Source organism: Plectrocnemia conspersa, unplaced genomic scaffold (genome assembly GCF_051122295.1).
Source record: "Plectrocnemia conspersa isolate PC_06_02 unplaced genomic scaffold, ASM5112229v1 ptg000001l, whole genome shotgun sequence".
NCBI classification, from domain to species: Eukaryota; Metazoa; Arthropoda; class Insecta; order Trichoptera; family Polycentropodidae; genus Plectrocnemia; species Plectrocnemia conspersa.
In genome coordinates, this window is record NW_028277165.1 from 10,852,527 (window position 1) to 10,993,882 (window position 141,356).

Genomic DNA, 141,356 nt, shown 5'->3' on the forward strand with positions numbered 1-141,356 from the left:
TATAAAAACACTTTTAAGTAATTCGATTGATCAAGATCGGTTGAATGCTCTAGCCGTACTATCTATTCATATGATACAAAGAAGAACATAATATATACTATAAAACAGAAAATACACGTGTCCGTCTGCCTGTGTGTCACAAGAATTCTCAAATGCTGATCAGTAGCCACGTGACATTTACACATGTCATTTGTAAATGTCACGTCTTAAACGTCAGTGCTATTTTCAACTTTTAAGTTGAAAGTTTATCTGAACAGCGGCGTGCTGACAACAGCTTACGTGCTACTGCAATACGTAGACAATAGACTAAAAACATGGTATATAAAAAGTAATGAATTAAATTCGTAATAACAGGGTGAATAAAATAAAGGACAATAAATCAATGAGTTTGAATCCATCCCAGGCAGTGTTAAACTCTAAAACATTTTTGAACCGGGTAATCTAAAACATTTTTTTTTATAAATATTTGTTTTCTAATATAGCGTAAGAAATGAGCAAAATAATTCAAGTATTTATTTATTGTTATTATTTTTGTTTTAGCCTGTATTTTATATTTTTCTGGATTCATATGTTATTTAGTTTGTGTCTAGTCTGTATCTTTGTTTTTTAGTATCCTTCTTTATTAAAATACAAAAAAACTTATTATCTATTGATTATGTCAATATGTGTATAATACATATTATGTTTAATTTGTAAAAAAATAAAAATATTTTATTTTGCTGCTGGTCCTACCTGTTTTTATTGTCATCAACCGCCACTGCATACATATTATATACCTAAATACCTACCTACGTATTTGTCTGTAGAGATTATTAAAAAAATACATTTTTTTAAATTTAATATCAATTATAAGCTCTTTACTTCTATCTATGATTTTTACGAAATTAAGCTTTTTCATTTTTTGAATAGCCGCCATTTCGAAATATGATGGCGGATCAGGCTAACTAACAAACTTAACCGAGATTGATTTATTTTTAGAACAAGTTTCATGTCAATAATTTTTTAAATACTGCAATTTTTTTACATTACCTTTTTCGTTGAAGTTTTCTTAAAATTATCTTAATACTTGGTGATAATATTCCATATAGTAATGCACTCTCTCGTCTCGTACAATGAAACGGGTTTAATGTATCGAATAATTTAATTCATTCTTTAATTTTTTGAACACGTTTTTGTTTTCAAATCAATCACTGCAAGAAGCTATACATTTTTATAAATCAGTCTCAAAATTTTGAATTAAAAATTTGCTAAAGATGTTAAAAAGTTGAGTATGTGATACGCCTGTGTATTAAATATTAAAAAGAATACTCAGACGAGCAGATTATAACAAAATATGTTAAAAAGCTTTTGTATTTTATAAATCCATGACAAGATTTGCGTAGTAAATCCAGTAGTATTTATTATCAACGATTCAAATACAATATCTGAAGCAGCAGATACCATGTTTTTACATTTTACAGGCGACGATTAACTTACTACAACTGCATCAAAACTTGTTAATATATAGACGTATGAAAAAGATATATCAGAGAACTTACCGGACGAAATCTTTCATCTTATATTTAGCTTTGAAAGAAGTCCGATTAAAACGTAATTTACTACCAAAACTGCAGCGTATTTAGCAATATTGTCTTGTACAGTAAGTCACTAATTCTTACCATTAACATAAACGGAAGAAGAGTCATACTGTAGTACTGAAAAATTTACTTTTCTACTCTAATAATTCGTAATTGTAATGCGAAGAAGAAAACTCAACTTGAATATAATGAAATACGTAGCGTATCGTATTATTTTTTTCAGAACAAATCTACTGATAATGAAAACTAAATTCAGTGTTCAATTCTAAATCGTTCAATATAGTAAAAACCCGAAACGCCACTAACACCTAAGTACCCTACAGGTTTACGCTGAAATTTGATGTGCTTAATTTTTTTAAGAGCCTGATACTTCCCTAGAGCTATTTGGGAGGAAAAGGATTATGACTGGAAAATTAAACGAATATCAAATATTAATTATTTTACTTTATTCGTAATACTGTAATACTTACAAGAAATGCACTCGTTGGAAACTTACAGAAGAGTTTACTTGTAAGAAAGATATCTTTAGTATTCGTTCAACAAGGGTCACCGCATAAATATAAACTATATATAATTTTCTCTATTTATTTAACATCGCTCCGAATAAAAACTGCAAATTCGTCGGGACGTATATCCGCATAAAAATATTTTCTTTCAATTTTCGTAACGAAAGGCGTTTTGTTTTTAAACCATATTTCGTAGATATATAATCATACATACATATATAAATATTTAATTATGAATATCTAGTCGGAGAGCCTTATGCTTTTGAATTGTGCTTTTATAAAACCGCTTGAGTCAAGTAACTACACGTCGATACAAAAATAATTAGAAAATTGTCACATAAATATACAATCTCGGATTCACCTTTACGTAACAGACAGTAAATAACGAACATAAATAACGTATATATTTTAATATCTGCACATCGTAATAAACAAATTAAAAGTTAGAAGCGACGCTTTTCTAACAAAAGGTCGATCCGCTACCGGGTCGCTTCCTAACCTGCGGCGCGCGTCCGGGCTTTTATGAAAAGCCGGAAGCGACCGACAAGCCCGCGAGAAAGGCGAGGGAGACACTCCATATCGTCCGAAAATCGGCACCGGACCGGCCGCGATCTGCGATCCTCGTCTCGAACGCGTCGTGTGAAGCCGGAACGAAATATTGCAACGCAAACTATTCTGACTAAAATTCTGATTTTACCCTAAAACGTATCATTTCATCTCTTTATAAATTCGTTAAAATTTAAACAGTAACAACGCGACGACGGCTCTGAAAACTTCCTATCGAGTTATGTAAAATGTTTCAATAAAAAAAAAATCAGTCTTTTGTTCAGAGAAATAATATCACATACCACTTTTGCACGCGTGCAAACGTACGCATATTTAATTTTTTTTTTACTTAAATATAAGCGAGATATGGTGTCGACCTTTCCCTCGGACACTAGTTAATGTACCGCCTGCTACCTACTTAGCGTTATTATCACAGTTAGTTAAAACGAGGTGGGCGATTGTTCCGCGTATAGATAGAGACGCGACGACGACGGTCCTCGCGCCTTTGAACTGTTTCACGTCTATTAAATGTCACTTACCACCTTTATAACCTATCACATATCGTCGAAAGCGATCACATCTCGTGTAAGCTGTACATTACTAATATGAATTCTCTTTTATGACAAAAAAATATGTTTATTCGATTATTACACTAACGATAAATATATACATGTACGGGGCCCGTCGGGGGCTGCTGACAGATCGCTCGACGGATTTATATTATAATATATTTAAGATCGTTCAAACTTGTGATAACCTTCGATAGTGAGCAATATATAACTTTAATAAGTAGTTTCCTTCGTTTATTCGCACAAATATAATCTTGTTGCCGTTTTAAATATACTTATCGATTAATAAACATAATGAAATAATTTCAATGGTCTCTTCGCTCGGCGACGATCGGTGAGATAGATGCGAGTGATAATTTAAACCTTAAAACTATTCTTGTATTATTATAACACTAAATTTTGAAAATGGCTCACGATATTCGTAATATTTTATTTATCTTTACTTATACGAGCGACGCTCTGTCGCACGTTCGACCGGTGAAAAAATATATGCGGTTCGACGCGAGGGTGGACAGCTCCGTTTTTGTGTAAATATATTAAATAGGTTATATAAATCATTTTAATTTTCAACGCGAAAATAATCAATAGCTTCGTTTAAAAAATATACATACATTTCATATATTATAATTATATATATGTATATGTGTCAATTTCGTATCACATATCTTTAGGAATCACGTTAGCGTTGGATGATCGGAAATAAACACCCGCCCCCGTGCGCTCCGCTCGGCCACCCTCGGTTCGGATAGTGCGGCAGAGTCTGCCGGAAATTATCAAGCCCGCACGCTAACAATTGACCCGCAGAGAACGCCGCTGCTGCTGCTGCGTTCGCATTATATATCACAGATATTATACTCTCCAAATACTTTTTTATTTCTTTGGAATATTCAGGATATCGTTTATTGTACTTTACATGGGGCACTTGATAATCATCGATCCGATTCTTCTTTTAAAAATAAACGAGCGTTACTTTGGACAAATTATTCCTCGCGATTGACATGCGCGCGTTTACGCTTACATAATAATAAATATATATAATCGAAGTATAGATAGAGCGCTACGAGTATGTCTGTTCGCATCCTCCGAATACCTCATTGTTGAAATTGTTAAACTAAAAAATATACAATAGCATTGACTCATTGTTTTCGTATTTTTACAACGTCGCACACTTATTAATCTATTCGAGATGTTTTAACAACGTTTCGGCACTCGCGCTTTACGCAAATTATTACATTATTAAACCTTTTACATAGACACCCCATAAAAATACGTCTTCTATATGTTTCGTGCATTTCAAAGAGCATACAGAGAAAAAAAAAGGCACCCGAGGAATACAATAGGGCACCACATCGACTACTCTACGTTACATATATAAACGATAACTGCATTAGTTTATAACACTTTACTACACAAAGATAGCGTTCACAAAATAATCAGAGAGTTTCGTAAAAACCCCCGCGACTGTAACTATATATGAATATATATATATATATTTATATATGCGAATATGCGCCCATACGCACCGTCTCGGCCGACGTGTTCTCTTGCGTGTGCGCGCATATTCGTCTTTGTAAAACTATTGCGATTATACAACAGTTTGTGAGACATCGATTACCAAACCTTGTTAAGAGAAAATATAGTGCACATTCACCACCATTGATTATACATATATAATATTATTATAATTATAATATATAGTAAATATTAATTAACACAAAGCATGTGATTTTGCACAAAAATTAATTGCAAATTTCTGATCCCTCGACAGCCGCTATTAGGAAAGAAAAATAAAACACTCGCGCCTCCTCCGAGTCTCGAGAGAGGCGCGGTACAAACTTACGCTAAAATTAAGAGATTCCAGGCAACTAATGGAATGACATATCTCCTTTAAAACGACAGATTGCAATCAATCGACTCTGTCTGCGCATATTTTTTTAATATACGTATATATATATATATATATATACTATCGATTAAGAGAAGTGGGCAATTTTGTACTATTTGTTTAAAATTACACATGAACATCGATTAGTCAAGTTAGGATCGATACATATCGTGATATTGGACTCGCTAAAATCACTAACTAATAAAATTTTACCATTATAAAAATACACAATGTATATATATATTATATATAATATATAAAGTCGACGTTACTGAGACAAATGGACAGATAATCGAACGTTTACGTTGTTTTGTCTGCTTTGAAAAAATAGACTAGAAAAGAACAAAATATCAGTAGACACTCCATTGCGTCTGTGGAATCACTATGAAGTAAGATTCGAAAAAGGTTTATTGTTGAACAGGCGTGGCAGCCGTGTACAACATTGGTGGTGCCATGAAATTGGGGAATGGAGTAGCTTGATATCCACAACCGCCGCGACCAGTTTGAAAGAACTTATTTCCTGTAATGACAACAAATTTAACTAAGTCAGCAGTTTTCTACTTGTCGTAGATCAAAAAGTAAATAAAATTCAAACACTAAGACTAGTTGTTAGTAATAGCGATAATAATATATGTTCGAGAATGTATAATCAAATTATTAAAGTGCATTAATTTTAAGGTTTCCTTTGTTGAAAACATCCCATCGTTGCGTGTAATATGCTATCTTGCATTTTGAAAGTGGTATATACTATTATTATTGAAAAAAATCTTACACAATCATTTTTAGTCTGTTGAGTACGATTAAATTTACAACGATGCTCCTGTCTTTTACATTTAAATATTTTCAAAAATTAATATTTTACACGTTTCTATGCAAACGTCCAACAAAATAATTAGCTACGTGTGAATGTGAAAAAAAAATCGTCTTAGACGCGCAAAATATTTAGTATATATTACTATTCTATGAATATTATTATGCATGACTGAAAGTCCTTATTATATATGTTAAATTATTAATATTAAAGATGAATCGCTAAACAAAAATTCAACATTTCGTGCGACACGAAAAGTTGAATTTTTAAAAACGCAATAATATCATTTCCGATTATACATGGATATTGTAATAAATAGTGAATTTAATTCTGATTAATTTTAATCGCTTCATTCGCGAGAATAAATATGGAAACTAAGTTAATCGACAACACCTTAGATCAAAGAAAGTAATTTCAGTATAACATGCCTATGATGGATTGCATTTGAGCCTCATGAGACATCATGTAAGGCGGCGGCGGCGGCGGAGCGAAATGCTGAGGCTGCGGCTGCGGCGGGGATCCCATCGGCGGCGGAGGGCTACAGTACGCGCCGTTGCCCATGCGCTGTCCTACGTTGAACCTGTTGTTTCCGCCGTTATATCTCATTCCGCCGTTGCCTACAATCGTCATCGACGGTTAGCAAGGATTTACAACAATAAAATATAAATTCGTCGCCGTTACTCACTGTAGTTCCTCTGATTGATGTAGTTCTGTCCGGGGTAACCGCCCTGATATCCTTGGTTGCTCTGGTTGTAGTTGTTTTGGTAACCGCCGCCGCCGCCGCCGCCGGGCTGGTTCGCCGAATAAGCGTTGTTTTGGAAATTGTTGACGTTATTCTTCTGATAGCCTGCGTGGGCGTTGTTGGGTTTAAAAGTTTGCAGCCCGTTTTGATTCTGATTGTAGAACCTGGGCGGCTGAGCGTTGTTGACTCTGGGACCGTTGTGTTGGTAGTTGTTGGCGGGCTGCTGCGGAGACGATTGCTGTCCTTGCTGGTTGGACCAATGGTTGATACGCTGCATCGAATTACCGTTGTTGGTGGAACCTTCCTTCTTTTGTTGCCAACGTTGACGTCCTGAATGCGGCATCGGGAAATTAGAAAAGACGGCTCGGCTAGCAAACGCGACGTTAAAATCAACTCAAAATCAATTAACCTTTATTAGTGAAGATGTTCTTGCCGGCCAACTCTAAGAGAGCGGGAGGCGGAGTCTGCGATCCCTCCAACATGACGGCAATGAGCTCTCTGGCTTGGCGTCCGTTTCCGGGAGTGAAAAAGGTATAAGCGGTACCGGCTTGACTACATCTACCCGTACGACCTGAACGTTTGGCGTGATAAGAAGGAGCGCTATATATATGATAAAACACAAATGTACGATAAAAAGAAAAACGTTACCTATTCTGTGGATGTAATCTTCCGAAGAATTGGGATAGTCGTAATTGACGACGTATTTAACGTCCTCGACGTCTAGTCCGCGAGCGGCTACGTCCGTGGCGACGAGAATAGACGATTTACCGGAGCGAAACTCCGATAAGACGTAATCCCTTTCCGGTTGAGATTTGTCGCCGTGAATCGATATAGCTTGGTAACCTTCCCTCCTAATGTTCTTGGTGATATCGTCCACCTTAAAAAAAAGCAACGATTCAATGAGTCGAGTTCTCGGCCGCTCGGGGTTTCAATCTATCGTTGTACCTTTTTCTTCGTTTCTACGAAGATTATGACTTTGTTTTCTTTTTCGGAAGCGACGTCTCTCAGTAAATTCGCCAGTTTCGATTCCTTTTCGTGGTCTTGGCAAACGTCCACTATTTGACGGATGTTATTGTTGGCGGCGAGATTCAGAGAGCCTATGTTCACTTGGATGTAGTCGTTCAAAAAGTCTTCGGCTAGCGCTTGCACTTCCTTGGGCCACGTAGCGGACCACATGAGAACTTGCCTGTCGGGGCGAATCTGCTCGATGATTTTGCGTATCTGAGGTTCGAATCCCATGTCCAACATTCGATCCGCTTCGTCGAGCACCAAATAAGTGCAGCGCCTCAGGTTGGTGGTCCCCTTTTCGAGGAAGTCGATCAGCCTACCGGGCGTCGCTATCACGATCTCGACGCCCCTCTCGAGATCTCTGGCCTGAGGTCCCTTGGGAGATCCTCCGAAAATGCAAGTGTTGCGTATGGAACTGGTGGCGCCGTAGTCTTTGGCCACCGTCTGAATCTGCTGCGCTAGCTCCCTGGTGGGGGCCAGGATGAGAACGATCGGTCCGTCGCCTCTGTTGAGTCTCTCTTGATGGCTGATGTGCACGGCGGCGGGGAGCATGTAAGCCAAGGTTTTCCCGGAGCCGGTCTGAGCTATGCCGACCATGTCCCTTCCCGAGAGAGCGATGGGCCAACCTTGCGCTTGAATGCTGGTCGGTTCCGGCCATCCCTGCTTTCTGATCTCGACTAAGACGTGCTCTGGAAAATTACCCTCGTCGAACTCGTGGTTTGGACGAGGCACGTTGTTTCCGCTGACGGTGATCTCTTTCTTCTCGCGGAACTTCTTGACGTCGTCCTCGGTGCGAGTCTGCACTTTGACGTGCGGCACGTAAAAGTCTTTTCTGAAAGGTTGAAGGCTCTGCTTGAGCGCCTCCCAGTTGGGTTTCTTCAGACTCTCGCCGGGATTCTTAGCTTTCATGCTCTGCAATTTGGGACCGCCGAACTCCGGTCTGGGAACGAAGTTCTGCTTCTGAACGAAGCCGTTCTTCTTCTGCATGTCGCCGTTGTTCTTGGGACCTCCGAAACTGTTGTTCGTTTGGCCGTAGTTTTTGTTACCCGAAAAGTTGGACTTTGGTCCTCCGAAATTGTTTTTAGGGCCGCCGAAGTTCGGTTTCTGATTGTGCATGTTGTTTTTGGGGCCTCCGAAACTATTTTTCGGACCGCCAAAGTCGTCTACCATAGGAGGTCCCGACCAATATTTATTACCGAATTGTTCGCTGCGATCGGGACGAGGTCGATATCTGGGAAATAAGGAATAACATGAAACGGTAATACTTTATAAAAGTCGATCGATTATCGCTTTTTCGACGATCCTTTGTTGCGCGACCCGGGAAAGCGGCGCATATGCTAAACGCGACGGCGGCCATTGCCGGCTTTCCGAGAGGGGACGTGTTGCGCAAACGAGCGACAAGCGACGAGGGACGAGGGGGGATCCGATCAGCTGACGGCGAAGGGGGCGCCGGCACGCGGCCCAGCGACGCCGACACGTCACGCGGCCGACAAAATGGCGGCCGAGCGCTTCGGACTCGCGGATCCAAGATGGAGTAAGGGGCAGGGGCGCGCGGAGGGGGGGCGGCCGTACTCACTGCGGGGGCGCAGCGCCGGGAGCTCCGACGGGCTGCTGGGGTCCGCCGAAGTGCATGCTAGCGCTGAGCCTGCGTCTGGCGGGATCAGGTGGCCGCTATTTATGCCTTCAGGTGACTGCCGGCGGAGCGCACGCCCGAACTCGCCGACGAACAACTCGGTAATGGCGGCCGAGAGCCGTTCTTCCACCGGAGGGGCTCCCCTTCGCCTCCCTCCTCGGCGCCCGCTTCCGATCGGACTCTTATCGCCTGTTCGCCGTCCGATTGCGATCTAAGCCAAATCGTGCAAAAAACAATACCTATTATTTTATTCAAATTTACACACATTCACAGCCAAAACTAAGAATCGGTTGATTTAATTATTTTCAAATATCCGATCTAAAATCGGCAGAAATATATATAGGTAATATATTCTGATATTTTACTATATCATGCTCCAGATGGACAGAACGGTGATAACGTTCACTATAACACATCTAATAAAATAAATAAATTGCCAATGACTAAATTATTAACAAAAATTGCAGAAAAATTAAATATTTTGTAAACGAAGATGGTATGGATTGTAACAATGATTATAATGACGATAACGATGTTATTGCTGTATCAAGAAACGTGCGAAATAGCACATTTTCGCAATCACTAAAAGAAAAACCTTACCTCAAGACTCCAAATATAGATAAAGAAAATTAGAAATTTAACCAATACGTCTTAAAATGTTAATTTTAAAAGGACTTTTTTGGCTTTAGGATTTAATTTTAATATTGTATTGATATTAAAAAGTCCTTTTTTCATGTTGGTGAAGAAAATTTTAGATTGTCTACCCTAATATCAACAAATTATAACTGAACAAAGTACATACTCAGTGCCAAATGCTATTAAAATGTTTTAACATTGCGTATAAATATTTTTTTAAGTAAAGTATATTAGACCACTGATAAGTGCAGTTGTTAAGAGTTACAAATGTAACGTAATCGAGGACAATCCACATATTAAAGTAAATTATTAGGATTTTGAAGCAAAAGAACTTGAAATATAACTGAAATTGTTGTTTCGAAAAATTAAATAAAGAAGTTCACAAGAGATGATTTATGACAACAATCTTGAACATTTTTTTTAAATACGCTGATTATATGAAAAGTACTGTTGACTTTTTCCATTTTAGATACTAAAGGATAGATATCACTTATAAATTAAAACTTATCGCTACATTTTCAAGAATAGGTAAAAATATTAAGTGAAATCAAAAATTTCAATAGTGAACAATATGACTCGATCTATTTATATTTATGTTTTTTGTCAAGATTTCGCTGCAATGTAAGCCAAAGTTCCTTTAAGCAAAAATGAAATTCCAAAAAGGTTAAATTTGCTTAGAAGTCTAACTAGTTATTGTCTAGTTTGGTTTTCTAATTCATTTATTCGCAATTTGATCAAAAAATATTTATTTTGATTGGCGCATAAATCATTTAACAATCAATACAGTCTTTAAATACGTATTGCCACATATGGCCACAATTCATAATTATAATTTGTTTAGTTCAGTTCAATTCGTACGGTGCTAGACTAAGGTGAACCCAGTGTTCGCGTGTTCATGTTTTTTTTAATGTTATATAATTTAAAACAGGCCCCAGCTGCAAAGTGACGTATGCTGATTGTAAACTATAAAAATTGTTTATAAACAATTTAATAAATGTCGCCGATTGCCTGACTTGAATTTTAGTCTGGTGTCTTAATACTTACTTGTAGTTAACGCTTTGGGCGCATGCAAAGTTACAAGAAAAAAATGAAAAAAATACCCATGGCCACTTTTATTTGTTTATTTTTGTGGATATTTTGCATTATTTTCTATTTATTTTCGTGTGCAAGATCTATCAGCAAAAATATTGATAAACTCGTTAGATTCTTGTCCGAATCATCACGTTTATGCTCGCAAATTGCGCAAATACGACCACACGTCAAGAAATAAAAAGCTTACTGTCAAAATCATATGGACCGGTCTTCGCCACGAATGCGTTTGCGTTCGATTAGCGGATGTCGACTTTTCGCCCCGACATTATGCGATTATAACTAAAATATTAATATAATTCGATAATGGAGACGAAAATTCCGATTAGTCTCCAGCAAGACCCTAAGACGCAACCGAAAGATGATCGACAATTGAAGTTGTTATGGTTCGACTTAGCGCCCTTCGGTCCGTCTGCTCAATTTTTTATATGTTGCGCTGCTGTTTTCGTGTTCTATCTAGCTTATGGATTCATGCAAGAGTTGATTTTTACCCTCGACGGCTTCAAACCTTACGGCTGGTATCTCACGTTGGTGCAGTTTTTGTATTATTCGATATTCGGATGGATCGAGACGGTTTTGAAAGGAAACTATCATAGGAAGTATGCTATTTTTGTTTCAACGCATTCGTTTCTTGCTACTTACTAATGCCTCACTTTAATAATCGACAGAATTCCCATCAAAACCTATACGCTAATAGCGTTGATGACATTAGGAACGATGGGTTTTTCGAATTCATCGTTAGGTTATTTAAATTATCCTACGCAAGTTATCTTTAAATGCTGCAAATTGGTACCTGTGCTTATCGGTAGTGTAATTATTCAAGGAAAGAAATATAGTATTTTAGATTATTTAGCTGCAATTTTGATGTGTTTTGGACTCACTATGTTCATTCTCGGTGAGTTAAAATTTTATTTGCTTTTTTATAAATAGTAAGACGAAAACATATGATAATATTTTTTCAGCCGATTCCGAAACTTCTCCAAATTTTGACGTCATTGGTGTGTTTATGATATCAATGGCGCTTTTATGCGACGCTGTGATAGGCAATATTCAAGAGAAAGCGATGAAATCATTCCAGGCTTCAAACACTGAAGTCGTGTTGTATTCTTATTTTATAGGATTTATATACCTACTTATCTTAATGTTGATAAGCGGCCATTTTTTTAGCGGATTTATTTTTTGCCTACAGGTATGTTCCTTAAGTGTAGCTTTACACGTGCCGGATGGACGTGTTGTATGGGCTAGTACTTACCATTTCAGACGTGCCGGATGGATTCATCCGGCAAATCCATCCAGCTTGTGTGAAGCTACACTTATTGTTTTATGACATCATGAGTGCCAAGTAATCGCGTAAATTCAATGACTTCGATGCAGTTTCAATTGTGGTTTAAATTATGAACATTTAGTATTAAATTGATATTTGAGAAAGTGATTTTAAATGGCACCTGTCATGCATCTCAATGTTTTTGATTGCAATCCATGGATTTTTTTGAATTTGGAATTTTGAAGATTTGAGTTTTGTACTGATAGATAAGTATAAAATCATCAATGTAAGACTTTTTTTAAATATTGAAGTAGTGAAATATAAAGTCGGTTACACCTCTGATTAAACTTTGACTGAAGTCAATGCAAAGCAATGGTTAATACAAAAACATGAAAAAAGCGAACGGAATAGTTTATTTTTTACTATTAGACCGAAATCATTAATGATATTATCTTATTAACACATGAGCAAAACTTTGTGCACTTTGTCATTTCATCTTTTATATAAAAAATCTACAAGGTAAACTGCGTATTTACTGTAACATATTTATGTAGCCCATTTTTTAACTATAATAGTTTAAAAAATCGATATCCTCCATTGCACCTCCTTCGTTTCTCTTTTTTATCTATAGGTTGGAATAGCGTAATCTGTAACATCTCAGACTAGTAACTTTGAGGTTGCAGGTTTGAGCCCTGACAGCACTCAAATTTTTAATTATAAAAAATGCGCTACTATTAAAAAACCTGCCCCAGCTTATTGGTTACAAATTTATATAACACATAATAATTTATAATTATTAATATAGATGTCACCGATCCCCAGACTTTGTCTGATGGTTAATACTTACTTAACTTACTCAGTTGGTACAGATTTACCCCCTTGTAACGCATTGGGCTCACGTCAGTCAGATTTTACCATTGCATATTATTAAAAATTTATGTCGCAGTATTTAATGTATTAAGCGACAAAATACTCAATTGATAAACCACAAGTGAACAAGGGGAAAAATACGCGATTATTTATTAATATACTAATAGTAATTGTTTAACATAATTTCATATTTTTCAGTATCCTCAAAAGACGTATGGTTATGCTCTATTATTTAGCTTAACTGGTTATATTGGAATTCAAGCTGTTTTAACATTAGTGAGGACCTGCGGTGCTCCGACTGCGGCTACTGTTACTACCGCACGAAAAGCAGTCACTATGATTTTTTCGTTCATTTTATTCAGCAAACCTTTCGTACTCCAGTATGAATTTATTCTAACTATACACTTCATTATAAATTATCGATAGCTTTCAACATGTATTTTATTTTCCAGATATTTATGGTCAGGTTGTATAGTGCTAGCCGGAATATATTTGAACGTTTACAGCAAGAAATATCCAAACTTTTCCTTGAAGTCTTTGTCACAATACATAAAATGGCACTGGAGAAACAGAACGTACACAAAGCATATTTCGACTGAAGTGTAAATATAATATTAAAAAATGCATTTATTTGTTAAAAATTTTATTTTATGACAATATAATAACATATCATATAATAGAAAAAATACAAAATATACGTATATAGTTTTTTTCACAAGCGATAACAAAAAACCCTAATTTTGTTTATGTTTTAATTTATCAACTCATAGGTATGAAATATGAAACTGATTAAAATTTAACTCTTACATTGCAGGTGCATTATACTGTTATAGATATAAACGCCGTTTCCCTCGCTTTCGCGCGTCGATGCATTTATGCAAAATAGTTCATTATAAAAAGTATATGATGAATATTTTTACCGGGCGATGGATTCTAGCATATCTACTTCAGTCTGAGATCTAGATATAAAATTTGACATTAAACTATGTAGATTGAAAATATGTACACATACTGAAGGTACTCGACTAACTAATGAATGCAGTTTCAATGATTTTTTCTAATTATCGTTAGAAAGAAAACCTATACAAACACTATATACGAATTTACGGTGAACCTAATATTATGTTATAAGAATGTTCTATTTTTAAACAGAGTTTGATCATTGTGCAATGGACGGACATATTTTATCTGAAAACGATTCGAGAAGTAATTAATTTTGAACTGTTCGGACGAGACGTATTGTACGTTATTGCAAAGCCTTCATAAAAACTGAATCATTATTTAGAATACGTATAATATAATAATTGTATAAAATGTCTTCACGGTATAATATTAAAGCCGAAGCTGACTCATTGCAAACGTTTCAGTTTAACCGTGCATTTAAAATTACACCATGCACGGCATAAGGTGTATTATGATCTAAGGTTGATTTCACATGCACTCCTATAAGTTTATCACAAATTACAATATCGATAAAATATCATTACCGTAATAGAAAAAATGAATTATTACAACGTAGTTTTATATTTTTTTACATAAAACTATCTATAATCACACGTTACCGAAATACAACTGACTGATTGTATAAATCCCATATAAACAGCCACGTGATTACTAGAATTTATTGTAAAACCTACGAAGCTAATATAGTTACACTTATTTTAAAACAGACTAAATAAAAATCATACATTGTTTATTTATATAAGTATATATATTTATAATATATATATACATATACTGACTTGAGATCAGTGAAGGTTAATAAAAATATTTAAAATTAAGCAATAGTACAATTAAATAAAAATATTTTAATTAACCTCCTTCAATGCATTTAATTTCAAAGTATATGTAGTACTAAATATATATATATATATATATATATATATATATATATATATATATATATATATATATATATTTATATATATACACACAAAATAAAACACTGTCGAAATAAAAAATATTATAATAAATACGAATGTAATAATTATTACAAACCTTTGGTAATCGAAAATTAACATAAAAGTATACGCTCACAAAACTTTGAATTATTAATACATAGTGTCGTATAATTCTCCTAAATAGGCGATTCGAAAAAACATGCTTAAGTCAAAAATGTATGATTTTACATTATGGATATATAAAATTTAAAATTAATATTGTTCTAAAAGTATAAGAACTAAACAGTCTTTTCATTGGAATTAAGTATTATTTCGTCGATTGTTATCCACGTTTGATCGATGATATCTAAATTAAAAGGTTATAATCTGAAAGATATGTTGTGTTAACAATTGTACTTACAGTTAACTGTACAGATTATATTTGAATGTGGATTTTTTTCATAGCTCGAAAGAAAATAAATGAGAGCGACAACTGAAAGATATTTCGAGTCAAATTGTTACCGGATTTAATATTTCACATACAACCCTGTTCCCACTGTTTAATAAGCAATGTATTATACAAAAAATTCTTAATTACTAATAGGAATAAAATTAATAAAAAAATGTTGATATAAAATAAAATATAAACAGAATAAACGATAGTTTCATACAAGGCAAGGGATATAAATATGGATTATACATATCGAATTACTATACCTCAAAAATAATTTAAACTAGAAACTATTTACATTTTAAAATTATACATTAAAGAACACAATAAAACATGTAATTAAAAAATACTATTACATTGTTAATTATTGTGTAAAATGCATTAAAATACTATATATAAATCATGTAAATCAATTTCAATTTGTTCATCAGAGATTTGTTTGATAAATAAAAATGCAACAATCAATGGCACAGTATTTGTTTAGCATACTGAAACTATAACGTAAATAATTCATATTGCGTTTGCAAAGTAGTCATATTATTTTGTTATACACGATTTGTTCACATTGTTCATTCAATCACTTCACTTCCAGAAATACTAAAAGTAAGAGCACCAGATATGTAATATTCAGATTATGATCAATCTTGAACCTCCCGATACGGAATTTCACTCGTCACTGTAAACCCCTCGAAGTAGTGATTCAAAAACTCAAACGTCGGTCTCTTATCGGGTATCGCGTCCCAGCACTGCAGCATGATGTTGTAAATATCGTCAGGTAGATGGTGTCCAGGCGGCTTTGGCATTCGGTACCCTCGGTCCACCTGTTCGATGACTTCCCGGCCATGCATGCCCGGATAAGGAATCTGGCCGTACGTGAAGAGTTCCATGAGAAGTATTCCATATGACCAAACATCGCTCTTTATCGAAAATCTGCCGAAGACGATAGCTTCTGGCGCAGTCCATTTGACTGGGAATCTCGAACCCTGCTTCGGACAATATTCGTTGTCTTCAATAACACGCGCCAATCCGAAATCACATATTTTCGCAATGTTGTTTTCTCCTATCAGCACGTTGCGAGCGGCCAAGTCTCGATGAATCAAGAGCTTCGATTCTAAGTACTCCATTCCGGACGCCACTTGAGCGGCTATATAAATGAGATCTTCAAACTGAAGGAATTTTCCTTCGCCGTTTCTTAAGAACTCTAACAGTGAACCTTTACTCATGTATTCTTGAACTATATACACGGGTTCTTGCTTGGAACACACCGCGTATAAAGCAACGAGTCTCTTGTGTCTGAATTTCTTCATTATGGCTGCTTCTTGTAAGAACGCTTGAGTAGACATTGTGCCTTCGCGTAAAGTTTTAACAGCGACCTGAAATAAAATACGCTTTTATTATCTTTTATAATCGCAAGAATAATAACAAATAAAAAAATACTTACATCAATATTGTTCCTCCATTTTCCGTAGTATACTTCTCCAAAATTACCTTGACCTAATTTTCTAACTAATTGAATTTCAGACCTTGGTATTTCCCATTTATCTCTTAGCTCAGGACCGAGATCCCACATTTGCGGTGCCGGTTTAGGACAAGGACGAGCCAATACGTGACATAAACCTAACGCATTTTCTAAAAAAATTACAATATTAGTATTAGAGCAATAATTTATTTACGAAACACGCATTAACACTTACTTGTATATGACATTACTAGTGCCGGTAAATTTGGAAAGGTTTGATTCGTGGCTATATAGAATCCGCCATTGTCCAAAGGCTTGATTTTGTAATGCTTCACGTGATAACCGCGGCCGTCTTCCCAATCCTTTACAGATAAACTATATCCATGCGGATTGTGTTCCGCCGGTCTAACCAAGAACGTTCCTCGAGGATTTTCGCTAACTAATAATAACTTATCAGCTTCTTTTCGAGAAACATGAGGGAAGAACCAACTAAAACAAATAAACCGTAATGTTATATAGATCGAAATTTATTAGTTTATAAACCTAATAAACTAACTCTTCGCTTTCAACGGAAGTTTCTTCAGCTACATAGTTGACCGGTATTAAGCCTTCCATCCGTGTTGTGAGATGCAATACTCTCCACCAGTCTGGTTCGGCATCGGAAAGAACCTCCATTCGATCGCCCTTATGGAATGATATATCTGTATCAGCACGAGCCGCATAATTACATAAAGCCTTTACGATTCTTCTATGCGCAAGCTTAGAAGCATGAGCTGAAACAATATCATAAATATAAAATCCATCAATTGACAGTTTGGCAGATTCGCTTACATGGTGTCCGCGTCCGCACAATATCAGCCCCCCTTCTATTGTTGATCCTGTTGTTAGGCTCACCCGAATACCTAGATTCCAGTGTGCCACCACCGCCGATTCCGCCCACGCCCATCCCACCGAATCCAGCATCGTTTTTGTTGAATGCTGGATAAACTGAAGCAAAACACGCATGTGTTATGTTAAAAAGACATACATTATTAGTAATCAATTTAAAATTATATTTACCCAATGGTCTGTCGGCGTCGTGCCGCCTACTGCAACATTTGTTCCCCATGATTGATCAAGTATTCACCGAAATCTTTAATGCCTCTCACAAAAACTGGAGTTTGTTCGTATTCATCTACAAAATAAAAAAAAATATTAGGAGATGAAAATGTACATTAGAACTAATCTAGACCATAAAAGTCGGCATAAATCAACATTGAGTCGAATTTAAAGACTGTGCATTCAAATCACGTATATGTAATACTACTGGCGCCAAACGAAAGGGAGAGTCGTAATAAAACCTTTGTAGATGATCTAAATTGCGCATGCATAAATATTTGACCGAGCAATGTATTTGGAAAGGAAATCTTCGTAAATTTGAAACCGTAATATGATCTTGGACAAATATTTGAATATTATTAAAATATATTTTTACTTTTCGTTCCTGCTTACAATATTTTAAACCCATTTAAAAATCTATAAAAAGCCGACATGTATATAAAAAAAAATACAACCAAAAACATGGTTGTTAAAATAAATATGTTATAAAGTTTAAGCATACTTCACACAAAATTAAGATTTAATGACTTGTGTGTTTCTAAGAGTGTGCGATTGATATCAACATGTATATCTTAGGTAGTGACTGATCTTTTTTTAATTTACACATATATTGGAATAAGAATTAATTCAGATCCGCGCGAATCGGATAAAAATAAATAATAAAGTAATTAATGGTTTTAAGCTTAGCTAAATTTAAGTATAATATTTTTTTTTCCATTGTCTGATTTTATAAAATATTATCATTATTTTAAATCGTTGATTTTTGAATAGGTACGATCATAGTGTCGGCGACGAAACTTTTTTTCGTCGGCGCTATACACTATGCACTAATAAATGGTAAGCACTTGCAAAAATAGACTGTGGCTATCTGAAAGTCGAATGGTCGGTGCAAAATACGAAGTCGATAAGTATCCGAACCCCAGATTATAAATTCTATAAGAATTACATCGTTGGCTATTCTATCGATTTTTTATTCATAAAACACATTTTATCTAATTATTTATTTATTAAATAATACCAAATAGTCTGTTTCCACCCCCTGAATCGTCGCATTGGCCAGACGATCGAGAACTGGAAGGGCGTGTATTGGACTTCATCTACCATTTTACTTCCGACTTGGAATAAAAGACAGTTCAGCCGAACTCGCACAAAGCGGAGCAACCAAGAGAAGTACCAGAAGAATACGAATTATAATAACCCGATCTTCACACGCACTATTATTATAACTCGAGATTTTCAGATTTTGGTCTGTTAATTTTTAAATTATAATATAAAAAATTATCAACTCTCCAGATTTCCTTTCAACTGATTTCTTTTAGGCAAATAAATATAACCTCCAACACTAAATAATTGTTCACTTTCAACCGAATGTTTCCTCGCTAAATATGCTAGGATGGGAAATTCATTTTTGTTGGAATTCCACCAGCTAAGGGGGTTTTCAAAATCTTTTATATTTTTTAGAGCAATATATTTTTCCATTTCACGTTTCAAGAAAGTACCAATAAATCTAAAGAATCGTTTTCAGAATCGGGAAATAGATGAAAAACTCTCGACTCCGATACCCAAAAAAGTTCCAGTATATCCGATTCTGATTAATCGTCCTATCACTAGTCATTTCAGTGAAATGATATTAGAATACATTTTCACCGGTAGATATACATATATATATATATATATATTTTTATCAATGAAAATATAATTTATCCTGCAGGTGCTAGTAAAATTATATGATTTCAACTCTTCCATTTACATACTTATTATTTATTTACATGCGATATATAAATGTTATGTGTATTTTTCAAAGAAGTTATATTTTCACTAGTGTAATTAAATACATTTTCCTCATGATATATATTAACTAGCGAAAAAAATTTAACTGATAGGCGCTAATATACTGCTCTAAAATGTTTATGAAACTCAATTTGAGTTGCAAAACGTCCATTTGCTGTTCAAACCCAAACTCAACCTAATGAAAGTTCTAAAACTAATTATAGTTTTATAACTTTTATTAAACATTAGACAGGCATTTGGAGCTTTTCAAATGCATGTAATTTTATGAAATACTATGAATCTTAACGAAATGGAAATATTAAAAAAAAGACCACTGACTGGTCGACTTCCCCACCACCCGCTGGAAAAAGCTGAAATGACGTTCCTTCTTTGTTCTATAAAACGAATTGTTTTTGCATTTATGTAAGGTTGATCTTCGGATTTTTTCTTCGGAAAATGATTGGTTGCAGAGCTACTCCTAAAGTGTTCACAGTACTGACCACTGCTCGCTCGCTCGCACCCAATCTGTTCAACTAATGCACAAACAATTCGTTTTATGGAACAATTATTTTAAATATTATTCATTTAAATTATCCTCTAATGTCTAATGCAATGCTCTTCAACCATTTTACATCCGCGGCCTGGCGAAAATGGGAAAAATATTTCGCGGACCGGCGTCAACCCAAAATAAAAACCAATGATGGATAGAATATTATTTATTTAATCTAATGCTATAAAATTACAATTTTTTGTTAGTGCGACATCTGCTGCTGCTTTTTTTCAAGCAAATTTTATATAATTTCTTGCGGACCCGCGGACCACCAGGTTGAAAACCATTGCTCTAATGTAAACACAGAGTAACATCAGCTTTTATAAATCAATCAATATAAAAATAATATTTAAAAATAATAATATTTTGAGTTAAATTCATGGTGTTTTATAACATCGAAATAATAGTATTAACAACAATCCCGCAACAGAAACATCGTAGAATGTCACAGAAGCATCGAGTTGTCGATTAAGTTAGACATAAATGTACATTATTTTTTACTTACAGACAAAAATTATTAATGGTTATGGTAACAATATAATATATATTATTACGATGCTAATAATTAAAATATAAACACAATAGACTGATTCTCTTTTATGTATTTATCGCTCAAATCATATTAGACTGAATACACAATTACTAAAAAAAAATACGAACAATACTCGAAGACAGAAACTCGGAAGGCACGATCTGTCGGACGCATTGACCCCGTATATAGTTTTTTATATGCAAACGAATCCGATACGTTTGGTCAGAATGAAAATTTACAGTTATCTCGGAGTGGCACGAGTGGCGTTGTATAGTAGAGTAGCAAAAAAACATCTCACGAACGTCCGTATCAATCATAGTTATCTAATCGATAGGAGAAGGCAACAGGTTCGCCAGTTACTCACACCGCTCACTTGTAATATGTACGTATTGTTTATATTCGCTGTTACCTTCGCCCGGGATATACAAATGGGCATCGTAACGACCGATACAGTGGTACGAGATTGCCGGTAATGTTCCGTGAAAATGCAAATGTGTCGCATGTTACCACGACGAGGGAGAAAAAAAACCGCACGTGACGAAAGGGATACCCACCCACCACACACACTATAGAAGTATGTCATAATTAAATGTATTATTATCCCTACAATATTTATAGTTTAGCTGTAACATAGGAAGATTGCGAGATGTGAAATATTACATTTTAAAATGGGTAAAAATACATATATATTTTACCACGCAAATAACCATTTAGGTAACACTGTTTTGTGGCAATAGTCGACAAAATAACTTAAGCTAACATCGTAGATAATCGAACTGACAATAAACCACGTAAATAAAAATAATTTAACTCGACAGTTTATCCCACCAATTTAACCATATGGTTATAATAATATAAAAATAAATATGTATTATTTTTTTAAACTACCGTTTCAAGAATGAACGCGCTGTGTCGGAATATTTTTTGTTTGATTCGACGAACGGACTATTGCTCATATGGCAACTGGTACCACGAACATTGATCACAGGAAGATTGCTCACACAAACATTGGACCCAAGGCAACTTCTCACACAAATGGTCACAAATCGATAGCAAAATTAACATGACACAAAGTAAAAAAAGTAAATTGATTGAAATAATACATTAATAAATATTCATATACTACTTTGTTTGTTTTATCCGTTTTTACAAGAAAAATTTCCGTGTTAAATGTGCTGAGATTTACACATACATGTTGTTAATGTTTATTGTTTTTGCTTCGAAAATATTTTATCAGTTTGTTTATATGTATAAATAGTTTTAGCCTTCAATTGTATTATTTTCATTTTGTCGTGTACATACTTATTTTTAAAATATGTGTATATTATTGAGGAAATCATAGAATTATTTAAATAATAATGTATGAATATTAATTAATTTCTTATTTTAATCTATTGATTTTTTTCCACTTTATGTCCTGTTCATTTTGCGATCAATTTGTAACCAATTTTCGTCGTAAAGTCACAGACAATTCTTCATTTAACATGGTAATATTATATAAATCATAGTTGAAAACATCAACAGTCTAAAATAATAGTCACATTTATCCCCCCCCCCCATTTCCAAAAAAAGTGGTTTGTAATATTGTCAATATATAGAAGCAATTTGTTTATTTTTCATGATGTAAGTCATAGTGGCTAAATTTGTTGGGAAATAACTGTGTTGTTACGCATGGTTTTTTTGCGGTATTTCGCGATAATGCCACGCGATGTTATTATCCTGGTCAAAGGCGATGTCTATATACAAATAAAAATACTCTAAGCGAAAAGAAGTACGACGGAAAAGCGATGATATAATTTCTGGTGGCGCAAAGCACAAAGGCTTTTCTAACTGCGACTGTGAATATACGTGGATAACGCACAGCACAAATTCCAAAAATAAATTGCATAGCTATTGAATTTAAAGGCATATTTGTCGAAACAAATATAAAACTTATAGTCATTTTCATTGTACGTTAAAATCAAACCTTAGCTAAAAATTACTTGATTGTGTTATTTTTATATATGCATGGTTTATTGTCAGTCAGTTATTTTATTTTTTACTGAATTAAACGTCTGCTTTGAATTTCTTGATCAGCACGACATTATTTTTCAGTTATGAAAATTATCCAAGTAGCACTTGTGTAATCAATTACATTATTTAAAAAATGTTTTTTTGCAAAACATGTACTAAATGGATGAAGAACATAACAATTATTCAGTTGAGTTGAGGGTGTTATTAAATTTCCTGAATGCATCCGCATTAATTTAAATTGCCGCAAAACAAACTTACCCCTAAATTTGGTAGCTTTATCATGCTGTTGAGGAACATAGTGCAATGGAACGCAGTTGGTTCTAAAGGCGGTGAACTGGCTTGACGTCTATCCATTTCATCATTATTCATTGAAAAAGAGATGACAACTTTGGGGGTACGCCCCACTAATTTGCTCAAAAGTACAAGATGCGGATTTACGTTTGATATATTTATCATTACTCCTTTTTATATTTTGAACAAATTTATAAAAATTAGAAATGTTACTATATTTGTTAATGTTGAAATAGTGAAAGTTATAAGCTATCAAAATCAATCATTTATCAATCGTTATCGATAACGTATGTAAAGCGATAACAAGCGCAGCGAGTGTCGGAATAACAATGAAGTAGTTAGAACGTATATGACAACTTTGGTAGACGCAAGCGGACCAATGAAATACCGTTATGAAATACTAGAGAAACCTCAAAGTGACTCTGTTAAATGAAACGAAGTATAGGTGGAGATTCAAGCGACATTAGTTCACAATTCGCAAGAAAATAAAAAAATCACAACGACAGTCGCACAATGTACCAAAACCGATTAAATCGATGAATGCTTCCTTTTTATGATTTTAATTTGTGTCTATATATTTAACCTGCTTGTAACAAAAAATGTAATACAGTTTAATCAGAGAAATATTGTATATACATACATTGGGGAAAAGTATGGTGGTTTCTCGTAGTATCGATAGTTTCGTTGTGCAGTTAAAGATAAGCAGAATATATGTAATTATAACATATGACTATAAACGTTGTGTAATGTAAATAATACGGAATCCTTCAAAGGAAACGCCACACAAGAACCACTGCCATCCGGCATGTCGCACACCTGAGCTAATGCCGTAAACCCAACACGACCGTGATTATAAAATAACAAACAAACAGACGGTAAACATTTTTCCACCACAACATGTGTTGCGTCGCACCACATTGTCCGCTCAAGAGTCGTTCGTGTGTTAAATTTACCGGCCGTCAACCTGAGAGGTTCGTCGCAGCTTGCCTTTTTACGGATTTTTCAAACGATAACAAACACAAAGGCGACAAGACGGACGAATCAATAACGCGGCGGTACAAATGTTTTTTAACCAAATTATGTCGCCCCATCGACGGCGTTTAACAGTTTGAGGATGCGAGAGGAGGACACGGGGAGAGGGAAACGACCGAAAGCGTCGTTTCGAGTTCGTTCTTTTGTGCACGGGATGCACAAAGGGAAACGTTGGAAAGAGTGCTCTTGATGCAATTCGTAGTTACATGCGCGCCCCATTGTCCTGTCAATTTATTATGAACTCTGCTGTTGCCGCATGGCTCGGACGAAAATCGGAATAATAATTATTAAGGTGGCTCCATATTGTGCCACAACGATAAAATCTTTGGCCGTTTCACCACATGACGCCATTCACTACTATATTCTCCAACTAGCACCTTCATCGTTCGTAAGATCTCTTCAACGCACTGCAGTCTGCCACTATACTTTATTTTCTATGCCATTCTAATATTTTAATATTTGGACTTCACTTATTGTATAAGTAATATAAGTCCAAAAATTAGTGTAAATGCCACTAAAATTTAGTGGTTGTCAAAAGTTTAATTGTACAATTCGTATAATTGTTAAAGTAGCGAAAAGATAAAATAAGAATTTTTACTAAAATTATTCATTACAACTGCTTGTTGTTCGAATATTTAAAATTTAGATATTTGAACAACGGGCATTTTCTGTGTCTCTAGGTAATAAACATATATTAAGTTTTCCGCTTATATTTGTCTCTTAAATTGTCTCAATTTGTTTGAAGTTAGTCAATGGATGCCAATATTTTTTAAACAGAATTTTTTTTAACGGTTATTATTTTTTCAATAAAAACAAAATCATTCAAAAATACATCTAAACGCTGATAAATAAAAACATTATGATTTAAAAAATAGTCGCGGTGTTTAATATGCTAATACGATAATTTTTATTGCTATTTCACATGCGTACTACACCGACTGTTGAAAATGCGAGGACTGATCAAAAAACAACAAGACGTTTGTTATTCTCCAATATTATTGTATATTAATTTATTCAAAATACACCTTCTGAGTCAATACAGCGCTGGTAACGATTAAAAAAAATTCAAAGGATCTTTTGTATAAATTTTCCGGAAGTGCCTTTAAAAAGACTCTGTCGGATTACAATACCGGTAATACAGGTATTAGGGCAAAAATTGACCTCCGATACTACACGTATTACAAAATGAAATACCGGTAGTACGGAAAACATATTATTTTTTAATTAAAAAACAATATATGTACTTAGATGCATAAGTGACATAGGCGCCCTGGTACATTATAAACCCTGATCTCCACCTTGATCTTGGTATACTGTATGCGAGCCAATACAAAAAAAAGCAACAGCCCATCAAGCGAGACTCGCAAGGGCATGTCAACTGAGAGGCTTTCCTTCTCCTCGACGTTGAAAACCGAACAAGAAGAACCAAGAGAGTGAAGCCACATGAACTTGTTCGGTGATAAGTTTTACTGACCCAAAGAAAACTTTGATACGGATCAATGTATTTCACAACATAATATATGTATTACATATTAGCTTCGTCAAAAAAATATATTATTTATTAACTTCGTTGACAATTTGATTGTAATACGAATAAAACAAATATAACATAATTTATTTAAAAATGCAAATCAATGATTAAAAAAAAAACGCATATGTTAGGCCAAATTATCTAGGACTAAAAGGATTATGCAGTATTTACGTATTTTTTATTTTATAATATTTACATAAACATTTATAACTGAAATTTGATTTACTTACATGATTAGATATAAATAAGTATACGAGAGATAAATCTTACGAAAATAAATATTATTGCGATATTTTTTAATTAAATATTAAAGGTGCAATAATTAAAATAAAATAATATAAATAAATCACATCTTAATCACAATTATCAATCATTAATGTTATTTTAAAGAAGTATGTAGCAATTTGAACAAACATACTGACAATTTTCTACGCACTCTTTTCTCATAAAGTTTTTTCGGATAGTCGTAACTGACAAAAAATAATGAATAATAAATTTTATTGTAATAAATTGTAGAGTGGTGCTCTAACTCCTGGAACAAAAAATTTGGAGATCAAAGACGATGTAATCTTACATTTATTGTTTCAAATGAAGAAAGATTTGGCGCCCGAATTTTAGAAAATATTTTATTAATTTGTAATTAAAATATTAAATATATTGAAACCATAGTTACCAGGGTATTCGAATGCTTTGGTTTCGCTTATCAATAAATATGGGGAATCATGCAAGCGGTACTCAATAATAATGTCAATACTAGTAATACCAATATTGACTGTTTTTTTCTCGGTAATACCGGTATTGAAAATTCCGGTATTATTGAAATTGATGTCATCAATAATGTCAAAATGTTGTCCCTTTAACGCCAATTTAATTTTTGGGAAGAGCCAGAAGTAACAGTATATCAGGTGAATGCGGAGGGTGGCTAAGCACTACGATGCCTTTATTGGCCAATAATTCGCATACAATCTTCGCTGGTGCATAATCATGCAACAAGGACCAACTGCCTTGAAACAGATGAAATAGCGCCAAAAATTTTTTGATGATGAATATCAGACCCTAGTACAAAACGTATGCCATAACTAAGATGACGCTACTAGAACCGATGATTTGACTAATATAACTAGTGCTCGTAGATTTGGGACAGTGTATTTCAGTTTTTTATTCAATAACATTGTTAAAGCTAGTTTTAATACAGGACTGAGATTCCGCGAAAAATATGCAAAAAATATTGTTTTTGCAATGATGTTTTTTTTATCAATCATCATTAAGAAACGATAAATGTGCCAGTTGAACTATAAAAGCACATCATCATTAGACGGAAGCCATTATATACACACCTATATAATTTCGCGCAGTTTGAATCGATCAATTTGCACAAAGAATATAGCCGATATATTAACGATAAAGTGAGAGCTCATTTCAGAATTTAAGAATAAGAGCAAACAATGCACACAACACAGCATTCCTTGACACATTATCAACGAAACTATGCGCATAGAGCAAGCACCGTAGAATTCACAATAGCCATTGTGCAACTACAAAATTAACGACACAATGAAAATAATTTTCGAACACGTTCAAGGCAGAGGTCCTCGAAAACCGTCTCCAAAGCTCCTTTCATTACTCGAGGGCCGGGCTCACACAGTTTAATTAGGTATTATCGCGACGTATCGAATAATGGCTCGCTCGGACCTCAGTTTCCCACGAGAGATGTTCTTGCACTCGAGAGTCTTAGCACATGTCAGAGCTAGGCCGAGATCAATTTTGCCGGTCGCATACCAGACCGACGACACGCGGATTATTATTATGCATACAGCAGTTAATATTATTGAAGATTACGCATATAGTGTGGAACGCTCGAAAATCGGGAGATGCGATGGATCGACTGGGGACATGTCGCGTTTTGATGATTCAAAACCTCGAGTGAACGGCGAAAAAAAAAACGGCGAACGGAGAGACCGGAAGTGGGGTTTTGAGTGTTCGCGGAAAGTTACCCAATATTAAAAATGCTTTAATATCAGTTCAGTCACTAAATAATATTTTAAAAATCTGAAATCCATATAATTTGGACAGTGATATTCAAAATATGATCGCCTTACCGGAATGTTATCAACATGCGCAGGAGAAGGCAATATCATATTTAGTCAAATAAACACTTCGACAATGGATGACGAAATCGTGTTGACATGGAAACGCAATCAATCCTATACACATGTAGGTATATTCATTCGAGTACTTCATCTAAAAGTATTTACAAATTCAACGTTATCGCTAAAGATTAACATGTCAAACATTTACTTTATATACAAATACTAAACACCAAATAATATTAGTTAAGGAAATAAGCTCTGAAAAAACCTCTATAAAGTCAAGGATACGGTACATATCTCACATTACAGTTAAAATTATGCGTCAAATGTGCATATTAAAAGGTAAACACCACGTTTTATACGATATCAGTGGAATCTTCGCACGGTAGAAGGATACGAAACATAAACATCATGGGGGCAATCAAATATACGTAATTTACAATTAAACCGGTTTATTTAATGCGTCAAATCACATAATTATGTTATAGAGTACGGTGCGTTAATGTACTATTGACAGCATCAGCACATTCATTCTCGAATAATGTAGAAATAATATTTTATTAGCAGTTCAATAAATTGTACACTATCATGGACAGTGTAGCAATAATTACTGTGCATCGTTTTAAATCACTAATATTCATCCAATGATCTAATAATGCGTCAACACAATCCGCAACCACTAAGTAAGTAGTGAGACACCAGACTGAAATCAATGATATATATTTTATTACAGTGAAATCGCGATATAACGGACAAATGTGAAAATTGTTAAAAACATCTTGTTAATGTTATAATACATGTTTAAAAACGTAACAAGCTATGTTCTGGGAAATAAAGTTTTATACCTACCTTTATCATTGTTTAAAATCACATAATATTTTCAATACATTTATGAAACCTTCACTGACATTGTGTTGTGCCATTTATTTTCTTAAACTAAAAGAACACATTCGGAAAACCTACATTTATATAACGGACACCCCCTCATCCGCATTAGGCCATTATATTGAGGTTTTACTGTAATTATAAACTATAATTACAGCTTATAATTAATATAAGTCATCACGATATTCATTCAAGAGATTAAGAAAATCTAAGAAAACTCAACATGTGCATAATAATCACTAATTCTGATCTCCTGGACATGATACACATTGAAAAATACTAACGTCTATTAAGAATTCGAACCCAGATCTTTCAGATATTGATCTATCGTGCTTTTTTAATAAATTGCTCGTATCACGTCGGTTATAATGACACCCCCTGTGTTAAATAATATAAAATACATTGTTCTATACAACGTATTTAATGTTATTTAGATAACAAAATGTACAGAGTACAATGAGTCATAGAAAATATTCAGATTCAGTTCAAAACCAGACCTTCGTAGGAAATAACCTTTTTTAAAATTATTTTACGAAGAGTTGTGTTCTCTATTTTTTGGATTCCTGTGCATTATGATGGCGACAAAAGATTTATGTATATTTTTTTGTACCGAGTGCAAACTGAAACGCAATGCGATGCAAACTACAATAAATATCAATTTGAGATTTGACGAGGGTGCGTTAGTCACAGAACTGGCTCGTAAAAATTTCGTTCTCGCGATACTAAACTTGAAAATGTGTCCGGTGAAAGACCTCAATATGCTGTTGATGAAGAAAGATTGAGTAACATTGTTGAAGCTAATCGATAAACAGCTGTTTGGACACTAAGAGGTTTCCCCTGAAACTATTTAACGACATATGTATATGGAATGTGTAAAAATAGACAAATGGGTACCGCACGAACTCACTAAAAGGCAAAAACAGCACGGTTCGAAGTCTGTTCTTTGTTTGTTTTGAGAAACGATAGAAAGCCATTTTTGAAAAGAAACGGATTCTCTACGACAGAGTTATTAAACCTCTCACAGCCTTTAGAAACCTTCTAGTTTACAATATTTTTCATGGAACCCTAAATTTAGATAACAATTAAAGACAATGTTTCTACGTTCTACGTAAACATTATTTTACTTATCACAAACCGTAGGGGTATATTACCCCTAGAAAAAAAAAAATTAATACACACAAACACAAGGTCAAAATAATATAAAAAGCAGGCAACAGATAAAAATGTATATAAAAAAATCATCAATGACTAGGTGGGCCTGTTTTTTATCGCAAAGCATTGTTGCAAAGTTGAGATTTGCAAACGAATGTTATCTTTTGAATCTAATCTATTTTTGTTTTTAGTATTTGTTGTTTCGTACAAAGAGAAAGATCTTTCGAAGATATACATCGGTATAAACGATAGATATTAAATATTTTACAGCTCGTGTAGCAATCTCAAGATATACCTTCATAATTTGAAGAAAATGTGCATAATATAAACTTGGGTAAATGTTATTTTTAATAAGGAGTCGGTTAACATAATAATGTGCTTCTATCTTTTATTGTACTAGCAATTGAGAGGTATCACAAGAATTTTCAAAAGGATTTTGTTTCCGATATTTTTATTTTTGACCGGAAAAATATTCCATAAATATTTATTGTAAGTATGATAATTGTTGCAGCAAATTATATTTAACATTTTTATCGAGTTACGCTTTATTGATTATCAAAATATTGCGTAAATTAAAAAAGCATTCAATGTTTCCTTTTAAAATACAATAAGCCCAAAATTTAAATTTGAGAACAGTAGCATTAACTTTATTTTGTACTTTGATATTTGTCACTTGGAGAGAAGTGTTAATTCATTAAAATAAGCAAGAATATCTACAGTATATATCATTTTTTTAATTCAATCCGTTTCATTTAATTAAGTTCTAAATATTTGTTTTATTATTAAAATTGTTGAATTTCGTCTGTCCCATAAACGCGGAGGACCTTTAAACTTATGGGGAACTCAGGTTGAAAAACTGTGTTCTACGATAACCATTAGAGATCAGGACTTAAGACACCAAAGAAGTTCAAAAAATTATAAAGAAATAACCCAAAAACATCCGATGTTGGTAAACAGACTTGGAGCGCTATTACTCCACGATAACGCGAGAACTACTAATTACTAATTAACATTTTATATGTAAACGAGTTAGGATTAAAAATATTGCTTCGTCTCCTTGTAATAATTCCATGACCATTCGCCTATACCCTATAGATTATCACATTTTGAAACATTTACACTTATTTCTTAGAAATTTAAAGTATGAAATCCTTTGACGACTCTATAGCTTCTAAAAATGAAGATTATTAACAACAAGGGGTTCATTCATTGTTAAATCGTTGGGAAAGACCATTTTTGTAAATCGAGCATATTTTGAATAATAGTTATAAAAAAATATAGCGTGTTATGAAACAACCTATTATTATATTATATAGCGATAATTATTAGCTAATCTAAATTATAAGAGTAAAATAATATTAATGTGCAAATAAACTTTTTTAAATAAAATTGTAGATAATCAATGAAATATATATTATGTACTCCTCTATTGAAACGAAACACCACAAAGCATTGTGCAAAACATACAATTCGATTAGAGATACGCCTACAAGCGAAAAACTTGATGAAACAAATTCAAGTACCATATGGATTCCTATTTTTGACGATTTTGCGAAATTTTTAAATTTAATAAAGATAATGATTTGTTAACTGACATAACAAAGTTTTGTACTAAAAATGATGACTGACATATATGTTAAACATAAGATAGATGATATTTTATGCATTATTTATCTTTCGTATCTAGTGACCAAAAAACCAGTTAATTCCAAACATAGTTTTACAATGTATTTAAAGATTTTTTTTGTTGAAAAAGCATATTTCTTTAGAAATATAGATGGAGCTTGACATATTGTTTGTAAAATAAGATTAAGTATAAATATTTTTATATTAGTCCTACTAATTTTTTTCTTCTTTTTGCATGAAAAACGCGTGTATCAAAAATGTTCGAGAAGAATATATTTCGCTTTTATAGAAAAGTTCAGTAAGCATATTTTTTACTTGGCATTCTTAGTAGATATTATAACTCAGTTTTGTCAAAAATGATACTCACTCATGATTTTTACTAAAGAAAATTATATTAAAATATCGTTTAAATTAAATTTAAAGCAGCTTTTCCTATGCCACGAAGCGCATAAAAAATTAAAAAAACTTATCATATTGTTTTGTTTACTTTAGATGTCAAATCTAAAGTTAAATAAACAAATACAAATATACAACTAAAGACTAAATGTAAAATAAAATTACAAAACATCATATAAGTATATACAAGTGATTTTCAAGACTTAGTCCAATTTTCGTCTGAAAAAACGTCTTGATTAATTTTTTTTTAGTTTTGATGTTTATGGCCGAATGAAATCTGAGAAACGACAGATCAACGTATTTTGAAGGATCGATCTGACAAAGGTGGTCCTATGAGTTTGATGAACTAAAGTGCCGAAACTGTATTGGTCTAGATTCTAGAACGAAACTATTATTGGGGTTATAATTAAATTCATATGCGAAATCAGCGTTCACATTCACTTAGAGAAATGGGAATAGAATTCATAGCACATATCAAACGCAATATTTTTTCAGGACGTCTTTTCGAGAATGTATTCGCAAAATCCACGAATCGTTTCTTTCATTTAGTGGTAGTCTGATGTTTCTAATATCCATCTCTCTAAATGTCAACTGAACATCAATATATTCAGGCCAATATTTTTGATCAAATACGCGAGCCCAAACTCAACATTTTTGCTACATAGCATCCTTTTTTCAATCGATTCTTTCAACGTGGAATAAAATGTTGAGTCAATAGGAGGATCATTTGTGGTACAGCAGCTGCAGCACATTTATAATAGGGTCCAAAATCAGTGAAATCATTTAATGAAATCAAAATTTAATAAAAAACGTTCACTGACTGGCTAACTTTTGCCCCCCTTTCCCTGGAAATGGCAGAAATAACATCCCTGATTCCAAACCAGAAATTCTCGGGTTATTTCTCAAAAAAATCTACAAAAAAACCGAACCTAGCTATTTTTAAAACATGCCATTTCAGTAAAATCATATCGGATTACATTTTCATCGGTAGATATATGTTTTTACTAGTAAAAATATAATTTATCTGATAGGTCCTAGTAAAATTATATGATTTCAATTTTTCCATACGTAGTCATATATACATTTACATAGTTATTATTAATTATTTACATGCGATGTATAAATGGTTGTATTTTTCAGTGAAATCCAAATACATTTCCACCAGTAGATATATATTTCTACGAACAAATATATAATTTAACTGAAATTGAAATTATATGCTATTCTAAAATGTCTCTGAAACTCAATTTGACAGTTGCGAAACGTAAATTTTCTGTTCAAACCCAAACTAAACCTATACGAATTAACCAAAGCGAGCATAGCCTTATGAAAGTCATAAAACTAATTACAATTTTAGAACTTGCATTAGGTGAGGTCTAAAATGCAAACATAGACTTAACACTCAGGGGGAAATAAACGGAAAAAGAAGTAGATAGAAGTTGTATCTCGCATATTGCTCCATAGTGTCTTCACTTCGATATTACACTGTTTTTTTTAAAATATGATAGCTATCCTTACCGACATTACTACGGGCTTATGATATGAGAATATTGGTTAAAGTATATTCAAACCGAATTTTGGTCAATAAGAGGACTTGACTTCTGAGAAGCGATAATTATTTTTTGCGCTCTCCTATTGGGCAAAATTTGGTTTAGATATGCTTCACTCATGTCTCACTTATTATTGTTATATAAAGTCTTATTATATACGCTGGACTTCGTCGTTTATGCCTTTTGTCGTGAGCTTACGAGGTCTCTGCCTTTTCAAATAATGAATCCCCGCCTGCGCCTTGTTCCAATATTTATCTACAAAATTGACCAAATGGTGTGTGCAAACGTTCCAAAGCCACCCCTCAACACTTCCACTGAAAATGTGACTTAAAAGCGAGCGACGTGAATTTGTAATACGGCCCGGGAGGATGTTCGTTTACACTGTGAATATCAATGCGCTAACCGTGCTCGTAAGTCATGAGAGTGACGGAGAACATACGTGATTTGGTTTTAATTTGAGATAGAAATAAGCCATTTTTTAAATAGCTGATTAAAGGTTGAAAGTTATTTTATAAGTCGGGTCGATTATACTATCATACAAATAAATAAATAATGTGTTGCAGAGAGACGAGCTCTTGAATTGAACAATGGGTTTATTGAAGTTGTAACATGCACTGTCCGTTATACTGATATCACCAATACTGTGCAGCGATGCCATAACAATAAACTACTATCACACACCGTTGCGTTCATTTGCATATTATATACCGATGGATGTTTACTCTTATTACATCCGATTCGGATTCAAATTTTCAAACGTGTCAGTCGGATGACCATTAGCGATGGCCGGTTGCTAAATCGCTCCGGTGATATTGCCAGTAGGCGCCGCAAAAAAGGCAAATTTACATACGAAAAGATAACTTATCTCGTGACTAGTGACTGCGACTCGCCTTACTTCTCTTTTTGCGAATGTGCCATTCTTAGAAAAACATTCATGCTCCTAGTAAATACTATCAGTTTAATAACAAAAACAGATACATAGCTAATATAAAATAGTTCTGGGTTCGATTCCTTGCATTTCAAACGATGTTTTTAAATTGAGTTGAGCTATTATTTATTGTTTATATTTATATGACGCAGCGGTCGACTGTCTCTATCACCATGTGCGTGGCGAAACTCATGCGAGAAAATCGTGCGAACGCATAAAAACTTTTTGGTAAAAAAATAATTTAATTATAAATAAATATAATTATATCAGCTAATATGATTTTTCCAGATTGGCAACATTCATGTGATTATTAGTATGAGTTTAAAATGGCCGTGTCAATTTATAATACCGTTCGTAATGTAATCCGTTTCTTCAATGCGAAAAGAGAAATTACTGCTAAAATTCACCGCAAAAATTGCGCCAATAAGAGGCGAAATTGAATTAATAGCAGGAAGTTGTGATGTTCATGATAATAAAATTAATGGAATGCTATATTTTGTCACTGATTCCAAAAATAAATCAATATCACTTTTTTTAAATCTTATATTGAAACTCGACAGCCGTAAGCGCAATTCGTTACAATGAAAGTAAAAACAATCAACAGCTACAAGTGCTGAAAGATCAGACTTTATATCTTATTTTGTGGCCTAGACATGCGTAATGCGTAAATTACCGTATTTTTTCCGAAAATAAGACATCCTCCGAAAATAAGCCCTAGCGTGATTTTCAGGAGTTTTTGGAATATAAGCCCTCCCCCGAAAATAAGCCCTAGTTAAAATAAAATGAACGCCAACATGTGGCGATTGAAACTCAGGATGGAATTCAGAATTTGATTAGTTATGACTATGTTCCAAAAGAAAATGAAATGACTGTATTTGAATAAATTTGAAATAAATTTATTTTTATGTAAAATTCCTATATAAAAATAAATATTAATCGAAAATATATAAATTTATTTATTGTACGTGAAAAGTAAGCCCTCCCCCGATAATAAGACCTAGCTCATATTTCGGACCAAAAAAGAAAGTAAGACAGTGTATTATTTTCGGAAAAAGACGGTAGTAGCAAATGGGTAAGTCAATCAGACATAATACATAAAAGTATTAACTACCAGACTAAATAAATAAAAAATATTTTTCATTTATCAACAATTGATAAAACGAGGTAAACACAAACAATAACTAATAAGTCAGTAATGAGATACCAGACTCACCAGACAAGCTATTCTGGAGGATTCCTCGAAAATAGCTGGATTGTCGACAGCACCTTTCAGTAATTTGAAAAAAATGCTTAGCGACATACAACTTTCTGCGAATCGTACCCCAACGCTCCTAAAAGAAAGGCGCTGGGATATAAGATCATAAAATAATCAAAGATGTCAGTAAGAGTCTGTTAAAAATCGAGTTTAAGAAAATCATGTTAACATGCGTCCGGCTGTAGGATCAAGTCACCAAAAAGCATGTTGATCGGATTCCGACGCTTTAAGTGTTAAGAAAAAAATAAAGTGTATGTAAATAATAAGTCTTTTCAAATAATAAGGCCCGCAAAGCCTAGTTTCATTTAGAAACGGCACGATATACAAGTCCTCTTATTTCCAAAATGAATGTGATGAACGCAAGAAAAAAATGATATACAAACACGCGTTAATTTAAGAACTATATATTATAGTATAGTTTTATAGTTTAAAGTTATTTTTATGTTGTCGATTTCTGCCAGTCTCAATTACGCAATTATAATTTCATTATTACTTAAAAATATAATTCAAAGAGTTTAACCACTGAATAACAAAAAAAAAAACAGTCAACTACCCAAATTTGTCCTACAACTCTCATTCGACAATCCCTAGATATCACCCACACAAAAACGCTGAATAGTTATGTTGTTTCCTACAAATCTATCGATTTCCACCATACTCATAAATAAAAACCCAATCCACGATAGTGTAATTATTCATGGTAATCAGCCGGTCAACGTACGCGCGTACATACGTACTACGTATGAATTCCGATATCCATCATAAAACGTAGGGTCGTTCCGGGAAATTCGAGGTCGCAAGTCACGACACACCGCACAGGACCGGCGGGAAAGTTCGGGTTTCCCCGTCGGCTTTCCAGGGGGCGGAAGGATACTCTCACGCACCCCTCACGAAACATTCGCTGATCGATATGGGCGCATTACGTTCCTGCAGCGAAACCGAGAAGGGATTACCCGGTGGAGAAATGGACAATACGGGTGCTGCAACGTACCTGTTGTATTCGTACGTGCGTCACATGTGCAATAACAGTCCTCGGAATCAATTGCGTCTAATCTCGAACCCCTCCAATTTAGTATTTGGTCCAAGGAGCGTTGTAAAATAAAGATACGTGAATTATTAAGTAGCTCTCGCGCGGGTACTTCCTTGATCCACTTAACGATATGACTTGAATCATTGTCTTTGTGTTAATATTATGTGATTACGATATCGTATATTATATCATTCACCTTTGTGAGAATTTCACACCGTGTTTTAACGCACGATCTAGAAATAAGGGGGAATTATTACGTTAGCTTGTGTACACGTAGAATATTTTTCATACGCATGCTCAAATAGAAAACTGATAACAAATTCACATACATAAATTGCACGTTTTTGAAGATCGTCGAGTATCTTACGCTTGTTACGCACAAGATCGGGGCATGTGTATTTTTTTACGTGCGATATAATCAACTTTATATTGCTAACCCTACCTGGTAAATGAGTTGGAGTATAATATAAAACAGTCTTGATTTGATAGCAAAATACATAAATGTTGTACGTAGATGTACCAATAAAAACAAGGATATAAAAGATGCACAACGATCAAACGTGTATCACTTTCTTGCTGGTAAAAAGGGTAAATCTCCAGAGATTTTTAAATGATAAGATACAAAATATGCCGTCTTTCCCAAATCTGCGAGAACTAGTTATATAATATTAGTCACATCGCCGGTTCTAGTAGCTCCATAGCTTAGTTGTTGCATGCGTTTTGTAGGTCTAGGTTCTGACATGCATAACCGATTTTTTTTGGCACTAGCTCTTCTGGTTTGACCAGAATACCGAGCCTAAGGCAGTTGGTACTTATTGAATGATAAGGCGAAGATTGTATGCGAATTATTGGCCAAAAAGGCATCATAGTTGCTCAGCCACCCTCTGCATTCACCTGATTTGGCTTCCTGTGACTTCTGGCTATTCCCAAAAAATAAGTTGGCGTTTTTGAAAAAGGCTGTTTCGAAATTTTATATGATCGTTTTTAGCGCTGTATTGACTCAGAAAGGGTGTTTCATCTATTTGTTTTTGATCAGTCCTTGCGAATTTTGGACAGACGGTGTACTATTTCAAACAAATGGACTATAATTGACCATGAGGTCCGAAAAACATTATATAAATAGTAAATATTCGCTGGCATCGAATGTTGCTGATTTTAAAATCTTCGATAACAAGCATAGAAAGTAAGGATTTATTTATATTTATATATGTACATACATACACTACATCAACTCCAATATATACATATGTATATATGAAATGTTAAATACCATTGAATATATTTAAACAAAACAATTATGATGCACACCTAAAATATGAGGGCAGTTCAATAAGTACCTGTGCTAAGAATGAAGACGCATTTTTTTTAAAACAAATTATTTATTTTCAAAAGAGTCCCCTTTTAGGGATATACACGTTTTCTCAAAGTCCCTGCCATTTTTTTAACCCTTCCAAAAAAACACAAATTGAGCTCTAGAAAATACGCCTCTGTCTCAATGACCTCATTTGAGCTAATTTTTTTCCTGCGATCCATTCCTTCACGTTTGGGAATAAGAAGAAATCGCAGAAAGCCAGGTCGAGCGAAAGGGGTTGCGGCAGCAATTCATGCAATTTAGAGGCGAAAACTCTGGGTGAATGTGTTGATGCGTTAAAAAGCACCATCTTCTTCGATAAATGGGGCTGTTTCCTTCAATTTCTTGTCAAACCGGTCCAATAACTCACTAGTATTGTCCAGTGATCGATTTTCCTTTTTCTAAGAAGTCCATGAGTATTAATTACGCCCTTCGTATCCCAAAAAATTGTCGCCATAACTTTTCTGACCGATGGGATCGTCTTCATTTTATTTGAAGCAGATTCACCGGAAGCAACCCATTCTTTTAATTGTTGCTTGGAATACGATGATGAATCCAGGTCTCATTGGCGGCGACAGAACCTTCGGATCTAGTTTCGAAGTTGAAAGCCGCATCCGCTTGTTGTCCACCGTAAGCAATCGTGGCACCCATCGAGCCAGCAACTTTTTCATCGTCAGCTTATCGTGTAAAATATCAATTGCCGTTCCCATCGACGCACCTATGACGCATTTTCGTTCGACGATCAGCGAGAATCATGTCGTGGACTTTATCAATGATTTCCTCGGTAATCACATCTACCAAGCGCTTTACGAGTAAGGTTCTGGATCGAATTATGCTCGTTAAGCGAGGTTCCACTGTTTCACAAGCGATGTCAAGAATGAGGGATGCGATCGCGACTCTCTAGGGCACTCTAAAGATCGTAGTTGAAAGTTGCCAAGCATTGACAGATTGTTCACCATATGCTAGAAGTCCGTCTATCCCAGTGTGGGAGAGTGGTGTATAATTATAAGTAAAATATAAAGATGTCACTAGTTAAAATTTCATTTCGAAACAATGATACAATGAGACCGGAATATTTCTATGTCCGAAATTTACGTGTGGGATTTTAAAAACGGAAAATACCGTGTTCCGCCGATAACGATAGTTCTTTCCCGAATTTAATCTTCCGGAATTTTCTATAAGCCGATAATTAAGTGCTGAGTAGCTCGAAAAAAGCTAATAAGACCGTTTGAGAAACCGAAGTTGCTTAACTTCCGAAGAGAAGTTGGTATATACTACATCGACATGGATTTCAGAATCGATGGGTTTTATTACTGTTTTTGATAGGCGCAAATGCTTAGTTACAGTGAAACGACGCAAGCGAAAATCGTGTTGTTGATCCACTAGCGCTTGTATATATATATATATATGTGAATAATCCTGAAGGAACAGAAACCGGTCGAAAGTTTTTGATACACGCTTTATAACCCTTTTTTAATCAATTGGGCTCGTATATCTCCATGAATTAAAAAAATGAAAATGTAGGTATGGCAGCAAGAAGATTAGCCTGACAATCTAACAATATGAAGTCCTGTTCCGTGGAACTATACGATTTGAGCTTCTAAAAACCGTACTTAATGTTGAAAATGTCGACTTCATTTCCCGCTAAAAAACCAGCTTGATCGTGAGCTGAAGACGATTCGTCATAGACGGAATAAAAATACTCCGCGAAAGCATCAGTTATATTTTTATAGTTATCAAGTTTACCCATCGCGATGGGAAAAATGTATCATTGATGTATCGCGAAGGGAATTGTGCGCACAGCTTAGAGCCGATGAATCTACAAAGCCTTCCGGGGTCACTGAGATTTTTCACATTCTCTAAGCTAATCTCGATGGCATGAGATCATCGTTTTTTAGTTTGGGCCCGCAAGACTCGAAAATCTGCTAGGGTTCTTGAAATTCATAAAAAATAATATCATGAGTCTAGTTTACCTGTCAAGGATATGCCAGAATTATCAACTTGATTCAAGCTAGAGAGCACAAAATAAAGGCGCATTCAACCCTGATGTAATTTATATTATATGCCGTCTATTTTGCTCAGTTGCACTTTAGGACCCTGATGAAAATATGGGCATACCATCCCCTCTCTGTCTAGACTAGACCGTGATGCTTCTCGCCCTTAGTACCTTTTAAATTGAAAGGAAGATAATATTGACTAGCGGGTCGCAATTTGTCATAGACGTCAAGAAAATCTTGATTGCGAAGGGTGCCGAATCAGCACATGATTTAGATTTTGGATACAGCGCCCTCGTTACGCATCGAACGTCCTATTGTCGACTGGGAAAAAATGCCATTTTCCGTCACACTGGATCGAATTCGTTCGGCGCGCGGTTTCGGACCGCCGACACATTTTACACCGAAACGAGCACACGGTTCTTTGTCTCTCCGCGGCTGCTATCGATCGCTATAACTATAGCGGCAGCGGATTGACGTGCATGTGCATTTGCGCGAATACAAAATTGATCAACTGGCACCCGCTCACAGGTCTACGGCCCCGTTCGCCAGCCATCTGCCCCATCATCGTAGGGGTGTCCCGCGGTTATCACCTCCGATGCACCGGCACACCACCCTCTCGCAGCGACACCGAAGAGGTACGAAACGCCCACCGGCAGACCTCGGAAGGCGGAGAAGCGTCGTAAATCTGCACCAAAGTGACGTCCCTTTCGCGCGATGCGACAACACGATAACGAAGCTCATTCAATAAGCGTTGCTTATTCAAATTGTGTAGACGCGTGTGCGAGGTGTGTCTGGGATACGTAGGGGGGCGTAGTTTCGGTCGAACGAATACTGTGTATGTTAGCTCATTTTAGATGAGGGATTTGGTCGGGTAGCAAAATACATCTACAAAAGTAACTTAATTAAAATGTATCTTCATGTTACTGAAGAATTTCAACAACATTACATTAGACAATAAATTTGAAAGTAGTAGAAAGTAGCCCAGCATGATCTAAACTCAATTATTTAACATTAAAACTACATAGCAAGCTGTCGGTTGGATTCAGGAGCAAACAATATCACACCTAGAAAACATTCAATATTCTGGAGCAAAATTAATTAATAATATATTTACTAATTTCCTTAATATTTATTTATGTTGATATTTATTTATAATATACATTGCTCGGAAACATGTTAATTTCACTTTTCTATGGGAGCCATAAATATGGATAAAAATCATCCAAAGTACGAATATGTTAAACTATCTATATAAGCATTGTAAAAAATTGTATTAAAATATGAATCCATTAAAAATACAGGGAATAGATCACTTCAGCTGCGAAAAATTTGTATTTACTTAGAACAATTATATATAAGATTACTTTAAATGAATTTTGCAGACGTTCTCACACGAACTGATGACTTTAGAGACGCCTTATCTAAAAATAAAAATAGGAATAGTGCATAGAGCTAATTGTCGGGACTATACGTAACAAGAACTTAACTTAAACTTAACCTAAACAGGTTAGGCAAAAACTTTTGAGAAAATAATTAGATAATTAGATTCGTCTTTCAAAATCTCTCTAGAAGATGAACGAGACAAGCCGATGAAAAAACGTCATTGACCATAGCGGCATAGCAGTAAACAATTATTTAGTGCATGTGAATGCTTATACGATTATAATTAAATAGTGTGTATTCTGGAGAGCACTAGCACGCGCGTTTGACATACTACGTTGATCTGAACATGTCTCCAACTGCACGAAGCCTTTAGACTTACCGAAGATAGATTAAGAGAAAGAAAGAAATTTTGTTCAAGAATTCGTCGTAGACAACTAGTCTCACGGGTATCATCACATTTTAACAAATTCCAATAGGTATATGCTATAATAAGCAACTAGTAATGAGATATTTTACAATTCGAGAGAATTGTTGAAATTAATAATTATAATATATATTTGGAGCAAATTCTATCGTTTAATTTTAGCAATGCATTTTTACATTGCTGCTCTAGACGTTAATTGTATGTGATATCAAAGAAGAAAAAACACCCTTGTGTGCCTTTTCACCCCCGCGGAGTACACGTTCCAATATCAAAGTGCGTATGTGCCATTAATGGACATACTCTTGCGGTAGTCGAACGCCAAAAAACGTATGCATATAAAAGCCTTTCCGTGTCGCTAGACACCTCTTGTGAGCAAAACGTGGAAGGGGTAAAAACATCGAATGCGTGTCGCGTGCTACATTGACAATATATCCGGAAATCGATTATGCTCATCGTTATACGTTATCCATGCTTTATTTTTGGCATTGAAACGCACGATTGAATTGCTCTTTTAACGCCACTCGTCACGTTGAGTAGCGTAAATGGAATTAATAAATTGAGAATCGATCGTTCATACTATATATCCGGTAAAAATAAACCCAAAGCGCTTTAAATAGATACGCATAGCAAATGTCGGCACGCATTACTATGTATAGATAGACAATAATTTCCCTACTTGGCGACGCAAAGTCGCCAAACAACCCTACGAAATATACAGAGGGGAAGAAAACTATTTACTGCGAAGCCGTCGCACCAATAGAACTGTTTTAGTACCGTCACGACAGATCGTGGAAAACATAAAATACAAAAAACATATTACATATTTTCTATGACATTGCTACATAAAAACGCAGCGAAAGCTACACATTCGATAGTTTATGCTTTAAAGAGAAAAATATAGTTTCATATCTTCTCTATATATACTATATATGTACAAAGAAACTTCAACGATATTTCTATTGATGCAATGCAATGATTTATGGTTCAATTTTATTTAGGTTGACTTCAGTTTCATAACATTTTTTTTTTTTAAATCACAAATTTTATTATTCACATATTACAATACTTGGTATAATAAAATGTGATCCAGGGGATATCTTCGGATTTTTTTATTAATAGGATATTTGATTTTCAGTAATTATGAAAAATAATATCATTTAAATAGACAGTGATTATGCGATCCATTTCGTAAATATGTTATTGCAAGCTAACATTTGACACTTCGAACGATTGATTATTCACAGCTATCTGATTTACACTGCTGCCAAAATAGGAAATTCGAATATTACTTCCTGTATATTCGAATCGAAAAGTGCACAGTACAATATTGCAAATTTTGTTCATTATTGAAAAGTAGTTTAAATTATAAACATATTTTATCGATGTTCAGTTATTAATATTATAGTTATAGAAGGAAGTTTTCATAAAAAAATACAGCAAAATTTGCCCCATGCATGTTTTACGATCTGTACAAAAATAGTTCAGTGTTGATTCATGAGTGCTGTGTCGTACTGTTATATTATTAAACTATTATATAGTTAATTCATGCACATCACAGGCGAAAAATAATAAAAGTAAAAAATGTTGAGTATAAAATAAGTATATGGCACGATTTAACATGCTCCTGTTATCAATTAGTATAATGTGACTTACACATTATCCACCTGTTGTATTCATATACATTTAGGTGATTACCCATATAAAAATCATCCGAAAACTGCATATAAAAGTAAAATCACTTAACAGCTGATCTCACCTAAGCTACGTGATTATAATAGTACAACATAATTATCTATGTACATACATACATTCAGTATCACATCTCCAAATTATAATAAATTTAAAATATATTCTTAATCATCTACCTGGTTTGAAAATATTTATAAAAATTAAAATGCCAAATCGTCCACGATTTAGTTTCAGTAGAATAATAATAATAATCTATAAATATTTAACAAAGAAATAAACGTGGAAAGATCTTATATGTGGCTAAAGGAAAAAGGTGTATGCAGTATTATTGGGCGAAGAAATACGTCTAACAGGCACGAAATGGGCAATCGATACAAAATCAGGACTGTTTTGGTTTGAGAAAGAGTGACGTTCTCTGATGAGAGTAAAATAAATTTATACAGATCAGATGGGGGGTGTATTATGTTCAATTCCGTACTTATAAAATCAGTCGTAAAATCCTATTTTTACAAATCAGTCGTAAAATCCTATTTTTACAAATCAGTAAAAATAGGATTTTACGACTTTACTTTTAGTCTTCAAATATGAAAAAAATAGATGTGTTTATTGGGAGTAATTTTCAAAATGTTTAGGAAACGGGCTCTTGTATAGCAATAATATTATTTGTTTTTAATTTTTTTAATAATTTTTATTGAATTATATGTTTTTTAAAACTAACGTGTAGATTTGATTTTTTACGGATTTTAACAAGTTACCGGTGTTGGGCCATCGTCGAAACATCGACAAAAGAGGCGAGAGTGAGAAGAGGCCCGATATGCAAGCCCTCCCATCTCCCTAAGCTAAGTAACTTGTTAAAATCAGTGCAAAAAATAAACGCTAAAATTATTTATTTTTGTAAATATTATTGAAACTATTTATTTAGTTTTTTTGTTTCAAATTACAAAATAAAGCTAGTCTACGTTTATATTAAATTATATTTTAGGCATAGTGTTAAAAATAAAATATTACGTACACAGTTTTAAATTGTCCGATGTATACATATCCAAATACATGTATAGATTTTGTATATAGTTGAATTTTATGTTTTTACTAAAATAATAATATTATCAACAAAAAATAACAGAAACTTACTTCGCAGTCAACTTCATAAGAGGTATTCCGATTTGCAAAATATGTCCGACAAACCACTATATATCGCTCGACATTATTTTGTATTATATGCCATTAAACGCGTGCCCGCAATCTAGACATAATTAGAAAAAAAGTAACGAGAAAATCATTTACACGCCATAGCATGTCGCAATTAAAAAAAGAAGATCAAGCATGCAGTAGATTTTAATCAGCAAAAAAACCAACTGCCATCGTGCACACGTCGATGACGAGATAAGATACATTTCTCTCTAATTTCATTCAGCTCTAAAACAGACGTTGAGTTCAACAATAAACACACATTTATTGTGACTTTTTTTAATACATATAAAACTCATTTCACAACCCTGTGAAATGAGTTTTATATGTATTAAAATAAGATTATCGCCTCTCCGATTTGAATTAATATTCGGATGACTGTATTGACTTCATTTAATTGACGAAGGTAAAGCAAAAAGCGGATGAAAGATAAACAGGAAGAGCCGCAAATAGTTACGTTGCAGCGTATACGTAATTCGGACAGAGAGTGCCTGCACGCCTTTGAAGAGCCGGCTGCATAATTAGCGTCCGAAACGTATCCCTATGTGTACGTCAATCATACGAAAACGAAACCAAAAACCGTACACATGCAGAGAGGCAAACAAAAGCGGAAATCGAGGGCCCCCTCTTCCGCCATACACACCCCTATTCCGAGAGGGATGAATCGTATTATAAAAGGGCTATGGCGGCACGAAAATAGAAACTCGCATGCGTTATTATGCCTGGGCATAATATCGTAATTCCCGAAAGCTATTGTTGTGATTCGAGCCGAATTCGGGGAATTTAATTAAAAAATCAAACAAAACTATCCAAGAAAACACCGCGGATGTTATCGACTTCGCCCGCGCACATGTGCGCAGAGTAGTTTAATCCATTACCGCATACAGTGCCTCACAAGTTAATTCAAAACATCTCTTTCTTCTGATTAATTTTTGTCTTGCTGCTACAGTGACATCTTTAGTAATATAATTATGACCATTAAGTATCGAAACACAGAATGATTACTTTGTTTTTGTAGAGCCGAAGGGAGTAGAGATCGTTATTGCACGATAATGCACCAGTGCACAAAACGAAGAGTGTACGCGACTTATTGGCCAATAAAGGATTGTAGTTACTCAGTCACCCTCTGCATTCACCTGATTTGGCTTCTTGTGACTGTTGGCCATTCCCAAAAAATAAGTTGGCGTTGAAGGGAAAACGTTTTGACACCATTAAAGATACTTCTTGAAAATTTCTACAAAATATGATCGTCTCCAGCTCTGTTTTGACTCAGAAAGGGTGTGTTTTGAATAAATTAATATATTATTGCAGAATAACAAACGTTTTCTTTTTGTTTTTTTGATCAGTACTCGCGTATTTGGGACAGACGGTATATGAACCAAAAATAAAACACTCACCGTATAATATTTGTACTTGGTTTTGATCGCTCTAACTCTCTAGTCTCTAGCTAATTTCACAGCCAAAAACCGTTATTTCACTATCTGTAACAAACAAAATACAGATTAATAAATAATTTACGTATTCATTGTATTTTTTAACGGGATAGAACAGGTAATCTGAAAATAAAATATATAGTTTTATTTGTGAAAAAAGATAAGACACAAACATTAAGGATCTGATTACACAGCTACGATTCATCGTTCAAATACAATAATTGTATTTCAATATTGAATAAATACATATACAAAAACTATGTTACATAAACTCAATTATATGAAACTCCGACTATCTAGGGTAAACATTTCGGATGAAAATTTTGCACAATTTATGTTAAAAATAAGTAAAGAAACCTACATTTTTCGGCTTCTGAAAATTTTATATTAACTTCAAAATAAGTGAACATTTGGGATATTCTACGCACTTGCAAGAAAAAAATATTTAGTCTGTATTAAAAAAAAATTGTTCTACTCTGCCCTGTGATTGGTCGGTTGCCTTATGGGTTAGCACCGGTATGTGTAAATACACAGGTAAGTAAGGTTTTTTGTTCTCGAGGTACGATTGTTGAGATTATTATTGTAGCATTTTCTTAATAAACAATAAATTTCTAAAATTAATAATATGATTTAAATAAAAAAAAAACAATGTTTTATTTGTTCTATTATATTATATATATTTATTCAGCCCTGTTCTCAGCGAACCCGCAAATTCTACGTGTATTGTTTACGTCATTTGCCATTTTTAAACGTATTTTTTTGTCTAAAGCAAATATGCGTAATAGTTATTCGTAAACCGGGTACAGACCCTACGCTTCTTTCTAGTTGACGGCCTATAACTTTTACTTGCGAGTAAAATTTACGAAAAAATAATTCAAAATAAACTAATGAAATATTGTCCAATAAATGTTTTCATTTCGCCAGCGACCAACTTCAACAAGCTGTTAAATATATTTACTTAGTAGTTTATAGTAGTAGTCTTGGCTATTGCTAAAGATTTCGATCATTTAATTTATATACTTGCATTAAATTACTTTTTCCAATAATTTAAGCTATTATAAAGTAGATTAACAAACTCTTTTTTTTAATTAAAATTGTAAAATATTTGTCAAATTCCAGACCTTTATTTGATGGTGACACCCATGATTAAATTTTAGGCCCCTTATCAAATAACTTATTGATTGTAATATTTCACAGGCTGAAAAGTGATCATTCTATTTGCACAAAAAATTGTTGGGCTCTAAGCACCTCGATTAAACAGAGAAGTCCCTAAAAACTTTCAACGAAAGTTTCTGTCAAAATTCAGAATGGGCTCGTTGTCCTTCAAAAATATGAAGAGTAGTTCAATTTATGATTCTGCCCTTATTATTGACACATTATATGCTGCTAGCTCTAGTCGTATTTCTAATGACGTGTCTCTTTATTACGTTATAAGTGTATGATAGTAACGGACATTATGCACTCATTTCTAATGTTACACGTGACTCACAAGGAAAAGGGGGCTTAAACACAAATAATACAATGTTTCAACAAGAGTCACTCAATAATGTATTATATTTAGACAGATATATCCCGCCACAATTATTATTATGATCAAATTTCCGAGAATCACTGTATACATAATCTCTCTGCAACTTAAGGTAAGCACACACTTTATAACGGCGACAACAGATGTTTGAGACTCGCAGTAGAGTTTGGTTACCTGGGATGAATATTTTTCAAAGAAGCGATCGTGTCTTATCACAAAATGAACCGAAGCAATACCACCTCAAAAGCGTTTCCTTATTAAGCCTCTGGCAAATTTAAACACCACTCGAGAATATTCCACCCAAGGGCCGACCGAATATATTCGATTCTAATTTGAACTGAAATGTAGAGTGGCGACGAAATGTAATAGAGTGCTCGTTATCTCAAAACAATTCCGTTTTCAGAAAGTTCGATAAGATTAAAAAGTGTGCGAATATAGTCAATATGAATCATCCGATGTTATCTCCGACTAAAATTGTCAAAATAAATAAACTAATTAAGCCGGACGCGATGACGATATCGTAACATCAGATACGCTTCGAGTGATGTAATGTTATCTAACGATAAGAAATATATTTGAATACATACACGTACAGGTTTCAGCCGGACTGAAACACCTCCGTATATATCGATCTGTGGCAGCTCAGCATCCCGCGACGCTGGAAAAATATCGAATCTATTTTCAATTCGACACCGTTCTCGCATTCGGACAACCGTGGCGTTTCTAATATTAGAAACTAGCCGAGCCTCGAATGCATCGCGTTAAAATAATAATTTGTATACATGGACACAAAGAAAAAAATATCGCTGAAACAAAGAGTACTTTGGCAAAAAAATTGACATTGATTAAAAACGGGATGACCGAATCGGAGAAATTGCGAAGAACAATTTGGCGAAGGGCCAATATAGTGTAGGGATTCGCCGTCTTCCGTATTGGGGGAAAAGCTCAGAGAAGATTGCCTTTTCAAAGGGACGACGAAAAAACATTCGTTGATTTGTAGAACACAACATTAAATACACTATGTAATTAAAAACAGCAACACACGAAACAACAAAAAAACTTTCTTTAATAACAACGAAGAATTGGTTTCATAATTATTGTAATCAAAAATGTTTTAATTTCTCAACAATTGCTAAAATTAGGTAAACACAAGCATTAACTTATAAGTAAGTAATGAGATACCAAACCAGACTAGTATACTTGAAAGCGTCACTTGCATGATTTTGAGCTCGATTTTAATTTTAATTATTAATCTTGATATTCATCCTTGAGATTAGGAAAATCTAGAAACACTTAATCTGTGATGATCGATTGGAATTATAGTTATATAATAATCACTAATTCCGCTCTAGCAGACACGAAAGAAATTGAAAAACACTACATTATATTTTTATTAAGTCATTTCATTCCATGTGGTCACTAAGAAAAGGAGGGTAAATTAAAAATAATAAAACATTAATAATTTCAGAAACGAATTAAAGTTTAAAACACGTCGAGGAAATTAAGGATTATGATAAATAAAACACAATTATAGCGATTAGTATGTTATCAACTTACTGAAGTAAGATGATAACATACTAATTGCCATAATAAACCTTGTGTATTTACAAGTACCGGCACATCCCTCACGGCGTACGACCAATTACAAAACATACATTTAAGAACGCGTGATTTTATTTTGCACTGACTTTTGAAAACAAACAAGACTGTAGGGTATATATAAAATTAAAACCCATGTTGTTCAGTTATTAGTGTTAATGTAAAGCATATCCAATAGCCCATGTATTTATAGAAATACATGTCTGCATAGTTATTCTTTAGGACCCCGATCAAAACGTATAACCCCCCCCCCTTCCCCCGACCTCTATTGATTAATAAATCTTACTTAGTTGGTAGTGTAACAATTTGTTTACTGTTCACACATGGAAGGCAAAGAGAATACTTTAAGGATCCTCAAACGGTCAATTGCGATTGTCAATGTTGATGCGACTGACGCTCATTGATGCGATCAATTGATCAATCGATAATAACATCAACATTGACAATCACAATTGACCGTTTCGGGGATCCTTAAGAGTGAAAGTATTATAAAATTTAAGCAAATAGCTATTTTGTAGTATTTTTTTGGTAATTTCAACGCTTTGGCGTTGATTAAGTTCATATATGTTTGCTCTTTCTGAAAACCATTTTCTTATGTATGTATTATAGATATAACAAGAATGGCTTTCTCGAACTAATTTCGGGTTTATTTGCGTTAAATCTTATCCCAGGCAAAATCGAATGCGGTCCGTTAGTATATGAATACATTTTAAATATTGTAAAAATATCCTCAAGCCTTGTCAGAGAGAACTTATCTAACTTTAACAATAAATAATAAACTATAACCATTAAATAAGTTTCGCTACACTTTCGCTCAAACGACCAACTAAAACAACTTAAACTATATATATAATTTCATAACAATAGAAATAAAGTGCCTATTTAAATGCAGTCTTAAATGTATTTATATTTATACATGAAAGCTATATAAAGTAGATCCGACATATTTATAACAAAAATACACAACAGGAAGATTACTCATGTGGAGTATTGCTCACACGAAAATTGGTCAAAAATCAATCAATCACAAGGCGATTGCTCATACGAATATTGCTCACACGGAACATCACTCACACGGTTTTAAGAAAAGGAAATTTATTTAATTTCAATATGAACAGGAAACAAAGTGAAAGAAATTCAATTGATTGAAATAAGATATACATATTCATACACAATTTTTTAAATTATTTTATCCAATTTTACAAAAAAAAACTCCAGGTTAAATAATAATGTGGCAGTTAGGTATTTTTGATTTAAAAATCGAAATCATTTGGATAATTTTAATTATGAAAACGTTATAAAAGCCGCTGATTTGTTAAGGAAAATATATCAATTAACGGTGTTACATATAAACATAATTATATAATAGCTGATCATTTCAAAATAAATAAAAGCAAATTAATGCAATGTTTTTAATTATTCTATAGGAAATATTTTTTTTAACTCTCGACATAAAAAATAATTCACAACTACTCTGAAAAGTGTTTCAGCACAATCCCTATATTTTTACGCGCATATTGTTTTATTTGCAATGTTCAAATACATAAGAAAATAAATAATTTTCCTAAAGTTATACATAAACAACAGATCAAACGTTTCAAGATATCGTAAAAGGAAGAAAATGTAAAGATATATGTATTTATTAAATTAATTTAAAAAAAAAATATCTCCAATAGATATTAAAATAATATTATATCATATTAGACGTTATTATAATTATGAATTAAATTAATTCTACATATTGAGGTTTAAGAAGATATTCAATATTAATAACCAAATTTTTTAATCATGTTTTCAAAGTAATTCAATTTTCAAATTAACAGGACACCAAGTGAAAAAAAAAAATAATAAATATTCATACACTATTTTTTAAGTAATTTTATTATTTCTCAATAATATACATATGTACATATATTCTAAAAATAAGTATGTACTCGATAAAATTAAAATAATACATATTCAATTGAAGACCAAATGTATTTGAAAACATGAAGAAATTGATACAAAATATTTTCAACAAATTGATAGATATTTTTTATGTATTTAAAATTTAAAAAATTCGTCGGCCCATCATGAATATCTCAATAATTTGTACGCAAATAATGTATATTGAAATTGAATAATTTTCCTTAAAACCGTGTGAGCAGTATTCGTATGAGCAAACGCATTGTAATCGATCGATTTGTGACCAATTGCCATGCGAGGAATAGTTCGTTTAACGAATATGGGAAGTTAAACTACAGGATTTGATTTCTGATGGAGAACTGAATGAAGGTGATTTTAGATAACATATTACAAATAAAAGATAAAACGGTTACAGTTACACCTATGTTTACAAAGCTATCTATAAATCGATTCAGTAAAAATAAAATATGAATGAAGCGCTTTTAAATATAAAAGCTATACAACAACTAGTCTAGTCGATTTGTTATTCGTAAAAATAATTGGTGCGAGCCTTTGAGGATTACTATTGATGTACTACATAATTAAAAAATATATGTTCTAAGAAAATGTTATTTTTTCCTAAGTAGTTCATTTAAATATATAAGCATATTGGATCCAGCAATTTTATCCAAAGTAGCATAAACCGATATAACGGATTTTGGCAATATAAGGGTTAACCGTTCGGCCAATCAAACAAAAACATTAAGTTATATAATATACATAACCATTCGGTTCGCTTCCATACGAACGAAACAACATTAATAATACTTGTGTTTATTATATTTTTAAGAAGTATTAGATCACGATTACATGAGAGCGAGGTAGACCACAAGTCTGATAGATGGACGGATGTTAGAGCTTGACGACGCGGCACGTGCGAAACGGCGTTATTAATGTGCAAAAGCGAGATTTTAACGAATAAAACATCCGGAAACGCAACATAGAAAATACGACGTTGCCCTGCTTTTAAAATGGCGAATCGAGGGTGAAAGACGCACCTTCGTCAGGTGTCTTGAGTGCGAGCAACCCTCGGATTAGGGAAATGATAACGCACTTTTAGAATTTGCTCGTCGGCGCATAATAAATTGCGTAATTAATATTTAATAACACCGCATTAAAACTGAACAGGAGAGATTAACTTCAATTAATGCGATTCCTCTCTATCGCCACCTTTAATCATTCGCGCCGAAAATAAAATAGTCGAGGGGGTCGAAGCAGCGCCCTAATTTCAAACAGAAATATTGGACACGTGCGAGTGCCATTATTTCGGTCGTGCGGTGGGAAACTTGCCCCGAAAATGGGGTAAAATTAAAAATAACACAGCGTAGACTTCCGCCCTTACGTGTCGCGTAAATAAACCTATGCCCGTATACATCGATTCAAAATTAATCTACTAATGAAACAGTCACATAATGAAATGTAGAACAGTGAGTCGTCGACTTACATAAAATAGTATGTCTAACATCTACGTGACTACTATTTTATGATAGCAGAGCTTGGATAACAGAGAAGTCAGAAGAAAATACCAGTTAGGTCATACATATCCCCATTAGATCATTGCAAGTCACAAGAGTATCTCAAAGTAAGAGTATAAATGCACCGTTTTCGTGTATCGAAATCAGTAGCAATAATCTGCTTTGCTTTTTTCAATTTTGTGATGAAAAATCTCGATATTTTATGACCTATTCTAAAGCAAGAAAACTACTGAAATTTGATTATAAAATAGATAACAATATGCTTCATTGCACAAAATTAGTAACCGATTTAGGTGTCTTATTTCAAGAGGACTACAGATTCCATTAGTATGTATAGTCGCAAAGATGTTGGGATTTGTTTGATTTGAGGAGCTTGATTGTGTAATCACATTGTGCGCAGTACCCTCTAGCATGCATCTCTGGTCTGGTTTCCAAATAATGTACTTGTAATATATAATAATATGTCCAAAAAACCTTCTTGATAGCTGTACATGAGGATATATAAATATTATTCATTTTATTTCCTACAAGACATGCTGATATATGATTCCCTCGAGTCGCGTTAACGAGCGTGCTTAGAAAAACACTTTTCAAGCCACTGATAGGGAATATACACAATCTTCAATAGATGTGGCACACAAGAACTTCGTTTTTGTGTGCCACCTAAGTATCAGCGCTTTGTTTGAAGTACCGGATGCAAAAACAAGAGTATTATACAACTCCCCAATTAACACTATTATTTTACTTTTTAACCTATTCATTTATTTTCATCCAAGTACTCGCAGTTGGTGGACGCAATGTGATCTACTTATTTTTGTACAGTAGACTCCCCAATAATACGGTAAATTGGGAACGTGCTATTTGGGTGCGTGTAATTGGGGGACTAGAAAATTCTCATACATTTTTTTGCAATACGTACGTACGAATCATGCGCGTATGGTGAGATATCCTCCCTTTGGCTCTCACTTACACATAAAGTAACGGACACCCAAATAGCACGTCCTCAATTTATCGTGTTATTGAACTGTATATAAATGTAATTAATTGTTCTGTAAATATTTCTTCTGTGTGTGGTTCATTGGCATAAAACTGTTATGCCCTGCACGTGTATTTTAAATAAACAACAAGTTGAATGTAAATATGTAGGACAATTTTATTTTCACTGATCCGTTTTTAAACAAACCATATTATATATTATAGAAAATTGTTCGAAAAGTTTCGGAACCAATTATTCACGTAAATCGTGATATGGAAAAGCCGTTATTGTGCTACGATGAGATTAACCATGCGTTGAAGAATTTTATGTACAATATACTGTGCATCGTGTAAAAAAATGATATTTTAAATCAAAATTTACATTTATTCTGTAGGATACGAGTTTGGTTCCATTTTATTGTTTCTGTATGCATATATAAACGAGTAACTTTTAAATATATTTTAAGTACCCCTGTTGATTGTATTATACATATGTTGATTTACCCAAATACATCGTCGGTAATTTGTCAGGCAAGTAAATCGTTTCCATCCTAGTTAAATTAAATACATTGTTTTTCAATGGAATTGTTAATTCAGTTCACCGTTTAACGATTATTCAACGAGTTCATAACGTTAGTTGTACAAAAACACCAAACAGTGTTCAAAGTGCAAAGAGTCCACCGAAGCAATTACGGCCCCATATTACGAGTTATCATTTGCCATCGGCGCTTTTTCGCTCGCCACCTGGCTCAGCAGTTTAGCGGACCCGCAAGGTCGAGAGCCTATTTTGGCGATTATCAATCGGCGTGTCGCAAAAACGGTGAAAGCTAATAGGAGGGGGGGTCCTCCCATATGGTCAAAAGAGAGAATTCGCTAGCCCCGAGGGTGAATATCGTGTGCGACGAAAACTATCGCCACCACAACTACCCAAAATCGATACACGATTTGATAGATACGGTATTCACTCATTTTTATGTTCTCCTACTCTGTGATGAATATCAAAATAAACGAGGGGAGTACAGCGACTGTGCAAACATCACACCCTCGTCTGTAGATTTAGTTCCCACGATGCGAAATATATAAATTAAACTAATCACTTTTATTGGGATAATACGAATTGAACTAAGGCACTCGACATACATATGTACATATATTATAATTTATCATTAAATACATCAGTGAGCACAAACATTCGACCCAATAGTCGACCCATAAAATTAAAATAGTCGGCAAATGTATGCGCATGCGCGGACACGCCAGAGCTGAAAAACTTACTTACGTTATGTGGAAGTCAAGGGGTGCATAAAGTAGGCTTCCCTGAGAGGCACCTGAGTGGTTTCGCCGCCTAGGTACGCTGACCCAAAAGGTGAAGAAAAAATCCATGCACACACAAGTCGAGATCCAAGAACGTAAAACGAGAAAGGAAGCGCTTCCGTCGTTGCAGTTTGTCGCAGCCGCGACAATGGGGTCGTTGTGTTTCATAAAACGCGATTATGATAAAAGTTTAGCCTCGTCGCTGACCTGCTGTCTGGTGCGAGTCAGCGTGACACCCTTGAACGCTGAGTTATCGCAGTTTAATCTCTGACTGAGCTGGCGTAGCAGACATGCGTTTCGTCAGACGAATCGTAGGATCTCTAGATAAAGTTCAAAATGTAGCTATGAGAAAAAGGTTTTCATTGAAATTTGGTGGTGTAAATTACAATAAATTAAAAACATACTGTATTTATACGATAAGTATAAAAAACAGCTTGACCACGTCCGGCCAAGGGCAATATGGACCAGATATTTGAGCACATTATCGAAATGATTTATTCTAAATATTTATATAACTAAATTATATATTAACAAGTATAATGTAACAAAATTTCGCACTAAAATTCAAATACATTTAGTTTAATGGGATGAAATTCGTTGCTAAAAGTATCATAAAAAGATATATTATAGTCACTTGGAAACAATAGATTTTTGTCACTTGGAAACATATAAATTAATAAAAATAAGTTTTTCGTCGGAGTGACAAATAAACTCTTATGCGTATCCGAGCGGAGTTCCGTTAACAATTTCAAAGCAATTACATCAAACCCTTGGACCCTACTTTAACAAAGACTAGGCTCGGTGGCAAATATTTTCGCCAAACAGATACCCAACGCACTATCCTCGGATTATGTATTTCAAAAGATCAAGACAATGTTAAATCTATCGATACGCTATTACCAGGGACAAACAGGATCTGTATTATATTATACAAATATATAGTCTGGCTCCGCCCCGAATCATCGAAGACTGGATGGGAAGTTCAACTATTTCAAATTCGCAAGCCTAAACACTTTCGCCACTTCCTTCAGAACTGGCACTTCGCTTTCGACTCGGAATAACGAGAGTTCAGCGGTACTCGCAGCGAGATTCCAGTCTAGGGAATAAAATTATTAGCAAACACTTCGGCTTCCGCAAAAATCACTCGTTAATACATCAACTTAATAGTTTGACGAAGCATATATGCGTTAATTTTTAATGAATAAGGGTACGAGCGTTTTAATGTTAGATTTATGCAAAAACTGTAATAATATAAAATCAGAGATAAAACTATCTGCTACACTTAATACGTTTATACATACATGAGAAGTAGAAAATATGTTGTTTCACTAATATTAAACCCTCGATACCGCGTAAAACTTCCGCTGGATTTCCTCGGGGAAGTTATCACGGGCCGTTTCTCTTTATCTTGTATACGAACGATATCCAAAAAAAAATTAAAAATAGGCATTTATCTATGTACACTGAAGATACAGCTATTTTAACGAGTGCTTGCGGTCTAAAACCAAGCGCGATTAAATTACAGAAATCTTTTTTAAACTTAAATAAACATTTTGAGAGGTGGATAATTAAAATCAATCAGAAAAAACAGGCAATTAAATTTTCGAAACGTAGACAAACGTCCCTCCCATGGTGAACAGGAGAGTAATTTTGAATGGAAATCTAGCGTTAAATAATTGAACTTATACGACCTGGACAGCAAGTTAAAATTTAACAAACACATTTTGTAAATTAGCTCGAAATGGTCCTGCTAACGATATTTAACAGAAAGAGTACTAAAAAATATAAAAACTTATTACACAAACAAGTCAGACCCATTTTAATACAGGATTGCCCGGTGACTGAAAACTGTTTTTAATTAAGTTTGAATATATACCTTAGTTCCGATCCAAAGGACTTGCCGGTATTAAACAGCAAAAGTTTCTTAACAAATAAAAATAAAACAAGAATTTATAAACTCATTAAACATATGCGTGACCGATATGACCCTAGCAATACTTCAAATAATATAATACAAAGCGTTTTGTTCATAGAGTAGCTTTACTCTATGGTTTTGTTCGATTTAATTTATTATTAAACAAATGCAAGTATTATAACGGTTATAAACCACCATTTAATATAACTTTACTATATTACAGCGTATCTTTTTACTATGTATTTTTATAAATGACTATTAACTATTCAAAACCAATCGCGACTTTTATGCGATAGTTAAGTAAAAAAACTTTTTTATTTAACTCATTGCGTACGGTGTGCACAAATTTGTGCGTTTCAGAAACCTTCCGTTGCGTCGGTGTGCACAAATTTGTGCGTTTCGTCATTTTAACTTCATACGAAAAAAACCCACGTAAACTGCGTATTTACTGTAACGTATTTATTTAGGGATTTACCTACAGATGTTACTAATATCATATTAACTAAAAATAGTTCAAAAAAGTAGAAATTCTAAATTCCAGAGGCTCAAAACTCGGGTAAAATAAATTCGTTTCAAGATGTATGTTTACATATATATATACAATTTTTTTCTGTGGAATTATCTCACATATTATTTATTAGAAATAGTGAAATCACTCAATACCAAATTGCGAATCACGTATCAATAATATATAAATATATTTAAATAATTTTTAACACTTAACGGTCGATTTACGCGGCGATATTCGCAAGACACCCAACCGTCCAATTTCGAACAAATGTAACTTTTCCGTTAGGCTAAGCGCACGCTGTTATAAAAATGTTAACGAAAAACCCCACCTTATCGGTTTGATTCAGGTAAAGATGGTAATTTTTTTAGAGATATGTTTCTTGAAATTCTTATCTACAAAATTACAAAAAACCCAAAATATTCAAAGGTAACCGCATAAAAAAAGAAATGTTGAGCTAGACCTAATATCTAAGTACATATCAACCCGAAGCATTATAACAAAATAATCAGTGATTCTCAACTTTTAATTGCGTTAATTTATTTTACAACTTTTTGCATTATTATATTTTGTTAGGTTTACAATATATTTTTGTAATGCTTATTTATTTCGTACTCCTTCATTTATTGATACTATTTTCTAAGAAATAAATTACAGTAAATCAAATTCATATTTTTATAATATAAAATATAACGTTTTTTATTTATCATTATTTTCTGTTATATATATATATGTATGTAGAGGTATCGTGGGCATTTAAATGCAGATTCATCAATCCCAAATGTGATATTTTATAATATTTAGACCTGAAATGATCCCGATCTGTTCAAATTAAATAAACTGTTCTCAACATGTTTTCAATTACCAACACATTGAATACCGGGCATTATTCCTAAAAATGGAGCGTGCGGCGGGGATTATTTGCAAAAATTAGGACTTTAATTTGTGTAACTATCCAAGCATATTGGTGGTTCGAGTCTTTATTGGATGCGAAGTATACAGTAAGTGCGTGTTTTTCATTATTTTAATACATTGCGTACCGTGTGGTAAAAATACAAAAAGTGGTAAATATATAATATTAAAGCAATAAAATGTTTAGAATCACTGATAATTTTTAATTATATTAAATATACTATATAAAAAAATAATACATAAATTATAACAGAAATATAAAATAATAATACATAAACAATAAAAGATTACATTTAGCCATAGGCAAACGTTACGTTTGTTCGAAATTGGACAGTTGGGTGTCGTGCAAATATCGCAGCGTAACTTGACCGTCAAGTGTTAAAAATTTTGAATTGCTTGTATAGGTCACAAAATTAGATATTTTCGGTTTTTATTATATACAACAGTATTTTATCATCATTTTATTATTATCTTTATTGTTTTTATTCAAAAAAATATATATTTGGTTATTCTAAACTAAAAATTATATTTTATTTTATTGGTACGCGATCCACAGTTTGACGTTTACTGATTTTATCATTGCGAATACAAAAAAACGATCATCATAAATCTGTTTTTAAAATTTGACGTTAAAACGTTGACTAATTAAAGAGTTACGATGTTTTAAAAAAAATAAGTTTGTATCCTAATTTTCGCAAATAATCCCCGCCGCAAGGCTCCATTTTTAGGAATAATGCCCAGTATTCAATGTGTTAAAACTTAAAAGTAAAATTTGTAATAGAATGTTTTTAATGATTTCTTTTGAATTCGCAATGTTTAATTCAGTGAATGGCAAACTGTGAATCGTGTACCAAAATTTGCGTTAAAAACAAAGTTGGGAGCCGCTGATTTACTTTAAACAGGTTGAGACTATTTCAGGGCCAAATATTAGCAACAAAAATTTGGAAAGCCTCTAAGACGAGTTAGGAATTGATGTATAAGAAAGCCAATGGATGGTTATGGGATGTAAGTAATAAAAAACTTGAAATGTGTTTATTAACTCGAGAAACAAGAGATAAGAAGAGGATGTCGAATACGTTACGATGTGTTTTTTCAATGAAATGCACAAATTTGTGCACTCATTTTATACATGTATTTGAACAGTGCACGGTGTACCATTTTTTCCATATTTAAAAAAGTGGATGCATACTTTACTTATATTGACGATATAATTTAAAGTAGTAATTTACAGATTAACGCTGAACTTTTCGTACTTTTCTGTGTTAGAAACGTCAGTCCCGTCTAAAATGCTAATACACAAGAGACGAGAAGATCGGACAAGACCAAAATGAAATGAGTGACGAATTCTTCCGACGCTCACACATCACCGAAAAGCAGAATGAATCAATTTTGCAAACGGTTATACCAAGATTCGACCGTGCCTTTCCAGCGAAGCTGCGCGATGACTGCGTCTGCTGATGAGTAATGATGATGTAGTTTCCTCATTTAAAAAATCGTCTCCACTTTGGCACGACCTCCTCCCAGACATAATAATTTTCCGCATAAAACAATACGTCCCTTAAGAACTACCTAATGTACGGAGTGAAACGTGCCAAAAGTATAAAAATTAACGTTTAGCGTGCCAATATTTCCCATACCAAAATTCGGCAAGGGAAAGTTGTGCAAGCCATTTTGTTACAATTGAACGCTAAGTTTCGGATTAACTCGGCGGCAATGGATCAAAGTTAATCCGAACTGCAAACACAACTAATTGACACTCGTTGTTCGGATTCATTACGAACGAAGTCAAAACAAGCAAGTTTATCCAAACTTAAGTTTTGTTAGGGATTTGCCGCAATCGGCGAAAACAGTCGCGTGATTAAGTAACGGTACTCGATCAATCGATAAACCTGCAAAGCTAATTTTGTGATCGATGCTATTCTACTAAATTTGAAAATAATTAAAAGGCATACAACCTTCGTATTCTTTCAACTTTTATATAATACACCACCGTAGGCAGTCGTTTGCAGCGACATGCGATAACTCAATGCAATCACTGCGATTTCAAAAGTCAAAAGGTATATTATAGACCTTGCGCAATGACGCCCATACACGCTCGACGCAAATAAGCCACATGACAAATTGTGCCCTTCGATCTTCGTTGGCTCCGGGCAAAAAACTTGAAACTATATAGTTTGTGGGCGAAATGGGCGACGCCTTCGACGATGAACTGAGTACCTTCAACCCCACGATCTGTGTCATTTCCCACGGGAGCTCAACGATTAAACATGCTCACCTGGAATTATGAAAATAATGACGACCGGAAGCGTTCGCACGATGGCGTTTAACCCCGTTAATGACCCAGGAGATCAGATGTTCTGACGACAGACTATGAATAGAATAACTTTAACCAGTATATAACATGCGCCATCAATATATCGTCAATTCATAATAAATACAATGTACAATATAGAAGGCAACGGGAAACCACACAACTGATACATTAGTCACTACGTTATAATAAAGAATTTTCACTATAAGTAAGTTATAATCTCGCACTTTGCGCTTGAAATATAGCAACGCACATAACACGCTACACCCTTTAGTTTATGCAACTACAGCGATCAAACACATATGCAGGTAGGTTAGGCGAGAATATCGAAGTCGTGGATTAAATATGTTTATGCATCCTACTGTGATGTAAACCAAGTGTACATTTTATCATAATCTAATTATATCTACAAATATGTCGAGTAAAACAATATATTTTAGGTATAATTTCGAAATACACATTAAATTAGATAATTACATGACGCAACAAAAATGAATATTTTGGCAAAACATCGGGTATTAATATAGACAAGGGTATGAATGTTGTTTCGGATTTTTCGTTTCGCACTGGAGTGGTGTTTGCGTATCGAAGTTTTTAATTTGATTTATAAGTAGTTTTTTTAATAATTATTATATAGTTCGTTCAATTAAATTTGACAAAAGAAGAAATAAAATGAATTCAACACAATCATATATTTGCCTTAACCCTTAGTTACTCGCACAAAGAAAATTACATAACTGCTCGCATGGGGTCACAGGTGACCCCAAATTGTAGGAATAATTTTTATTGTTTATTAAATATATAAGTAAATAAAACTTGTTTATTATTAAAGTGCTTTATTAATTCTATTATAATTAAAAGAATTAACATTAACTGAATATCTAATTAAACAAAAACAAGCTAAATTAAAATAATTATCAAAAATTAACAATTTATACTTATACTGAGATAAAGTTAAAATTTTAGAATATTTTTAGGAACTCTCCGAATCACTTTTATTACACTGTTGACAGTGTATTTGAGAGTGATCATTGCACACAAACTTTGCGTTTAGTTTTACTAGTTTTGTTTGGCAAAAAATCCTGAGGTATATCGGGTTTGTTTTTCTTGAGTGTTCCAACTAAAGTGAGCTTGTAGGGTGGATCCAATAATTCATTTGCGAGTTTCACGCTCGTATACCAATTGTCTACGGTAACATTACGGTTACTTTCTTTTATCGGCTCTACAAGACGTTTTACTATGTCATTTGGGCTGTTTGAGACTTGGTAAGGACCCGCAGGTTGTTTGCCAGAATAAACCTCAAAGGCCAGCAAATAAAATGTTTTGGAGTCTACCAATGCTTGGTTTTTTATACCGTATTTATTTGGTTTGCTTGGCATGTCAACTTTGCCTTTGAAACGGCCACGGAACCCAATCAATCTTTTTCAAAAAAGTAACGTAATTACTCGCATGGGGTCACCGCTTAAGAGCGCAGCGACACATCCTTCCACTCCCGTTCCTTGGTCGCTACAGGAATACAAACTTCGACGCGGGTTATGAAGCTAGCGGGAGCGCGGGGAATTTCGAGAAACAGCAAATGCTTCATTTTTTAATGCGAAATTGCTTTGACCCCATGCGAGTAATTAAGGGTTAAATGTAATGGTAATGGAAAAATTGTTATGTATGGTTCGGAGATCATTGCTCATAAGGACGTTGGTTACAAGGCAACTTGCTCACGTGAAAATTGGTCACAAATCGATTGCTCACAAGACGATAACTGGTACGAATATTGCTCACAAAACTTATGAAAGATAAGTTTTATAATTTCAATATTAAAAAAAAATATTGAAATAAGATTTTAATAATATTCACACTATTTTTAAAATATTTGTACATATATGATTTTAAAAGAAAAATCTCAAAGTTAAATAATAAAGTAGCAAATAGGTAATTTTTATTTAAAAATCGAAAGCATATTGATAGTTTTATTTATGAGAATGTTATAAAAGCGACTGATTTGTTAAGCAAAATACATTCAACTCTTTTTTACACAATTTTGAAATAACACGGTCCAAAAAAATAATGAATACATATTTTCAATTTCGCGCGTTATTGCATTACAAAGTTTGAATAAACGGCATCACATAGCATTCGGTGGGGGCTTAACAATTAGAACAATTGAAATTAATGAAGATTCCATCCGAAAGTCAGTAATTTCTGGATCAAAAATTAGTTCCAAAAAGTCAGGTAGTAGAAATGTTATCTTAACCCTTTCCGCTCGTTTGGTGCGTGAGACGCACCAGTACTTGGGTCTATATTACTCGTCAGGCGCGTCAGACGCACCATTTCAATTAATGAAATATAACGTCGATTTTTGGGTATTTCCTGTGCATGTTTTGAATGGCGTTTTTGCAGTGTTGTAGACAAGAGTTTCAAGAGTCATACCTTATCAAAAAAATATAATTTTTACCTGAATTAAGCCGGGGAGAGCTTATTTATCGGGATAAGTCGGGGTTTTTTTGATGACTAAATTTAACGGCAGATTTGCCGTAGCTTCTCCCAAAGGCAACAGTTGGCGATCGCCTTTCGGTTGACACGCGTCGGTGACGTTTTTATTACCTATTCTGTTTTCTACAGCGGCTCGGTTGTCCGTAATTTGTGTCTAAGTGAAACTATATATAGTGACTGATAATTTTGTTTAATTACTTATTTTGTAATTTTATTGTGAAGTTATTGTAAAGTTAATTTTTAAATATTATTGTGAAAAAATAGTGCTATGGCTAAATATAGTGATTGTGAAGATATGTTTTGTAATGATGGTGTATAATCGTATATTGGGCGACAGTCAAATGGGCGATTCAAAATGGGCGACAGACAAACGGGCGATGGTCTTTTGGGCGATACAATAATAATGCATTACAAATAAATGTGATGCAAATCATGATCTTATAATTAATTAAATAATTAACGTAATTAAATACATACGAAAATATAAGTAATATTTTTTAGAAAAGAATTAAAAGATGAAAACATTATTCGGTCTAAACCAAATATAATATACCTACATAAGATATATGTATATGTATATTTACTTATCATTTGTGCATATTTAATCATAAAATTAATAACTTAAACAGTTTGATTTTTTTATTCAAGAATTTAAGAAAGTTACTCGATATCATAAAACACTTAGGCTAAAGTCGGTAATTTTATTATAAATACCTACCAAAAAAATGTTTATAGTGGGACCTTACGCGAATTTTTTTTATGTTTTGAGCCTTGGAAACTACTGTGAGAATAAACTTTTGGAATTCCCAAAAATCGCATATTTTACAGTTATCTATTTTAAATTAGATAGGATTGTTATATATAAATATAATAACACAGAACTAGCGCTGATAATTGTTTATCGTGGATTTCGCCCTTTACTCGATTTTTTTATATTTTGAGACTTTTAAATTACTGTGAGAACAATCTTTTGGAATTTCCAAAAATCGCATACTTTACCGTTATCTATTTTAAACTGGATAGGGTAGTTATATATAAATATAATAACCCAGAACTAGCGCTGATAAGTGCTTATCGCAGATTTTACCCTTTACGCGATTTTTTTATATTTTGAGAATTATAAATTACTGTGAGAACAAACTTTTGGAATTTCCAATATAATTTTTCGTTTTAACCCTTTATAGGACACATATTTTTGTTTTATTTACATTTTTTAAAAATTAATTAATATCTTATTTGTCGTTTTAGGCTGCAATATTCTAAATTAAGTCAACTTTATATTGAATGGTAAACTGACCTACCAATGTACGTTATCACGGGTGCTCTTGTAACATTAGGTTCATTATTAAAAAAAAAACATAGGAAAAATAAACCTTAATTTTGGTGGTATATTCATGTACCACTTTGTTCAAGGTGTCCTATAAATAGTTAATGTATATTTTATTAATATTTACAATAAAGCAAGGCGTGCAAGTTTTTTTTAATTTCTGTCGCCCAATAAACCATCGCCCAATTGACCGTCGTCGTCGTATAAAATTACAAACAAATACATAATTACCATACAGCTATTCATTAATAAAAGTTTTGTCTATTTTTAATTAAGAAATATATAAAATAATATGACACTAACTGCAACGTTCCATTTGCCCTTCGATGGGGCGATGAGACTAATATTAGTTTATATAAATATCTTGTGGGTTTCTTTAATTATGGAAAAAACGTACAATTTGTAATTCTGCGAGCGATGTAAGCTGGCTTCGTTCGCAGGTAGATATATCTAAACCTAAAACCGAGCGGCATATTGTTATTTGTGTATATTTATGGTTTAAACATTTTTCGGTCCCATAAATATTTTAAAAAGGGTCGTCACCCTATTGTGTTCATTTATTGTTATGGATTGCCAACCAATGGTACTTGAGAGAACCAAAAAAAAATAAAATGTAATTTAGAGAAATGCAAGTATTTGTTCAGATTTCTTCGTTTTTGATATTAGTTTATTCATAGTTATGCTCTACATATATAATTTTAATTTTTAAAAAGAATTTAACATTTTTCATTTTTCCCGAGCTGGCGACATACCTAGTACGAAAACGATTACGAGTGCAAAGGGTTAAAGAAGATGGAAAAGCTTTTACTATTTTTTTTATGTATTCTGTCACTTTTTTTACACGATTTGTTGTGGATATCAATAAATGGTGATAGATATAAACATAATTATATAATAGCTGATAGTTTAAAAATATAAATAAAAGCAAATTAATGCAGTGTATTTAAATATTCTATAGGAAATATGTTTTTTTAACTAGTGTTTCAGCGCAATCCCTATATTGATATATTTGCAATGTTCAAATACGTAAGTTAGTAAATAATTTTCTGAAATTTTATATAAATAAATATATAACAGAGCAAAAGTTTCAAGATATCTTAAAGAAAAAATATTGTAAAGATATATTAAATTAATTTAAAATAAAATATATGTCAAATTAATCTATAAAAAAAAATGTATCTGTACTTTGTTTTATTTAACAGAGTCACTTTGAGGCTTATCTCTTATTTCACAACGGTATTTCACTGGTCCGCTTGCGCCGAGAAATGTTGTCATATACGTTCCAGTTACTTCATTGTTATTCCTACTCAAGCAGCGCACGGACGTCTTCAAATTGTTATTGCTATACATACGTAAATGATAACGATTGAACAATTATTGATTTCCATAGCTTATAATTTTCACTATTTCAACATAAAAAAATATAGTAACATTTCTAATTTCTCTAAATGTGTTTAAAATATAGAAAGGAGTGATAAGTATATGGAACGAATATCCGCATCTTGTAAATTGATGGGGCGTACACTCAAAGTTGTCTTCTCTTTTTCGCTTATGAATGGATAGACCTAAAAGTGACTTTGTTAAAAGAAACGGAGTATAGACATATAAAATTCAAAATATCTTAAAACGCTGATATTAAAATATTACTGTATAAACATCTTATTTATCGTTATTATGAGAAATTGCAAAATTAAAATCGGATTAACGCGCAATAAAACCATTTTTATATACTCTTCAATGGTGTCTAGCATCACGATACGCATACGAAGCTCGTAAGGGCCGTGACACCTTCATACAACAATTAACGTCCGCAGTGCGATGTCATCAATCAGGATTCGCTGTTGATATCTGAGGCTTTATACCCCCAAAGAACGATATAAAATATAGTAGATTAATCATTTTTTGATTTGCTATTCGAATCCGTGTCACCCTACGGTACTATCCCAGTAAAAATATTAGCTACTACTACTATAATTTAAGCTAAAAGTATGTCCATCGCACTGTGATCACGGTTAACCCGTTATTGTACGAATATGTTTCATTAAGTCAATACAAATGGTAGTCAATTTGTATACAAGGTACATATGCGCAATAAAAGACGATCAATGGCTAAAATTAATTAAAGAACAGTAATCGCAGAAAACGGATTGCTATAATTTAGCGCCAAACCTCGGTTTACTAACGGTCCGGATTGCAGATTTAGAACGAGTGCTTTTCAAGTTTTCTAATTAACCATTTCGCAAATTTTACCGCAATGTGAGGGTTCTTTTTATATTTCAATTGAACCTGCAAAATATCGTTTAATTTCCTTTTGAAAATACGTCTATAACTGTGGGAGAAAACGATTATCAAAAAAATAAAATAATTGGTAATGACTTTATCATATACACGTATTTAATATAATATATAAATCATAAGAATTTATGATATTATATATCCGTAAGTCTTGGTTGGATTTCAGAGAACTTTTTATTGCTCATTTAGGGTATATACTGTTTATGCGTAGTTACCTAGCTAATCGTCTGTCGGTTTTTCTATCGGTTACTGAAAATAATTTTTATTTTTATTTTCTCAAAACATGACTTTTGCAGTACGTAAATTTGATTATCTGTCAATCAAAAATACAAACTGTCTGAATGGATAGGTTTTGTCTTTCAGTGATTCGAAAAGCAAATTATTAAAATTCTATCGTAGATTCTAGACACATTTACATAGACGAATTATAAATTTATGTAGGTCATTCTTTAATTTTAATTGCTTTAGTGTCAATTTGGATGTACTCCGCTATCTAGAGTGTAGCTTGCCCTAAAAATGGTATTAATAATTGCATTTTTATTGTTTCTCCACACTAATCGCAAATCACAGAAAGCGTTCTAGTGCATTTTTTAACCAAAGGTAAATTTTAGAAATAAACTAAATTAATTATTGGAATTATATCCAAATTATTATAAATCATATTATATAGAAATGTATTAATAAATACGTAATTAATAACCTTACGATGTATATATGTCTTGTTATACTACAAAGACTGAATAATTGCCAGTCGATACATTCTTAGTAGCTAAATTTTAAATTTAATATTTACGACGCCTCTTCAATATACACATCTTCTGCAAAGCTCAGGCGTCGAAAGCAGGTGTGTAATTCCAAGAAAGTACCGACAGTAAGAAGCAAGTGATACCCCTCGACAGTAACACAACAAAAACGGTAGGTGTATGAATAAAATTACACGTTTCGATTGTATTCAAAGCGAATTCATAAGCGACAATTGCGATTCGAGACGAAATTACGTGTTTTTTCTTCTTTTACTTCTTCAAAACTTCTGCGTACAATAACACCACAAAAACCCACTGCAAAAAAGCAAAGGTACACGCGCATACACACCAGTGTGTGCATATGTATCTACTTCGCGATGGAAAACCGGAATGTGAGTTCGTAGGCTCGGCTAACGCTGCAGTAATCAACTAATGGAATCAAATTAACGTTATCCTGCACCATCGTCGAGAAGGATCCTAATTAAAAATTGTACAAGTGGAGTGAAATTAGATCAAGCTGTTATAAGCTTCTTGTCAAACAAAACAGGAATAATCCACGGTCGGGTTCTAAAAATAAATTTAATCAATCTATTCGAAGATCCGAGTTTCAGCACCTACTTTAAAAGTTTTTTTGAAAATCGTCTAAAGATCTCCGTGAATCAGTTAACAAGAATACACTTCCAGATAAGTGGCGTAGTCTATGAATACGCTATTTTCAAGAATTAGAGCCACAGGTATTATAAAAAATATATTTGGTTTATACAACTTATATTTTGTCGATATCTAAAATGGATAATAAAACAAAACCTAAACTTGCAATAATCACCATAAGTATTATACTGGGAGGGCATTTGCCTCTTTGAATTTATCCAGAAAACTGCATGTCATTTAATACTACATTTTACACACTATGAATCGTAGTGAAATCGAAATAATAAAAAAACGACCAGACTGGCCAATTTTATGGGTCTATTTTTATAGTGCAAAGCATCAAATTTATAGTGCAATTATTAATACAGGTTGATCCAATTCGAGTTTCCTATGTTGGCAGCACTGTAAATCAGAGAGCTGTCAATAATCACGCATGTTCAAAGTGGCAAATGTTAGTTTGCAACAATACAAATGTTAGTTTGCAACAATACATTTACGAAATGGATCGTTTAACTACTGAGATTGAAAATTATGGTAAATTAAATTAAATGGCAGTGAACAAATTTGAAGAAACTGAAAGCGTTGGAGATAGGGTAAAGTCCGTGCATCATCGTGGCGCTCGTTCAGCCGAGATTATTGCTGCTGTAAATAAAAGTGTGAGCGAAGACACGGTATTGTCGATTCGTCGGTTTTTACAGCTTTTGGGCTTTTCTTATGGCTCCATTTGGCGCATTTTGCATCTGGACTTGCACCTACACCCGTATAAAATTCTGAAGAACTGAAGTCCGGCAACCATGGACAGTGAAGAATTTACTCAGATTGGGTGTAGCAGTAAATTTTTATAAATAAAATCTTCTTCTCTGATGAGGCACATATTCACCTCTGTGTATATGTTAAAAGGCAAAAAAATCTTCATGTGATTCACAAGAGACCACTATGTGCCTAAAAAGTGAGTTGTGCGCATTGTGGTCAGGCGGCGTCATTTGAAATTGAAGATGTGAAAGACACGTGGTTTCAACAAGGCGGCACAGCATAACTTGCCACACATCGGGTGCAAAAGTTCCCAAGTCGCAATATTTCACGTCGCCAAGATCATACGATTTAACGCCGTTGGATTTTTTAAATTGAAACCCGAAACGTCTGGGGACCTAAAAACTAACATTCGAAATGCACGAAAAATTCATCGAAAGGATAGACTGCTGCAAATAGTCGAGAGGCGGCCATTTAATTAATATTATTTTTTATAAGTAATGATAATCCTGGATAATCTTTTATTATACCAAATATTGTAATATGTAAGAATATATATTTTATAATAACAATGAGTCCATCGAGGCTATTTATAATCCAAGTAAAGGTTTATGGTTTTATTCGAATTAAATTTGAAAAACCATTTGCATTAAATAGATTTTCGATTAAATTATATGAGGAAGATTGGAAAAGATTAGACTGAAAATTCGAACGGCAACAACCGGCTCTTTCTCGCGGCGTAGAAAGTAAAAGATCCGCAGTCGTTCCACCACCGCCGCCACCCACGAGGGCTCCGCGGCTGAGAAACCGGATCGGACAACATTCAAATGACGACGTTCAGTCAGGTCGTTGCGCCTGCGGTGTTGCAGAGACACTTTTAAAACAAATATCAAACTCCCCCCTGTTAAATGATTTTTTTTAAAACATGGCCGTCAATAGTTCTCTTTTGTCCAAGACAGTAGATAAAATACATTTTTTTTTCACTTTTGTTTGAATAAAAATAAAATTTGTATTCGTATTGACAAATACAAAGAACGCATGCGATAAAAAAAATGTAAAGATCCGCTGCCGTGGCCGGTCGATGAACGCACGTAAACAAACGTTCAGTAGGTCTAACGCGGAAAAGTGAGAGAGAAGAGCTTTCGTCTGACCTGATCTGGTCCCGGCGAGGGGCGTCCTCGATCTGCTCGATCTCCTCGTTCCCCTCGCCGCCCGTACCAGAGCGCAGCGTTACAGCTGCTCCGGTCGCCGCTCGCACTCGCGCTACGTCGGCCAGTCGATACACAATGCCAGTGTTGCCATGCCGCACGACGCAAATGCAGATACTCTTCGACGGTTTCGCGAACGCATCGAAAATAACTACATTCTGTTGCTTCTTCCAAGACCCAAAACAATAATTCAGAGGCGTATCGAAGAGGGAGTATATGTCGTCGGGCGCCGGATCAGAAAGGCGGCAAAATAAGCGCCCAATACTTTTCAAAAATCAATTTCAACATTAATATTACCAGAATTGTATTTTTACACTACGATATTTTATTTCAATCTTTACAACTTATAACTAGCAAGATTATATACCAAGTATTTCATTCTAAGGATCGTTTACCTGAAATTTCGTAGAAATTTGTCATATTCACTAATAACAAGAGGACGTATTTCGTGCTTTGTTTGGAACCGGCAGAACTGTTGTGATATTTTTACTTGGCTTATCTCAGATATACTTTGAATGATTATTTTATTCAATCACCAGATAGCATTTTAGTAGGTTTAGGAATTTCAACGTCCCCATTATTTTATAAAATATTTGTGCTTTTAAAATGATCAAATATTTATTTACCTAAAATATGTAAGCAACATAATCGATGAGAAGAAAACAAAAAAGATTACTGATGTAAATTCATTTTTACATTTATTCGTATTTAATGCGATAAATGTGCTAACTTATTAGCACAAAGCTAATCGAGTCTAAGTGTCATTACAAAAATTCTAATTGTAATTATTTTTCTACCACTAAACGCGCTAGAAGAAATTATGCATGCCATGAAAAGCGTGATCGATCGTTTTTAACATGATTTTTGAGAATAAAGTTCCTAGACATAAAATTTGGATTCCTACTAGATGTAAAAACTTCTCTCTCCGAAACGGATATTGACAAATGGCGTGAAATTTGCATAATTTTCTTATTGTTTCACAACGCCAATGTCAATTAATTAACGGAGATTAAAGATTGTAAAATTTTACTTGGGACACGAATTGAAAAATTACCAAGAGCTCCAATGGATATTTTGAATATTATTGTTGCATATGGAGATTATTTATTTCCGAATCTACACATTTCTCTCCAAAATCTTCTGATGATTACAGTATCAATGGCCAGCTAGGAGTAGTCTTTCAGCGTATTTTCTACGATAAAATTAAGGAATTTTAGGTTTTATTTCTTATTGTTGTAGGTATAATATTTTTAGTCTTCCTTTTATTTTCGTATAGGTGATTTTTTTCCAATTCCTGACATTCGTAACTATAGTAACATATACTTACCTTCTAATGTATTTTAAGTGATGTAATATACATATGGTTAAAAAGCATTAAAAAATAAAACCACCCTCTCATTACATATGGTAAGTCATAACGATGCTTGGAACTTTGAATGTGATTGTGGAAAAGGATTCAAAAGTAAATGCTCACTTTCAAGACATATTAAAACTTATAGTGATATTTTTCCACATTCAAAGCCATAAACTTTGCTGATATCCAAATAACAGTACATAAATTTATATATTTGTTCGCACGATAAACTTTCAGTGGACTGTGGAGCCGGAGTAACTGTGGAGTCAGAGTTGGAGTAGGTGTCGGAGTCTGTGAAGTCATTGTAAGCGGAGTTGGAGTCGGAGCATTGTAAGCGGAGTTGGAGTCGGAGTCGTAAAAAATCGACCGACTCCAAATCATTTTTAACCCTTTCTACCCCGATCAATGTTGTTTTAATTTGAAGTTAACGAAAGTTTTAGAAGCAATTCTTGTTTTAAGATCTAATTTCCTTTGATTCACGGAGAATCGAATATATTATTAAATAAATCATAGTATGTGAGTAATCAAAAAATAACTACAATTATTTTTTGTTCTTTCTTCTTTATTGTTATTTACATGATAATAAATAAATAAAATATTTAAAAATAGATTATCTAATCGACATTCTTAAATTCGGAGCCGGAGACAGTCCTTGCAAAAAAGCCGGTGTCGGAGTCGGAGTTAGGAAAAATTTTCAACGACTCCACAGCCTTGCTTACAACATCAAAGAGAAGGAAATGTGTCAGAACCACCTAGAGTAACGATAATATCTTACAACTTAATAAAAATATGATAGTTTTTATATTTAAAATAAATAAACCGCTTACAATTAAGATTTAATATCGTTTCGTTTTATCGTTTATTTTTTATTAGATGATATTTTTTTGGTATCGATTGGTATGAAAATGTAAAACGTATAGAAATTTCTAAGCTTTAAAAGGGCCAATCAAAACCTTCAAGTGGGTCACTTGTGGCCATGGCTGGCTTAATGCATACGAATTAAATTATTTTTTTATTCAGACTCTCTTTTTCGTAAAGGCTGATTTACATGATGAAGGCGACTAACAACGTGTAAACGCTTAACGCCAGTCACTGAAGAAGTTAGTGCGCCACTGGCATGCCAGCAGCTGGCAGCGCCAGCAGAACAAATATTTTTGTTTTGCTGGCATGCCAACTCCCCCATCCACCACACTACCGTACTGGCGCAAGGTGAGTAGCGCTTTTTCGCAACAATAATTCTATCACTTGCTGGCACTCTGTAAACGGCAAGGCGCGAGTGGACTGGAATGCCAGTCGTCGCGTGCCAGTGACCCGCCAGTCAATTTTCAGCTAGCATGCCAGCAACTGGCAGCGTGTAAATCAGCCCTTAGCATTTCACAACGATTTTAAAGCGAATGTTTATTAAATGACATTAAAGTACTTGCAAAAATGACTGGGACTAGCTGCAAGTCGAATGATCAGCCTTATACACAAAGTACCAATACCTAAGATTATACCTACCATTTTCGAATTTTGAGACCGAATGGATGTGACTTTGTAGCCAGATAGACGCCGGAAAAAATTATAACAGTTTATTTAATAGGTATACTTTTCTCGGTGTGAGGTGAAACCAGTAATTGATTTTTTTCTCAACTCAATTATTTAAAATAAAGCGATGAAAATATTACGCCAGATAATATTATAATATTTCACTTACTACAGAATCGGTGACTATAAGATCAAAGCTAAATTTAACTATAAATTAAAAATGCCTAAGTACACATTGCTTTGGATGGGTAAATTAATTTATAAGTTAGGTAAATAATTAATCTCAGGCTTAATAATTAATATAAACTTGTGATGTATTTTTATTTTATTTTGGTAACGCTTTTTATACTTATCTCTAATTTATTTTATTTTGTTATTGCTATTGGTCTTATCTTATATTATATCTGTAATTTCCTATTATAAACCAGCAACTTAATTTACTTAATTTTATAGAATGCATTTTTCTGTGTTCCTGTTTTTTGTGAAAAAAAATATGAAATTATGTCAATGTGCACTAAAGATATTCATGCAAGTGCAAAACACAGTTTTGTTGATTTGTGGTATTAGTACAAATTTAGCGTAACTCAGAAAAAATATTACGAAACACCGATTCACAATTATTAATAAATAATAAATAAGAGGTAGAGTAAAATTGTTATATGTAGCAACACAAAAATAATTAAATAATTAGTAGCAAAACGTGTCACATTTTTTAAATTTTAGCTATAGTCGATGTTAATATTTTTTGGGCCAAAAACGCGCATGTTCATTTGAAGTTTACGTCCATGTGACAGATAACCACATTAGGCTATCGAAACTATTTTTGAGGCAATATCAAACTTCGGCGTCAATATGTCTGAAGACGAACGGATGGACACCAGCGGAAGCGAATCGACTGACGAAGAATCCGGAGAAGAGCGTCACGATGCCGGTCTGGAGGCCGGCGTCGCTCCGCAAGTTTATTTGCCCGGTTTGCCTCTAGAGGAGGGAGAGCATTTGGAATGTGACGAATCGGCTTACTTGATGCTGCATCAGGCGCAGACCGGAGCGCCTTGTTTGAGCTTCGACGTGGTACCGCAAATCGCACCTCCCGTCGATTTTCCATATTCTGCATATTTGGTAGCCGGAACTCAAGCTGCGAGAACCCAAACGAACAGGTATTATAAAATACATTAATAATTGTATTGTATAATACCTCTCGAAGAAATCTTTACCCTTTTGTTGATTATAACAACGATATATAGCGATAAATGCTAACAACGATCGTCGTTGGCTCATTGCTGACATCATAATGCTTGTATATGGAAACTTTCTGTGAACCACTTCCATCAATGGTTTAAAACATTTTTTATCTTACACAATAATTAATTAAAATATTTATTCATTATTGTATAAAATAGGCACGGATATATAACTAGGCAAGTTTATGAAATTCAGTTAAGATTTTTTTTTCAATTCAGAAAATTCTACACAAATTATTCTATAGTCCATTTATTTTCCAGTCAGTATACAATAACATAGTTTAACTCATAGTCATAATGTGCTCTTAAGTTTCTGCCCTGTGATTGGTCCTTTGCCATGAGATAAATCGATTCATTGAGAACGACCAATAACAGGGCAGAAATTTAAGAGTAGATTATGATTACACATTAAACAATGTTATTGCGCACAGATTCTTTAAAATAAATCGACTATAGACTTTGTAGTGCATATTACTCGCACGCTCGCGCGATCAAGCAGGAGAGAAATAGATTCCAAATCAAACAAACAAATCTTCCGTTCCATATGTAGGAACATTGTATGACACAGCACACTCGTACAATCGAGTTTTTAAATAAATAAGTATTTTTTTTCAGAAATAATTATAAATATTAGCATTTCTCGCTAGGATTTTGAAAAACACACAGCAGCCAAAGGGTTAAGTAGTAGGACGGCCAATTTTTTCAACTCCCTATGATTATTTTTAAATATTGCCAAAGATTTTTAATAATAAGTATTTATTAAATTGCTTTCAAAGATAAAACTTTTGTTTATAATATTCCCAATGTCGAAGTAACTGACTCATTATTTATATCATGCCGTTGGATAATCCAAATATAATTTTAGCGTTATCGTAATGAAAATGTCAAACCTATGTCAAACATCAAAAGGGAACGAAGATGAAGAAGAGTCTGAATCTGAAGACGAAGACGAAGATAAAAAACCAGATTTAACTTTTGCATCTACTAAACATCTCGGATCAGTGAATCGTTTACGGGTAAGTTTTGCTCAGGTATACTTAAATGTAATGTATATTTTATATTGAATTTGTAAATTTATAGGTTACACAATGTAAAAATTCAACTTTAGCCGCCACCTGGTCTGAATTGGGTCACGTAAACATTTGGAATATAACTGCACAACTGCAAGCACTTGATAATCCAGTTCTTTTGGAGCGATTCAACAAAGATAATATAAACGATTCGTTTAAGCCTGTTTATACATTTTCTGGACATCAAATGGAAGGTTTCGCGGTAGATTGGTGTCCGACGCAAGAAGGGGTATGTTTTTAAATTATTTATTTATTATACGAGAGGGAGTCAAATGAAAACCTAAAATATTTTTCTCAGTATGCTTTTGATTAAATTGCTTATTTTTTTATAATATAGTTCCTTGCAACTGGTGATCGCCGAAGAGATATTCATATCTGGCAACCGAATGAAGGTGGAACGTGGAATGTAGATCAGAGACCGCTGGTCGGTCATACGGCTTCTGTTGAAGATATACAATGGTCACCTAACGAGAGGTAATATTTTATTACGTGTATATAATATAAAATCACGAGTATTCAAATAATACAATATATTCTTTATTTTAGAAATGTATTAGCTTCATGTTCTGTGGATAAAACGGTTAAAATATGGGATAAGAGAGCAGCTCCAAACAAGGCTTGTATGTTGACTGCAGAAAATGCTCACACAAGCGATGTTAATGTTATCTCTTGGAATAAAAATGAACCATTCATAGCCAGTGGTGGGTATTTATTATTATATATTAAACTATGTATACGTATTAAATACTACATTAATTATTTATATGATAGGCGGCGATGATGGTTTATTACACGTATGGGATTTACGACAATTTCAATCTGGCACCCCGGTTGTCAGCTTCAAACATCACATAGCTCCCATCACTTCTATAGAATGGCATCCAACCGAAGCGAGTGTACTCGCAAGCGCCGGTGAAGACAATCAAGTCGCGCTATGGGATTTGGCCGTTGAAAAAGATACCGAAGGAATGGAAGAGGATGTTAAAGTATGCGTTAATTAATTATTTTTTAAATTCATTTGCTGTTTCTTGTTACACAATTTTTTTTGCTTTTTTTTCAGGATATCCCACCACAATTATTATTTATACACCAAGGACAGACGGATATAAAAGAACTACATTGGCATCCGCAAATACCTGGAGTGATGATTACAACGGCACATTCAGGATTTAATATCTTCAAAACCATAAGTGTTTGAACTTGTACAATTTTGTATACAATAAAAAACTTAAAACATGAATGATATATGTATACATTTCGCAAGTTTAAAAGATATTTTTATGAGAAACAACAGGATATTGACAACATTCGTATTTTAAAGAGAGTTTAGTGTCATATCTCGTATACAAATCGAATTTTGAGTAATGAGAATTTTTAGACTGTAGACGGATCAATGCTATTTTTGTGTTGTTTATGCGAGATTAAATCATCCAGCTACGGGTAAAATATGATTAGTTGAAATATTGATATTTTATGAATTACTACCTAAATATCGATGTTTTATATTTGCTCGATAAATTATTATTTCCCCCTAATCAAAAACTAGAGTCCATTAAAACGATGACACAGATCTGTCAATTTTTTTAAAAATAACAGCCAAAAAAAAAACGTATGATTTCGGCAACTAAAGGAGTAAAATTATGGATCCATAATAAAATTTATTATAATGCAAACTGAAAAGCTGAAGATATGTGTAGTTTCAGTAAATATATTATCAATTAATACAAATATACATATCAAAATAAACAACTTAAAAATACGATAGTTTTAGAGGTACTGCTTGTATATAAAACTTCTAAAGTAATATGAATGTTTTATCTATAAAAGTAACAATTTAAAAAAATATATTTATCAAAACAGGCGAAAAAAAGATTATCAAAGACTTGTTTAACTTGAATTGCGACCTATATGCCTTCTAGCATCAAAACCAGAGGCTGTGTTAACCGTTGGTGGTCATTTGAAGTTCTTCAGTTGGAAGTGTCACATTGCTTCGGGTTTGAATAGGAATTTTGTTGTTGATTGTGTACGGTACACGTTTAGAAAATATATATATGGAGAAACATTTAATATTAACAATTATACATATAAACAATTAGTAAGTGAATTAAATAACATAGTGATTAATTTTACAATCACATCATGAGGTTTCTTTATTAGGCCAAATATGGTACTATATGCAGTAAATGTAATGATGATAATCTCATATCTTGCATGACATGCATTGAGTGCTATAAAAATATATGGCCATACATTGCACTACCTGCAATATTTTTATTTTTAGGTGAAATGGATTAAAATTATTTTTATTAACACAAATATTTTTTTGATGAGTATTATAGTATATAAGTTTGAAAAGCGAAGATGAGTATTTGTCAGATTCAGATGATACTGAATTTAAAATTTTTCGCAAAATAAAAAGATCTGAACATTCACACCATAATAAAGAAAACATCGGAATCAGAATTAGGATAAGTTCCACTAGAATTCAAGTAATAAAAAGGACAAGGAAAAAAATTCAAATAAAAAAGAAAATAACATAAAATAGATAGAAGGCAATATATGTGAGAAAAGAACTGATAGATACTGCAGAGGTTTATTAAAAAGAATTATATGAATTTAAGACAATTTCATGCCCTAATTTTATATTATTTTATAATAAGTTTATGGGTGGAGTTGAGCTATTATTATTGTATTCAATAAATACAAGTTGGAAGTAAAAAGTGGTACCATAAAATATTTTTTCATATATTCGATTTAGCGTGTTGATGCCCGTTTCGCCTTTTGTATGCATTTGCAAATGCCGTCTTACAGCGTTCAAAATGTCCCCAATTTGACAGCAGTCGGCTCCGATCGTCGTTATGAAGCGATCGAATCACGCCGAGCTCAATAAAGCTTTTACACAAGCACACGTGTTTTTGGATTCAGATCTAAGAACTAACCAGCACGCGTATCCCTACACGCAACAACATGTGTAAATAGTTGGATTTTGTGGAGAAAAACACAGATTACATGCCACTCTTGGATTTTAAACTGCAGGTTGCAGAATGATTAACAAGAAAGGGAGCATTAATTTTTACTCCATCAACTGGATGTCCATAAAACGATGAGAATGAACCTTTAAATATTAATTTGCATCTTTGCATAAGCAAAGATATTAATTGTTTTATTGATTTCCACATTAGTAAGTAATTTATTATGGTGTCATTCTTATTTGTTGTTTTTACATTTCTTTTTTTTATGTTTTCATTTTTTAATTGATTTGTTTTTGGTGCATATAGTGCCACATATGGCTCAATAAATATTATATAGTTAATAATGCATGCAGTTCCATATACGGCTTAATATATTTTTGTCAATAAAATTTAAAATAATAATAAAATATTTTTTTATTATTTTTCTCGACATTTCCTACCATGTTTTAATATAAAATTTTACGTGTACAGATGAGTTAGTTTCATGGTTTTTTATGCTTAAAATAACACTTTTAAAAAGGCACAATATCATTATTCACATGGCAAAGTGATTATGTCAAATTTAATGGTAGATTTTTTTAGTAAACCCTTAAAATATTAAAGTAAAAGGAAAAATCAAGCAAAAAATGACAAAATGCTCTGTTTTTATTAAAATATAAATAACTACTGATTTATATTTTTGAATCTACTAGAGCTATATTTACGAGATGTCTGATTGTCGGTCGTCCATGAGGGCAATTCTGTAATATGTAAAAACGGAACAGTTAAGATTGAAACATTAAAAATTTGAAAGCATTAAATCAAATAAGATTTTTTCTACAAAGATATAGTTACTAGTATTTGATGTACCAGTTCATCGGCATTCATCAATTTATCTGGTTATTGATTTTTTTTATACGTGTTTCCTTTTATTACTTACCTTTTATTTTGTGACAAAAAATATAAATGTACATCTACCATATACATACATACACACACATGCATAAAAAATGCTTAGTATTTTTTAACAACATTATTCTTGATATAGTGAGTGCTGTAATTTTCTTTGGTTAATGTCGATTTAGTCCTGTTTTGTGGCTTTTTGGCCAAAAAGTTGTTTTGCTATAAGCATTTAAATTAAAACATTCATAATATAATCTAGTAGCAGAAAATCTAAATATTAAAATGTCTCTTAAGAAAAAGTAACAATTTAACTTTGAAATATCTCAGATTGTAGCAAAAATCTTGTAGTGTAATTGATTAAATTACCCATGGATGTTCTATTAATCCCATATGATCAACCAACTTCCTCATTATAGATTTGTTCAAAGCCGTTCCAATCATCACTGATTTTCTACAAGCTCTAGATGCAAACATCGATTGTACTCTACTTGGCCGACAGACTTCTTGGGGAGAATCCTAAAACAGTAATTCAAAACTGTTTACTAAATATATATTTAAAATATTTATATAATTAAACATAAATATTGATATACTTTAAGCATGAACAGCAATTCTTCGACATCTTCTTTTCCAAAAATATAATTATTAGATATTGGTATTGTTAAAAGTTTAACTCTCTTAGTCGGTGGTGCGTTTTCGTCTATTTCAAATGTAAAACCGTTCTTTTTGCAAATTTCTAAATTGTCTATAAGGATCCGTTCATTAACGCCAGTCAAATCTAATGTTTGAGGGCTAAAAATTGAATTATTTATTAATAATATAAACATAATACATACATAAAAAAATACATACACAACTAGTTTTTGATTTGATAGAACCGTCGTCTTTTGTAGTGTTTCGAAATTATACTTCTCATCCGTTGCATGTTGATCGATAATGAATAAATCATCTTCGAAATGCGTCACAATAAAACCAAGATTAAACTGACCTATGATTTTCATCTGAACGAACATGTCTTTCGTTATTTCTTTTTTTAGTTCTTCTTCACACTTTTTGTTCAATAATGGTTTGATCTCTTGATGAAACTTTAGTTTCTCTATATTTTTCTTTTTTATTTGCTTATTTTTTATATCTTCTATCATTGAAGATCTAATTAGGTCAATATTGATGTTTAAATTAATAATTTCTCTATCGCTATGATTTGTTTTATTAACATCTTCTACTGTTACAATCTTTTCAGTTTCTACTTTTGGATTTGTATTTATATTACGTTCACATTCTTTCGGTAAGACTGTATTATTATCGTTCACGTTTATAACTTCACTTATATCGACGATTTGAGAAAATGTGACTTTATCTGAAAATCCTAGATATACGGCATCTTTTAAATGATCATCGCTAACGTTTTCTTTACCAATCAATGTTTTATCCGGAGAATCATTGGAATCGACTTCCATTTCGACGGATGAAGTATTTTGTTTAACTTCTACATTGTCAAGAATCATGTCATTTAAAGATTGAGTAGTATTTGCAACTTTAGAGGGCTTAGAAATATTTATGAAACTATCCAATGATGACGCCTTTCTTTTTAATTCGACAGCTTTATCTCCCACCTTAACATTTTTGTTATCATGATCTGATTTGCTAGCAAATTGACCCAAACAAGAAGAAAACACTCTTGTGCTTTCCATAGATACGTTGGAATTGCTTCTCTTCTGTGAAATATTTTCTACGCTGGTATTTTCAAATTTTAACGTTGACGGAATGCGTTCGTAAATTTTATTTAAAGAACCCTTTAAGATATCTAATAGTTGCTTCTCTTTATCTAGGAATATTTTGCGTTTATCCGGAGTGACGTTAACATCCACGGAAGAACGCTTCACTTTAACGTCCAGAACCACAAACGGATATTGATGTGGATTATATTGTTTATAAACTTCGTTTACGACTTTCATTACTTTGAGAGGTTCGCAAGGACGAGAGTTAATGTAAAAGAACTGCTTTTCTGTAGTCGATCTTCCGGAACCGTGAGCACATGAAGATATATATCCGTGAAAATTAAACGGTAATTTAGAATTAATAAATCCGTTTGTTTGAGATTTTTTTATTTGATCTATTTCGTCATTTGATGAATCTTCAGATAGTTCTAGCTCATCGGCAGCATTTAAAGGCTCTTCTGGATTAAGTGTGGTTTCAGTCGTTTGACACTTTAATGCAGAAAAGAAATTTTCTTTAACGTTACCGACATAATTTTCAGGATAAACCGGTTCTAAATTTAAGATAGTTTGTAGTTGTTTGACTCCAAAAACACATGCTATGTTATCTCTGATTGTACCGCCTTGAGTTGCAACAACTACTGTCTTATTTCCTTTATTTGTCTGATTTGTACATGTAAATCTAAAAGAAGATTATTGTCAAATACATAATAATTTGATTTATTTTAGAAATAGTTTCACTTACTTAACTCCTTCACATACAAGACAATATGCGTAAAGAAGCTGTGTCATTTTATTAAATTCTCGTTTTATATTTCTATGGAATTCTTTTTGTCTAACTGGTAAAGTAGTAAATAAATTTGAAAGAGATACAGTAGTTCCTATTTCTCTAGCACATGGTGTCGTTTCTTTAATATGACCCTTATGATCATACATTATTTTAGTACCTATTAATGACAAAATAATTAAAATATTAATATATACATTCATTACATGATAGAATATTAAATTATCCAGTACCATATTCAATTGTGGAGTGCCTCGTAATGATTGTTAAATTTGATAGTGCACACAGTGAGCTCAAAGCTTCTCCACGAAAACCATAAGTAGAAACCCCGAGAAGATCAGAAAATTCTCGCAATTTAGAAGTGTGATACTTTAGAGCTGAAAAAAATGATATAATATTTAACCTATTGACACATAATTTAAAATATGTCATAAATTACATACTTAAGCCTGAAAAATTATCAGATTCGACGCCAGAACCATTATCTAAAACCTCAACTGAATCTTGTCCATAATCTTTCAACCTGATTTCTATAGAAGAGGCTCCAGCATCCAAAGCGTTTTCTACTAATTCTTTTACAGCTATCGCTAAGTTCAAAACGACCTGAAAGTAGCGAAACACATGTTTGTCAATGAATAATAAAGAATGTGCTAAGTTTTCGTAAAGCTGAATTTACCTGTCCAGAACATATTCTATGAACGGTATCTTTAGCAATTGGTTTGATTGATTTTGCTGATTCCTTCGTACAGTCATCTGGAGTCAAAGTTTTATCCAAATCCATACTAACAACGAATAAACATTACGAATTAACCTTAGACGAGCAACTGTCAAACCGCCGCCAAACTAAATGTTGCCAGATAAAAATATTTAAATTTTTTTTAGCAAAATTAAATACATTTACCACTCGATTGCTGTGTTTTATGATGATCAGTGCTTTTTAGAATAATAATTAAATGCTGTTGCCTTAAATACACTTTCACACTTTCTTCTTTTTCAATTTTTCGATAAAATAATTTCAGTTCTATTTGAAGTTTTTTTGCTACAATATTATTGTTTTCTTTAAAACCAATTGCTTCTTTCTTCTGATCTACATTTTATAAATTGATTAAAAAAAGAGATTTGTTTTTTGTAAAACCGGAAAAAATTATTTAAAAAATAGTGTATGAATATTTATTAATATGTATATTAATTTAATAAATTGATTTTTTTCACTTTTTGTCCAGTTTTCGCATGAATGTTCCATTTAAAAAAGTAGTTATATAATACATGTTTTGGCGACGGGTGGCAATTACACAGATTGAGCCACTGCAGTAGTATTTTATTTAAGTATTTATAGAGTTGTTAATACTTACAAAATACGGGGCGCGAGCGTGCGTACCGAACGCGCGGAGGCTTGCCAGTAGAGAAAAATCCGTCACGCCAGTATTACCAGAGTGCCGCCAAGTTTTCGACATAATGAAATATACATATATAAATAGGTCCCAACAATATTAAAATAAATATCTGCACATATTTTATAATAATCATCTTTATATTTTCAAATGTAAAGGAATACAACAGCGATACTTAATATCCATACACATAAATTTAAATAATTTACAAAAATATAAACAAAAAATAAATTAAAATTCTTATCTAATTTTATTGTATAACTAACCCTATATAAATAATACAATTATATCTAACAAAATAACAAAAATAAATGGTCTTAACCTTTTCACAGTAATGATTTCTATACAAGTCACTTCAAATTTCAAAATCACTTGATTTTATTGAGCTATAAAACTCAAAATATTATGTCACTAATATGTGTCTAACGCATATTAGCAATGTTCTACATAGCTTCGGCGGCGAAAGGGTTAAGATTATAAAATCTTAATCATATTAATAAATTATTAATATGATTAAGAATTTAATAAAAAAAAAAATTTTTCTTAATAAAAATTAAATTATTACATTTTAGTGAATATGATTCCATTATAAGGCAGTTTCTTTACTTTGGCTTTGTGTTCCCAATAATTTCGCCACATATTTGAGAACGACATAATAATATCTTTAATATCGAGAGACGAACCTTCAGGCGTTATGTGTATAGCTTCTAACTTTCTATCACAATCAGCTAACAAATTGGTTTGCAAATCCTTCTTATTTAAATATTTGAAAACTTTCGGACATCCCTCGAAATACACGTGCGTTAGATTGGGATGTTGCAAAAATTTCTTCAGAGACAGAAAAGTCAATTCGGTATTATATCGCAAACAGATCGTTCGGAGATTGACGCAATTCGAAGCAGATCTATAAATAATAAAAGTACATTAAAATTACAATAAATTTATAAATAATAATTGATTTATACCTTAAAAGATTGGGGATATCAGAGTCACGTATATTACACCGTGATATATCAATATGAGTCAAACTCAAATATAAACCCATGTCTAATAGAGTAGAAACAAACGATTTGGAAAGATCAATACCTTCCAATTTAATTACACTCAATAATTCAGTATTGATGCATTCAAATATCTGTTTTATAACTTCTTTGGATATTGAATTCATACTCAAGTCAAGATTTTCGATAAACTGAAAATTTAATTCTTCTAAATGTTGAACTGTTGTATAATTTATATTACAAGCTCTCAAATTCAACTGTTTAAATTTAACGTATTTAGTTAATTTTGCTATACAAATCAATCCTAGATCATCCAGTGTATTAAAACTTATATCTAAGTATTGAAAATATTGACAAATAGGATTTTTAGACCGCTCGAACATATTCAAGAGTTCCTGTAATCCTTCATATTTGATTGAGTTGTTTTTCAAGTTCAAGTGAGCGATGTTTCTTAAAGAAGGTAAGCACTGAACGAGACTCTTCATTCCTGCGTTGCCTAAATTATTATTGGACAACATCAGACTCTTCAGATTCGATTGGTGATTCAGAGATCTAAAGACTGGTTTGATCCGGTTAAACGATAAATTGAGATTGGATAAATCTACGATATGGGTGGCTTGACTTGCTTCTAGCTTCATTTTGATGTGATTATCTACGTCTGAAACAGATTTTTGATTAAATATATATTAAGTACGATTTACTTTACTACAAGTGTACTAACCAACATCAAATTGTGAACAGCGCTCGATGTATGCATCGACTAGCGGTGGTAAATTCCAACTGATTATGTTAGCTTGTAATGGGGCAGAACCTATCAGAATATTAAGGGGATCGTCATCAGCTAAAATTGCTCCGTCGTTAGTGAGCAGATGTAAGATAGGTTCAACACCTTCGATGCTGAAATATTTTAAAATTAAAGGTTAATTTAATATCTATCAATAGTTTTTCCTCATATTTTGATAAAATACTTGTTTTAAAAAATATACATAGTACTTATTAATTTTTTAAAAGTTGAGTTTTTGACTAATTTTAGGGTTTATAAGTAGAAAAAGTTTTATGTAAAAAATTGCATTCCTTTATCAAAAGATTATTATATGTATGTATTATTGTATCAATAGGTTATTTTTTAACGGGCAATATGCTGTTTTACGAGAATTTAGAAGAAAAAATATGGTAACTTTTGAATTAAAAGGAATAATAAAAAAGGTTTTGGCTTGTATTGATACTATGTTAAAATTATCATAATAACTTATCAATATGTGGATCGCGTAAAAACAAAGTTGAAACCTAATTATATACATATAAAATGTTTTTTATTTTTATTTAAAATAAATAATACCATCTTAAATTACATTGGTCGGCGAGATATAACAGCCAATGTAGGTTCAATTTAAATTGATTATAAACTTTATGGCTTTGTCTTGCTGAAAAAAATTAAAGTGTCATTTTACGATCATTGTGTGAGTGCACAAAAATACACTTTGATCACAATTCAAGGTAATAAAGACTTATTTTTTTCATCTTGTACGAGCATTCATTCCATACATAGTGACACAATAAGCTTCAGTTTTTGAGGGTAGTTACTACAAGGCTCGTCGTTAAACATCAGAGGTCATAAAAGGGATATTTTACTCGTTTCATGGATTACTATCAGCGAAAGTGATGTGTTTGTACTACCTGACCCGTCGGTTCAGTGTTAATACAAATATAGAATGAACCGTTATAAATTGATTTAAATTTTCTAAATAAAAAATCGCTTACAAAAGATTATTTGGTTTAGTAAAAAAAACTTGATGCAATGAATCGTATCTATTGAAAATATAAAACATAATTTTTAACCAAATATTTCACTATTTTCTGCCTGAAAAATATTTGTTAGATACTAAAACTCAGCTTTAAATGTATTCAATAAGTATAATACTTTAATTTATCATAATATGTTATATGCTTTTATATAACATATTATTTATTATAACATGTCATATAAAAGCGATTCAAAATATTTTTTTATTAACCCTTTGTTGCAAAGTTTTTTAAGATAACTACAAAAAAAATATTATGTAAAATATTATTTACCACGAAGTAAATACCATACAACCCATTAAAAATGTATCTGATTCTTTTTCAATTATCATATCGGATCTAGCAATTCTCGCCAAAGTAGCAAAAGTTGATATATCAGATATCGGCAATCAAAGGATTAAAGTACTTTGTCAAAACAAAAGTAATAAAATAGAATGTGAAAATCTTTTAAAATCTATTATTTGTATTTATATATACTATATAATTACTTGTAATATCTTCTCGATGCCTCTCTTGATAGCCAGTTGATTTTTAACCAGTTAATCCTATCAAGCGATACAGGTATTAAAAATAATTTATCTTGAATCCTAACTCGGAAAGCAGTCGTAGGCCCAACTAACTGCATAGATGTCTGTTTCATAATGCTCACGTTAGAGTAGTCTTGACTAGGTATTGAAATATTGGAGCTTGTGTGTTTGTTAAATTCCATTAAGCTCAATTCGCTGGTGGAATCGGGCTCTTTGTTAGACCGATTACTCATATTTGAATTACCATCAGTATCGCTTTCAAAATCGTACGATGGTGATAGAGGTCTAGGTCTATCGGTCTTTTTCCTACTAAAACCTGCTTTCGTCAGTGAACTCTGATGCTTCCACTTTCTAGATAGCTTTGGTGTATCAAAGTTTTTTCTAAGGGGTAATTTGCTCCGTAATGATGAGTTAGAAGGTGGAATATTCTCTTGAAAACTGTTAAAATCATGGAGTGCCGATCTAGAGCTTCTTTGATAGTTTAACTCGGCGACAGTTTTTGGCGTTATCCTGGTCGACTCGTTAGACTTTCTCTTTGATGGGTTGAATATATCGTTGCTTTGTCGCCGTTTTTTAGTGTGATTTTGTATATCGTTCTCTAGCCAATCGTCGTCTATTTCATTCTCAGTTAATAATGCTGTTCTTTTTGTTTGATTTCTATTTTTAACTTTATCGTTACTAGAATCAGAATGCGCAAACCTTTTATTCCTTAAAGCGCTCATCGCGTATTTGTATTCGTTCACGCCAACTTTCGAGTCATTCTTTTTCGCTTTAGAATCAGAATCGCTAGACTCGCTAGAATTGCTAGAATCGCTAGAATCATCAATTATCTTTCTACTTTTAGATTTGAATTTAGGCGAATGCGATCTTTCAATGTCGCTTTCGGATATGTAGCATATTTCGGAAGCGCTTCGATTTGATTTTGAAAAGTTTGCTTTGACTTTTTGTAGCGATCTGGAAAAAGAAGCATTGCCAATTTTAACAGGAGAGTTTCCTAGCATTTCTAAATTTTTCTGCATTCTTGCACATAAGGTCTCGTAAAAAATATGATCGCTCGGCTCAATTGTAGCATCCTTTCGCCATTTTATCAAAACGTTCAACGGAGTATCACCGTAATCTGATTTAATTGCTGGCGAAGCTCCGTTATTTAAAAGCATGTCTATAATATCTAAATGGCCGTTACTGGCTGCATCATATAAAGGAGTTATACCTTAAAAATAAAGCATATATTGAATAAAACTATAATTTAGTAAAGTATATAATAATAAATATACCATCGCATTGGGTACCGCCTCTATCGTTAATATGAGCACCATTTTTAATGAGAATCTCAAGTACTTTTTTACGGCCATGAATACACGCTTCGTGTATCGGTAGCCATCCAGCATTGTCTCGTACATTGATAGGATGACCTAAAGAGATTAACCGAGTGACTGCTGCTAAACTTCCAGATATACATGCCTAAAATTATTTAATCACGTTTAACACGACTGTTAAAATAATAAGCAATTATGATAAATACATACTTGATGTAATTGAGTCTCTCCTTTAGCATTTTTTTTAATGGCTAAAGTTTTGCCTCTTTTGCGTGTAGTTTTTGTGTTTACGTCGTTACTTTCCTCATTTTCAGAAAAATCTGAAATAAATTCATAATTTTATAATGACGTTAATTTATTTTATGAAGCCAATGAAAATATTGAAACCTGTTAAATCATCTAAGCAGATTTCTTCGCCGATGTTAGGAGTTTCTTCGCACTCTTCCTCTGAAGATTCTTCTATATTTATATTGCGGTATTTCATCAAAGACAATTCTTTTTCCAGTGACGTTGCCTTTTCAAAATATTTTTGTTTTACTAAATATTTAATATGTAACTTAACACACTTTGCCTGGTGCTTTTCATTTTTGTCCTTCTGAGCTTCTATTTTAGCTTTCAAATAGACGGCTTCAACTTCTTCGATGGGTTTTTCAGCTAAATGTAAGGTTTCAGCGAGATTTAATAAAGTGGCAAAAGCTTCTTTTGGGTTATTCTTAACAACGTCGTATTCTAGTTCGATATATTCAATTGCTTTAGCATAATCTTTCGTGTCCTTATAAGTCTGATATAAACTGAAACATGTATAGTGATTCTATGTTATTAATAAATGTATAATGGAAGAAATTGCTAGTAGGAAATAATTTGGATTTAGGAAAGGCTAGGTCCACAAAAAGTTACTTTAGAAATGTCCCGAAATTCGTAACCTTATCTACATCTGCTTTATAGATTTTGAGAAAGCATTCGATCGCATAAAACACACTCATCTTAACCCGCCGTTGGTCCCACGGCGGCGTAGCGCTCACCCTATCAGTTTTTTTGATGCCGTTTTTTTGTATGAAACATATTAACTTGCGGGTCACTCTACTTTTCAAGAATTATGTTTTCTTCAATATTGCAGGCTCAAACACGTGTTTACTAATTCGATATACATTTGGTTTTGCGTATTAGTTGTGTTATATCAAGGATCGAGAGAGAATGTTATTTACGCGGGTTAGATTCGTGCTGGAAATTTTATTTTTTGGTAGTTTTTTCTATTATTATTTACTTTTTTGTTGTTATTAATATGTTTTTAATTTATTTTATAAATATATTTTATTTAACTCTTTTGATACATAGTATAAAAAAACTATTTTGAAATTTTTTTCAATCCCTTAGATCAGGGGTTCCCAACCTTTTTGTATCCTAGAGCGCATTTTACATTATCAGGAGGGCGGCGGGCACCACCTGACTCGTCAAAGATTCCTTTTTTGCCACTTACAGGAGCTATAATCGGAAAAAAGTCGGCGAACTCGGCCGATTTCAGTTGTAGCTTCGGTTCGGACAAATTTGAGAGAGTGTAGTAGAAGCTTAACAAATAATTAAAAATAATTAAAATTTTTAATTAGTGTTTGTGAAAAAAATTCTATTGCGGTCGAATAGTGGCGGGCGCACACAAATCGGTCGCCATGGCGCCCGCGGGCACGGGGTTGGGAGCCCCTGCCTTAGATAATATAAACAAATTAAACAAATTTATCGCAAAGTTTGCAAATAAAAATATAGACGTATTTAGGAGAGAAACCTTACACTGCGATAATTCATCACCCAGAACCAAGTGAATAGAATCGTCCAAAATGTAATTTTTGCCCTAGGAAAAAAATCTCAAAATCACCATCAAATGCCACATGTGCTATAACCCAATATGCAAAGAACATTCATCGGAATTATGTCCAGATTGTATAACTAAGTATTCAAGTAATCAAGATCAAAAATAATATATATTTTTTCATGTTATTTTTAAAGTTTTAAACATATATCTAAAAAAATTATATTTTACTTTAAAAATATTTATTATTTTATTTTTCTTCTTTCGTTATGTAAATAAAAGTTTTAAAGAATTTATTTATTTTATATATAAACCACTAAAATAAACGAAAAATAAAAATAAAATAAATATTCGATATTTAAACTTAAAAACATATAGAACTGAGGCGGCTATTCGCTCAGGTGCGACCAACGGCGTATGCAATACTCAGGGCCGGCCCAAGGGGCAGGCAGTACAGGCGATCGCCTGGGGCGCTAGATCTTGGGGGGCGCCGTGATACCAAATAAAGGCGCAATATTCACTTAAAATTATCAAACAATATTGTTAAAGAATATAATCTGATATTTTTTGTATACACTACTGTGTACTCTTTAGATTATTTTACGCGTAAAAAATCGCGACGAAAATAAAACTACAAATTCTTAAATATCCACAATAGCAAAAAAGAGTATGGTGTCAAATATATGTAATATTAAATTACTTTAATTTGAATTATATTTTTGCGCTCATGTAATGAGTTATTAAAGTATTATTAGGGTGGGGGGGGGGGGGCGCAAATTTAGTTTTTGCCTGAGGCGCTAAATAACCTAGGGCCGGCCCTGGCAATACTCGCATGACCAACGGCGGGTTAAAGAAAACCTCAGTCCGAACAGGCTGTATGACAATGTTAAGGTTATTAATCTATATTCTAAGACTGTATTTAAAGAACCACTTCATGGACAAAAAATAATTAAAATCAGCAGTGAGACAATTAAATCTATAATATGGAATATTTGCTGAGACCGTTGATAGCCTTCAGATATCCCTGGATAGTGTAAATTAAGAAAAATATAACGTAATAATCAAGCTCCTTGTGGATCTGGTAATTGAGAGGGTGAAGCATTTAAAAAAATGTGAAACGGCGAAATGGACCCCGGCAAAGAAGAAGGCCTGCATCGAAATTTCTAGAGGCTAGTTTTGAAAATTAAATTTTGGTCTTATAAACAAGCAGTTACATCTTCAGACCAGAATTAAGTATGTGTAGTGCTATTGTATGGTTGCGAGACTTGAACATAACACATGGAAGCATTTGAAATATTGCTTTAAAGGCGTACGTTTCAAGTTTCATTGGTTAGGTCTAATGGCTGGATTCTTTCGATGATAGAACATGATTGCTTCGTACAGTATAGGACCGGATATTCGGAGCTAATAATATGATACTAGAAGAAGATAGATATATATATACAAACTTTACCTCACGTAAATCGGTACAAGTTCTTTACCCGCCTCTCCAGATTTCTCTGCGTGTTCTAACATCTTTAAGTATGATTTTATAGCTTTTTCGTAATTTTTTAACGAGCATGATCCATCACCTAATGTTTCGTATAATCTTTTGAGTTCTTTAAAATCATAGGAATTTGTGGTAATCAACGAGTCTTCAGTATAACATAAAGCAGCAACTATAATTATTAACAATTAGTTATAAGGTATCTAAACAATTTCTAAAAACATATATTTACAAAAGCGGATACTTATTTTCAAATTTCTTTCAATTTCACATCTTTCTGGTTCAGTAGCACTGTTTAATTTCCAAGCTTTCGTTAATACCATTTTAGCACTTTGGAAATCCGATATTTTACAAAGTATATCAGCTTTTAAGACCAATATTTCACTCTGCTTCGTATTCTATATAAGTTTTAATTATGAATATACACAGTGAAGATGCAAAAATTAAATTTATAATATTTAAAATACCTTATTTTCTAATCTAGATGCTACTTCATACGCATAATTAAAACAGTTAATAGCTTTTGCATAATAACTTTGCTTTGTGGAGTAAAATAATCCTTCAGTAATATAGCACTGACTGAGCAAATCGTGAAGATCTTCTCTTTTACAAATACTTATAGCTTGTTGGAAATATTGATTTGCTCTTTCGAAATAATCTAAGTGTTCCGAGACTACGCCGATATTTAATAACAGCCGCGCCCTCATATCCATAAACTCGTGATTGTTGATTTTTCCTTTCAAGCTACATAAATAATGTCATTAATAAATCATACATAATAAAAACAAATTTAAAAATCAGCTTACCATTCACATAGTTCTAAACTTTTTGTAAACGCTTTGAGCGCAGCTTTTAAAGATTTTTTTGATAATTTTAGATCATCAAAACTTTGCCCTTGTAATAAATGAGCTCTTCCTAGCGTAGCATATGCCCTCTGTTCTTCTATTCTATTCCCAAGTTTATGAGCAATGGCTGAAAAATATTTTTTTTAATATCGTACAAATAAAACATTACTCATTATAAAATATAGCTTCTTACACAAATAAATATTTTCGTACTCGAGAGCTTTTTCAAAATCCGACAAAAACATGTACATTTCTCCGATCATTCTGTTTGATTGTGCATTTTCTAATTTCATATTCAGTTCGCAGTAAATCAATGCGCTCTCTTCGTATTGTTTTAAGGCGTCTTCATATCTCACATTTCTATTATAAAATTCTCCTAGTTCTAAACACGCTTCAGCTAGATACTTTTTGTTGCTTCCGTTTAACGCCTTCCACTTTTTCTTTAAAAACTCTGATTTAATAACAGAAAATAATAACCCTTTACATTTGCTACATGTTTAACAATCATTATAATACACAAATGTTTACTTCGTTCCTCCATTCCGATGTATAACTCAGATCAACAACGTTTTCATTGGCGCTCAAACTGACAGTTCTTCTTGGCCGTAGCTTCAATTTTATTTGCCATGTACAAAAATATATCAGCCGTTATATTATTAAACTTGCACTTACTGCGTCAAAAAAATTTGCCAAAAAAATGTAATATGTACACATTCAAAAATAAATGATTTCAAATCAAAATATTCTTAAGTATCGCTTTAATTATTTATAGTTGAGGACATGTAATAATAATTAAAATGTAATTGCTAAAAAAAAAATAATCATCGGCTGAACGGCACAAATAGCCGAGTATACAGCTTTAAATTACAGATTTGCACACACACCACATCCAGTCGGTGAGTTATTTTCCCTTTCGCTCTCTCGCGTGTTAAGTGACGAGAGTGAGTGAGAGATAAGAGCGTCGTCCTGCACGCGTGACATATGTCATCGAGGTCAGTGCCGGGGCTAGAAATCATATAGTTATTTTTTTCTGGTTTCAATTTTTTCCAGAAGAGGGTATGAGGCAAAAGATGGCCGGTCAGTGGTCATTTTTTAATATTCTGATTTTATTAAGATTCAAAGTATTTCATTTTTCTGGTAAAATTCAAGGGGAGGAGGGGGTATACCCCCATCTGCTCCTTGTAATGATGTCGTTGTTTATCACTGCGTAAGGAAAAGTTGAAATTATATAATTATACTAGCACCTGATATATGAATAATATTTTCAGTGGAAAGAATATAGTATATATCTACTGATGAAAATGTATTACGATATAATTTCACTGAAATGACATATTTTAAAAAATATTTTCAGAATAGAATTGATGTTTTTTAATTTTCTTAGAAGAATAAGCAAACAATTTAAGGTCATTTTAGGGAACGTGGAGGGGGGTGGGGGGGGGGTGCAAAAGTTGGACAGTCAGTAGTTGTTTTTAAATATTTCGATTTTATTAGGATTTATAGTATTTCAATAAATGACATGTATTTTTCTTACTTAATTTAAGGGGGGGGGAATTTCCCCATCTGCTCCCCCTTCTAAATGACCAAATTATTATCCAAATATTCAACAAAATCTTGTGTCTGTGATGTAATCGTTCATTGCAAACTTGACATCACTATTATTCTTCCTTCATCATATGTTTTTCAGCAATATTTTGAAAATATTATCAAAACCTGAAAATCACGGCAAAATAAACAGTAAAACAAACGCAATAATTAATATTTAGTTATAGCCGAGAAATAATAATTCACTTTAGTATTCCTGAACACAAACGTTACCCGCAATATTGAAGTACACATACGACGGAGTCCTTTCTTTCTTGCTGCTCAAGGAGTGGGAGTGCGACCGTTTGCACTATGCATCCCAGAATCAATTCATTTATCCCAAATTTTCGACAAAATATCTCTGCTGCGCTGATGAGGGCTTATTATTATTTTATTCAACGCGCAATATTAGCACGGAGGAATACTTAAATCCCAACTTAGTATTTATTGTATGTATGTAGATATATAAATTATTTACAGCAATATGTACTAGTTACACATCACAGAGAAGGTAAGGTTAAACATAATAAAATAATAAGCTGTTTTTGCAAGTTTTTTTTTAATATTTAAAAAAAGATGTTTCTTATTTAAGAATCATTCCTAAGGGTTGTTTTATATTTTATTCAGTGTGTAATTTAAAAAAAAATATATTCTAATGTAAAGAATAATATATGTTGCAAAAGATTTAACATTTTTTTTATAGATTCAAACCATTATTTTGCTAAGATAAGTTTTGTTTTCTTCAATTATGTCATTTTAATTTTGTTATATTTGTCACTATTATAAAAGAAATAACAGAGATTAGCATTCCGCATTGGTTTAGTTAAAATTGTAAGTTTATATATTTTGGTAAAATTGCAAAGATGCGTATATTGAAATTAAAATAGTTTACTAACTTAGATATTCAGAGGATCAAATATATTTATTTTGTTAATGAATTGAATAAAAAAATTATGCTCAAAATTTTGCTTCTTGAGACCGGCATTTAAGGTTAGTAAAACAAGATTGCTCTCCAAATGAGGGCTGCGAGGTTAGGTTCATCCGTGTATCGAGCTATTTATTCAAATGAAGCAATTACGCAAAAAATTAACTTTCGAACACTCGCGGGAAGAAAATTTAACTTGGAAGATGAGTCTCATGATCACAAAAGTTCAGAGCAAGTAGATAATAAGTTCCACCAAGTAAACAGAACTAAGAAATATTTGCAAAATAACGAGGATGTTGTCAGAAGTCGTCAAAAGTCGTCGGGAGGCGCTTTAGTGAAGACGAACGACGAGTTATATTTCAAAGATGATCCAAATCAAAGAAATAGAAAGATAAAGCAAGTACCGAATAATAAAAAATTTAAAACTTTCAGACATTTCGATAAAGAGGAAAATGACAATTTTGTTCCTAAAGATGATCCAGATTCTTTCGGCTTATTGACCAAGACCCATGCAAGTTTTTCCGAAAAATACGAACATGACGAAGGCGATAAAAAAGAAGAAGAGTTCTTAAGCGAGCGACCGCTTAAACAGCTCACAAACGGACAATACTCGCATCTTATCAAGTTTCATATAAAAAAGAACGAAATTAAAGAGGCTCTGGACGTACTAGAAATACGGATGTTGCAGGAAGATCGAGCCAAACCTACCAATTACGTATATAATTTGCTGATTTACGGTTGCGGGCGAGTCGGTTATACCAAGAAAGCATTTATGTTGTTCAATGATATGAAGAAGAGGGGCTTAAAACCGACGGGGGCAACTTATACTTCCTTGTTCAACGCCTGCTCCAACAGTCCTTGGAAGGAAGATGGCTTAAAAAGGGCAATCGGGTTACAAAATGTAATGACTGAAAAGAACTATGAACCTAATATTGCCAATTATAATGTAATGATTAAAGCGTTCGGTCGATGTGGCGATCTTCTCAGAGCGTTCAGCACTATCGACGAGATGGTCAAGAGAAAAATGAAGATCAGGGTTCACAATTTCAATTATTTGTTTCACGGTTGCATTAGCGATAAAGAATCAGGTTTTAGACACGCTCTAATACTTTGGCGCAAAATGCTTAAACTTAGAGAAAAACCAAATATATACAGTTTTAACTTGATAACGAGATGCGCTAGAGAATGTAAACTCGGAAATGACCAACTAGAATCTGATTTATTAAGAATGCTTCAAATCAGAGCGCCAAAGTCTCATTACCACATTGAATCATCGGATAATGTTAAAAGTGACGATTCGGCACTCCAAGTAGTTGGATTTACGGACAACACTAACGTCACCGCTGAAATAAAAATGCCTAATTTGATATCTCCGGTTCCGCATATGGGTGACGTTGTGTCGTTAAATAAAATCGTCAGCAGTGAAGATCGGTTTATGTTAATCGGAGGGATAGACGGTGTTATGGAAGAAGTCCACAGATATCAAGTTAAGCCAGATATAAAACTTTTTACGCTACTTCTTGACGTTGTACCCAACACGCTAGCTTACGATGAAAAAGTATTAATGTTTAAAGATCAATACAACGTCAAGTCTGATATAGATTTCTACAATCGTTTAATCAAGAGACGGTGTTATCGATTTGATTACGATGCAGCAAAGGTATCTAAAATTTTAAAAACAAGTCAATCACAATGAACGAGTTGATAGTTAATAATAAATTCAAATGTATGTGCAGATCTCGCAACTCCCCGTTTATTTTGAAATAATTTGTTACAATTCACTAAAAACGCAGAAAAACCGAGCTTTCCGATTTAATTAAAAATTTAGAATCATTTTTCAAAGCTTATTATTGAAATATATGATGCAATAATGAAGACCCCAGATCATTTATTATTATTATAATATTCCAAGCTATCGACGCATTCATTCATAACTAATATTTCCTCTATTCATATATGTATTCAGTGTATATCTACATATTTATTTTTAGAATGTCATGTCACTGATAGCAGAAGAAAGTAGCAAATTAAAAAAGAAATCGTTTTGGAAAAAAAAAGCAGAAATCAAACCTGACATTATGACATATGGTTCGTTGGCGTTAGCCTGTCAAACGAAGCGAGATGCGGAAGAATTAATCAATAAAATGATGGGTATTGGAACAAGGTAAACAAATATTTTTGGTTAGAAATATAATTATATCATAAAAGTAAAATTTATGTTACAGGCCTAATTCTGAAATCATCGGTACTCTGTTAAGGTCTGCGTTTGTTTCCAAAGATTTTGAATATATAAAATATGTAATGAATACTATTATTGAAGAAAAAATACCCATTAACCACATTGCAAAGAAACATTTAGAAAAATATACAGGGATTAAATCTATGGAAGTTATAAACTTGGTAGTTATTACAATTTGGCTATATTACATTATTGAAATTTGAATATTCATTAATTTTATTTGTGCTAATTTTCAGCAAAAATCAGGCAAAGAACTCACGAAAGAAGACGAGCAATTCATCGAAAATCACAAAGAATTTATGAAACAATACGCATTATTGTTGAAGGAAGTTAAAATAGACAATCTCGACATAGAAGAACATCCTTGGACTCAATACAGAGTTAACCGAGAAAGTTCCTTTCAAAAATCTTACGAGGAACCCTACAAACCGCGACTTTATAAAAGGAAATCAAAGAGAATCACTAAATACATAGTGAGAATGTAAATGTATAATAAAATTAAAAAAACATTAGCGAGATAAAGTTGTTTTATTGCGTAAAAACAATACAAATATACTTCAATGTAAATCCAGTTGTTATTGTATAAATATTCACGACTCGACAAAAAAATGTCTAAATTTTAAGAAGCTTGAGCTTCCTGTTCACTTCTTCGAATTTAAGTATTTTACGAATAAAGAAATCTCCATAGCGATGCGATACTTTAGTGTCGGCGATATGGATCATATCGTTGTCGATGTAAAAATCCAACTGAAATCATTAGAAATGCAAATTAAATTAATTCCCATATATTTAGGTTAAATGCGTAGAAAGTAATCACCTCAGATCCCGATTGAAACTTTCCATCAAGGCCGCTAGCTCCTTTCGTCCAGACGACGTTCTTCATCTTGTGCTTGAAGCACAACAAATGGATGCTCAAATCGGCCATTTCCTTTTCAATGTCCCACTTCTCTCCGCGTTGATTGTTTGACATGAAAGTGGCGAGCTTGGACAGAGGTAGTGTGGTATAGAGCTTCAAATATGAACGAATCGTCGGAAGCATCTTTTGCTGACGAACCTATAATTAATTGTTATATATATTTATATACTTAAAATTTTTTATACAGCCAGCGATAGTCATAAAAAATAACTAATGGTCCAAAAAATTCCAAACAAATAACCAGGGACGTTATTTATGTGGGGCACTAGCCCCCTCCCCTTTGAATTTGGCTAGAAAATGCATCTCATTTAATGAAATACTATGAATCTTAACACTACCAACAGGTCGAGTAATATCCACTCGCTTTGTCCGCTGCTGGTAATTCACGGAACCCGTAGAGACTACCTTTTACAAATTCTGATGTTTAACGACAGGTTTGGTAGTATCTACCCGCAAAAACTAAAGCGTGTTGTGCTGTCATCTATGAATCAATGTTTTACTTTAAGAAAAAAAAAGTATTTCAACACATAATTATTTTTATTGCCGCTGATGACTTCCATGTGAGGGATCATCAAAGAGCTCTTTGTTTAAAATCATAAATTATTTTTTAAACTTATAAATTATTCTTAGTTAGATTGTGCCCCTTAGTGTTCTAAACAAATCTTATTCGGAACTATTTGTTTCATTGCTTGTTCAGAGAACTGCATTAAAACATTAAAAAATATAATAACATGTGTCACGCTATATTTATATTATACTAAAGTTGAATTTTAATTTAGTTTCTATTCAGACGGATACACTACATTTTTTGTAGAAACAAAATCAACACATTTCATCAACTTTTTTTCTATTTATATTGAGTTTGAAGATATTTAGTTTTTTTGTAAATATTTTTTTAAACTATGCATAAAACAAAGTAATATAAAAACAAATTTCATGATTTTATTTTTGATCTTATTCGACCCACAGATTGAAAACCACTGATAAAGTTATCATATTCTTTTATTATATGTGTTGCGCAAAGTTCTCGCGAAATTGCCCATTTTTGTACATCACGCAGCGAAAAAGTGACCTTTCGGTCAAGTGTTAACCCTTTCACCGCGGATAGCTTTGATAGAAATCATCAAGCAAATCGCCAGTACTCATTGGGCACCTAAAGGTGCCATAGACCTTTGAGTCTAATGATATGGTTATATAGTATAATTTAAAGCTGTAAATCACTTGAATTTATTGCACTTTACATAATAATTTATAATTATTATTATAGATGTCACAGAATCCCAACTTCCAGTCTGGTGGTTAATACTTACTTGTAGGTATTCATTATATCTGATTGACTGACTCAGCTGGTACAGATTTATTCCGATGTAATGTATCGGGCTAACGACTGTCTGGTTACAACGGAAGATTTAATAATAATAATAAAAAAAATGTTCGACTATGATGAAATGGTAAAGTGGTTTCCTGCTCTAAATAGTAAATATTTAGGACATAAAATTTGCAGTAGTTTAAAAAAACAAAAACCAATAAGCGTCGTAAAACGAAGATTCTCATCTTCTATATGCAAATTATTAATTATTGGGTTGTCACATAAAGTGACGGTGAAAATAGTGCTTTAGCTGAAGATACCAAAACAGTAGAGAAATACTGTCAGCAAATCAACAATAGTAATAAAAGTTGCTTATTGGCAATACAAACACACACAATTCTCCATTTCACTAAATTTATATCAATTAGGCTAAAATTATGTTTTTTTTTATAAAGATAAATAAATCAATTAATATGTAGATTTTGATCTAACGACCATTAGATTCATCAAGCATCTACTTTCCAAATGAAATATTCCTTTTTACACAAATCGAATTTATCAATGCCGACGTGTTGCATACTATCTGAACAAAAACCATTCGCAAAAGACAATACGAATACTTGTTCAGTATTTTGTGATCTAATAGTATCTAATTAATTTTACCTCATCCATGAAAACTTGCGTTTGATGCTTTATAGCATCTTTTCCATAATCGTCGATGGGCGCGTCCGGATCCGGAGGACACGGCGACAAGAACTTGGGACACGCGAATGTGAAGCAAGTTTCAAACTCGGTCAAATCGCCATATTGCATTTTAAACATTTTTTCGTGATAGTTCTTATCTCGCAACACCTTAAAATGATAAATATTATAGTAGACGTATGTATCGATACCGGAAAGAAAAGATCGATCGGAATACCTGTTGTATGGATTCGTCGACGCATTGAGGGTGCAGCACCAAGCAAATCGCCAATAGATGATACATCTGTTCGGTCTGCTTGTTAATTTGATCGTTTTGGTAAGTCCGAACGGTGAATAGTTTGTTTGTTCTTTGCATGTAAAGGAGAGCAGAGCTGACGGTCCTGATGGCGTCCGAATAACGTCTCATCATCGTATAAGCGAAACCGACGTAATACGACGTGGAGATTTGACACGCCGGCACGTGAGAGTACTGAGACTTTTTATGCAACTCGATGTTCTCCAACACCTATGAATAAATTCGAAAAATATTGTATTTTTATTGATTGATATTTTTTATCAACGAGTACCTTGATAGCGTGGTAATAATCTCCCAATAATGAATGCAGACGTAACAGCTCGACGAGAGAGTAATATCCGAGCATTTTATAGAGCGAATGTCGCCCAAATTTTCCAGCGACTGAATCTGGATCGCCTCCGGAAGCGTAAACCTAGATTTAAAATTGTTTAGAAGACGACGATCGAACGATTAAAAACAAACACGTACCTCGAGTTGCATTTTAATGTTGGATCTCTCTACCAAGGAATGTAAAACGTTCAAGATGCACAGAACGTTCCATAAGTTACTTTCGGCGTTCAACGTTTCGATTTCGTCAGGAGTCTTCTTCGTCAAACGCGCTCTAAATAATCGATATTAATTAATTTGGTCGGATATAATAGTAGACGGTCGGAAGTTTACCTGTATTGAGCGAACGATTGGAATTGATATATAAACTCGTCGACGAGCTCCCAGAGCCACTGATCGGGTAACTCCAGAGGCACGGGTTCCTCCGCGGACAAAATGAAGTTGAACAAGTTGCAATAGTTGAAAAAGGACTTGATGCGTTGATCGAGCGACGGCCCGCCGGACACGCGAGCGTAAATATGGCGGTAATACAGCTCTTTATACAAGACGATGAAGACCTAAAAACGCATTCAGTCGAGTTGAGTTGAAGATCCAAAAGATATTTTCCAATATTATAGATGGCTTACGGGATCGTTGTCGACCAGCGGAGCGACTTCGCTCTCTTCTGGCCACGGAGTCTTATCGAAATACTGTTCGCTCAACTTGGGAAATGTGTTCTCGTACAAATTCAACACCTCGAAAGTCGAACCTTCGTTTATAGCGTTGCGAAAATATATTATAAACTTTTTCACCTGCAAAAACACCAACCAGTATTTGTGATCATCGTCCATACGAATACGTACGAATATTAGAAGAAATATATTTTACCACATCGGGCATTTGATAATAGGCATTTCTTTCATATTCCAAATCATAGTTTGGATCTCCGGTGTGCGGTTCGTAATCGTCATAACCGTCATAATTCTAAAATTGACATAATCAATTAAATAAATAAAAATATAAGAAAACCATACACATACATAGATAAATAGAATTCCGGCTGAAAAACTGAACACTTCGATTCGACGGTGATTTTGTAGCTAAAACATAACCTTACCGCGCCTCCGTGCTTTGCCGGGTTATTCCCGGTTTTAGGCTCCGATTCCGACACTCCTGCCGGTTTAGAATTTGTCCCAGAAAACTAAGTGGACAAACAAATGCGGAAGTAGCGTTATACGGAATAATGTACATAGTCGATCGCTTTTACAACTTAGATCGGGACAGTTAGCGTTAGTGTATACAGAGAAAGTAGCTGAAAAATGATCGCAAGTATGCACGAAAGAATCGACGACATTTCGTTCGATGACAGCATATGGAATCTAACCTCAAAAATTTTAAAAGCGATTCTATGATTCGTCGACTGTCGATTGTCGATTGTCGCGTGTTACCGTAATTGTTAATACCTTATAATCGTCGCCCGCGTACATCTTCGCTGCCTTTTATTACGCGAAAAAGGCGAACGATCTACCGCAGCGGAACGACACGCCGCAGGGTCTTAACAAACTACGAGGTGGCCATGCGCTAATATTGCAATTAATATAGATACCTACTAAAAATAAAACACTAAATTAGTAATAGTGTTAAAAGTATAAAAATTATCTTAAAATGTTATTTCAGATATTGAAAATTGTACAGATATCGTATTATCTTTGAAATTGTATGGCTGAAGTATACTTTGTGAAAATGTGGTATAATTTTGTTATTAGCGATTGTTCTCTATAGGATATCGGCGTATATTGCCTATTGGCAATCTTTCCATTTCAGATTGAAATAGAGTATCGTTAATAATATTTTCGGTCAGAATACATTGTATTTTGACAGATCACGCAACTTCATTGCCACGGTTTTACCAAAAATATCAAAACGATCGTTCTTCTGTATGAGACGTTTAAAATGATCTTGGACCGTTAGTAGAACCTCGCTTGTTAAAGTTTGACTAGGTGCATTAGCATTCCATTTCTCTGGCTTAGAAATTTGAGTTTTTGAGTCGATGTTGCTGAATTTGTTGTTGTGTTTGGCTCGATTTCGAATAATCAGTTAATGATGAACCCGGTCTAGAGTCGTTCTTAAACAATAATGCATAGACATTAGTTTATGTTAGATAAGCGTTAATACATACATTTTATTTCCCAGATTACAACAAAATTGGAAACATATAACCGAAATCTTTGAAAAAATATGGAACTTTCCACATTCTTTGGAAGCGATTGATAAAAAATATATTTCTGAATTTTATAATTATAAAAATCGACATAGTATGGTTTTAATGGCTATTGTGGATGCTTAGTACAAGTTTATTTTATGTGATTTTTGCACAAACAGAACAGTTTCAAGTGGGCGACGTGCTGAGGAATACGGTATTTTAAAAAACAATCCAAGAAAATGAGTCAAGCATTCCGGCTGAGAAACTTGTCAGAAATAGCAGCAGATGTTTACCCTACGTATTTGTTGCTGAAGATGCATTTCTTTTAAGAACGTACATGATTATACCATATGGACAAGCAGACCTTACTTATTAAAACAATATATACAAATATCGCGTATCAAAAGCAAGGCGTATCGTTAAGAACGCTTTTGGTATTTTAGTCTCGATTCCGAATATTTCATACAAAAATAAATATCGAACCAAAAAGAATTGAATCGATTGGTAATCGAACACAGTTACCCTAAGTTCTTGTCTATAAGCCGCGGCTTATCTAAGGAAAAAAGTTGTGAAAATGCAAAAATAGAATATCGGCTTATACACAAACTCAATTTTATTAAAAAAAGTTATACGTTTTTAAAAAATAATTTTTATTAATTAAAGCTTCAAATTCTTCATCAGATTCAGTATTAAACCGGTCAAACATCTGGATTCAATATGCGACAGTGCTTAGTTATAGCAAGTTCGGCTTATCTATGATAATATTTTTATTTTAAAATTCTTATGGTTTTTGGTCTCCGGCTTATAGACAAGAGTTTAGGGTACTGAATGTTTTAATAATAAAATCCCAGCACAACTGACGAATCCTTGTTAATTTTTGTATATGGCAACTCTTGACAATATTTCGCAGACAGTTTATCCTCGAGTTTTCGTCATGTGGGCTCGAGGAATTCGATATCTGGGGGCGCAGCTGGTCGTTCCTGCCAGGAGTTTTTCGCTCTCTCCTCGATTGTCAGCCTCGTTCAAAGTACAAGATTACAAGGACTTCGACGATCGCGTGAAAAATAGCAAAATTCCCGTCATAGTCGATTTTTACGCAACGTAAGTCCTAATATTTGATTTAATAACGAGCTTACGCTGATCCTCGACCGAATCGTTTCAGATGGTGCAATCCTTGTCGCATGCTAACGCCGAGGATAGAGTCGGTCATGTCGGAGAACGAAGGAAAGATCATACTAGCCAAAGTGGACATAGACGAACAGACGGAGCTAGCGTTGGATTACGGCGTCAGCTCCGTCCCGGTTTTATTGGTGTTCAAAAACGGCAAACCCGATACGAGAGTCGTCGGCTTACAGGACGCGGACAAGTTGCGCACGTGGATAAGCAAAATCTTACTGCAGGACGAAACCGAGAAAGCCGTTAAATAAATAAACAACGACGCCTTATTTATTGTGCTCTTTTTAATTTATATAATGTTGCATATTTTTAAATTGTTAGATAAATAAAACAATTAAACAAATTTTATAATATTTTATTAACCGTGTACATTTTGTAGCAAATCCCTCGCTCTCCGGTACGCGAAATCCGAAGGCTTGTCCCCTTCGGTAGAATCTTTATCCAAAGATTTCTCCATTTGCTCTATAACTTTCTGGCAATCTTCGATTAGCAGTCGTCTAATGCTGCCCGTGGCCGCTGAGAAGTATTCGACGAACGGCTGCCACAGCTCCTCGGGTATCATGTCGGCGTCGAACTTATGTCTGTGCAGCCAGATCTGCTTCACCTTATTGAACTTCCACTCCGCCTTGTTGTGTTTCCAGAGAGACAGATAGCTGAGGGCCTGAGTCTGCACCGCTTTGTGCGAAGCCGTATCGGCCTCCGCCATCCGTTGAGCGTGCTTCTCCCGTTTCAACTGACGCTTCGACATCTTCGACTCCGGAACGTCGGACGTTTCAACTTCGGACTTTTTCTTCTTTTTATTCCGCTTTTTATCCTCCACTTGGACATTTTCGCTAATGTCGGATTCGTCTTTCAAACGCTTTTCTGCAGGGGCGGAGTCCTCGATATTGTCGTCTGTCGGTTTGTTCCGTTTTTTCTTGTTCTTTTTGTCCGTCTTAGTCATTTTGTTTGTCTTTGCTTCGACCGCCGAATCCGAACAAACGTCAAACAAAAAGACGTGCGATTTGTTAGGTTATAGGCGCTAGGTCATAAAACGACGATTTACGGCCTAGCATTTAATAATAATATAAATTAAATTATATATAAGTAATGAAACACAGAGACAATTGCACACAAACTGCAAAAAAGTCTGAAATGGTATAAATAAAATAAATTATAACCAGATCCTAAACTTTTAAGTGCAAGAGGGTTTTTTAATTGCCTTTATCAGGGGTTGCTATAATTTTTTTCGAGGGGATCAAAAACAACGATTAAAAAATAGTTTATTATAAATTATATTTACATAAATATGTTTTGTATACGTAATGCATATTATTTTTAACAACAAACAAGTAAATATGAAAATGTTTTATTTATTTTTTAAATTAAATAGTGAATGAATTATTGAATTTGTGAGTTTGAACTTGTTTTGGTATGAGAATGAGTGTACGGTGCTCTGATTAAAAAATCATAGACCACTAATCACAGGGATTCACAGTAGTAGGTGGTAGCTAAAATTGAAAAAAGTCGACAAGCAGCTTTTCTTAAGATGGGGTATTTTGATCCTGAAGGTATCAAAATTCTATTATAGATATAGATGTTTTTTGATGTGTTTTCAAGACGAGATTTTCTTCACTTTCTACTAATTATATTTCTCCGGCTGCCGTTTCAGGGAGCACTAATTGAGAAATTATAAATCCATTTCAAATAGATTAATAAAGAATAAGATAGTGTGATCTTAATTCTTCAGATCTCAAGACTGAAATCTGCCAATAATTATTCTAACTTTTCTCGATATTCATCAAGTTTTTATCTTTGTTTTCAAGAGATCTGATTGTATAAAAATTGCAAATGATGTCAGTCAGGAACATTAAATTTCGTAACCAGTTATTACCTTCGAGTTATGTTTTCATTTTTACCTAACATTGTAGGTGCACCATCAATTGCTACACTTACAACTTTGTTAAGGGATACACCAGCATTGTTCAATATTGTGTCAAGTGCATTCTTGTTAACGACACCGCGAGTTGATTCTTTGAGTGCTATTAAATAGAGCATTTCTTCTGCAGAAACATAACGAACAAACAATGCTAACTGCGGACTTAATACTACACAGGCTTTCAAGTATTTTTTCAGCTTCAACTTGTGACGTGAAATTGTAATATTAATCATTGTAGTTTTTAATTATTTGTGGACCATTAAATATACCAAAGAGCCGCAAATAAGCATCGGTAAAGCACAATATTAACATAAAAGTAACCCGTAATTACTTTTACTCGAGCGAAATACGAAAATTGAAAATGTGGAAACATTTAACGAATCATTCCATGTTAAATTTAAATATAATGAGATATAACATTTGCTTTTATGTAGTATAGTTTAGGTTCTAAATTACACCTTTTTCTAATTCTAGTAAACCATTACATATTTATATACTAATTTGTGATGCCCCTTCACATTGCGCTGTTGGATATTGAACTACAAAGTTCTGCCATTATTCTGATGCAATATTTGTTTTCATTCACTCTGCTATATGCTGAAAAGCGCAAGTTTATTGATTAAAACTGTGAAATACTCAAATAAAGCTGTAGTACAATTAAAAACTAACTTAATTTATTAATTAACTTCTAAAAATGTAATAAAACAACTCGCAATTCGATTATAAATCAAAGCTATAAATTTACTCTAACATAATACTTCAATAAGCTAAAAATCAAAGTTAAAATGTTTATTGTTGTGGTAAATGTGTGGTGGAGGATTGGAAATAAGACGCAGATTAGCCCTCGCAGAAGTTTTATTCTAGTTATATAATTACATATTATTATGAAAGAGTGTTACGATGTTGATCGGCGAGCGCCAACCGAAACTATGGAACTTTCGAAATCACAAACATCATTATGAGTCTGTATGTGTTTTAAAAGTGTGATTTTATATTTGAATGTTTTTCCACATTTGTCACATTTATAATCACAAAGATCGCTATGAGTTCGCATATGTTTTGAAAGATATTTTTCACATTGAAATTGTTTTCCACATTTCTTACATTTAAAGCCACAAACATGAGTTAGTTTATGGCGTGAAATATAGTCTTTATATTTAAACGTCTTTCCACATTTATCACATTTAAAATCACGAATATCGCTATGAGTTCTCATATGCAACGAAAAACTGCTTTTATATTTGAATGTTTTTCCACATTTTTCACATTCAAATTCACAAACATCGCTGTGAGTTTTCATATGCAATGAAAGACTGCTTTTAAATTTAAATGTATTTGCACATTTTTCACATTCAAAATCACGAAGATCGCTATGAGTTCGCATATGTTGTGAAAGATATTTTTTACATTTGAATTGTTTTCCACAGTTTTTACATTCGAATTGAGGAACAATGATATGAGTTTGCATATGCCTTAAAAAACTGCATTTATATTTAAATACTTTTTCACATTTCTTACATTCAAAGCTAGAAACATCGTCATGAATTCGCATATGTTTTGAAAGATACTCTTTACATTTGAATGTTTTTTCACATATTTTACATTCAAAGTCGAGAACGTCGCTATGAGTTCGCATATGTCGTACAAGGTACCTTTTGGAATCAAATGTTTTTCCACATTTATTACACTTATTTTTATATGAATTATCATAGATTTTTATATCATCTTCTCTTTTTTCATTTTTAATTATGTCTTTAACGTCGTGGATTTCTGAAAACAATAATGGAAATTTATTCAAATTTAATAGTGTGATGTAATATTAAGCGTTTCTAACCTATTTCAAACATGTCATCTGCTTCATCTTTGTGTGTATCTTCGCAACTATCATAATGGTGTTTGTCATTTATGAACTACAAAATAAATATTAATTGATATCACATGCGTTACAAATGTTACAAATTGAGATTCCTTACCTCAACCTCACATTTAATCGTGTTAACGGAGGCAAATGTTTCTTCGTCGATTTCTATGTCAGATTCTGCAAATACATGCAAAAAAAGTTTACTACATCTTATTTCATTGTTAACAAAAGTATGTAAATGATGAAAATACAATAGAATTCATTATTCTTGATATTTTATAAAGAAAAAATAATTAAATAGATTATACCGGTTTTGATAAAAGCCATTTTTTCTCAACGTCAAGTTGACAGCTGTTGTAAACAGTATTAGGTCCATGTACGATAAACTATCGACCATAGATATGCTGACCATATTTCCTTGCGACAAAAACGGGACATTACGGGCCGAGTTATTTAATCATCATTCAATACTTTTGATTATGTCTAAAATATTATTAAATAAATTATATTTTATAAACTTATGCAGTTCTGTGGCAGCAATAGCTGCTTTAAATTTTATTTAAATTAGAAATTCAATATAATTTTCTTTAATAAGAAAAACTCAACAAGATGTAAGTTAAAAATTTTTTTTAGAAAAAAAGCACCAGTTATTATTGTTGAAATCTCTTAAGTGAAAATAGGTCATGTATACTTTAATAGTTTATTAAAATCTATAGATAGGTTTAGTTGAGGTGTACAGCTTTATACTTCTAACATTTTTCATTAGATTTATTTTACACTAACAAAAATTAAAGAATATGTCATCCGTATGTTTTGTTGAAACCAACAAGTTATCTGCATATTTTTTTAGTATGTATATTCGCATAGCAACAACGAATACACGTGTTATAAATAATGAATAGGCCCTTTTAAAAAAATTCTTCGTTTACATTATCCGGGGATCTTTGAATATCGTCAAAGGTTTTAGCAACTATTGCCGTGTCGTTAGCATAATTTTTGGCATGGTTTGCCTGAACGCGATTGGTCGCCACAACATCATTTTTTTATATAAAAATAATAATTATTTTTATTCAATTGAAATTGCACGAGTCCTTCTTGCGCTAGAGGATAGTCCGCTACTGCTTGAAGTTTTATGTATGAAATATTGTAAATTGGTAGTGTTATCTTTCAACAAATATTTTTAACAAAATAATTTTTATAAACTTTATTTTATAATCAAACAAAGATATAAGTTATTACAGATTTAATACAAATGTCGATTGTGTATAAATATATTAAATGTGTTATTATAGCAACGTTCTGATTTAGATACTCTTGGCCCTCAATAATTTGGCTTTTTATGTAAACTTTATTATGAAATTAGTAATTTAATACAGTATTGATGAATTCCTTTAAGTGTTGTTTTAAGGCTATCGTTACGTGTCACATTTTTATTGCAATTAAGCTGTTTACAATGACCAATAAATACATATTTTCCAATTATGTGGTCAGAGCTTAGCTGAGCAATTTATAACCAATATTGTTAAAAATACACGAGAGCAAATGTATACACTTGAAGTCACACATATTTTGTCTTTTATAATTATTTAATATAGTTCAGCAAGACTTATTTTTGTTTGTACATTTTTTGTTGTTATGAACTTAAGACGAATATGTGAGTGAAACTGCTAAAGCTGATATTTTAAATTAGTTATCAAGTCCTCTAGGTAAGCATTAATCAGCTCACAACAACACTGAGTATACACTTCGATTTCAGAATATGGTGTAGTGAGATTATGTGGCATAATACCTAGAAAAAACTAATGTTCAAGAGGATAATATGAAATTTATATATAGCATTCAGATTTGGTTCTGGCGAATCTGTGGAATTACGATATATTTTTTAGAAACATTTGTAAGTGATTTAATATTTTAGCACTTTTCCACATTTCAATTAACAAACATAGCTATGAGTTTTCATGCACTTAAAATCGTAATCTATATTTGAATATTTTTCAATACTTTTTCAATATGCATCGAAAAATTGTTTTATTCTTGAACACACTATTCACATTCAAAGGCTTTTTGTGAATTCATATATTATGAAAGTTTGCTTTAAGTTTCAAGTGTACGGATGTGAGTTTGTATATGCTTTGAAATATACTCTTTACATTTGAATGTTTTTCCACATTTGTCACATTCAAATTCACATACATTACTATGAATTTTTATATGTTTTTTGAGTGATAATTTAGTTTTGAAAGCTTTTCCACATTTTTCACATTCAAATTCATGAATATCGCTATGAGTTTGCATATGTTGTGAAAGTGCTATTATTGATTTGAACGCTTTTTCACAATTATTACATTCAAAGTTACGAATATTGCTATGAGTTTTTATATGTTTTGAAAGTGATTTTTTAGTTTTGAAAGTTTTTCTACATTTTTCACAGTCAAATTGATGGACATCACTATGAATTTTCATATGCTTTGTAAGGCTGTTTTTATATTTCAACACTTTTCCACATTTTTCACATTCAAAGTTACAAACATCGCTATGAGTTAACATATGTTGTGAAAGATACTCTTGTACTTTAAATGCTTTTCCACATTTTTCACATTTAAAGTCACAAACATCGCTATGAGTTTGCATATGTTTTATAAGATTGCTTTTAGTTGTTAATGCTTTTCCGCATTTTTTGCATTTAAAGTCTCGAACATTACTATGAGTTTGCATATGCCCTGAAAGGCTGCTTTGAGATTTTAATGCTTTTCCACATATCTTACATTCAAAGTCACAAACATCGCTATGAGTATGCATATGTAGTGAAAGATACTTTTTACATTTAAATGTTTTTCCACAGTTTTCACATTCAAAGTCACGAACATTTCTATGAGTTTTCATATGCTGCGAAAGACCGCTCTTATATTTTAATACTTTTCCACATTTATCACACTCAAAAGCAACATGAGAGTTCATAGAGTATGAAAGTTTGCTATTAGTTTCAGGTGCTTCATCATGAGTATTCATATGCACTAAAAGGCTAGTTTTATATTTAAATACTTTACTACATTTTTCACATTTAAAGTCACGAATGTTGCTATGAGTTTTCATATGTTCTGAAAGGCTACTTTTATTTTTTAATGTTTTTCCACATTTTTCACATTCAAAGTTACGAACATCGTTATGAGTTTGCATGTGTCGCAATAGATAGACTTGATATTTAAATGCCTTTCCACATTTTTCACATTCAAAATCTTGAACAGTGCTATGAGTTTGCATATGACGTGAAAGATACTTTTTACATTTAAATGTTTTTCTACATTGTTCACATTCATAGTCACGAACATTTCTATGAGTTTTCATATGTTCTAAAAGACTGCTCTTATATTTTAATGCTTTTCCACATTTATCACACTCAAAACCAACATGAGAGTTCATATAATATAAAAGTTTGCTATAAGATTTAGTTGCATCGTCATGAGTATTCATATGCCTTAAAAGGCTAGTTTTATATTTAAATGCTTTACTACATTTTTCACATTTAAAGTCACAAATGTTGCTATGAGTTTTCATATGTTCTGGAAGGCTGCTTTTATATTTTAATGTTTTTCCACATTTTCCACATTCAAAGTCATGAACATCGTTATGAGTTTGAATGTGTCGTAATAGATAGACTTGATATTTGAATGCCTTTCCACATTTTTCACATTCAAAATCTTGAACTGTGCTATGAGTTTGCATATGTTGTGTAAGGTATTTCTTAGAATCAAATGTTTTTCCACATTTATCACACTCATTTTTATAAGAATCACCATACATATGTTGAATGCTGGTACACTTTTCTTTTAAGTTATTTTTAAGTATATCTTTAACATCGTGCATTTCTGAAAACCATAATTGAAAATTGTTAAAATATAATAGTGTGTTGTAATATAAGTATGTCTAACCTATTTCGAGCATGTCGTCTGCTTCATCAATGTGTGTACTTTCATTGCTGCGATTTATGAACTTGAAAAAAAAAATATTTAATATCACGTGTGTAAAATGTTACAAATTGAAATTTATTACCTCAACCTCACATTTAATAGTGTCAATGGAGGCAATGAATGCTTCTTCGTCGTGTTTTATGTCAACTTCTGCAAATATGAAATGGAATACTTACAGGAGGAATTTAATTTAATAGTAAACAATTTAGCGGTATGAAGTCATTGAGGAAGATTTCGTTATTAATCCTTAAACAGCAGAAATAACTGTTTGGGCCTCCATTGAAAAGCCGTGGGACGAATCATATGAATTTCAAATTTTTTGTCGTTTTCTTGAATACACATATAAATTAGTAGATGTCCTGTTTGAGGAAAAAATAAATGGTTACGTTAGATATGCCCCATTCAGATGTCACCACTCCTTATTTACGATTTTGCTTTTCTAAAAATAGCTTCATACCCTACCTATAACTTAATTTCCAAATATGTTTTTTATCTTTTTGAAGTATAACTTGTAAAACTATAGCCGCCGTTTCAAGGTTAACGATAATTTAAACATAAATAAATTTCATGGGTATTCAAAATTACATGTTTAACAAATAATAAAATGGATTATACCAGTCTTGATAAACGCCATTGTAACTCAGCCAAGTTGATAGTAGACGTCAGAAATGATTATAACTAAATGCTTGGCCGAGATATGGTGAATTACAGAGCATGAAAGAAAAATGTGGAAATTAGAAACGTTTCAGATTTTAACAATTATTGTACGTCAATATAAATAATTTATTTTGCAACTAACATTAGCAATTCAAATTTGTGCATTGCATTTTCAAAAAAATCAATTAAAAATTTTGCTATTTAATGGGAATAAGGCGTTTTTATGTCACACCTACATTTTTTTTAAATTCATAAAATTCTCTCACAGGACAAAATGGTATACAGTTTTATGCACCCCAGGAATTTTTTTTTTTTTTTTTGAAAAAGCGCTTTTAAATCTAAAATTTACGCATTATTACTATTTAACATTTTAAACTTAATTTAAGCGCTGTGGAACCAATGAGCTTTCGGTTTATTTAATCTTCGCGAGACTAAGTAGGGTAAATTTTTACTCCAAAATTCTTACTATTTTAACATTTTGTTAAATATTAATAATGCCTATTTGATATTTATTGTAATTTATAAAGATATCCCAATGAATGGAACGCGGTTTTTAAATAAGTTAATGCGGGTGACTATTTATTTATGTATAGGTTTTATTATGGCCAAAGCTTGACGGTAGGAAAACCGGTAGCACTGACATGACGGTGGAACATTCTCTTGGCGAACTTTGACGGTTAAGCAACGGCCGGTGCTGCCTCATGCACCTTTCAAAGGCGCAGCCCAATCTTTCTATAACTGCCAAACGTCACCATCCATCCGCCAGATTAAGAAATAAAAATGATATCAAAGTTTTTAGATTATAAATAATTTTGTATTTATTTTTTTACGTTGTTTACATTTGGTAATTAATTTTAATTTGTAATTTTATTCGAATATAAAATAATATATTATTTTTTGTGGTGACTTATGTGGTGACTAATCGACATGTGTCAGATGATGGACAAGACCGTGTCAGTTTGTACTGCTGCTAGCTCTGAGAATATGGTCGTGGAAAGCTATTTATAGATAAATTCGATGGCGATAAAATAAATTTTAAACATGTTCAAAATAAAAATCTTAATTAATTTCACTATTATATTAAAATTTAGTTCATCAATACTCAATTTAAATATGGGGTTTCTTTGTACCCCATACTGGTTTTCGATACCATTTTCAAGTTCTCTAATTCTATCGTCTGCGGTAGTACCAACATCGTTTTGCTACACAAATACGCTTACAAATTAAAATTTAGTTTTTTATCGTGTGCGCTTGTTTATTCCTCAAATATCAGTTAAAAATCGCAACTAACTGTTTATCAGTGCCGTCGTGTGTTATCGACGTTTAATATTTTTAAACGTATTTATGTAGCAAGACGTTCTTGGCCACTTTCGCAGACGTTATGACCAAAAGCTTATAGCCATTGGTTTCTGAGTGTTGCGTCGATATAATTAACAAGTGGCAAATAATGTTTTAATAGAACAAATTTAGCTTATAAGCAAAATATTTAAAACGTTATCTAACGCGAATAATTGTACCTTAACATTTTCTTATGTAATTTGTGGAGATCGTTCAGAAAATGAAATATTAATATCATATTCGCTACTGATAGATCGCCACCATTAATTTCAGTAAATAGTCAACAGCGGTCAGCAAAAATCTTTCCATCCTGCTATTTATGCACATAAGCAATATGTTTACGTAGTTAATTTGCATTGTCTTTCTTTATCCAAAATCTTTTTTACATAAGTTATAAATACATAATATTATTAGTGATTCATAGCCTTTAAACAGTTTTTTCATAGGCATAGTCGTTGTCTATTTCGTAAGAATGAAAAAAACCTTTCTTCTAATTTCCTTTTTATTTATAAATGTTATAACAAATGTTCATCAATCAGCATGTTTTACGGCAAAAGTAGAATCTATTATTATCATAAATTATAATTATTTTAATTTTGTTAATAAATATTTACATTTCTGTCCCATTATGGTAAATAATTTATAACACAATTTAAGATATTAGTAATAAACATTACATTTTTGATTTTTTGACAATCGGTATTTTATATAATTTACAGTTAAAATCTTTACTTCCATCATACCATCTAAATGCCAATCTTAAATATTATACTATATCTGTAGAGGTAATGTTTAGGCCATATTTGCCTGAAGATGGTAGTACCCTACAATAGCAATTATCTTTATAAACAAATGTTGTATTATCTCATTGTGCCCTGGACGCATACTATTTGCTCCAAGAGAATAGTCCACTTCTGACTAAAGTTTAACAAGTTAAGTACAAGATATTCCACATTCCGATTAACAAACATTACTATGAGTTTTCTTATGTTTTGTAAGTGATTTTTTAGATTTGTAAGTTTTTCTACATGTTTCACATTCAAATTCCTTCTTTAATGCAACATTATGAAATTGTAAATGTAGGGAAAGATACTCTTGTCGTTTGAATGCTTTTCCACATTTTTCACATTCAAACACACAAAAATCGCTATGAATTTGCATATGTTGTGAAAGGTACTCTTGTCGTTTGAATGCTTTTCCACATTTTTCACATTTAAAGTCACAAACATCACTATGGGTTCGCATATGTTTTATAAGATTGCTTTTAGTTGTTAATGCCTTTCCACATTTTTCACATTCAAAATCACGGACATTGCTATGAGTTTGCATGTGCCCCGAAAGACTGGTTTTATATTTCAATACTTTTCCACATTTTTCACATTCAAAGCCAGAAACATTACCATGAGTTTTCACATGAATGGTAAATGTAGATTTGTTTTTGAATGCTTTTCCACATTTTTCACATTCAAAGTCACGAGCGTTGTTATGAGCTTTCATATGCATATAAAGACTGTTTTTATATTTGTAAACTTTTCCACATATTTTACATCCAAAAGTACCATGAGTTTTCGTATGCTTTGAAAAGTTTGTTTTTGATTTGAATGCTTTTCCACATATTTTACATTCAAAATCAAGAACATTGGTGTGAATTTTCATGTGCTCTAAAAGGCTGGTTTTATATTTGAACGCTTTTCCACATTTTTCACAATTTAAGTCACGAATATAGTTATGAATTTGCATATGTTGTAATAGATTGGCTCGAAATTTAAATGCTTTTCCACATTTTTCACATTCAAAGTCACATTTGTCACACACGTTTTTATAAGAATCATCATTTATATGTTGAATGCTGGTACATTTAGCTGTTTTCTCATTTTCAAGTATATCTTTAACATCGTGCATTTCTGAAAACATATTATAATTAGTAATTGAAATATATTAACATATAACAGTATATCTAACCAAATTCGAACATGTCGTCTACATTGTCTTTTTGTGTACTTTCGCTGCTATCATATTCCCGTTCTACATTTAAGATCTTAAAAGAAAAACACTATTTAATATCCCATGTGTTAGCATGTGTTACAAATTGCGATTCATTACCTCAACCTCACATTTAATCGTGTCAATAAAGGCAAATGTTTCTTCGTTGATTTCTATGTCAGCTTCTGCAAATATGAAATGGAAAATACAATTGATACTTTTAATTGTTATTTGGATAAAAAATAATAAAATGGATTATACCGGTCTTGATAAACGCCATTGCAGCTGTCAAGTTGACAGCAGTTAAAGTAACCTACATACGGCGAATATTTGAGCATGGAAGAAATATGGGGTAATTAGGAACGACTTTCGTTTAGCATTAATTCATTAAGATTCGTAGTATTTCATTAAACAACATTAATTTTTCTGGCCAAATTCAAGGGGGGTCTCTGTTTATAATCCACGTCAAAAGCAATAAAATCAGCAGTAGAAACGCACTGAAATGTTCAGACGCATGATAAAACATTTTTGTAATTCAAAACCACTGTATGATTCCCTGAACTAATACTATAACTACGATATATAACTATGTAATTTCACGTGATTTTATATCTATATCACTTTGTCAGAGAATTTTGCAAGAGAGAGATGGGTGAATATATCTCCTTTTCTCTCTCACGGAATCGCTTGTATGTATTAAGGTTATTTATTATAAAAGCAGTAATAACAATTTTTCATTATTTATAGTAAGGTTCATAACAAATATGTCAGATTCATCGGAGTGTAATGAAAACACGGAAAATCCGTTTATGTAAGTATATATAAGTCGAGGCATGTTTGGAGCTCACGTCCTCTTATCTTCGCCTTCAGATATTTCTGGCTATGTGCATAAACCTTTTTTATTAAATGGGAGTGGGAATGAGCTGCCGATGCTGGAACGTCTTACATTCTAAATTGCCAAGTTTATCGCTATTCCTTTAGCTCAATGTCTATTACAAAACGATTTATTTCTTACCAGTACATTGAGGTCCAACAAGCACAAAATACCGAAGGAGTTCTCAAGGGATAAGTTGAAAGAACTGTATAGTAACATGTTTAGTTTTGTTGATAATATGTGCTTGGTGTCTTGGGTTTCAAAAAATTTCACATGGTTCTGTTGCTCAGTACAAAAGTTTTTAATACAGATAGTGAAGGCAGCAAAAACAAACGACCGCTGGTGATTAATTTGTATAACAGAACAAAAGGCGTAGTTGATCTAGAAGACAATATGACTCTTGAAAATTCTTGCGTACGGGTGACAAGGCAGTGGCCATTCAGAATATTTATGGAGCTCATTGATATTATGGCTTTCAATATCTATAAGATATGGATTCATAAATTTTCTATGTGGCGAATTAACGATCGATGCCGTCGAAAGTATTTCATACGCCTCCTATCGGTAGATTTAATAAAAAAAACTGTAATTGAACGACAGGTGAACGTTTATTTAAAAAAAATCGCATAAGAAAGCGATAGAATTATTCGTGAAGAATTTTGCCCCCGAAAATCATCCTAAATCGTCTGCGCCCAGTAATACTCTTAATATTGGATGAAGACGTACATATTAATTTCGTTTTGGTAATAAAATTACGCGTGTATCGTGTTTTCTTTGCTACAGAGCTGTGTGTCAAATGCATAAAGTAATAAAATGTCCGGAGTGCGAAGGATTTAGAATTTTTTTGTGTGTTTATAGATGTTCGTTTTATCTTAAATAATTTAGGTTTAATTTTTGTGTATATGCAAGGTTTTTCGAATCCCACAATACCTTATGAGACTCGTAATGCTGTATCAGCTTAATACACGTTGTTCCCGTTTAAACCACGTGTACACAATGTCTTTGATATACGACCAAAAATCGACTAAACCGATCGCCATGAGCTAGGCTCACGTATACTAAATGTATACGCATAGCGACAGGTATCAACTGTGAGTTCCAAGTTGCATTGTAGTTTTCTATTTTATAAAAATCAAAAAAGCTTTTTTTAATCTCTTTTTATTTGCAAATTGTATAATACAAGTTAATTGTTCAGAGAGAGTTATCCGGCAAGGGTAGAATCTACAATTATCGAAAAGTATAAACCTTCTTTAACTTTGTTAATCAATATCTACATTATTGTCCCATTATGTTAATTAATTTATGACACATTCTATGTTATAAGTAATTTACATTACCCACACAAATAAATGTTCTTTTTTAAACGTATTCATAAGGGTAACTGATTCTTTGAATTACGTTTAGAAGTCCAAATATTTCTGTCAGAATACAAATCTGAACTCTCTCATTGTTTTTTCTCTCAAAATTAAACATATAAGGGGAAAGCGTTTAAGACTTACGTTTAAATTTAACGAAGATAAAGCTTGACATTAAAATTGATTTTAATGTCAGGCTTTATCTTATTGACTCGCATTAGTCCTCACCAATACTATTTATTTGTCAATTATTATTACCTACCATTTACACATTATTTTTATAATGTAAAGGTTTAATGTATATTTAGGAACATAATTAATTAATTTACATTTAAAATGGTTTATCATTTGATTATAAATATCACTTTTATTAGTAAAAATTTGAGAACCCTTGCTCTAGTGCAGGGCGTGCCCGCGGGCGCCATGGCGCCCACGGACCGATTTGTGTGCGCCGCCACTATTTGACTGCAATAATTTTTTTTTCCCAAACACTAATTCAAAATTTAAATTATTTTTAATTATTTGTTAAGCCTCTACTACACTTTCTCGAAGTTGTCCGAACCGAAGCTAGAACTGAAATCGGCCAAGATCACCGACTTTTTTCCGATTATAGCTCCTGTAAGTGGCAAAAAAGGAATCTTTGACGAGTCAGGTGGTGCCCGCCGCCCTACCGATATTGTAAAATGCGCTCTAGGATACAAAAAGGTTGGGAACCTCTGCTCTAGCGTATAGTCCACCTCTGACTACAGTTTAAACAAAGCATGAGATATTTTTCCACATTGCAATTAATGAACATTACTATGAGTTTTCTTATGTTTTGAAAGTGATTTTTTAGATTTGTAAGTTTTTCTACATGTTTCACAATCAAATTCATTCTTCAATGTATCGTTATGAGATTGCATATGCAGTGAAAGATACTCTTGTCGTTTGAATGCTTTTCCACATTTTTCACATTCAAAAACACAAACATTACTATGAATTTGCATATGTTGTGAAAGGTACTCTTGTCGTTTGAACGCTTTTCCACATTTTTCACATTTAAAGTCACAAACATCGCTATGAGTTCGCATATGTTTTAAAAGATTGCTTTTAGTTGTTAATGCTTTTCCACATTTTTCACATTCAAAATCATGGACATTGCTATGAGTTTGCATGTGCCCCGAAAGGCTGGTTTTATATTTTAATACTTTTCCACATTTTTCACATTCAAAGCCAGAAACATCGCTATGAGTTAGCATATGTGGTGCGAGAAATTTTTTAGAATTGAATGTTTTGCCACATTTATCACATTCAAAGTCGCGAATATTGCTATGAGTTTTCATATGCTCATAAAGGCCATTTTTATATTTATAAGCTTTTCCACATTTATTACATCCGAAAGCACCGTGAGTTTTCATATGTTTTGAAAGGCTAGTTTTATATTTGAATGCTTTTCCACATATTTTACACTCAAAATCAAGAACATTGCTATGGGTTTTCATATGTTCCAAAAGGCTGGTTTTATATTTGAATGCTTTTCCACATTTTTCACAATTTAAGTCACGAACATAGTTATGAATTTGCATATGTCGTAATAGATAAACTTGATATTTGAATGCTTTTCCACATTTTTCGCATTCAAAATCACTTTTGTCACACTCATTTTTAGAAGAATCACCAATCGTACGTTGGACGCGTGTGTATTTATCTTTTTCTTTTTTAATTGTATCTTTAACATCGTGAATTTCTGAAAATATAATATAATCAATACTTGAAATATATTAAAATGTAACAGTATGCTGTATTATTAAGTATGTCTAACCAAATTCGAACATGTCATCTAGGGTTCCTTTGTGTGTATCTTCGCTGCTATCACATTCGCATTTTACATTTATGAACTTGAAAAAAATATATTATTTTACATCCTATGCGTTCAAAAATGTCACAAAATGCGATTCATTACCTCGACTTTACATTTCACCGAGTCAGCGGAGGGAAATGTTTCTTCATTGATTTCTATGTCAGCTTCTGCAAATATAAAGTATAATTCTTAAAGGGGCATCTAATTAAATTGTGAACAATTTGACGGTTTATATTATGTAGAATAACTGGTTCCGATTATTGACTGGGCATACATACAGTAGATAAGTTATTTCATAGAATTTAATCTAATTTTATATAATCAAGAAAATATAAAATACGAGTGGTTTCATTTCTAAGTGATAGTATTTTTAATAGTTCATTGCGTTAAAAAAATAATAAAATGTATTATACCGGTTTTGATAAACGCCATTGTAACGACGTCAAGTTGACAGCAGATTAAAATTATCATAAGTTTGGTCTATATACGGTGAATATTCGTGCATAAATAGAATATGAGGTAATTAAAAACTTTTTTATAATTTTAATTATGAAAATGTTATAAAAACTGCTTATTTCTTAACAAAATTAATCAATGCGCAGTAATAAATATTAAAACACAATCATTTAGCCAGTCGGGCAAAATTGAGCTCTGATTTCGAAAGTATGTTTTATGAAATAAAGCATTTTTTGATATTCAATTGTTAAATATTAATTGTGATAATTGATTTTTGGCTGTTTTGTTGCGAAACAATGGCACCAAAACGACAACATATTGGTCGTCGTACAAATATCAATTGCACTGGATCAAACATTGCAAGATTTACGTGGAAACGAACAGCTATTCGGTGGTGCGCTAATATTCTTAGTAGGTAATTTTCGTCAGACATTACTTGTTATACCACGTACAACACCAGCTGATAAAAAAGAAGAATTGATTCAATGCGTATTTCAAGATATCACACAACATTACAAAAGTCATCAATGGTTAAATGAACGTGCAATATTAGCTGCAAAAAACGTGGATGTAAATGTTGTTAAGATCATCATTCAATATGTGTTACCAGGTGAAATATATACCCATAAATCAGTAGATACTGTTATGAATCAAGATAAAGCAGTAAATCATTCAACTGAATTCTTGAATTCACTTGATTTAGCTGGATTGCAACCATACATCTTCTTATACATACGTTGCATGCTCCCGTGTAGAAAAACCAAGCGCTTTGTTTGTATATGCGCGAAATAGAATCACCAAAAGCACCGTATATCCTAAAGCATTACTCGAAGGTAAATAATTCAATAATTTAAATTTATTTAATTCAAATAAAATTAATATTGAATTGATTTTGTACATTCAATTATTTTAGTATAATATCCAGATGGCGCTCAAGCTGAATAAGAAAAAAACACTATCAAAAGGAAAACATCAGGAGAGCGCAAAAACAAATTATTCCTTCTCAGAAGTCAAAATCCACGTCTAAAGCAATAAAATCGTGCCGTCGCCATCGCAGTGGGAATGCTCGGTAACGAGCGTTCGTAGTAATATCGGTAAGGATAGCTATAATATTTTTAAAACATAGTTTAATATCGAAGCGCAGACGAACTATGGAGCAATATGCGAGATGTGACATTTGTCTGTACTCATTCTTCGGCTTATTTTTCCCTGAGAAAAATATTTTGGACTTGACTTAATAAATATTCTAAAACTATAATTAGTTTTAGAACTTTTATTAGGGCATGTTGGATTTGCTTAATTCGTGTCAGTTTGTTTTGGTTTGAACAGCATGCAACCTGCCAGATAAATTATATTTTCACTAGTAAATATATATATCTATCGATGAAAATGTATTCCGATATGATTTCACTGAAATGACATGTTTAAAAAAATATTTTCGGGATAGATTCGACTGTTTTTTTAGAGTGATAATACGATAATTTCCGGTTTAGATTCAGGTACATTATTTTAATTTTTCCAGGGGGGGGGGGTTGCAAAAGTTGGCCATTTAATGGTTGCTTTATTAATATTTCGATTTCATTAAAATTCATAGTATTTCAATAAATGACATAAATATCTGCTAATAGAACGTTTTTATAGTGTTTCATATGGAAGTGTACCATATTTTTTAAGGTGGTGATATTTGTCAGCAAATTCGCTGGCAAATTTTATGAAATTTAAAAAAATTTCATAAATTTAACAAGTGTTAAATTATAATAAATTTCAAAATAATATCAGGAACTGTATTCAAGTTTAAAAGATATCAGTTTGAGATTACCTAATATTTTTTTGTTTGAAGAAGGTGCAAATAAAAGGAAGGGAAAGAAATATATGACATCTTCGTTTTTGGAAAAAAATAACTGATTTCGAAAAATCCATATTTATATTTTCACTTAATTTTTCAAACACTGGACATTAACAACAGGATTTGATTCCAGAATAAAGATGATGAGCGCACAGAGCGCTCTTGGAATATGCATTGATCCCAATACAATGCTACTGCACTGGTCACAATATAATCATTTTTAACTAAATATTAAGCATAAAGAAAAAAAAGATCGAATTAGTAGTTAGAAGTTCATCCTGTCTCAAAAATAATTTACAAGTAATATCAGCATGCTTCGGACATATCTAGTTATTGCATTTGAGACAATACATCCTTTTGATTTCATTTCTGCTCATACCTCACATTTTGCATCTTATTCTCTTTTTTCTCTGCTATGTCTGTGTATTTCTCTATTCTACTTCTCATCCTAGTTTCATGAACAATTGAGTTCAAATGTTATATCATGGATTCTGATATATACTTTTGGTTCATCTTTATCACAGGATATTTTTTCTGACATATTTGTGATTTTATAGTTTAATGCTATTTCATATTAATGTTAGCGAACATCAAAATCAGTTTTCATATATTGTGAGATACTTTCTATATTTAAATATTACTCCATATAATTCATCTTCATCAAACTCACAAACATTTTCTGAATTGAATTTTCATATGCATTGAAAAGCTGGATTTATATTTAAGTGCTTTTCCACATTCAAACTCACAAACATCATTATGAGTTTCCATATTTTGTGAAAAATACTATTCCACATTTCTTACATTCAAAGCCACAAACATTGCTATGAGTTTTTGTATGCTCTGAAAAACTGCATATATATAAAAACATTTTTACATTTATCATATTTAAAATTACTGAGATAGAATATTTTGAAAAATTGTTTTTGTGGTTTTTTAAATAACTGTATTAAATTAAAGGTTACACACATTACTATGTGTTTGCATATGCCTCAAAAGGTTGCTTTTATATTTAAATGCTTTTCCACATTACATACATTCAAAGCCACGAACATCGCTATGAGTTTGCATATGTTGTGAAAGATACTCTTTAAATTTGAATTTGTTTCCACATATATCACATTCAAAGCAACGAACATTGCTATGAGTTTTCATATGTTGTAAAAGGGTGGCTTTAAATTTTAATGTTTTTCCACATATTTCACATTCAAAGTCATGAACACCCATATGAGTTTGCATATGTAATGAAAGATGCTTTTTGGATTTGAATGTTTTTTCACATTTTTCACATTTAAATTTACAAACGTCACTATGAGTTTTCATATGCTCTAAAAGGCTGCTTCTATATTTAAAAAGTTTCCTACATTTATAACATTTATAAGCACGAACATCGCTATGAGATTTCATATGTAATGCAAGGCTTTTTTTTAATTTAAATGCTTTTCTACATACTTCACATTCAAATTCACAAACATCGCTATGAGTTTTCATATGTTGTGTAAGATAGTTTTGACTTTTATACACTCTCCTACATTTTTCACATTCAAAGTGACGAACATGAGTTTGCATATGCCACAAAAGGTTGCTTTCATATTCGAATGCTTTTTCACACTCAAAGTGACGAACATGAGTTTGCGTATGCCTTAAAAGGTTGCATTTATGTTTGAATGCCTTTCCACATTTCATACATTCAAAGCCACAAATATCGCTATGAGTTAGCATATGTTGTGAAAGATACTTTTTATATTTGAATGTTTTCTCACATTTTTCACATTTCAGTTCACAAAGATCACTATGACTTTTCATATGCTCTGTAAGGCCACTTCTATACTTAAAACCTTTCCTACATTTAGAACATTCAAAACCACAAACGTCGCTATGAGATTTCATATGTAATGAAAGGCTTTTTTTTTAATTTAAATGCTTTTCCACATTTTTCACATTTAAACTCACAAACATTGCTATGAGTTTTTATATGTTGTGTAAGATTGTTTTGACTTTTATACACTCTCTTACATTTTTCACATTCAAAGTGACGAACATCAGAATGGGTTATCATATGTTGTTTAAGTGTCTTTTTAGATTTAAATGTTTTTCCACATTTGTCGCACTTATTTGAATCGCCATATGTATGTTGATCACTTGTACGTTTATCTATATTTTCATTTTTAAGTATATCTTTAACGTCGTGCATTTCTAAAATCATATAATAATCAATTATCAAAAGTTATTCAAATATAATAGTCAAGTATGTCTAACCTATTTCCAACATGTCGTCTATTATGTCTAGGTGTGTATCTTCGCTGCTTTCATATTCGCATTTTACATTTAAGACCTTGAAAAAAATCTACTATTTAATATCACATGTGTTAACAAGTGTTATAAACTGCGAATTGTTACCTCCACTTTAAATTTAATCATGTCAACAGAAGCAAATGTTTTTTTGTTGTTTTCTATGTCAGCTTCTGAAAAAGCTAATATTACATGGGGTTATCTAAATTAGTCTAATAATAAATGGGGTTATCTAATTTAAAAATAAATAATTTAACTACGTAAAAAATAAAATAGGTTTTAATCCAAACTGATAATTCGTGAATAAATGATACAAGGTTTTAAAAAAATACTTGTTTCAATTTATTATAAATTGCAACCGAATAAAACAAAATAATTAAGTAGATTGGTGCCCGGAATTTTACAGACAGGATTTTTCCGGACACTAATTTTTGGTGACAAAAAATATTATGAATATAATACTAAAAAAAAATGAAGGTAAACATTTGGATTGTTGAATTTTTTACTACCTAGTTCAATGTAATAGCAATCAATGTGAATTTAATCCAATGAATAATTATAATTCAAAATAACCGTTGTTGGTATTTTGACAACATTTTTGACTAACTGAGGTCTATAAAAATGGACAGTTAAAAGTAAAATAAAGATTGATTATAACGAATTGGGTACAACGGCGGCTTTTATGAAAATGAATGGCAAATTTCGGATGTGATTAACAAATAAAAATTGCTGTGCAGGCTAAATTTTTTCCCTCTGATTCACCAAGTATATTACTTACATGTATTACTGTATTATGATGTATTGAATATGCGTCCTAATTACCTAAATCTAAATCCGTTCGAAAGGATCTTCATAAAACATAATACCTAGTAGTGACACGTAATAAAATTAATCCCTTGCATAACTTCAAACAACTTTTTTCTATGGTCTATTTCCATTACCACATACTTTTACGTTACGTTTAATAAAATTACACTGTTAATATTTATTATTTCAAGTTAAATATCATAAGTTTATCAATAAGCAACATGTAGAATTATTAAATAAATTGTAGCATAAGATTATGATGTACATATTTCAATATGTCAATGAAAATGGGAAATTATTATGAAGCAAATAGCTACACCAGTAACAAAATTACACATATGATTTATTTATAGATATTTGTTTTGTCTTTACTTGAAACAATATTTCTAAAAGCAATATATGCTTGAAAAAAATATTAGGAAAAATATTTTTTCACCAAGTAAATATATAAATTCATTGGCTTTAATTAAAATTGATTGCTACATTGAATTCATTGAACACTTAAAAATTCAACAATCCAAATGTTGACCTTAATGTTTTTTAATATAATATTAAAATATTGTTTTTGTTCGGAAAGATCCTGTCTGCAAAATTCGAATTCGAATTAATCCTGTCCGGGAAAATCAACGGAACAAAAAGATTAACCGGCTTTGATAGACGCCATAGTAGCTCGACGTCAATTTGACAGCGGTTATAATAATGTTTGGTCCATGTAAGATGAATTATCGAGTATGGATAGGCTGACTACATTTCCTTGCGACAAAAGCGGGACATTACGGGACAGGTTATATTTCTTCAGTATAATTTAATAAGCCTTTTTAGTTATATATTTTAATATGATGATGTTAAAAATTAAAAATACAAAAGCGGAATTATAATTATTAAAAATTCAGACTTTTGTTTAGTTTATACCGTTCACTATTATTTCCAATTATATTTTTTTAAATTCAATTTGATGCAGTTTCTAGCGGGGCAATTGGAGCTCTTCTTTGGAAATGCCTTGTGTAGTGAGCCTGACCGCAAGGCCGGCCCGAGGGGCAAGCAGTATAGGCGATCGCCTGGAGCGCTAGATATTTTAGGGTGCCGTTATAACAAATAAAGACGCAATATTCACTTACAGTTGTCAAACAATGTTGTTAAAGAATATAATCTAATATTATTTGCAGCGCTGATAATATATAATATTATTTGACCTAAGCGATTCGCTGTAAAGCAATAAAAACATGCATATATTATTTCTATTTGATGCGAATTCAAGAGGGTGGAAGCCGTGAAGTCGGGCTGTTGGGAGATTAACAGTATGGAGAGGAGAACACCGACAGCGATCCTACATAGATTAAGTTCGTTATTAAACGACTAAACTTCATATAAACCGGTCATTGATTGGCTAGGTAAACTGTTCCATATTTTTCAACTTTATATTAATCGAGCATCGTCAACCGTTCGCCGGTTAGGTTAGGTTAGGTTCGCTACCTCATTATTAAACTTCATATAAACCGGACATTCATCGGTTACAATAATATTTTTCTTCCAACTTCCTTCTTTTATTTTAAGCATTTATTTGCTGACACTAATCGTCTCTTGATCTCATTACTGACATCCTTTGTAGCGGTTAACAGAGTTTCGAGGTACATGAAGTCACTGTCATACTCAAAGTGTATTCGTTCATTTCGAGATTTACAGGATACTGGCTCCTCAAACTAGGCATAACCGACATGTTTTTGTTTCATTGATCTTCAACCCCATTTTCCTGGCTGATGATTCAATTGCGTTAATGGCTGCTATTAGTTGCTGTTTTGATCTCGCCACTATATCTATGTCATCAGCGCAAGCGAAGATTTTATCGATTTATTATACACACTGCTGGTTATATCCAGTTTGGCATCTCGGGTTTCTTTTTCTAGGGCAATGTTGAACAAACTGCATACTAAGCCATCGCCCTGTCGTAGGCTGTTGAGTGTCCGCAAAAGTTTTGATAGATCATTTTGTACTCTCACTTGGCATTTGACATTTCTCATTGTGAGTTTCACCATGGAGATTAGTTTTTTTTGGTACATCCTACTGTGTAATCTTTAGATTATTTCACGAAAAAAAACTACATATTCTTAAATACACACAGTCGCAAAAAATAGTATCGTGTCAAATATAATATTAGATTACTTTAATTTGAATTATATTTTCGATCTCATGTAATGAGTTATTAAAGTATTGTCAGGGGGAAGAGGGGTGCAAATTTAGTTTTTGCCTGGGGCGCCAAATAACCTAGGTCTGGCCCTGCCTGACGGGCCAAGGGCTAAGTCACATTATTGTATTATATTTTTAATAAAATGTGTTCTGATTCCAATATAACATAAACTCAGTCATGGAAGAAATTTTTAATTGTGTGGAATTTGTCTCCCAAGGAGGTGAAATCTTTTACGCTTAATACTTGTTGGAAATGTATTTGGCCTGAAGTCGTTACACAGGAAAACAGAATAACACTGATTTTAAGTGATGTCAATTGTGATTTTTTCTTATAATTTAATAAAAGGAAACATGGATATAAAAAAATGTAAAAAGTTCATAAAATATATTTGATTTCCAAAATGTGCCAAATGTTGCATTTTTTTTCTTCGTATAATTAATAAATCATTCGTTTAAAAGTAAAATAAAAATGCTTTATTGACTTGCATCCTTTTTATTTCTCGCACTAAAATGTAATCTAAGTACAGTCCTCGCGAAACATTTCAAATACATACATATGCATGTAAATATAAAAGTTGTCGAGTTTATATCCTCTGTGATGCGACTCTAATACATAAGCAATCGTGTCAGTCGCTTACTGTGCCTCTCAAATGTTAAGTGACAAGGTGAGTGAGAGATAAGATAGGGTGACCAGATTCAGGATATATGAATAAGGGACATTTTTGGCAGGAAGAACTTTTCACATTTTTCAATAAAACGAGACATTTTGGAAATCAAATATATTTTAATGACCTTTTCCATTTTTTATCATCTTTGTTTTCTTTTATTAAATTATAAAAAAATTCATAAACAACATTACTATAATTTTATAATAAACATATTTTTTCAATTGTGACAATATCGGGTCCCTAGCAGCCGTTACTTTATGCGTGAGTGAGCTAAAGAGAGGACATCTCATCACACATGCCTGATTTGTACGTACGTCGAGTATTTTCTAATTCTTCAACTACACTCACCCGAATAGCATGTCCCCAATCTACTGTGTTATTGGGGGGGGGGGGGGGTCCACTCTAATTCATATACATCAATGTCCTTGTTATGAGTTTTCATATGCTTTGAAACGCTGAATTTATATTTAAATCGAGTTCCAAATTGTTTTCATTTAAATTTCTTACGTTTAAAACCACAAACATATTTATGTGCATATAGGATGAAGGATATGTACCCTTTTATTTTAGTATTTTTTCACAATTGTCACATTCAAAGTAGCAAACATTGCTAAGAGTTTTCATATGCTCTGAAAGGCCACGTTTATATTTATAAACATTTTTACACCATTTTGAGATTGCATATTTCTTATTGCATTATAAATTGTTGCTAATATTTTCATTTTTCAATTAAAAGTTACAAACATTGTTATGAGTTTGCATATGCCTCAAAAGGTTGCTTTTACATTTGTATGCTTTTCCACATTTCATACATTCAAAGCTATAAACATTGCTATGAGATAGCATATGTTGTATAATATACTCTTTAAATTTGAATGTGTTTCCACATATATCACATTCAAAGTCACGAACATTGCTATGAGTTTTTATATGCTGTAAAAGGCTGGCTTTAAATTTTAATGTTTTTCCACATATTTCACATTCAAAGTCACGAACTTCCATATGAGTTTGCATATGTCGTGAAAGATACTTTTTACAGCTGAATGTTTTTTTACATTTTTCACATTTATATTCGTAAATATCATCATGTCTTTTCATATGCTCTGAAAGGCTGCTTCTATATTTAAAACCTTTCATACATTTACAACATTCAAAGCCAAAAACATCGCTATGCGTTTTCATATGTAATGAAAGGCTGTTTGTATATTTGAATGCTTTTCCACATACTTTACAAGCAAATTCACAAAAATCGCTATGTATTTTCATATGTTGTGTAAGATTATTTTGACATTTAAAAACTTTCCTACATTTTTCACATTCAAAGTCACGAACATCTAAATGGGTTTGTATATGTCGGGAAAGATACTTTTTATATTTGAATGTTTTATTACATTTTTCACATTTAAGTTCACAAATATCACCATGACTTTTCATATGCTCTGAAAGGCTGCTTCTATATTTAAAAGCTTTCCTACATTTACAACATTCAAAACTACAAACGTCGCTATGAGTTTTCATATGTAATGAAAGGCTTTTATTATATTTGAAAGCTTTTTCGCATGTTTTACATTGAAATTCACAAATGTCACTATGAATTTTCATATGTTGTGTAAGATTGTTTTGACTTTTATACACTTTGTTACATTTTTCACATTGAAAGTGACGATCATCGGTATGTGTTATCATATGTTGTTTAAGTGTCTTTTTAGATTTGAATATTTTTCCACATTTGTCACACTTATTTGAATCGCCATACGTACGTTGAACATTCGTGCATTTTTCTATTTTTTCATTTTTAAGTATATCTTTAACATCGTGCATTTCTAAAACCGTACAATAATCAATAATTAAAAGTCATTCAAATGTAACAGTCAAGTATGTCTAACCTATTTCTAACATGTCGTCTATTTCGTCTAGGTGTGTATCTTCGCTGCTTTCGTATTCACATTTTACATTAAAGACCTAGAAAAAAATACACTATTTAATATCACTTGCGTTAAAAAGTGTAATAAACTGCAATTTGTTACCTCCACTTTACATTTAATCGTTTTTTCGTCATTTCCTACGTCAGCTTCTGCAAATATTAAGTTTGATATTAAACGGGGGCTATATAATTAAATAGTGAACAATTTAGCAGCGTGAAAAATACAATAGGTATCAATTCAAACTGATGATATTTTAAACATCAATGAATTTCACTGATAAACGATTCATGGTTTCGAGCAAAAGCGCATCGAAGAAAGCAAATAATGAAATAGATTATACCGGTTTTGATAGACGCCATTGTAACTTAACGTCAAGTTGACAGCTCGTATATATAATGTTTGGTTCATATGAAATGAATTATCGAGCATGTATAGGCTGACTATTTTTTCTTGCGACAAAAGCGGACATTACGGGACGAGTTATTTTATTTTCCTTTAATGCAATTTCGAGGTTTAACCCTTGAACCAAGGCTGGAATTTTTGCCCCTGTTTGGAAAATAAAAACTACAAATTAACAAACTATACTCCTCCACATCTCTCACACTATTATGTTTTACCCTCTTAATTTGTGTTTCATGGATCTAAATAGTCTGAAGGTGCAAAGTCTAGTGAAAACACAGGATGCTTTAAAATCTCCCAAACCATCTCATCGGTTTTATCACGCGTCATTTTCGTCTTGTGAGGGCGTGTATTGTGGTGCAGAAGAATCACTCGCTTTCAATTGATCAAGTCTGGACTTTATTTTTCAATTTCTAGTTCAATTATGTCAATTGTTAATAATAAACTTCTGCAGTAATTGTTGAGTCCAGTTTTAGAATTCATAATGCGGTATCCCTTGCATATTCCACCAAACGCACAAAATAACTTTACGAAGTGTCATTCCTGGTTTAGAGGTTGGAACATGTACAGGTGGCTCTCGACTTTTTAAAGGATAAACTGCAGTGTTGATAAGTATAAAAAGAAACGAAGGACTCACAAACTTCATACGATCGAAACAAAGATAAAAACAATTAGACATTCTAATAGCGATGAATCTTTTGCTTCAATCTGCTGTTCGCACGAAATAGACAGTTTACGATATCTTATAAATCTAGTTTTTCAGAACCGAAAATTCGTAGAAGTAGAATTTTTATCTGGTTACTATATCTGTAGTAGCTCTGCAACCACAACTTGCTGGTAGTATGTTTACGACGCCCACGGTAAATATTAGAATATAATACAGCGCTCTTTTTAATCTCATTTTTTAAAACAGCAGAATGACAAATTTAAAATCTCGTTTGCTCAGTCTTTCACGCATGCTTAGATCTTTATTTTCAAATAAATTCTTTACATAAATGAAAATATGCAAAATAAAAATAATAATAAAGACAATTATATTTAATTTTATATTTAGATGTAAATTGTGTTTTTATAAATATAATAATTGGTTCTTTACCTTTTTCAAAAAATTAAAATTGCAAGAACATGGCACAAATACTCAATCTTTCCTAAATACGAAAAAATAATTTAGCTTTAGCAATTGCGTGGAGTACATATAATAATCATCTTAGTTCTCAAACTATTTATTATTCCAAAAAACACAGGTTTACAAGATTATAAAGAAACATAATGAATGAAAACATAGGAGGATTATTTAACGCACTTACACTTCATCTTCACAACCTTTGGTGAAAAAATATTATTTTTTTCCCCGACAATTTATTAGAACAGGATTTTTTTTTCAAAGAATGTGATCCCGATCCTCATAAAATCAAAGAATAATGCATTGAAGAATGGGATGTTTCCTTTATCAATTCTCTGCCGTCTGATATATGGTAAATAACTAATAAGTACTTTATTAGATTTGCTAATTTAGAAAAGCTATTGTTTTTCTCTGTCTTATCATATCTGTATTATAATATCCAAGAGTTAAAAACAGCCATGTCCAAAAATTGTAAAATTATTTTTTGTACAATCAATGTTTTTTTAGTTGTTAATACTTTCTACAATATTCAATTGCTGTGAGTTTGCATATGCCTTAAAAGGCTGCTATTATATTTAAATGTTTTTCTACATTTCTTACATTCAAAGCCACAAACATCACTATGAGTTAGCATATGGCGTGAAAGATACTCTTTATATTTGAATGCGTTTCCACATTTATCACATTCAAAATCACGAACATTGCTATGAGTTTTCATATGTTCTGAAAGGCTGGTTTTATATTTGAATGTTTTTCCACATATTTCACATTCAAAGTCACGAACATCGCTATGAGTTCGCATATGTCGTGAAAGATACTCTTTACATTTGAATGTTTTTTCACATTTCTCACATTTAAATTCACAAACATCACTATGACTTTTCATATGCTCTGAAAGGCTGCTTCTATATTTAAATGCTTTCCTACATATACAACATTCAAAGTCACGAACATCGCTATGAGTTTTCATGTGCAATAAAAGGCTGCTTTTATATTTGAATGCTTTTCCACATTTTTTACATTCAAAGTCACAAATATCACTATGAGTTTTCATATGTTGTGCAAGATGGTTTTGACGTTTAAACACTTTCTTACATTTTTCACATTCAAAGTCACGAACATCGCTATGAGTTAGCATATGTTGTAAAAGACACTTTTTAGATTTGAATAATTTTCTACATTTGTCGCATTCATTTAAATCATCATATTTATGTTGAACGCTCTTGAATTTTTCTATTTTTTCATTTTTAAGTACATCTTTAACATCGTGTATTTCTAAAATTATATAATAATCAATAATTGTAATTATTCGAATGTAATATTAAGTATGTCTAACCTATTTCCAACATGTCGTCTATTTCGGCTAAGTGTGTATCTTCGCTGCTTTCGTATTCGCATTTTACATTAAAGACCTTGAATAAAATGCACTATTTAATATCACACTATTTAATATAAACTGCGATTTATTACCTCAACCTTACACTTAACGGTGTCAACAGACGCGAATGTTTTTTCATCGTTTTCTATGTCCGGTATTAATGGGGCTATATAATTAAAAAGTGAACAATTTAGCAGGGTGTAAAATATAATAGGTTTTAATTTAAAATGATAATTTAACAAAATAGAAAATAGTAAAATAGATTATACCGGATTTGATAGACACCATCGTAACTCAATGTCAGCTTGACAGCGATTATAACTAATGTTTGGTCCATATAAGATGAATTTTCGAGCATGGATAGGCTGACCATATTTCCTTGCGACAAAAGCGAGGCATTAAGGGACGGGTTATTTTATATTTCTTCAATCGACCTCTTCTGTGTAACGTGGTATTTTAGTTTTTCCCGGGGCTGTGAAGTCATTGAAAAATTTTCCCGACTCCGACTCTTATTTTCATGTAAATAACAACCAAGAATAAAGAACAAATAATAATTTTTGCTATATAATTTACATGACTTTTCTACACATATTGGAAAAGTTGTGGAGCTCTGAATTTTTATGACAGTCATTCATTTGGATTAGTGCCGCGCCATTGTATGCGTCTACGTTAGACCACATCGGCTGTTGTTGGGTATTTGCTTAAGTGCATGATAACTTTTGTTTACTTCATATTACCGACTTAAAACACACGGTGCACGACGAACAATTAAAAAAAAATATTGATCGCCGTGGAAAGGGTTAAAAAGGAGTCGAAGTCGGTCGATTTTTTACGACTTCGCTTAAAATGGTCCGACTCCGACTCCGAAATATTATTTATTATTGAATTATAGCTAATAACAAAATTGTAAACATAAAAACGGTAACATATATTTTAAATAATGATATGCTTGTAAAATTAAATATATTATTAAAATAAACATTTTATAATGATTATGATTCTTGATTATGTCACGGTCTGCATACCTAAGAATCATTCATGAAGGGAACAAAAAGCGCGCCTAAAATACAATTTCATCGAACATTACTTCAATGATCTTATTTGCGATTTATGTCAATTCTAAGAAGAAGTACGTTTTTCTTTTCTCTTCATAAGAGAGTATTTATTCAACTCTGAAAATAAAAATAAAGAGTTTGGCAGACGGTTGGTGACGGGTGGCAATTAGAAACAGATTGAGCCGCTGCACTAGTATTTATTGTATCAACAATTATAATTACATGTTTAATTAAATATATGATTATACGGGAGATCGGCCGACGAGGCCCCGCCGGTCGTCGTCTTCTGGTCGAGGTCTGCCTATTTTTGATAAATCAATCTTAATATATTGTAAATACATATTTCGTAAACCTCGTAATGACACGGAACTGTTAGTAAAAAAACAATTTGTTGTTGCTGAATGGATAACTGAAATGACGTCCCTCCCCTGATTGGAGCTCCTCTTTGGAAATGTGTAGCAAGCCTAACTAAGAGACTAAGAGACAAAACCTAGCATTGGGCTTGGGAATAAGATATTTCTGCGATGGGCGGTTATGTTTTTCCTCGGCGATTACTAAAATTTCATTTTAGAACATGGCTTTAATCCGTTATCTGGAACCTGGTGGATGGAGAAGTTTCTCAGAACCGAAATTGCATAGAATTAAGATACACTTCGTTTCTCAGAACCGAAATTGCATAGAATTAAGGTTATGAAAAACTTTGGATTTATTTCGCGGTGTTAATTAGAGCCGTACGTAGCATTGTTTTTGGCGTCCATGGTAATATTTAATAAAAAAAATATCTTATCGATTAAAGTAGCAGAATGACAAGAGGTGTAATTAAACAAATAATTTATTACAAAAAAGTGATAAAACTTTACATTTGCATCCAGTATTGTTTATATTGTTTGCCAATTCTCATTCTGTGGACAGAAGACAAACTTATTATACGGTTTTGATCACTTGTCTCAATTAACAGAATAAAGATTCAATTAACTATAAGTTCTTTTGGCATTGGTGAATATTCAGATAGCTAGCTTTAATATTCGAATACGATTTTTGTATCTTAGTCCTGTTTAATCAAAATTCAATATCTAGAATATTTAAATGGTATATGATGCTCGGATTTTTGTAGTGAAATAAATTCTTCACATTATGTTTGAATCATTAAAGTGTATTTATAAAATGATCATTATTAATCATTAAGACATTTTTTTAAATAAAATTTCTTTGGTTTTTCTAATCCTTTGAAATAAAATGTTCTTTGCGCAAAAAAACTCTTTTTCTGAGTAATATCGTTTTTGTACTTGCATTATAATATAATCTAACATTGTAACATGATATATTTTTAATAAGTCTTTTTTCATTTTAGTTTAAACACAATTTTGTATAAGATTTCATGTTATTCTACATAATTCACATTTATTAAAGTAACAAATATTGTTTATAGTTTTCATATACTTTAAATGCTTTTTGACTTTTTTTACATTAAAATTCAAAACATCACTCAACTTAGCTTGTTTTTTAGAAGTTTTTTTAGTATTTTTAATTATTTACCACAAATTTTAATCCAAAGTAACATTATGAGTTTGCATATGCCTCAAAAGGTTGCTTTTACATTTGTATGCTTTTCCACATTTCATACATTCAAAGCCACAAACATCACTATGAGTTAGCATATGTTGTGAAAGATACTCTTTAAATTTGAATGTGTTTCCACATATATCACATTCAAAGCAACGAACGTTGCTATGAGTCTTCATATGTTGTGAAAGGCAGGCTTTAAATTTTAAAATTTTTCCACATATTTGACATTCAAAGTCACGAACATCGCTATGAGTTAGCATATGTCGTGAAAGATACTTTCTACATTTGAATGTTTTTTTACAGTTTTTACATTCAAATTCACAAATATTACTATGAGTTTTGATATGTTGTGCAAGATTTTTTTGAGATTTAAACACTTTAGTACATTTTTCACATTCAAAGTCAAGAACATCACTATGAGTTCGCGTATGTCGTGAAAGATACTTTTTAGATTTGAATAATTTTTCACATTTTTCACATTTAAATTCACAAACATCATCATGACTTTTCATATGCTCTAAAAGACTGCTTTTATATTTAAAAGCTTTTTTACACTTACAACATTCAAAAGCACGAAAGTCGCTATGAGTTTTCATATGTAATGAAAGGCTTCTTTTTAATTTGAATGCTTTTCCACATTGTTTACATGTAAATAAACAAACATCGCTATGAGTTTTTATATGTTGTGCAAGATGATTTTGACATTTATACACTTTCCTACATTTTTCACATTCAAAGTTACGAACATCGGTGTGAGTTGTCATATGTTGTTTAAGTGTCCTTTTAAATTTGAATGTTTTCCCACATTTTTCGCACTTATTTGAATTGCCATATCTACGTTTAACACTTGTGCATTTTTCTATTTTTTCATTTTTAAGTACATCTTTAACATCGTGTATTTCTAAAATCGTATAATAATAAATAATTAAAAGTTATTCAAATGTAACAGTTAAGTATGTCTAACCTATTTCCAACATGTCGTCTATTTTATCCTGGTGTGCATCTTCACTGCTGTCGTATTCGCATTTTACATTATAGACCTTAGAAAAAAAAACACTATTTAATATCATATGCAATAACAAGTGTTATAAATTGCGACCTTTTTATTACCTCGACTTTACATTTAATCGTGTCAACAGGCACAAATGTTTTTTCGTCGTTTTCTATGTCAGTTTCTGCAAATATGGAGTTTGCTATTAAACGAGAATATAATAGGTTTTAATTCAAACTGATGTTATTTTATATTGTTAAGGTTTCAGGCAAAAACGTCGAAGAAAACAAAGTAATCAAAAAGATTATACCTTTTTTGATAGACGCCATTGTGGCTCAACGTCAATCTGACAGCGGTTATAACCAATGTTTGGTCCATAAAAGACGAATTTTCGAGCATAGCTAGGCTGACCATAGTTTTGTGCAACAAAAACGAGATGAGTTAAAAAATAGATAAATTGCTAATAAGCTTATGTTTATTTTATTAAATCAGTATTCGATATCTGCCCTTTACACATTTCAATATTTGGTGTTGTTAAACTAAATGCACTTTATTATTGGCTTGGCAGGCAAGATATCGGTAAAATGAGATCAATCACAATATTTTAAAAATTGTCGTATCTTATTTATTATTGAATATATTTTCTTCAGAGAAGTACAAATTTTCCTAAAAAATGTAATATGTTCCAAAACAAAAGCGTTTTCAGCATTTCATTCTCATTCATTTTCATTTTTCTAACTAATTATGATTTTTTATCTCAAAACACCAAAATTTACCATTTTAAAATTACTTTTCGAAAAAGGATTTTTAAGATATGTAATCAAAAGAATCGCTTGTTTCCCGAGACACTCCTTCCCTTTCTTAACAGGTTTAAGATATGCCTGATAATAAATCTGGAGAAGTCGTCCATTTTTTTGACCTAGCGTTGAGGTTTGTAACCCTTACCGACATTCGCTGAGTTTTTGTCCTTTGCCAGCCAGTGACGTCATTTGAGGGGAGGGCAGGTGGAGGCATTTGCCCACCCCCTTGATTTTGGCCTGAAAAATGCATGTCATGTAATGGAATACTATGAATTTTAATTAAATCGAAATATTAAACTATCGACAACTGACTTTTGGAAAAAACTGAAATGGCATCTCTGTTGCCAGCCGCCCATGCTAAAGAGCGTTTATTTTCCGCGCTTAAAATAATCAAATCTGATTTAAGAGCTTCCATAAACGCTGACTTATTAGAGGAATACTTTTTAAGATATCTAATTCAGTTTAAATCGCGGATGGAAAAGATTAAATTTAGATCTTTGGCAAAATAATACTAATGAAACAAGCTTTTATCCTTACGAGTATAATTATTATATGTCATTTTATTTATTTCAATGTATCGTTTCATTCAATATAAATATTTTTTTTTATTAAATCTATATTTTATATTTACTTTTTTAAATATATGATTATAATAAGTCAATAAAAGTGCTTAATTGTTTTTTTAAATCTTATTATTTTCATTGCTATATATAATATAAAATTGTTAAAATCGGAGCTGGCAAAATTTAAAACGACTCCACAGCCCTGCTTATAAGTCTATAGTCCAGCAGCGAGTCTCTTGATTATTCTTTTCAAATTAGAATCAAAACATGTTTATTTATATGGTAAATTTACAAACATATTATACATTTAACATTTTGGAACAATTTTAATTGGTTTATAAATAGTATTTACACACCACAATCAATAATCACAATGAAAAATCATGTGCTTATAAAGATAAGCTTTGCATTTAAATGCCTTTCCACATTTGTCACATTCGACGTGTCGAGAATCACTATGAATATTCATATGACGCGATAGGAGAGATTTAGTTTTAAACGCTTTTTCACATTTTGCGCATTTGAAATTACAAGAATCAACGTGAGTGTTAATATGCCGCGAAAGGTAAGCTTTGGTTTTTAATAATTTGCCACATATGTCACATTCAAATTTATATGATTCACTATGAACATCCATATGCCGCGAAAGACAAACTTTCGATTTGAACGATTTTCTACATTTCTTACATTCAAAATCGCAAGAATCTCTATGAATAGTCATGTGAAGTAAAAATGTAGCTCTATTTTTCAATACTTTACCGCATTTATCACATTTGAAATTATAAGAATCACCACGATCGCTCATATGCCGCAAAAGGGATATTTTCGTTTTGTATATTTTTCCACATTTTTTACATCCAAACTCGCGAGATGCGTCGTGAATAGTCAAATGCTTCGATATGCCGATTTTAGTTTTAAACGATTTTCCACATTTGTCACATTGAAAGTCGTGAGAATTGCTATGAACGTACATATGCCGCGAAACTTCCGATCCAGTTTTGAACGTTTTACCGCATTTGTTACATGCAAACTTGAAAGAATCACTATGTACCATCATATGTTTCGATAGGTAAACTTTAGATTTGAACAATTTTTCACATTTGTTACATTTAAATTGGCGAAAATCACTGTGGATGTTCATATGCTGTGTTAAGTTAAACTTTCTTTTGAATTCTTTTCCGCATTTATCACATTCAAAGTGAAAAGAATCACTATGTATATTCATATGAAGCGAAAGGGTAGCCTTATTTTTCAGTCCTTTACCGCACAATTTACATTTATATTTAAACAAGTCGGAATGTAGAACGAGATGATCTTTAAGAGTTTTCTTTCGAGCGAACAATTTATGACAATAAGTACAAGTAAATTTTTTATTTCTGTCAGACTGCCGATTCGAACCGTCGGAATGTTTTTCATATATTTTTCTTAAATGTTTCTAAAAATTAAAAAAATATTTTATTATACGTAAATTTTATATAAACATCGGAGGCGATTATTACTTGCGTGTCTATACGATCGTTCCAAGGTTTATTAGGTGAGATCCCTTCGTCCAGAGCGTTTGCTTCGAGTATATCTTTAACATCATGCGTTTCTGGAAAAATAGATTGATACACAAACATTATTTCTAATAAATAAGCAGCATAATTTCATACCTGTTTCAATCGAAGCATCCGTTTCGTCTATTTTGTATTCATCAGCAGAGTCATATTCTATTTTTACATGCTCATACTTGAGACAAAAACGATAATATACATCAAACTTGTTTTTACATCTATTGAATATTATTATTTAGTTTACCTTAATTTCACGTTTATTCTCTTCGCTATTATCAAATGTTTCATTATTTTCAAGGGCTGGTTCTAAAAATAGCAAATAGTAAGCATTTACATATTGTTTTTATTTCTAAAATTATTAAAGGAAAAATCCACACGATGCTACAAACAAATATTTGTAGTCCAAAAATACTACTTAAAAACTATTTATTTGAAACGGAAAAAAATCTTGGCATTAGCATTATACCCGTTTTAATAAAATGTGAAAATGACATTCTAGCGATTAAACATCGAAAAATTTGACAGCTGAGCTCTACGTTTTGGTCTAAGCGAAATATATTTGAGCAGGCATTATTTATAAATCTACGGATTTAATTATTATGTACCTAGAATAAATCACTCTGCTCTGATCAATTGTAATATTTTCATCTAGTATTCATTTTCATGAATTTATAAAAAATCGTTTTAATTAAAAAATATTTATTATTACAAATAAATTATTATTTTTGCAGTTGAAATCTGTAATTCCACAGAGCGAACGCATAATATAGTGTGCGTGCTACGCTAACCTTTGTCGCATTTCATAAAGCATAAAAACAGGGGTTAGGGGGGTCTTTTAAAATATATAACGTCATGAATTTAAATTTGTTCATACGAAACCCTAATGTATTTTTTTTTTTAGAACAGTTTTCCTAAAACATGAATATAATATATAATTAGCTCTAATGTATCAGCGTGTGATTTATATACGTTAGATGGTTATAAATATCAAGTACATATTCTATTAGTATTATGCAAAATACATATTCTATACTACCTGTAATATTGTTGCCTTTGTAAATCAAAATAATTTTGGTTCTATGACGTAACATACGGGTGAATTATGTGACACCTATAACATAGGTCTGGCATTATTTGACACCTATGACATAGGGAATAGGAGGGGGGGGGAGGTTAAATTAAACTAAAAAACCAGTGGCATAATTTATGGAAGCCGCTTAATCTGAAAGCGCAAAAAATAATAAGTAATATATTTGTTATCTAGTTAATAAATGCTAAAATATAATAAAAATAATGTAAAAAATCCTAAATTTTCACATGTGTATTTCATTTTTTTCATAAATAAACTACACAAAAAAATTGTACACGCTCAGATTCACTTTGACTTTAAATTTAAAGCAAAGGTGTAAATATTGGATACATTTTTGCAGGGACGTCATTTCAGATTTTTTCGGGAGGGAGGTATGAGTTGGCAAGTAAGTGATCGTTTTTTTAATATTTCTATTTGATTAAGATTCATAGTAAGTCATTAAATGACATGCCTTTTTCTAAGGTAACTTAAGGGGATCCTTGTTTAGCTAAAACCAAAAAATCTTCTCATCTAGCATTCATACAAGACTTTTCATAATAATATTAACAAATAAAGCATATAATGTATAATACTACTAATAAAAGAGTTCAAAAATTATTTATCCCTTCTCAGAAGTCTAAAAATTTACGTCAAAATGGATAAAATGGTGTCGGCGCTGTCGCAGTGGGAACATTCGGTAATGAGCGTTCCTACAGCGAAGTAATACACTGGGCGTAGTTTGTATTTTGAACTTGACCTAATGAAAGTTCTAAAATTATAATTCGTTTTTTTAGATTTTCTTTGAGTGATATTCCGAGAAGTTTTGGTATAGAATCAGGGACGGGATTTAGCTTTTTCCAAGGATAGGGGGAGAGGGAGAGGGCAAAAGTTAGCCAGTCAGTGATAATTTTTTAATATATCGATTTCATTAAGGTTAAATAAATAAATAAATTTCATTAAAGTTAAATAACACATTTTTTGGCCAAATTCCCAAAATGATGTACCTAGAACAAAGTATTGATTTTAGTTCACACGTATCTCAAAATAATGCCATGTTAAATAAGGTAGCCAGATTCTGAAAATATCAAAGGATGACCCTAAAAATAAAAAAGGCTATCTCGGAATTTTCTGTTCGAGGAGGATAAATTCCTGCGGAAGCTAATAAAAATGTTATTTTAGAAATTTTTGTTCAAAAAAGACAAAATTTTAAGGATCATCCTTCTCAAAGAAGGACGTCTGCACTTTATTTTAAATACATACAACCGTTGTCTTACATATTTACGTAAAACATCAATAAATAATTTACGCACTTAAAATATATTTTTACTCCTGTTAAAATGCAAATTTATCATTAATTAATTTACGCACCTAAAATGCATAATTACGGATAATAATAATGATCTAAGTGCAAACAAACTATGGAGCAATATGCGAGATGTGACGTCTGTCTGT

General features: G+C 32.5%; 19 protein-coding genes across 29 annotated transcripts; 4 read left to right on the forward strand and 15 right to left on the reverse strand.

Annotated features, from left to right (window-relative positions):
* Window positions 1–5,352: 5,352 nt before the first annotated feature.
* On the reverse strand, window positions 5,353–9,383 carry LOC148238825 (uncharacterized). The gene is made up of 7 exons (XM_088192476.1): window positions 9,221–9,383; window positions 7,582–8,875; window positions 7,285–7,513; window positions 7,046–7,207; window positions 6,580–6,966; window positions 6,323–6,511; window positions 5,353–5,603 (listed from the first exon to the last, which is right to left on the reverse strand). The coding sequence occupies exons 1-7, from the start codon at window positions 9,274–9,276 to the stop codon at window positions 5,491–5,493; spliced, it is 2,430 nt and encodes an 809-aa protein (XP_088048602.1). The 5' UTR covers window positions 9,277–9,383; the 3' UTR covers window positions 5,353–5,490.
* Window positions 9,384–11,140: 1,757 nt separating this feature from the next.
* On the forward strand, window positions 11,141–13,829 carry Papst2 (adenosine 3'-phospho 5'-phosphosulfate transporter 2). Its single transcript, XM_088192711.1, has 5 exons — window positions 11,141–11,601; window positions 11,671–11,897; window positions 11,965–12,191; window positions 13,335–13,516; window positions 13,589–13,829. Exons 1-5 carry the CDS (start codon window positions 11,309–11,311, stop codon window positions 13,740–13,742), a joined length of 1,083 nt encoding a protein of 360 aa, XP_088048837.1. The 5' UTR covers window positions 11,141–11,308; the 3' UTR covers window positions 13,743–13,829.
* Window positions 13,830–15,591: 1,762 nt separating this feature from the next.
* Src64B (Tyrosine-protein kinase Src64B) lies at window positions 15,592–70,148 on the reverse strand. 3 transcript variants are annotated; one of them, XM_088192572.1, is made up of 8 exons: window positions 70,006–70,148; window positions 46,085–46,168; window positions 17,986–18,100; window positions 17,758–17,913; window positions 17,483–17,699; window positions 17,162–17,415; window positions 16,909–17,096; window positions 15,592–16,840 (listed from the first exon to the last, which is right to left on the reverse strand). In XM_088192572.1, exons 3-8 carry the CDS (start codon window positions 18,032–18,034, stop codon window positions 16,106–16,108), a joined length of 1,599 nt encoding a protein of 532 aa, XP_088048698.1. In that variant the 5' UTR covers window positions 18,035–18,100; window positions 46,085–46,168; window positions 70,006–70,148; the 3' UTR covers window positions 15,592–16,105. The 3 variants fall into 3 exon arrangements, with proteins under 3 accessions (XP_088048698.1, XP_088048708.1, XP_088048715.1); XM_088192582.1 differs by lacking the exon at window positions 46,085–46,168 and having other exon boundaries at window positions 15,680–16,840; window positions 70,006–70,139; XM_088192589.1 differs by lacking the exons at window positions 46,085–46,168; window positions 70,006–70,148 and adding an exon at window positions 23,821–23,839 and having other exon boundaries at window positions 15,680–16,840.
* Window positions 70,149–73,705: 3,557 nt separating this feature from the next.
* On the forward strand, window positions 73,706–76,494 carry l(2)09851 (WD repeat-containing protein 1 l(2)09851). Its single transcript, XM_088192630.1, has 7 exons — window positions 73,706–74,100; window positions 75,050–75,200; window positions 75,265–75,483; window positions 75,592–75,728; window positions 75,801–75,955; window positions 76,026–76,240; window positions 76,315–76,494. The coding sequence occupies exons 1-7, from the start codon at window positions 73,796–73,798 to the stop codon at window positions 76,450–76,452; spliced, it is 1,320 nt and encodes a 439-aa protein (XP_088048756.1). The 5' UTR covers window positions 73,706–73,795; the 3' UTR covers window positions 76,453–76,494.
* A 2,347-nt stretch (window positions 76,495–78,841) lies between these two features.
* Window positions 78,842–82,474, reverse strand: Pms2 (mismatch repair endonuclease PMS2). Its single transcript, XM_088192462.1, has 8 exons — window positions 82,287–82,474; window positions 82,054–82,213; window positions 81,844–81,987; window positions 81,569–81,770; window positions 79,961–81,505; window positions 79,702–79,900; window positions 79,475–79,624; window positions 78,842–78,966 (listed from the first exon to the last, which is right to left on the reverse strand). The coding sequence occupies exons 1-8, from the start codon at window positions 82,389–82,391 to the stop codon at window positions 78,898–78,900; spliced, it is 2,574 nt and encodes an 857-aa protein (XP_088048588.1). The 5' UTR covers window positions 82,392–82,474; the 3' UTR covers window positions 78,842–78,897.
* A 958-nt stretch (window positions 82,475–83,432) lies between these two features.
* LOC148238830 (tonsoku-like protein) lies at window positions 83,433–92,406 on the reverse strand. Its single transcript, XM_088192376.1, has 13 exons — window positions 92,309–92,406; window positions 91,974–92,231; window positions 91,742–91,907; window positions 91,403–91,679; window positions 91,180–91,333; window positions 90,903–91,107; window positions 88,036–88,439; window positions 87,859–87,968; window positions 87,607–87,793; window positions 86,294–87,542; window positions 84,724–84,899; window positions 83,967–84,660; window positions 83,433–83,905 (listed from the first exon to the last, which is right to left on the reverse strand). The coding sequence occupies exons 1-13, from the start codon at window positions 92,319–92,321 to the stop codon at window positions 83,563–83,565; spliced, it is 4,236 nt and encodes a 1,411-aa protein (XP_088048502.1). The 5' UTR covers window positions 92,322–92,406; the 3' UTR covers window positions 83,433–83,562.
* A 1,951-nt stretch (window positions 92,407–94,357) lies between these two features.
* LOC148238831 (pentatricopeptide repeat-containing protein 1, mitochondrial) lies at window positions 94,358–97,050 on the forward strand. Its single transcript, XM_088192489.1, has 4 exons — window positions 94,358–95,949; window positions 96,281–96,453; window positions 96,515–96,689; window positions 96,765–97,050. Exons 1-4 carry the CDS (start codon window positions 94,381–94,383, stop codon window positions 97,011–97,013), a joined length of 2,166 nt encoding a protein of 721 aa, XP_088048615.1. The 5' UTR covers window positions 94,358–94,380; the 3' UTR covers window positions 97,014–97,050.
* Window positions 97,038–101,623, reverse strand: eIF3l (eukaryotic translation initiation factor 3 subunit l). 2 transcript variants are annotated; one of them, XM_088192551.1, is made up of 11 exons: window positions 101,520–101,623; window positions 101,174–101,257; window positions 100,945–101,040; window positions 100,704–100,868; window positions 100,411–100,634; window positions 100,219–100,351; window positions 100,022–100,162; window positions 99,673–99,960; window positions 99,417–99,605; window positions 97,346–97,582; window positions 97,038–97,275 (listed from the first exon to the last, which is right to left on the reverse strand). In XM_088192551.1, exons 1-11 carry the CDS (start codon window positions 101,541–101,543, stop codon window positions 97,141–97,143), a joined length of 1,716 nt encoding a protein of 571 aa, XP_088048677.1. In that variant the 5' UTR covers window positions 101,544–101,623; the 3' UTR covers window positions 97,038–97,140. The 2 variants fall into 2 exon arrangements, with proteins under 2 accessions (XP_088048677.1, XP_088048685.1); XM_088192559.1 differs by lacking the exon at window positions 101,174–101,257.
* Window positions 101,624–103,143: 1,520 nt separating this feature from the next.
* Window positions 103,144–103,778, forward strand: LOC148238833 (thioredoxin, mitochondrial). Its single transcript, XM_088192791.1, has 2 exons — window positions 103,144–103,360; window positions 103,422–103,778. Exons 1-2 carry the CDS (start codon window positions 103,194–103,196, stop codon window positions 103,684–103,686), a joined length of 432 nt encoding a protein of 143 aa, XP_088048917.1. The 5' UTR covers window positions 103,144–103,193; the 3' UTR covers window positions 103,687–103,778.
* On the reverse strand, window positions 103,775–104,475 carry LOC148238834 (uncharacterized). The gene has a single exon (XM_088192779.1). The coding sequence runs from the start codon at window positions 104,376–104,378 to the stop codon at window positions 103,794–103,796; it is 585 nt and encodes a 194-aa protein (XP_088048905.1). The 5' UTR covers window positions 104,379–104,475; the 3' UTR covers window positions 103,775–103,793.
* Window positions 104,476–106,190: 1,715 nt separating this feature from the next.
* LOC148238835 (uncharacterized) lies at window positions 106,191–107,674 on the reverse strand. The gene is made up of 4 exons (XM_088192724.1): window positions 107,523–107,674; window positions 107,327–107,391; window positions 107,188–107,263; window positions 106,191–107,123 (listed from the first exon to the last, which is right to left on the reverse strand). Exons 1-4 carry the CDS (start codon window positions 107,539–107,541, stop codon window positions 106,249–106,251), a joined length of 1,035 nt encoding a protein of 344 aa, XP_088048850.1. The 5' UTR covers window positions 107,542–107,674; the 3' UTR covers window positions 106,191–106,248.
* A 729-nt stretch (window positions 107,675–108,403) lies between these two features.
* LOC148238836 (uncharacterized) lies at window positions 108,404–111,858 on the reverse strand. Its single transcript, XM_088192539.1, has 4 exons — window positions 111,798–111,858; window positions 111,265–111,332; window positions 111,144–111,204; window positions 108,404–111,080 (listed from the first exon to the last, which is right to left on the reverse strand). The coding sequence occupies exons 1-4, from the start codon at window positions 111,814–111,816 to the stop codon at window positions 109,309–109,311; spliced, it is 1,920 nt and encodes a 639-aa protein (XP_088048665.1). The 5' UTR covers window positions 111,817–111,858; the 3' UTR covers window positions 108,404–109,308.
* Window positions 111,859–113,661: 1,803 nt separating this feature from the next.
* Window positions 113,662–115,538, reverse strand: LOC148238837 (uncharacterized). Its single transcript, XM_088192651.1, has 4 exons — window positions 115,422–115,538; window positions 115,281–115,345; window positions 115,140–115,215; window positions 113,662–115,081 (listed from the first exon to the last, which is right to left on the reverse strand). The coding sequence occupies exons 1-4, from the start codon at window positions 115,438–115,440 to the stop codon at window positions 114,138–114,140; spliced, it is 1,104 nt and encodes a 367-aa protein (XP_088048777.1). The 5' UTR covers window positions 115,441–115,538; the 3' UTR covers window positions 113,662–114,137.
* A 2,198-nt stretch (window positions 115,539–117,736) lies between these two features.
* Window positions 117,737–119,694, reverse strand: LOC148238838 (uncharacterized). The gene is made up of 4 exons (XM_088192698.1): window positions 119,643–119,694; window positions 119,332–119,396; window positions 119,191–119,266; window positions 117,737–119,115 (listed from the first exon to the last, which is right to left on the reverse strand). Exons 1-4 carry the CDS (start codon window positions 119,659–119,661, stop codon window positions 118,175–118,177), a joined length of 1,101 nt encoding a protein of 366 aa, XP_088048824.1. The 5' UTR covers window positions 119,662–119,694; the 3' UTR covers window positions 117,737–118,174.
* Window positions 119,695–121,590: 1,896 nt separating this feature from the next.
* LOC148238839 (uncharacterized) lies at window positions 121,591–126,811 on the reverse strand. Of its 3 annotated transcripts, none has more exons than XR_015810753.1 (4): window positions 125,543–126,811; window positions 123,932–123,996; window positions 123,791–123,866; window positions 121,591–123,727 (listed from the first exon to the last, which is right to left on the reverse strand). XR_015810753.1 is itself a non-coding variant. In XM_088192803.1 (4 exons), the coding sequence occupies exons 1-4, from the start codon at window positions 125,292–125,294 to the stop codon at window positions 123,408–123,410; spliced, it is 480 nt and encodes a 159-aa protein (XP_088048929.1). In that variant the 5' UTR covers window positions 125,295–125,335; the 3' UTR covers window positions 121,591–123,407. The 3 variants fall into 3 exon arrangements, 1 of the variants encoding a protein (XP_088048929.1); XR_015810751.1 differs by lacking the exon at window positions 125,543–126,811 and adding an exon at window positions 125,276–125,335 and having other exon boundaries at window positions 123,932–124,005; XM_088192803.1 differs by lacking the exon at window positions 125,543–126,811 and adding an exon at window positions 125,276–125,335.
* A 767-nt stretch (window positions 126,812–127,578) lies between these two features.
* Window positions 127,579–129,904, reverse strand: LOC148238840 (uncharacterized). Its single transcript, XM_088192641.1, has 4 exons — window positions 129,748–129,904; window positions 129,510–129,556; window positions 129,369–129,444; window positions 127,579–129,305 (listed from the first exon to the last, which is right to left on the reverse strand). The coding sequence occupies exons 1-4, from the start codon at window positions 129,764–129,766 to the stop codon at window positions 128,212–128,214; spliced, it is 1,236 nt and encodes a 411-aa protein (XP_088048767.1). The 5' UTR covers window positions 129,767–129,904; the 3' UTR covers window positions 127,579–128,211.
* Window positions 129,905–131,013: 1,109 nt separating this feature from the next.
* LOC148238841 (uncharacterized) lies at window positions 131,014–132,649 on the reverse strand. 2 transcript variants are annotated; one of them, XM_088192736.1, is made up of 4 exons: window positions 132,577–132,649; window positions 132,400–132,473; window positions 132,266–132,341; window positions 131,014–132,204 (listed from the first exon to the last, which is right to left on the reverse strand). In XM_088192736.1, exons 1-4 carry the CDS (start codon window positions 132,593–132,595, stop codon window positions 131,459–131,461), a joined length of 915 nt encoding a protein of 304 aa, XP_088048862.1. In that variant the 5' UTR covers window positions 132,596–132,649; the 3' UTR covers window positions 131,014–131,458. The 2 variants fall into 2 exon arrangements, with proteins under 2 accessions (XP_088048862.1, XP_088048871.1); XM_088192745.1 differs by having other exon boundaries at window positions 132,411–132,473; window positions 132,577–132,623.
* An 890-nt stretch (window positions 132,650–133,539) lies between these two features.
* Window positions 133,540–136,387, reverse strand: LOC148238842 (uncharacterized). Of its 3 annotated transcripts, none has more exons than XM_088192681.1 (4): window positions 136,230–136,387; window positions 136,039–136,121; window positions 135,893–135,968; window positions 133,540–133,663 (listed from the first exon to the last, which is right to left on the reverse strand). In XM_088192681.1, exons 1-4 carry the CDS (start codon window positions 136,246–136,248, stop codon window positions 133,605–133,607), a joined length of 237 nt encoding a protein of 78 aa, XP_088048807.1. In that variant the 5' UTR covers window positions 136,249–136,387; the 3' UTR covers window positions 133,540–133,604. The 3 variants fall into 3 exon arrangements, with proteins under 3 accessions (XP_088048807.1, XP_088048798.1, XP_088048792.1); XM_088192672.1 differs by having other exon boundaries at window positions 133,540–135,829; window positions 136,039–136,103; window positions 136,230–136,374; XM_088192666.1 differs by having other exon boundaries at window positions 133,540–135,829; window positions 136,230–136,368.
* Window positions 136,388–137,536: 1,149 nt separating this feature from the next.
* Window positions 137,537–139,381, reverse strand: LOC148238843 (uncharacterized). 3 transcript variants are annotated; one of them, XM_088192609.1, is made up of 5 exons: window positions 139,302–139,381; window positions 139,080–139,141; window positions 138,935–139,010; window positions 138,782–138,873; window positions 137,537–138,717 (listed from the first exon to the last, which is right to left on the reverse strand). In XM_088192609.1, exons 1-5 carry the CDS (start codon window positions 139,327–139,329, stop codon window positions 137,644–137,646), a joined length of 1,332 nt encoding a protein of 443 aa, XP_088048735.1. In that variant the 5' UTR covers window positions 139,330–139,381; the 3' UTR covers window positions 137,537–137,643. The 3 variants fall into 3 exon arrangements, with proteins under 3 accessions (XP_088048735.1, XP_088048744.1, XP_088048726.1); XM_088192618.1 differs by having other exon boundaries at window positions 137,537–138,706; window positions 139,302–139,379; XM_088192600.1 differs by having other exon boundaries at window positions 138,935–139,022; window positions 139,089–139,141; window positions 139,302–139,365.
* Between the last annotated feature and the right edge of the window lie 1,975 nt (window positions 139,382–141,356).

What these genes read in the sequence shown, in the direction of transcription:
- LOC148238834 (XM_088192779.1), bottom strand. Translation starts at nt 104,378, where the DNA reads ATGACTAAGACGGACAAAAAGAACAAGAAAAAACGGAACAAACCGACA.
- LOC148238833 (XM_088192791.1), top strand. Translation starts at nt 103,194, where the DNA reads ATGTGGGCTCGAGGAATTCGATATCTGGGGGCGCAGCTGGTCGTTCCT. An exon ending in ATAGTCGATTTTTACGCAAC is followed by an intron (nt 103,361 to 103,421) that starts GTAAGTCCTAAT and finishes GAATCGTTTCAG; the next exon opens with ATGGTGCAATCCTTGTCGCA.
- LOC148238842 (XM_088192666.1), bottom strand. An exon ending in CGATTAAATGTAAAGTCGAG is followed by an intron (nt 135,969 to 136,038) that starts GTAATAAAAAGG and finishes TTTTTTTCTAAG; the next exon opens with GTCTATAATGTAAAATGCGA. An exon ending in AGACGACATGTTGGAAATAG is followed by an intron (nt 135,830 to 135,892) that starts GTTAGACATACT and finishes ATACGATTTTAG; the next exon opens with AAATACACGATGTTAAAGAT.
- Pms2 (XM_088192462.1), bottom strand. Translation starts at nt 82,391, where the DNA reads ATGGATTTGGATAAAACTTTGACTCCAGATGACTGTACGAAGGAATCA. An exon ending in TCAAATCAAAAACTAGTTGT is followed by an intron (nt 79,901 to 79,960) that starts GTATGTATTTTT and finishes TTCAATTTTTAG; the next exon opens with CCCTCAAACATTAGATTTGA. An exon ending in AATTGCTGTTCATGCTTAAA is followed by an intron (nt 79,625 to 79,701) that starts GTATATCAATAT and finishes TTACTGTTTTAG; the next exon opens with GATTCTCCCCAAGAAGTCTG.
- LOC148238836 (XM_088192539.1), bottom strand. An exon ending in CTATTAAATGTGAGGTTGAG is followed by an intron (nt 111,205 to 111,264) that starts GTAATAAATTTC and finishes TTTTTTTTCAAG; the next exon opens with TTCATAAATCGCAGCAATGA. An exon ending in AGACGACATGCTCGAAATAG is followed by an intron (nt 111,081 to 111,143) that starts GTTAGACATACT and finishes TATGGTTTTCAG; the next exon opens with AAATGCACGATGTTAAAGAT.
- LOC148238831 (XM_088192489.1), top strand. Translation starts at nt 94,381, where the DNA reads ATGAGGGCTGCGAGGTTAGGTTCATCCGTGTATCGAGCTATTTATTCA. An exon ending in TTGATTACGATGCAGCAAAG is followed by an intron (nt 95,950 to 96,280) that starts GTATCTAAAATT and finishes ATTTATTTTTAG; the next exon opens with AATGTCATGTCACTGATAGC. An exon ending in ATGATGGGTATTGGAACAAG is followed by an intron (nt 96,454 to 96,514) that starts GTAAACAAATAT and finishes TTTATGTTACAG; the next exon opens with GCCTAATTCTGAAATCATCG.
- Papst2 (XM_088192711.1), top strand. Translation starts at nt 11,309, where the DNA reads ATGGAGACGAAAATTCCGATTAGTCTCCAGCAAGACCCTAAGACGCAA. An exon ending in AAAGGAAACTATCATAGGAA is followed by an intron (nt 11,602 to 11,670) that starts GTATGCTATTTT and finishes AATAATCGACAG; the next exon opens with AATTCCCATCAAAACCTATA. An exon ending in AGCAAACCTTTCGTACTCCA is followed by an intron (nt 13,517 to 13,588) that starts GTATGAATTTAT and finishes TTTATTTTCCAG; the next exon opens with ATATTTATGGTCAGGTTGTA.
- LOC148238825 (XM_088192476.1), bottom strand. Translation starts at nt 9,276, where the DNA reads ATGCACTTCGGCGGACCCCAGCAGCCCGTCGGAGCTCCCGGCGCTGCG. An exon ending in CCCGGCGCTGCGCCCCCGCA is followed by an intron (nt 8,876 to 9,220) that starts GTGAGTACGGCC and finishes CTTATTTCCCAG; the next exon opens with ATATCGACCTCGTCCCGATC. An exon ending in AGATTACATCCACAGAATAG is followed by an intron (nt 7,208 to 7,284) that starts GTAACGTTTTTC and finishes CCAAACGTTCAG; the next exon opens with GTCGTACGGGTAGATGTAGT.
- LOC148238840 (XM_088192641.1), bottom strand. An exon ending in CGATTAAATGTAAAGTGGAG is followed by an intron (nt 129,445 to 129,509) that starts GTAACAAATTGC and finishes ATTTTTTTCTAG; the next exon opens with GTCTTTAATGTAAAATGTGA. An exon ending in AGACGACATGTTAGAAATAG is followed by an intron (nt 129,306 to 129,368) that starts GTTAGACATACT and finishes GTACGGTTTTAG; the next exon opens with AAATGCACGATGTTAAAGAT.
- LOC148238837 (XM_088192651.1), bottom strand. An exon ending in CGATTAAATGTGAGGTTGAG is followed by an intron (nt 115,216 to 115,280) that starts GTAATGAATCGC and finishes TTTTCTTTTAAG; the next exon opens with ATCTTAAATGTAGAACGGGA. An exon ending in AGACGACATGTTCGAATTTG is followed by an intron (nt 115,082 to 115,139) that starts GTTAGATATACT and finishes ATATGTTTTCAG; the next exon opens with AAATGCACGATGTTAAAGAT.
- LOC148238843 (XM_088192600.1), bottom strand. Translation starts at nt 139,329, where the DNA reads ATGTCATTTTCACATTTTATTAAAACGG. An exon ending in ATAGCGAAGAGAATAAACGT is followed by an intron (nt 139,023 to 139,088) that starts GAAATTAAGGTA and finishes GTATATTATCGT; the next exon opens with TTTTGTCTCAAGTATGAGCA. An exon ending in GGATGCTTCGATTGAAACAG is followed by an intron (nt 138,874 to 138,934) that starts GTATGAAATTAT and finishes CTATTTTTCCAG; the next exon opens with AAACGCATGATGTTAAAGAT.
- LOC148238841 (XM_088192736.1), bottom strand. An exon ending in CCGTTAAGTGTAAGGTTGAG is followed by an intron (nt 132,342 to 132,399) that starts GTAATAAATCGC and finishes ATTTTATTCAAG; the next exon opens with GTCTTTAATGTAAAATGCGA. An exon ending in AGACGACATGTTGGAAATAG is followed by an intron (nt 132,205 to 132,265) that starts GTTAGACATACT and finishes ATATAATTTTAG; the next exon opens with AAATACACGATGTTAAAGAT.
- LOC148238838 (XM_088192698.1), bottom strand. An exon ending in CGGTGAAATGTAAAGTCGAG is followed by an intron (nt 119,267 to 119,331) that starts GTAATGAATCGC and finishes ATTTTTTTCAAG; the next exon opens with TTCATAAATGTAAAATGCGA. An exon ending in AGATGACATGTTCGAATTTG is followed by an intron (nt 119,116 to 119,190) that starts GTTAGACATACT and finishes TTATATTTTCAG; the next exon opens with AAATTCACGATGTTAAAGAT.
- eIF3l (XM_088192551.1), bottom strand. Translation starts at nt 101,543, where the DNA reads ATGTACGCGGGCGACGATTATAAG. An exon ending in CGCTGGTCGACAACGATCCC is followed by an intron (nt 100,635 to 100,703) that starts GTAAGCCATCTA and finishes ATGCGTTTTTAG; the next exon opens with GTCTTCATCGTCTTGTATAA. An exon ending in ATTATTACCACGCTATCAAG is followed by an intron (nt 99,961 to 100,021) that starts GTACTCGTTGAT and finishes ATTTATTCATAG; the next exon opens with GTGTTGGAGAACATCGAGTT.
- LOC148238830 (XM_088192376.1), bottom strand. An exon ending in TGAAAGAAATTTGAAAATAA is followed by an intron (nt 91,108 to 91,179) that starts GTATCCGCTTTT and finishes TAATAATTATAG; the next exon opens with TTGCTGCTTTATGTTATACT. An exon ending in AGGCGGTACCCAATGCGATG is followed by an intron (nt 87,543 to 87,606) that starts GTATATTTATTA and finishes TTTATTTTTAAG; the next exon opens with GTATAACTCCTTTATATGAT.
- Src64B (XM_088192572.1), bottom strand. Translation starts at nt 18,034, where the DNA reads ATGGGGAACAAATGTTGCAGTAGGCGGCACGACGCCGACAGACCATTG. An exon ending in CGACGCCGACAGACCATTGG is followed by an intron (nt 17,914 to 17,985) that starts GTAAATATAATT and finishes GTTTTGCTTCAG; the next exon opens with TTTATCCAGCATTCAACAAA. An exon ending in TGTGCGGACGCGGACACCAT is followed by an intron (nt 17,700 to 17,757) that starts GTAAGCGAATCT and finishes ATATTGTTTCAG; the next exon opens with CTCATGCTTCTAAGCTTGCG.
- LOC148238839 (XM_088192803.1), bottom strand. An exon ending in TGATTAAATTTAAAGTGGAG is followed by an intron (nt 123,867 to 123,931) that starts GTAACAATTCGC and finishes ATTTTTTTCAAG; the next exon opens with GTCTTAAATGTAAAATGCGA. An exon ending in AGACGACATGTTGGAAATAG is followed by an intron (nt 123,728 to 123,790) that starts GTTAGACATACT and finishes ATATGATTTTAG; the next exon opens with AAATGCACGACGTTAAAGAT.
- LOC148238835 (XM_088192724.1), bottom strand. An exon ending in CGATTAAATGTGAGGTTGAG is followed by an intron (nt 107,264 to 107,326) that starts GTAAGGAATCTC and finishes TTTATTTTGTAG; the next exon opens with TTCATAAATGACAAACACCA. An exon ending in AGATGACATGTTTGAAATAG is followed by an intron (nt 107,124 to 107,187) that starts GTTAGAAACGCT and finishes TATTGTTTTCAG; the next exon opens with AAATCCACGACGTTAAAGAC.